Consider the following 144,179-nt stretch of genomic DNA (forward strand, 5'->3'; position numbering starts at 1 on the left):
TACTACAAGAATCAGTTAAAATCTCGTGGTCCTTTTTTCTTCCCCATTTTGAACCGGTACATGAAAATGCAATTTTCTTCATGCTTGCCTGCGCCGATTTTGAAAATTCCTTCACTAGTCGATTTCTCTCGACGAGTACTACAAGAATCAGTTAAAATCTCGCGGGCCCTTTTTTCTTCCCATTTTGAACCGGTACCTGAAAATGCGATTTTCTTCATGTTTGCCTGTGCCGATTTTGAAAATTCTTTCAGTAATCTATTTCTGTCGTCGAGTACTACAAGAATCAGTTAAAATCTCGCGGGCCCTTTTTTCTTCCCCATTTTGAACCGGTACATGAAAGTGGGATTTTTTTTCATGCTTGCCTGCGCCGATTTTGAACATTCCTTCACTAATCGATTTCTCTCGTCGAGTACTACAAGAATCAGTTAAAATCTCGCGGTCCTTTTTTCTTCCCATTTTGAACCGGTACCTGAAAATGCGATTTTCTTCATGTTTGCCTGTGCCGATTTTGAAAATTCTTTCAGTAATCTATTTCTGTCGTCGAGTACTACAAGAATCAGTTAAAATCTCGCGGGCCCTTTTTTCTTCCCCAAGCCAATATTTTTTTGTATATTTTGAATGTATTCAAGTATGGAACAAAAGTATTATATAATTCCCTTAGTAGGCTTCTCAACTTAATATTTTTCAACTTAAATTTTATTTATTTTAATTATTTATTTTCTTGTGACTCAATATTTAATTGCAATCGTTCATTGGGGAGAAGGGTGGCCATTCTCAAATATATAAATATAGTATTCTTAAAATTTATGTGTTCTCGTACTATTAGTTTCTTCCACTAGACCTGGAAATTGCAAAATTAATACCTGGAAAACCTGCAAAATTCAGGGAAATTGAGTTCCATATTTATGTATGAACACTGCTATTTACATTTTTTTTTTTCGAATAGGGAGAACTGTACGAAAGGGTGGTTTGAGAATAGTATAACAGTAGGTTTCTGGGAGTGTTGTTCGAAATGAAATCTTTAAGTTTTACGTCCCACTATTATGCTGGCTAGGCTCAAGATGACGGGGTGTTGTTCGGTGGGGGTCAATGTTGCCAATTTTGGGTAAAGTCGCTAAATAAGGGGAATTCGACCTCAACGATAGCGCAGGGTGACCATAAAATTTTCAGTTAAAAACGGGACAGGTTCTTGCAACACTAGACTTTTAGATCTACCTTTGTTCTTATCAGTGCCTTGATATCAGAGTTCCCCCTCTCTCTCTTCGTTACAGAGCGGGTACTTATGAAAAAGGAAAGACACGTTGAAGTTTGTTTAACACACAACCAACTGCTAAAACCTCTGCTGCCTTTCGAGCAGTACTGCGAACTATAGAGTATGTTTAATATAGGGATTTTCAGTTCAATTTTTGCCGCTTTGTTATTATTAATACTTTTAAAAGGAGTAAAGGTACTGGGTTTGTTATTTACTTCTTTCATTTACATAAAACGGGACGAATACTACTTTTTTCCATCTACTGACGGGACGGCCCCGACACGCCCCTAAAACGGGACTGTCCCGGTCAAAACGGGACGTATGGTCGCCCTATGATAACGACAAAAAAAAAAATCCGATTGGAGACTTTTTTGGGTGATTTTTAAATAACGATTTACCTACTTACACATTTAGCGACTTTTTGCTGCAAACAAAATGTTCATCTGTAGAGAAGCATTATTAGTTCAAAACAGTTTTTACGTTCTTTTTTTCTGTTTGTTTGTTTTAATCAGCGCAAGTGATGAAGAGTTTGGAAATACAGCGTACTCACTACTCCACAATCCTGCATTGTTATGTTACCCTTGCCCTCTAACGAAGAATAACTACAAACTTGATGTCCTTTAGTTCGCAGAGTTTCCGTTGAGAGACACACGTAATACATCATTACCGATAGCAACAAGATTAGCTATAGATGCGTGAAAAAAGGCGAAGAAGGTGTTTGTTATATTTGTCCTCTGGGGTCTTTTAATTATTCTGCACTTTTTCTTTTACAAAAAATTGCTTAACGTAAGTACTGTAGTGTTAATTATTTCGGAACTATTTTGACCACAACATGAACAAAAGTACCCGAAACAACCTGAAATGATCCCTGAATTAAAGGATTGGTTGCGCCCTGTTTACAAAGATGTGAATAGAACCAGCGGCGCAAATCTGTCTTCAACATTGGGGGGAGGGGGGGGGTAAGACCGTTACCATACTTTTTTTGGCGATGTCCAAAATACTTATGAAGTTGAAAAACAATGTTGTGGAGGATCAGAGTTGTCTTTAGCGTTAGGAGGCTGCAGATTTGAGGCTTATTCTGGGGGACATCTCACGTTCCTTTGTAGCAATCGGACAAAAATCATCAAATTTCTCCCAAAAAACACATTTCAAATCGGATTATTTGGGAGAAGTCCCCCTCAGTTCCAAGATTGGAGGGGACATGTATCCGTCATCCCCCCCCCTGGATTTGCGCCAGTGAGTAGAACATATTGTTTAGTTTACATCTACAACTTTTACAATGCTTATAGACAATGAATTTCTCGATTATTTCTTATAGCGACTTTTCACCCAAAATTGGAGTCGTCACCTCTCGTTTCGCAAACTTATTGCCAACATTTTAGAAACTGGTTGCGGGGAGAGCTACAATGGATGATTCAAGTTATTTCGTCGCTTCCGCTGTGAACCTAAGTACAAGATTCCAAAAGTCACATTTTTTTGGTTCCAAACAATATGTCTGCTGGGTGAAAGCATAGACTGGAATGTGTTGCCTTTCCTACCTTATCTTTAATCCCATAGTAGCTCCTTTCCCAAAGTTAAAAAAATGCAATTCTTCCTTTGTTAATAGTACTTATGACCCAAAGTATTACGTAAGCATTGTATGTTACTTATGTAGCTCACAGAGCCGCAGCTATGGGCGAGCAAGCAAAGCACGTGTCCCGGGCGCGTGGTTGGAGGGGCGCCTAAAAGAGAGGTTATATATTAGTACTTTTCCTGGCGGTATTTAATACTTTTCATCAGAGTGCGAAATCATGAAATCAAAGTGAGAGGAAAAAATGAAATGAAATCTTTGAGTTTTACGTCCCACGGTTATGCCGGTTAGGCTAAAGGAGACGGTGATTATGAGAAATGAATGAAATGGTGGAATGAAGTAAGTGGGAGGAAATGGGAGAACCCCGAGAAAATCCACGCACACGGTGTTTGTCCACCACAAGGTTCACTTGGCGGGGCTAGGATCGAATCCGTGATCCCAAGCACCAGAGGTGAACGCTCTACCACTGAGCCACCGCGGCCCTAAAAGTGAGAGGAGACTGGAGGAGTGAAGAGAGAGAGAGAGAGACAGAGAGAGAGAGAAGAAAACGCTCGCACTTTTACACTTCAAAGTAAATTAAGTCATTTATTTTTTCTGTCCCCCTCCTCCCCCTCCCCTAAGTTCTGTCAAAGTAAATAGCTAAAAACACTCCCAGGCCAGAACCGCATCTACGTTGGAAATTTGATCGAGATCGGTCGGTCGGTGCAAGAGATTAAGAAAAAATGAAATGAAACCTTTGAGTTTTACGTCCCACAGTTATGCCGGTTAGGCTAAGGGAGACGCTGATGATGAGCAATGAATTAAATGGTGGAATGAAGTAAGTGGGAGGAAATGGGAGAACCCCGAGAAAACCCACGCACACGGTGTTTGTCCACCACAAGGTTCACTTGGCGGGGCTAGGATCGAATCCGGGACCCCAAGCACCAGAGGTGAACGCTCTACCACTGAGCCACCGCGGCCCCCGGCCGGGAATCGAACCCGGGTGTCCCACGCCAAAGGCGTGTTCATTAACCACTTAGCCACGAGGGAGCTCATCTGTGAGGCAGTGTAAACCCCCCAAAAAAGAAAGAAAATAAACGCACACTGGATGTTTGCGCAATTGAGGATCAAAACATTCTCAATGGAGTATGAGAAATAGTAAACGTCAATCAATGTGTGCTTTTGCTTATTCATTACTTCGTTAATACTTAATTCCTTCTAGAAATAGTGAAACAATACTATGAAGAAACACTAATTAAACTAATAACAATTACGTTGTATTTCTTACCATACCGTTTTTACCACCCATAGAATTTCAATCTAGCACTATACTGCATTAGTCACGCCGTAACGAAAGCTGAAATTCAAAGACCTGGCACTCGTTAACTGTTGAAGCTGTGTTGTAGCTACCTGTATATCACGCGGCCTGCGTTGGTACTCCTCAACATAAATACGTCACAGCCCAAAGCCAGGAAACATCACAAACAGAAAACAGGGGCACAAGCAGTGCCTGACACTTCACGAACTCAAACCCACCAAGACTCAACTCAACATGACCTTCAATTACGTTCTAGAAACCAAACCAGTGCTAAGGCACAAACTCACCAACTTCCTATATGAAAACACAAGAAAAAAATCTAACGTTTTGGTTCCAAAGTGATGACATAACAATAATACTAAAAAGGTTTTAATTTTCAGTAACCCAAACATTAATTAACTAGGGAACATAACAAAGCAAAAATAAATAAATAAAAATAAATTAAATTAAAAAATAAAAACCTGACAAGTAAGCTCTCCCTGACTACTTTTTTTTTTAATTTCAGTGAGGCTGTAAAATATGTCAATATCTTCGTTATATATATATATATATATATATATATATATATATATATATATATATATATATATATTTCATTGTAAACAAGTTCTTTAAACAAAAGAAAGCTCTGAGAGCGCTTACCTCTGACGCGGTAGGTCCCTGGTTCGATTCCTGCTCCCGACAAATAGGCTTTTGGTGAACACTGTAGTTGTGGTTATTCTTAAGACTTTCCAGTTTCCTTACATTTTCTTGATTCCACCATTATCATGTATCTCATCGTCACCTTCTCTCTTACATTGATGTACAATCATGGGGCGTTAAACTAAAAGAAAAAAAAATCTTGCAAATATCCTAGTAAAAATGAGTTTTCTAAACTACACTAGTGGCCCCGCGTAGCGTATTCGCTAACGCTCTCGCCTTCGGTGCGAACGGTCCCGGGTTCGATCCCGGTGGGGGAACTCGGTCGAAAAAGTATCAAAAGATTTTAAGTCCAGCCATCCTGAATGAGGTTTCCTTGGCTTTTCCCCATTCACAGCAGGCAAATGCCTGAGTGGTACCTAACATATAGGTCCCAGGCCGTTTTCTTCCTTTAGTTATGCAATTATGTTAAGCAGCCCTGTAGTAAAACTGCTCCAAGTAATAAATCGTCACATATAAAACGGAATGAATAAACACATAACATTCATTTTGCTACCTTGAAATGTAAAATGTTTCAAAACATTAATATTCAAAGATTTCTCAAAATTCAGATTCACCCATTCCATTGTCCTCAATCATTAACGAGTTTTACAATAGTAAGAATTGTATTCATAAACTACATTACTTACTTAGTACTATATTAAAGCAAGTTACACTAAAAGAATATATAATTAATGGAATATTTAACTAAAGTAATAGTTAACTAGTGTACTTACCCAAGCACTTGTTTCCTTCCTCTCTTCTTTTCCGTTTGTAAACAACCTCGTTTCGCAAGCAAAAGACGGTAGTTCAATGACGTCAGCCATGGCGAAAGAAAGAGGTGTCTATAGGCGGCCTGGATCTCACACACAGATGGACGTATTTAACATATAGCTGAAGTATTTAACATACGTATACGTATGTAAAATACGGAAGATTGTTAGATGTCAGACATCCTCCAGCGACATGATGTAATATCTAAGCGGGTAAAAGGCAGTACCTATGTAGTATATGGATAAAGTACGCTCCGTACAGATTTCCTTAGTAAACATAACGAATCCTTGTATTTGTACAATATACCGCTGTCCGGATAATGGATTTTTCTCAGTGTACAAACTATGATAGGTACACAATAAGTTTACCATACACTTTTAAAAATATATAAATAATAGCTTAAGTTATTTTTGTCAGTGAAAAAACTGGGGGGCTCAGACCTTCAAGCCCTGGAGTAGATCCGTCTCTGCCTGGGAAGTTTCTCTTTATAGTCGGATCAATTATTATTTGTGTTGGGCTTATAAGTCTGCAATTGTTGCAGACTAAATTATCTGTAACAATGAAATCTATAAAATACTAACCATATTTTAACAATTGCCTTAATTATTTGTGCAAAATTATTTTTAATACTTAATACAATACGAATAAGAAAGTGAGTATTGCTGTTGTGCAAGTCTGCATACTGAACAAATCAAAATTAAAAGCCTTAACTATAATAAACCCTCAGAAAGAAAATGCGCTGAGCTTATCCCAGCTCTAAACCGAAGAGTTTAGGTCTACTATGATTTTTTTTTTTTTTGGTTGCTATTTTAAACACTTTAGCTTTATGTTCTCCTTCTTTACAGGTGGAATATGAACTACTGTAAAGCACTCACGTTTCGATGCTCTTCCACAAGGAATCGAACCCGACACCTTGTGCAGCACATGCTACCGAATAGACCAGCGGGCAGAGCAAAATAAAATTAATAGGAGAGTAACTTGTACCGTCAAATTTGCAAATGTTGACAGTTATTTTGTTAATATATTTATTTATTTATTTATTCTACTATGTTATAGAAGAAAAAAAAATACACAACACAAAACAATGCTGATGTTACGTAGAATTGTGTTGTCTTAAATTAGGTTCCCAGTGGAGAATGAAATGAAATCTTTCAGTTTAACGTCCCACACTTATGTTCGTTACCCTAAGGGAAACGGATGATTATGTTAAGCGAATGATGATAGAGGAATGGGTAGAATGACTATGTGGGAGAAAATGGGAGTATCCCGAGAAAAAAAACACGTGGAAGAATATAATATTCGTACTTGTCTAGCATTCTGAAGCAATTACGCTACTTCAGTTAAGAGGTAACTGACTAAACTAACTAACTCTATGCATATGAAATCCGAAGGTTCAATACCGCGTCCAGAAAAGTTCTCAACTTACTTCCATCCTCAGATCTTACTTAGTATTCCTATTTCTGCGAAATTCGTCTTAATATTGTCCCCCCATCTGCGCCTAGTTTCTCCTGATGGTCGTTTCCTGATGGGTTTTCCAGTTAAGATTTTGAAAGCGTTCCTACTTTCTTCCATCCTGGCTACATGGCCTGCCCACCTGAGCCTCCTAGATTCGATAACCTAGCAATGTTTGGAAAGCCGTAAACCAAACCTAGGTTCTTTATATAGTTCCTCGTTATAAAGTTTCCAACATTCTCCATTCCCGTTCCTTTTGTTAAGTGACTTCAGTACGGAAAGCCAGAAATATTGGCTGCAGAAGCCAATGAGCTGACCAAAAATAATCAAATTAAGAGTTATTAAGCGGGTCATACTGTAGCTCTTATTAGGCAATAACGCCGAAGCTTTCAGTAATGTATGGGTTTCCAAAGCAAACGTATTGAGCGAATGCTACAAATAGTACGCACAATATTTCCTTATCTTCACGGTAGTAATTATGCATCATTGAATACTTAATGTGTTTCAGAACTAACACAAGATATCAGGCTATATTTCTTTTCAAACTAAAGAAAGAAGAAAATCAAGGTCTCCTTGGTAACACTGTCACGTTCAGGAGATTTTCTTTACAAAATTGACATTGCTTTTTTTTTTTTTTTTTTTTTTTTAATGTTCGTAGAACTACTAACTCTATGGTTCTTTACTTCTGTTGCAAAATTTTGTTACAAATTTGCCTTCTACGATAGAAAATGACAGAAAAAGTTAGCTTTGAAAATATAGTAGTTTAAAATAAAACGTTTTTCCTCTCATTGTAACTCAATTTATTCATTCTTATAGTTTTTCGTGCGCACGACAATTGAGTTGAGTTAAGTGTGTGTGTGTGTGTGTTTTGTGTGCGTCATATTTTAAAGCTCTACTTGTACAAGTGCAGGTAGAGCATAGGTAGAGGAAATTACAGTCCGGAATCGCTTTCTCCTACGTCCAGATTTTATAACAAAATTATAGTATAGTACAAAGGAGATATCAATTCTTTAATGTTTGGGTTAAAGTAGGTGTCCTTTCGACCTGACGGTCTCGGAAGGAAATTCTTACTAAGCAAGCTACGTGAGAAGGAGTAGGACACTCAATGCTCCACTGCAAGCAGAGAGGACTTAGAAGTCCGATAAAGCTCCATTGCAAACCAGGAGGAAAAGGAAGCCAAGAGCTCCATTGTGCAGTGCTATTCAACCTTTTTTTCTCGTGTATTCCCAGACACAGTTCGTCATCCACTTGTGTACCCCTGAAGCTGTTTAAGAGAAATTAAATCGAAATGAACTTATTAAACTTAATACACATGTTCTGTTGATTTAAAAGGGGGACAAACAGAGCCCCATCCAAAGGACAATCAGTGTGCCAATCAAAAGACTATTTATATGGGGATAAAGTGCACATCTGAAAAAAAAAGCCTGAGAAATTTCAAAACGTATGGAAGACATCCAATTCTACTGAGGGGATTTTTCCCTCATCCTTCCTGATAATTCGCACACTGAGGACAATGCTAAAATTCAAAAACTAAAAATAATTTTAGGACTAACCTGTTAATGAGATGACTGAGCTTGTTTCCGGGTCGACAACTCCTCGATTGTTAGTCGAATGTTCGAGAGTGCGAGAATCAGAGCTGATTCTAGATTCAAGCAATTTATGTGCTTCGTTTTTATTGACGTTAACGCAGAGAAACCATTGCAAAAAAAAAAAAATCCATTTATGAAAATTCAATAAATATTGGAAATATGCTTATTTTAGATTATGTTTCCCCAGAAATATCTTCGCGTACCCCAGGGGTACCCATACCCCCAGTTGAATAGCACTGAGCTAGAGGCTTTAGGTTTAGGAGATATATTTCCAGTGAAGCCAAGAAAGGGGAATTGACCAATCAAGAGTGTTGTCTTTCCTTGGATTCCTCTCGGTTATGTAGGCGCTCCAGGTGAGGTGGTGTCGCTGTTGTTCCTTTTTATCGCATGACCAATGGTGTCGCTGTTCCTTTTTATAGCATGACCAGTGGTGTCGCTGTTGTTCCTTTTTATCGCATGACCAGTGGTGTCGCTGTTGTTCCTTTTTATCGCATGACCAGTGGTGTCGCTGTTGTTCCTTTTTATCGCATGACCAATGGTGTCGCTGTTGTTCCTTTTTATTGCATGACCAGTGGTGTCGCTGTTGTCCCCGTTGTCTGCTGCTATAGTAATCCATAGTAAGAAGCACATGGTTGATTTTTGTAAATAGAAGCACAAGTCGGCTGTTTGTAAACACAACCATACGGTATATATTACAATATGCAACAATGAAGTTACGAAGGAGTTACTTTTAATGTCAGTTTCGAAACACGACCGATGTTTGAATCCGGAGCAGGTAGGTGTTACAGACACTACTATGTAAGATAAACCCCACAGTATAGACTGTGTTCCCTACTACAGTATTTCGTGTTCCATGAGAGCAGGACTACCAGACCACACCACCATCTCAGGCTTGTGGGCATGAGAGAAATGGAAAGACAATTTCATGCTTGTTTATAACAAGCAATGAGGTTTACTAGTTAATGAATATTTTACAAGTTACAATGAATAATTTACAAGTTGAGGTTAACCATAATTCTTACTCAGTAATATTTCTAATTACGAATGTAATTTACTGTATTTCTGTCAGTAGCTTACAACAGCCTTACTTGATGTTCGCACCTAGAGATTAGGAGCTACTACTCTTCTGAAGACTAAGGGGGAATTCGAAGTGTTCTCGAAGTTCCTCTGTTTGTGTCTCTGTCGGATTGGAATACGTACAATTTAGGATTTAATCTCTCTTCGCTTAATGACATTTTGCCTAACGACTTATCAGTAACTGATTTCTCCAAGATAATAATACGACTTGCTGGTATGAATAAAATATGATATTGTAATATTACAAACAGATTGTAAGCACCCCAAATAAAGAGTGTAACCTATTGGGAAAGTTGGCCCAAGCATTAAGTTTTAAAAAAATGAATATGCAGGGATAGTATAAACGATTCATTCATTTCGAAAATGCTATATTTTCAAAACTATTACACGTACACACATGAAAGATATGAAAATAACCACAAACTCACCAAGTTTGTACCGTGTGGCAGTATGAGCTTAGTACCTGTAGAAAATGGAGGGAAAACACTAAAACAAACGTCGAGTATCGTCTGGACGTGTGTCATGTCACCAAAAAGGCACATATTGGTGAACATTTGTAAAGGGCGTATAAACTCACCCTCTTTGTGGTTCTTTTCATATATCTTTCTTATGTGTACATGTAATACTTTTGAAAGTATAGCCTTTTCAAAATGAGTGAAATATTTATGCTAACCCTGTACAGGGTGGGCCAAAAGTCACGAAGAGGTTATACCTGTGAATGACTTTTTTTATTTATCATTAATTTTCACTTATATTTTACAGATCTGAAAACCGAGAATGGGAGACTTTTTTTACACTTATGTGTGGAATGTAATCTCAGGTAGGTGTTCGCCATTATGCCACAAAAGTTATTAACCACATTTATGTGGCGATTCTCTAGATGAATATTTTAGATAGTGTAGACTGTATTGGTATTATGAATTGTAAAGAAAGAATTGGAAAATTTTCGAACATATTTTACTACAATAAAAATAAATCATATAAATTATATGCGATTTAATGCATAAATAGTAAAATTACTTCAATTTGATAGCTTTTAAAAATAATTCTTTGCATGAAAGTTTTACAGTTTTTCTGGTAAAATAAAATAAGCTTTGGACTTGTCTCAATAATCTGAAGTAGATTTTGGAAACAACCCTGACTTAACTTACTTATACTGTTTGTGTTTTGTGTTCAAGGAAGCTTTAAAATATTTACATGAATTTATAAACTACAAAATGTAAATATTCACAAATTACAATGATTTCTGGATTTTAATTTTAGTATACTACAAATGGATGTTGAATTTATAGTTGTAAAACAGACTACAGTTGGACCTTATAACCCGAATTAGTTGATATCTCGACAGGCCCGTAACCAGCCGAAAAATTTAGGGGGTCCCGGTAGAATTTAGGGGGGGCCCGACCCAATCATATTATACTTCATCACCATATTATAGTTCATTTGCAAGCCTACCGTGAAACTTTTAGGCGGCCAGCCAAAGTTTAGGGGGGGCCCGGACCCCCCGTGGATACGGGCCTGTATCTCGAATGTTGTTCACATTCTCTTGGACTCCTCGTAACACTCAATGTTAAAATTACCTCTCTAAGTCAAATATTTAAATATTACAACCTTGATAAATCGAATTTTAAGGGTTTCATAATCATATTTGAAATCCTAAGTAACTTGAATTTTCGTATCTGCGAACCTCTACGAGTCGAAGTTTACCTCTGTAAATCGATTTTCTTTTAATGTAACCTCGATAAGTTGAAGCATAAAGCTATAGCTCCGTGCTTTTACGTAATATTGTTAAGTTGACTTTGAATTTAACGTCCCTTTCAGCATCGAGGCTATGTGAGACGGGACCTAATGATTAACGTGGAATCCAAACCACAGGAGCTCCCGCCGGGCATCAAACCCTGTTCTCCGACGGTAAAAGCGCGTACGCTAACCGCTTTGCCATGAAGGAGCTCTTTTACGTCATTGTCATTGTTGCTAATGTGTATTGTAATTGTGTTTTACTCGTATCTACTATTTTAATTTTATTGCTCACCTTATTTAATTTAAGGAACTCTTACAACTTAGAGCTATGGAGGTTGAATGAATAAAACTTCGAGTTATGGAGGTTATATAGTCAATTTTTATGAGAAACTCAGAACCTCGTTGTCTCGAATTTCTGTTGTAGCAACTTTGGTTATTCGAAAAACTCGATTACTCGAATTTTTACCTATTCCCTACAGCTTCGAGTTATCGATGTCCCACTGTATATTATTTTCCGGATTTACTCTGCTCTCTGCAACTTTTTTTTTCTTTTTCTTTTCTTTTCTTTCTTTTTCTTGGCCAGAAATTATGCTATATTTGAACTTCTTGTAACGCAGTCATTGCCAATTGAATGACCCATGACGTAACAGTTTGCTGCTTCCATTCTCACTAAACTACATAAAGAGAGGAAGGAATAAATAGGAAACCCAATATTGATGAAGAAAGGCAAGCAAGGACAATCGTGCACTGCTAACACTTATTTAACTGATTCTCCTTGCTCGTCTCTTTGCTCTAGTTGTTCCTCTCTGTCGTTTTTCCGATCTCCATAAAATGTGCTTCTATGTCACGCATCGGCCAACTGAAAATGACTATTTGTGTTTCAACCAAAATTTATACATACGGATAAGAATGTATGTATAAGAATCGCTTTATATACATTGAAATTGTGGTTCAATACTTCTATTTACGCCTGTAGACTAAGTTGATTCTTTTACGGTAATTGGTTTGGTGAGTTAAAAAAAGAAGAAAACACTTGAATATAAATAAAAAAAAAACTTTATTGATATGTTAAATTTTATAATAGATACAACTTTTAATAAATTCTATAAGCAACAACTTACTTAAGCCTTTGTACCAACAGGTAAATACGTAATCTAGCGTAATTTTCCTTAAATGGACGTGATTTTATCCCTGATGTGACTTCATATCTCACATCTATATCTCCTACTAGTGTCTCGGAGATGTGGTTACAGCATAATATTGAGTGTTGACTACACACTTGCTTCTGCACGTGTTATATTAATTAAATACAGCATAATGTATTATATCACTATATATAATGTATTATATATTTACATACGTATTTATTAGTAAATACATGTTGCATTTAAAATAGTCATTATAATACCTAGATATATATATGAACACCACTGACTGCTCTGAGCATTCGGTTTAGCCGATCGATCATAAAGTTCATACCAGTTTCACAAACATCAGGATTTAAAAAAAAATGAACTAATTTTTATTACTAAAAATGAACAAGAAAGGTCTTCAGATTAAACTGGCTGGATCTTTATTATATTCGTTTTAATATCTTTAGATGAAGCTTCTAAATAGCTTGACAGTGTAAAGTATCTTGTTTCTACTTCCTTGAAAACTGAGTTATACTTTCAAAAATCCCTTTTCTATATTTTGTGGCTTTAAGAACGCTGTATTACTATTATCCTCAAAACAATGATGATCTATGTGTCAATTAGTTGTTAAAGTTAATTGAGTACAATGGCTCGCTTACAGAGAATGGTGCACTTTATTACACACTCTATTCTTAAATTAAATAGCCGGTGGGGACATTCGGTCGAAAAGGTGTAACAATACTTTTAGGCCAGTAATTCTAAGTGAAGTTTTTCTGGGATTTTCTCACTCGCATTAGGCAAATGCTGGGATAGTACCTAACACAAAGGCCCAAGTCGCTTTCTTCATTCCCCGTTCCTTTCTTTCTTGCCCCAATTCCCGGACAGTGTGCTTGCCGAAAGACGTCATCCCTCATACGTGTCGGACTAAAGGCCATAGATGCAGGTAACGCCGAGAAAGATAATAATAATAAATAACGTGATATTGATTTTAAAGTGGGGAAAGTGTATAGTTAAGATACCGCTTAGCAATTAGGGGAGCAAAACTGGAATATCGTAGTCGATCATGTTAGCAGAGGGTTTTCTCTCACCGTCACTAGCAGAGTGTTGGAGTAGCACCTTTTAATACAAACCCTTCCCGACCCGCTTGTAAATTTATTTCTCGTGCTTTATTAGTAATTATTTCCAGTATTCCATGTTAGAGCGGCATATACGGGTTGCTCTCCTATATTTTGTACGTTGTCCAACCCTGCCCTTAATCACTGCCAAACAAACGGAACTATTTTAAAGCTTTCCCTCTTCAACGACAAAAAATCACCTTCTTATTTTCCCTCACTGATAAGAAATTTTATTTTTCTGTTATGTACTTACTTGTAACAATTACACTGCTCGATATTAAAATGCAAGAAAACGCAACAGAAGGAGAAAAAATGGCAGCGCCAAACTTGGCAGGTAAAGACCTACCTGATGCTAGAAGTAGTAAATGATTACACTTATTACTGTGCAACACGTGACAATGCGGCGACGGTTAGTGGTCTGTGAACTTATCATGGGTGGTCAGGATAGCTGCAATACTGCGAGTCATCGAGAAGAGGGCCTTTGGATGTCCTCCTGAAGAACGGTGAAGAGAGTGTCTTTAACACGGTACCACAGCTCACCAGGGGCGGATCCAGGACCGACTTCCGGGGGGGGCGGGGGGTTGTCATACTGCTACTTTTAAGGGCTCCAAACTTTGGGATGGGTTTTATTTATATACATAAAATAAGGAAGATTCCTCTTCTGGGGGGGGGGGGCGATCGCCCTGATCGCTTCCCCCTGGATCCGCCCCTGCAGCTCACCAACTGTATAGGAATTAGACTGGCAAAAGTATTCCATTTAAACTTCTAAATAGACTATTTAAGTAGTTAAGAAGAAAAGAAAGAGCTATGTTATGGCTGAATATGAACAAATAGGTGATGATCGTTTTACTCGATATGCATATCAAATGTATTTGCTTATATTATAAATAATTTCAGGTATATTGATAGAATATAATTTATGGTTATATTTATAGTGAAAATAAATGCTTTTCTTCCTCCTATGGACATTCCTGTGTTTAGTAGAAGTGTTTTACTTGTAACTAATATTAGTAGAAAATTCAGAATATATCGACATATACGATATGTTCAGTACACAAACATTAGGCTGAAGACCATGCAAATTTTGTACTACACATAAGATTAAATAAGTTTAGTGTTATGCTGGTAGTGTTAATATTAATGGCATTATTCTGCATGTAAGAAAGTGAATTCATGATCTAAACTCCAAAATTAAAGGATATCATTAAAAACAACTCTTTTTAAAAAGGTAAATGCTGATATGTAAGGTTTCGATATGCTTCAAATACAAATATATTAGATGTAACGCCAAGTCTTCGACCCTGTGTAGATCGTTGAAATCGTGCTTAATTAAAAGTTCTAATTGGTTACTTGGTCTGACAATAAACAGAAAAGCGTATTCATGTTCATTACCATCATTATTCATTTTCAAATAATTAAATCGAAGCAGTACTGTTTGTAAGTTGCATGTAGAGCGCCTCAATACTGCAAACTTCCTGCACACTAGCGGCATCTATTGGTGTGACATGTAAACAGGGAGAGCAAGTAGTGGCACCTATTAGCTTGGCTTGTGCTGCTAGGTATTAGCGTTTCTAACATGTTTCTGTATTATAAATAGACCTAAGATGTGAAGAAAAGAATAAGGCATTGAAAGATATATCGAAGATACCAGAAGTTTCCAGTTGTCTGTTATCAAGTACGAAAGATTTTAAAAGAGCGGTAATAGAAAATCAGTCGTATAAAATCGATGATAAGTCAGAGATGTAATGGGGCATATCTGGGAGTAATATACGGGGCCCACCAAATACTTGGGCCGCGGTGGCTCAGTGGTAAATCCAGTGGCAATAGCCGAGTGGTCTCGGGCGTTCGGCTTCGGATCATGAAGCGCAATTCAATTGGGGGTTCGAATTCCTCTGACGAGCAAGGTCGGAATTTTAACTGTCCTGGATCTTTCCGTATTCGTGTCCCTGTCGTGTTTGTATTATGCAGAAATTGCGCGAACTGCCCATGGCGAACGGTATCTCGGTTGGCACGAACTTTAAGGAAAACAAGTGGTAGAGTGTTCACATCTGTTGCATGGGGTCCCTGGTTCGATCCAGCTCTTACCAAGTGAACCTAGTGGTGACAAACACCGTGTTTGTGTGTTTTCTCGGGGCCCTCGTGTTTCCTCCCACTTTCTTCATTTCATTTATTTCTTTTCACTGTCTCCTTTAGCCTAGCTGGCATCACCGTGGGACTTAAAACTCAAAGATTTTATATTATTTTTCCACCTAATACTTTTATTGCAAAGTACCGTATATACTCACTTTACATTCACGAAAGAAAGCACACATATAGCGAGGTTTACGCAATATTTTTGAAAACAGTCGAACTTACACCTACCGGAAATTTTAGCATTACATTATAGATAATAATATCCATACATTATTGTGTACACTAATGACAATATAAAATATTTATTTATTGCTATATTTCGTTTTCTTTGTCTTTCTGCATAATCTCAACACTCGTATAGCACAGAAACATGCGTTGTGCGTTGAACGTTCCACGAACATGGTGTGGCAATTCAGATATTCGTTCATGTCCCGAACAAGTGACTTTCCTGTGGTATATTTCTTATCTTTGCGATATGATCACAGAGCAAGTTTCGGACATTCAAGTATTGTCCGTGACGAGCACACCATACCGAAATCCAAGAGAATTGATATTTCCATTACTTTTAAACTTTCTACTATAATCCTGAATGTCCTGAGACATAGGTGAGACTTATGAAGCATCTAAAAGTTGTTCTGAAGATACATTGCGCAATGTGGGTAATAAAGCACAATTTTTGAATATTATATCTAGCTCCACCTGCCATATTCAAGTTATGTTAAAAAAAAAGACACTTATCATAAAGCATCAACGATCGGGGACTAAATCATCTATATTGAGCCGCAAGAACAGGACAACAAAGGCAAAAATGGCAGCCTGTTACGCAATTGAATTTAGACGTGATTTGCTTGCTATTGCATGGATCGTGATATTTCGAGGAATAATAATTGAAATCACACACCAGCTATTAAAATAATAATTCCTATCTGACGAGTTCGTACGTTTATTTTGTGGAGTTAGTGTTGTGTGTTTATATGTTGTTATTGGTTGAAGGAGTTTGGGAAGGGAATTATGACTTTACATGGTGACCAGAACATACGGGTACTAAAAGTCAATACATACCGTCACTGGCGCAAATTCCAGGGGTGAGGGGGACAAGTCTTCCCCCAATCTTGGAACTGGAGGGACTGTCCCCCCAATAATCCGATTTGAAATGTGTTTTTTTGGGGGGGGGAGAAATGTGATGATTTGTGTCCGACTGCAACTTCATATATATCGTCTGATATACGTATAATATACAACAGAGAGTTGAGTTGATTTTTAGTTTAACGTCCTTTCCAACAGCGAGGCCAGAAGAGACGGAACCTACTGATTAACGTGTAATCCGAACCGCATGAACTCCCGCCGGGAATCGAACCCGAGTTCCCCACACCGAAGGCGCGTAAGCTATCATCTTAGCCACGAAGGAGCTCTATAATATTATAACAGGTTCACCTCACAAATCAGATTCATCTACTGTAATATGAGTCTCATCTCCCCCCACAAAAAAAATAAGCCTCAAATCTGCGGACCTCCCAATGGTGAAGACAACTCTGCTCCCTTGATCCTCCAGAGCTTTGTTTTTTAACTTCATATATATTTTGAACATCGCTTAAAAATATGGGAACGGTCTTCCCTCCCCCAAATGTTGAAGACACATTTCTGCCGATGCACACAGTCCAATTCTTGGTTCGTGATTTTATAATATTGTTAAAGTATTTGCTTTAAGTTGAAGTGGAAAATGGAAACGAAAATATCACCACACAAAGTAATGCATTCCGATATTACAAGGTCCATATATAAAGTGTCGAAGCTCCATTGAAAAGAATGAAAAAAGTGGGCTTTCATTGCACTAAATGAAGCAACAGGAACAACTGATTGTGCGATAGACAGAAGTGTGAGAACTGTTATTAAAATTGGTATATTTCATTCAACCATATTATTCAAAGAACGTGAATAAATCCACACTGTAGACAGTGGCTTAGGGAAGGGTCTGGTGCGCTTAAGCCTATCCCCTCTTAGTATAGTGATATAAAAATTGATTCTGTTAATATGCAGTATATGCCATTTATCTCAGATAATATGTTTTTTCTTATAATATGTCACAAGTATTGTACAGTCATGTTAAAAACAAAACTTACTTCCTAGAAGCTCCCTGTAACCCTATTTAACTTTTTAACAAATTAGTTGTACGGAATTATTCCTCTTTCGAGGGGGAGGGGAGAGGCTCTTTCTCGTCAGTGTAAGTATCAAACTTTACCGTCTGCGGGTGCGAGTAAGGGTATCTGAAAAAAAAGAAAAGAATCTGCTCAATTTTTTTATTAACCTGGTTCTACTTCAAATTGGACCATTAATATTTTCTGGTGTTGACCCATCATCATGAAGGGCCGCGGTAGCTCAGTGGTAAAGTACTTCCCTCTGGTGCGTAAGGTTCCTGGCTTGATCTCAACTCGTGCTAAGTGGGCACTGTAGTGGACAACTACCATTGTGTGGATTTTGTTGTGTTCTCCCGTTTCCTTTCACTTTTTTCATTCCACTATTTCGTTCATTATCATCACTTTCCTTAGCCACCAAGGAATAATCGTGGGTCATGATACTGAAAGATCTTATTTAAGTTTTTCAGCATCATGAGGAAATTGGGAAACTACTAGAATTAAAAACGGAGGTCCAGAAACCAGAAAGAATGACATGTGCATCACCACGTTGAACATGTTACATCTGGCTTCTTATAGCTCCTCGAGAATTGTAGCGGCAGTTGTTTAAGTACTTCTTTCTATCTGTTAACTTATTTCATCAGTATTTCAAGCCCGTATCCCTATAAAGTATGAGATCTGTTTGTTATCTGTTTCCCCTGCAATTCGGCTCACCTCTGTGTACTGAAATAAAATACTTAGCATGGTGTCAGAACAGCACATGAAAGTCTATCTGGCAATGCGGCGAACGATTCAGCCGGTGACGCATGGGCAGTGTACCGGTTTATGCTTATCTGCACTTCTTTGATATGGCAGTTTATATCACCAATGATATTCTTCCACTGTTGCAGACGTGCTAAATTAACGTTTTTTGACATTATTATTGACGTTTTTTGATATGCTTATTATTATATACTATTTGATATTCTTTTAATTCCATTTTGATGTGGGAAAATTAAGTTTGCAGCCATCTACAAGCTTTAGTGTTTGATCCCATGTTAAATAGTCTTACGTATTCAGCGCAGAACGACTTAAAGTATGTACACGACTGTTTCCATTAAATTTGATTTTGTTCAGTATACCCTTTTGATTTTCCTTGAAAAACTACATATGAAAGAAATTTCAAGTAAAACATATACCTCTGGCAACCCTGTCATGCGGCTGATGTCACTTGTAAATAAGGAAATAAGTTTGCAATTATGCTGTACGCACAGACGGATCAAACGAGTAATACTCATTATTTTCATGGCCAAACTTGCCATTCTCTATTGTCAACAAAAGAAACAAAAGAGCTAAACAAAGCGAAATAGTACCTAAAAAAAAGCAAAATAGACATATATTGTTGGACAAGGTACTCTAATATGACTAACTCTACATTACTACATTAACGATCGGCTTTTAGTTAGAAACATTTCTGCAATTCTAGACTTTAATACATCCAATCATAGTATTCCTTAACGATTCAAATTGCTTCTTAATTGTAAGTGTATAAGCGATCTTATGACTAGTATACAAACAACAAAAAATTAACTAATATCCTAAGGTTATTTTATTTAAGTACAAGCATTTTTATTTTGATTAATCCAATGTTCTCGGGATTGCTGCCAGAGTGAGTGTTGCTGTGCTGAGCTTTCGTTACCATATAGCGGTAACATCTTCAGAGCTATGTGTTGGAGTGTGCTTGTCGTACAATTTATATTGTAGTGTTTAGGAATTGCTGTATTTCTATTGGTTGTTTTTGTTGGCCAATGGCGTGCTCTGATTTTGCTGGTGGAAGCTGTTCTCTGATTAGTTCAAGATCATATTTTTATTTTGCTTCCTCAAAGTAAATATGAAACGTAAAATGTTTATTATTTTAGTTGTTGTGAAGATTTACTTCTCATTCGGGTGGACCGTAATTGACCAAGTATTTTATTAGTTTAACTCAAACAAATAAAATACTAGTATATGTTTGTAGCGGTAATAAAGAGTGCACGATAAAGAACGCAACTTTTGAAATGCCCGTCATTTCTGTTCTAGTAAGTTGGCGGCACTGAACGTTACACGATTTTCACCTGTTGTCTTTGTAGTTAGCAGTCACGGAACGCCGAATAACGAATGGTAGTCGTCTGTTTTCTGTACGAATAGGAATGGAGCGTTTCTCGACGGAACAGCGTGTTGTCATAGCGCTCCATATCTATCCATACAGAAAACAGATGTTGATCATGCGCTATTCGGCGCTCCGTAACTGCTAACCACAAAGACTACAGGTGAAAATCGTGTAACGTTCAGTGTTGCCAACATACTAGAACAGAAATGGCGGGTATTTCAAAAGTTGCGTTTTTTTATCGTGCACTCTTTATTACAGCCACAAGCATATACTTAAATGTTCATACCAAAGGAAGTGTCCTTGGGTGGAGAATATAATAATGTAATTAACTTTCTCTTTGAAGATTCTCTTTGAACTTACAGCTTTTTAATAATAACAGCTTCATTTATTCCTTATGGTGATCAGTTTTAAAAAGTTTTCTTTAGAAATAAGAGAAGTTTTTTTTCGTTATGTATCGCACCGCTGTGATACTTACTTGTGGCATCCCGATGAAGTACAGTTTAAGCAAAATTACAATAAACCCAGTGTGAATCTATAAGAAAAGTATACCATTTCCCCGTGCTTATGTCACTAAAGATAAAAGAGCGCATTTTCGTTGATAATTCTATAATAACATTAATAACATGTTCTTTAGACTCGCAATTGTATTGTTGTGATTACTATTTTGTAATAATTTAAATGGCTACCTTAAATATTCTTTAGCATACTTCATAATAGTAAAAGTTTCAGTACTACAAAACATTTCTTTGGTACAGTTCTCCACATCTTATCATGAATACTGAATTGTAAGTTACGTAAACAAAAATTAACAAATTGTGGTTAATTTCTATGATTTGATAAAAAAACTAACTAATAAAGTATAACACATCCTCAACACATCTTATTTCTTTACACAGTAATATTAAAAAAAAAAAGATATGCATTAATATAGGAGCATTGCTCAAGCTCTCAATTTTAGATTCCTTGGATGCTTTAAAGTTAATAAGCTTCGTTAGCTCATATACGATGTGAGATACGCGAGGAGGTTATACTGTTTACATCCAAAGCCACTACATACAACATTCAATAAGAACAATCAGGTCCCTTCATTTCTCAGTACTTTAAGTAAAGTATAATTGATTAATTAAGATCGATTGTTTGTAAAGGCATTGGTGTGATCGAGGCAACGCGTGCAAAGGCAATCGTCGCAACTTCCAAATTAATAAAATAGTCATCTTGTATAAACTTTTTAGTTATGCCATTATGGCATAAAATAGCACTATTTCCGTATAAATAAATAATTATTTGTTTTTTAAAAAATTATAAATTTTAATCTAATATTATTGTAGCATTATGCTTATTCTAGTTAAGGCGGGTCTTCTTGAATTGTTTTCTTTCCTCGGTAATATTTGTATAGGTGTTTTGGTATTCTTGTCCAACCTTTGTATCGTAACATTTCATCCACTTCGTCAATCACAGAATCTAACGTATCATGAAGTTTTGATGAAAATGGATCCCTGAAACAAAGAAAATACTATATTTTAGAAAACTTCGCATACACAAAGTAAATCAGAAGACATTTCGTTGAAAAGAGTAACATTAATAAATATGATCTTACTAAACCTCTTCATTTTAATTTTCCTCCCACCAGCTTACTTTTCCAGTACTTATTTATCACTTAGAACACTTATACACTACAGAAGAGATCCTTGGAAATTTCTTAATGATTTTTCCTAGTCAAAATCTCAATGTATATGGCATCAGATCGCATGTCATTTCCCATGTTCTGAACGATCCTACACTGAGAAAAAAATTGTATGTGGCGTGCGTAAATTCGTATGTTAGACTACATTTGTAAATCCTGTACTTTTTAGACAACGTTCAGCAAACGTATAACTGAAAACGCATGTTTTATAATACTTTCTGTATAAGTGTTCCATCCGTACGTACTTTCCGTATGAAACAATATAGGCGGTCAGGATCTCACATACAAATGGACGTATAAAACATACAGCTAAGGAATGTAACACAAGTGTTTGCATGTGATATACGGAAAACTGTTAGATGTCAGACATCCTGCAACGGCATGATGTAACATCCAAGGGCAGTGCCTATGTAGCATACGGATAACGTATGCTCCGTACTGGTTTCTGTAGTAAGCAAGAGGATTTTGTATATTTGTACAATATACAGCTGTCCGGAGAACGGATTTTTCTCAGTGTATGAGATTTCTCTCGTTTAGACCACTCTCTATGTCGGAAAATTTGTAAGATTTCGATTTAAGTGGCATCAGGTGAGAGAAAGTATGCTTGTTTTTAGAGGTGTGCAATTTAGCAATTGACAAACATGGGCGTAGTTATCCTATTTTATTGTGAAGTGCAAATTTGTGAAGTGTAATATAATTTTGAAAAAAAATATCACAAGAAATCCAAATATGTGGGCGCTGCACCTGTGAGTTCAATATTTCGTGAGAAATGGATGTTGAACTTCTCAAGCACGTAATCAGGTCAGACAGGAAAAATCTTCACGTGTATGGCACAAAGGGTAGGATTTCCTACGATATATGTTATAACATTTTCCCAAGATAAATCGTATAGGATTTTATTTCCTAAGATCTACCTATAGTGTATAGCAGGCCTTACGTGTTTTCCTTCTGTCATTTCTCTACAAGCAATACAACACACGATTACCTGGAGCCGATTTTTCAAAACCACTAGTCTTGTAATACTAGTGTGAAACTTAAAACCTATCATTTTACAATTGCATACTAGCTGAACCTGCGCTCTGTACACAGCGCATCATACACATATGAGCATGAATCTCCTTGTCGTTCCTCATAACATCTGTACATGTCCCTTTACAGACACAAGTGAAGCACGTTTTGATTAAAAAAAAAAAAAAAAAAATCGGCAAGAGGTATCATAAAGGGGAGATTTTTCGATTATTTTCTTCAATATCTCGCATCGTTTCCAAGATTTGAGCCTACTTCCGGTTGGAGTTTCTAATTCATGTATGATCAGTGTTTTCTTTCTTCTTGCATGCAGTATGCAATAAACAAATTCATTACACACACAATAATTAGAATGTCAGTGATGTGTGGTGTTCATTGGGCGAAACACTCCAAACAATAAAGATTCATCTTGTTAGTTAGACTGGAGAAATGGTTATACTTAGTTTTTATTATCATTTGCCATGAAACAAACGCCTGAGAGATATGATAACTCGTAGGATATGATGTTTTACTTTTTTAAAATTTCAACACTTCCAGTGTACCCCTAAAAATGTAATAAAGAAATAACGGCCATGTTTTTTTTTTTTTTTTTAATATTCAATTAAAACTGAACCATCTACACAAAACTTGCAATCAATCAGTGAAAGCTGCATCTTTCTAAAGCCTATGGTTCGCGAGAACTCACTGTCGAAAGGATTGTCCACAAACATGCAAACTCTTTTTTTTTTTACCACAAACATATAGGCTAAACCTAGCATTTTAATATATAGATACCATAAAATCATCACGAATTAGAGGTACCAGCAGTTAGTATCAAAAATGACTTTTACAATTATTTTAGTGTTTTTGCTTCATGATATTATACAACTTATATATATAAAAAACACTAGTAGCTTTGAGAAATAGGCCTCTATTTACGTCAAAACATATGAACAGAGGAAAAACACGAAGAGTATAACCTGCGCCATCTGTTAGCTATAGTGCGTAGTACAAGAAGAAACGTGTTGGACAAGCTATAGGAGTATGAGAAAAACGGAACAAAAAATCTTACATATTTTGCGAACAGTGATCGTTTCAGGATATATTACGGGGCGAGCTCCCCCGGGGACATATTTTATATCATGCTCAATGTGGTTCTCCCAGTATTCTCATAGTATCACTTTTTATCACCAGTGTATTCAAATTCCCCTCCGGACGAAACCTTCTGGAATCAAGATTACTTCCGACATCGGAGCAGAACAAGATATCCTCTAACTATTTTCGATCACGTGTCGAGCCTCGTCCGACATATGATCAAAAAAATTAGCTGGATTGAAGTTTAGTGTTCATTTCAGCACCGAGGCTATATGAGACGTTGATCTATAACTTAAGTAGAATCTGAACCATATGAGCTCCCACCGGGAATCAAACCAGAGTCTTCGACGTCGGAAATGCATACGCTTACCATGTAGCTACTAGGAAGCTCATAAGATCAGAAAGGGCTAAGGGAGATACCTAAACCAGGAAACCATTGATTACTAAGCATAGTTGATATGATTGGATTGTTAATTAGAATTTAGCGTCCCTTTCAGCAATTACTGTATTACATTTCCAGTTCGTTTTAATTCCACAATTATGTTTCTTTATGTCTTATCTACGTATCACACAGGAATTTATTATTTATAAACTACAAGAATTATTTTAGCATTGCTACCATACTCTTGTGTCTTTGGCTAGGGTTTTCTTTGGTGAGGGGATCCAGATTCTAAGTTCGGTATGAGTGCATATGGCTCATACCCCACGTTAAGCAATTTTATACTGCCTTACACTTAATATTTCATAACCTTGGTGCCGAAAAGTGACGGTAAATTCTCAAACAACAACATTTCTCAGCCATCTTATTGTGCGCTAATTCATTTTCTTTCTAAACTCTTATTATGTCCTTACATTAATGCAGTAATTAGATACTAGTGTGGGAACTCAGAATGAGACTGACTGAAGCAATTGTTAAAATTCTTTATTAAAGACTATGAAATCCCGTTGCATTTCTGCGCTTCAATGTAAGCTACTACCTCTGCACAGCAAGCACTGAATCCCACACTTCATAGTATGCTGCAATCTACGCATCAAATTTTCAATCCATAGTTATTTCTTGCCCACCCAATATATACACAGAATATAATGTTTACTGTCATAAAATTTAAACATCTAATTTCAGAAGACAGTGTGCATATTCCCTGGCTTTATGTTTGCTTTTAACTCTTAAAAAAATCTGGTATGTCACTGATTGTCAAAGCAGAGAGTTTTTTGAACCTAGTAATGCGTGAAACAAATATTAGGGTCTGCAAATTATAATAATAATTGCCTTGTTTGCACATACGTAATTGTCATTGTAGTTGGAAGGGAACTACTTATTATATTCTAGTAAAATTCTCAAAGTAGACCGCACTGGGTTGAGGTGAAGAAATAAAATATTTCTTAATGTTATAAAACAGTTTCTTAACAGATCGCAACTCATCCGTCATCTATGATGTGAACACTAAAAAGCTCTGTGTTACATAATATTTAAAATTTAGGTATTTGAGCCACTAGGCACTAAGACGTAGGTTCATTGTTGCTTCAGTACGAGGTAGGATCAAAAACTAAGGTTACAATGCCGATTTTTCTGGAGTTTTGTTTGTTATAGAGAAATGAGTAGTGTGCGATAATTTTAATATATGGAGTTGGCAACTATGTAGAGTTCGTCATCCACCACCTACGGTGCTAGTTGTAGATAAACATAAATGGCGACTCGTTTCGAAAACTAGTCTCGCGAAGAAGTCCGCTCAGTTATTGGAAAGAGAGCACACAGTAACCGCTGATCGATATTGTGAGACCTTGACACAATTGCGCGAAGCAATCAGGAGGAAACGGCCAGGATATCTCACCGAGGTCGTCATCTTCCTTCACGACAACGTGCGCCCTCATGCAACCTAGAAGACCACCACGCTGTTGAAGAAGGTTTGGCTGAGACATTATCGACCACCCTCCCTAGAGCCCGGACCTCGCTCCAAGAGACTATCCCGTCCGTAAAAATCCTGTTCCCACACTTGAAGGAGCACCTAGGAAGCCGCCACTTTGTTTCAGAGAAAAGGTGAAATACTTCGTGACAACGTGGCTGAATACGCAAAAACTGGATTTTTACCAGGAGGGAATCTTCAAACTCATCCCACGATGCGACAAGTGCCTCAACGTATACGAAAATTATGTCGAAAAATAACCTAATGTATGTACGACCTGTTGACTGTATAGGTTGTATGAAATAATATATAAACGTTTCACTGCAGGCTTGTAACCTTGCTTTCTGATCACCCCTCGTACATAAAAGAAGGGCGGTGTCTGCAGTAATAATCAAAAAATGAATGAAATTAAACCTTTGAGTTTTATGTCCCACGCTTACGCCGGTGAGGCTAAAGGAGACGGTGATGATGAGTAATGAATGAAATGGTGGAATGAAGGAAGTGGGAGGAATCGGGAGAACCCCGAGGAAACCCACGCACACGGCTTTTGTCCACCATCAAGTTCACTTGGCGGGGGCTGGGATAGAACCCGGGACCCCAAACACCAGATGTGAACGCTCTACTACTGAGCTACCGCGGCCCCCAGTAATAGTCAAACTCCAGATTTCAGCTCAAGCTGGTTGTTCTGAGTGCATAAACTTAAATTTGACAACCGCAATTCGCTTTCACTCACAGCCACAAGTGCCGTTTATAAGACTATTTATTGTTTGTTAGTTTTACAAAATTCTGTGCGCGTTATGTTTGAAATTGAAAACAAAAACTTACCTGACTTGGAAGTACTGATGTTGCTGCTCAGCTAATCTTTTAAAAGGTCCATCGACATGAGCAAGAACACAACCAATTCTCTCTTCCGCAACATCAAGTTTTAGAAAATTCAGAAGACTTCGAAGATTGGTCTCTGGCTCCAGTCGCAGGTGCTCGAAATGTAGAACAGTAGCTTCTCGAGCATAATTAATCCACGTGGCTGCTAGTTCCTTCCATACTGTAGCTAGTCGCATCGCGAACATCTCCCAATCTGGAAAAGAGTGCCTATTAGAAGTTGTAGAAAAGAAAATATTCCACATGAACATCTAGAGTAGCTTATCTCCACTTTTGTTAGAACGGAGAAATCAAAAACTGAATTGGTTACCCACTAAGCTTTCATATTTTAATATATTCTTGGCACAAGTTCCTGAAGACATGCCGGTAGTGAACTTAGGGGAATATAGAGCAAAAATTAATATGGTTTTTAGTTCTTCATATTTCGATACGAGGAATGTGATGCAGGACAGTTGTTTTAATTAAGATTGCAATTAAGTGAAAGAATAGAAAATAAAAGCAATAAAGAAAACTAGGTCAATGAAACTGGTTTAATGTCTCAAATAAAAATTGTATTTTCATTAGTTATTTCGCTTTAAATAATGCAACATAAACAAATACAATGAATTCCGTTCTATGGAGCCATGTATGAGCTCAGAATTTTGATCCTAATAAGCAACTGGTCCTGTTTCAGAATTGTACGAAGAGCAGGTAGTCCTCTACCTTGGTGATTGCAAACTCAAATCATACCCTTAATTACCAGCTCGTCTCCACATATCACTGCCCTTACCCCATGCCCTTATTACGAATTTTTGGTCGTCACAACTTCATGCTGGCCCCAGGGCATACACTTAACCAAGTGTTAGTGCCCGAATTTAGAATTAGCATAACTAGTGAAAATGTGTCAAATAAAATATTTTCTTGTAATATTTATAAATAAAAATGAAAGTAACTATGTTTGTGAAAATAACTCTTGAACCGCCCGACCGATCTCTATCAAATTTTCAACATTGATTAAATTCGGGCCTGAGAGTATTTTTATCATTTCACTTTGACGGTGCAACTTAGGGGAGAGGGGATATTAAAATTGACCAAAATTGACCGATATTAGTATCAAATCCATAGTTTTTGGGGACGCTGAGATGAAGAGTGACACTTCCAATGCGTTTAAATCCAAATTCAGCCTACAATAGTAATATTTAATTTTTACCGTCATTTTTACCAAACACATGACGTAAGAAGTTGTGTATTTCCAACCCAGTGAAGCGGGTATTTAATGCTTGTTGAAGTTTAAAGTATAAAATATAATTATCGATAATAAATGGATGAAAATACTTTCCTATGTTATATAATTTTTAATTTGTTACTGAACGTTATTTACTTTTTCAGTGCTAGCTGTCCTTATTAATTACCTTCATTACGAAACGAATATTTCCTTCAAATTAATCGTTCATACCAATAGTACCAATAGTAGTGGCCTCCGCGATAATGAGTCACCCACATCAGCTCTTTTATGTAATAGTATATAGTATATATAATATGTAATAGTATATATATAACTGTTTCTCTCGTATTGTATGAATGTGAAAGTTGTTCAGTGACAGAGAGAAGAACAGAGGTTCAGGGTTTGTGAAAGTAAAGTTCTGAGAAAAAAGATTGCAGTACAAAGATCTGAAAAACTGTAGAATTTAGAAAGACACACAACTCTTAATATCACAATAGCTATAAACCACAGAATATGATAGGGATAATAAAATAGATACGTTTGGGATAGGAGGAACACGTCATTCGCATACTATTTGGCACAAGGTGCATAGATTTATGGTCGGGAAGTCTTTTGGGAAGGTGGGAACATAATATAAAGCAGGATCATAGAAAGTCGTGTAATAAGAATCCAGAGAGCATTAGCTTGAAACATAATATTATCCAATAGAGAAATTTTCTTTCTGCCATACACTTTAGTTATTAAATTGTTTACTTACCTTCTCCGCGGAATCGATCGTGTGGTGCAAGTCCCGTGTGTCCACCATAGAAAAAATTTCTATAGGATAGAAGAGCTTCGTAAGGATTCCGAATTAACAAAATCCCTCGGCCTCGGAACTGTTTGATTTCAGCTGTTCTTTTCAAGGCATCTGCTGGAACTAATCCACTCAAAGCAAAGCCATGGGTTTTTTGAACAACGGTGCAACCACAGTTGACTGGTGCCGCTTCCCCAAAAAATCCTGAATGAACAAATAAAAGTAAATATAAGAATATGTAGTGGAATAACATCAAAGACGTTTTTTTCTTGACTAATATCGACTATTTAGTACAGAAGAGTTTGTAAATAGAAGTAGTTGTTATATTAAGCACACTCCCTTGATTCTTACCGCTACTAAGTTTCTTGCTGTAAACACTAGAAAAAGAAAAAGAAAAACTCACCTGGCATATTCGAACCATTCACGAAACAAAATGATTAAGAGGTGTTCCTCTATCGCCAAGTTCTTACAATTTTCTTGTAGTGTAGGAGCTAATTTTGTGTCCGTGGCCCACTAGAATTTGATTGGTTATTTAAGTTTACTAATATGTAAATTGTTAGAAATTCTTGTGCTCATTTTGATCCTTTAAAGGATATCTTTAACCCGGCAACAGGGCATTGCTTCAAGGTACTTGATTGGTGGGGAAAAGCAAGAGTTTTGCTGAGTCGACTGTAGGAACAGTAACGAAAATAAGTAAACAGTCCGACATATTTGGTAGTTATACAATGTTGAAAGTAATGTGAAGCATCTCTTTTAATCTCGCTTAATGAACTTGAGAGATGAAGTATCAAGTTATTCGTAATGATCAGTCTGATATTTTGTTTCAGTATATCATGACCTAAGTTTAGATATAGGTGAGTATGTTGTCCTGCTATAAAACTGAGCAGTCAGTTGTACAGCTCACAGATGACGAGAAGGACCCTAAAACACGGGTAGTGGGAAAAGGTCAACGACACGGTCAAGTCCATTTTCGGTTTTTGAGGTTTGGTCTATAATTAGATGTTGTCTGCTACTCCGGGTAAAGTTATATGTCTGCTATTCCGTGGTGTCATTTGAAACCCCCGCGCGAAAAGTGGGCGAGCCCATACCTACGTCACACTACTTCTGCTAGGGTTCTTCTCGTCATCTGTGAGCTATACCTCTTCTGGCTCAATAGATCAGTAGCGAAGTGGGACCACTTCATGAACTGGTTATACTGGTTTTGTCACCTGTATAAGCTGTATTACAACTTGTGTTCGTCGCGGAATTAAGGGATATAATTTGTGAACTGTTCCCAGATTAACAGTGAATCATTTTTCATACAGTGCAGCACTCACTTGTGTTGGCGATGATTGAGAAGAAAATGTGCATCGAACTTGCTACTCTAAAATGAACTATAATGTTCAATAATGTTTAATTTTGTAGATTCAATAAGACAACAAGTCGATAAATTCAACGCAGCACTATGAGAAAAATTAGATATCTGGAGAGGAGCATTTGCGAGCTAACAGCTTAGAATAAAATCAAGACGGAATATTTATTGCTCATTCAGTAAAAATGTAATCGAATATACGAAATTACGACTGGACAAAGAAGAAGTGGTAATGACGAAGAAATTCAAGTACTTGAAATCAACATTAGAGGAAAATGCAGGAATAAAGGAAGATATAAATTGTAGGATTAGCAGCAGTTGGACAAAATGAAGAAAAGTGACAGGATTGTTGTGTGACCGTAGGATACGACTACGCCTGAGCAAGGAGAAAGAGGAACAGAAGTTGCATGTTGCGGAGATGAAAATACTGTGGTGGATTGTGGAGTGACGTAGAAGGACAAAACTAAGAATGAAGTGATTCGAGGAACAGTAAAGGTAAGACCAGAAGTAGAAAAGCTACAAGAAGGTAGACTTTGATGATTTGGGCGTGTAAGAAAAAGACTTTCGGAATATGTAGCTCTCTGAGTAGGGGCTATAGAACTGAATGAGGAACGATCGCGAGGAAGATCAAAGAAGTGGGAATATTGTGTGATGAACAATATGATGTGGTGTGCTGTCAGAATGGATATGACACAAGATAGAAACAAGATGAAGTTAATCCTGGTTTTTCTCGAAGTACGCACCAGAACAGATATTAGTACATTGCCATCTTGGAAAATTGAGTCGTTGTTATCAAACAACATTTTTATCATAGGATGCGCCTGATCATATAAAATATCACCACAATCATTGGCAGTTATTCATCTTATCAATGTAATAATAGAAACAATGGAACACTGTGAGATGTGTCTCACACAAGCACAGATCTACCGTCATGTCTAATGGTAGGAAGTAGCCAATCTGAAGCACGTTTCTTAGGCCGACCGCCATACATAAACCTTGTCTGTTGTCAGAAATAAGCAAGAAAATAAGCATTACTCTTTTCGAATCATCGATAGTTTACGTTTTGTGTTATTGGAAACATCTTTATAGCGTTGTCGCGTCGGCGCCAGTGGTCAAAGGTTTCCTGACTCCGGATGTTGAGGTATTGTAGCTCTTTTCAGACTATAATTGTTGAAATTGGTAGTTCCAGAACTGTTGAGTTGTGACGCAATCATTACGACAATCATTTTCAACGTTCCTTCTCACTCAGGTTTGGTATCCGTTTATTACTCATCTTCTCTGATGATATCTCTCCACAAGTTCTATATGTTGTCATCACTTTTGACATTGTTGCTCTTCATACTTTTAACACAATTTCAACCTTGGATACAGTTGCTCAATATTTCAACCATAAACAATTGTGCCTACCGGTAGAAAAATAATCTCGTTCTTTCGTTTGGATAAAGATGGAATGATTTCTGTTAGTTCTATAATAGAACTACCATTTGAAGCTGCCGCCTGTTCACATGAAAGGAAGGATTTATTTCTGAACGTGATGACATAAGTGTGTCAAGAATAGGCTGCCACAATGTTTTCCTGCAGAACCTGGAGTTCCTACGAGTATGCAAAAAAATATATGGATATCTAGCATTGGAAGTATGAGAGTGAGTAATAATTTTGGCGCAGAAGATAATTAAATATGTGACAAGTACTGCATTGATGTGACTGATATACACGAACATACATACATACATAGAAGGACGGTATTAAAAGCTGATATCACGCTATGGTAAGTGCTTGAATGTGTACGTTGAAAAAAAGAGTTGATTAAAGTATGTAGTTTTCGAAGTACAAAACTTTTGGACACGTCATATCTCGCCTATGTTTTAAACCAAAATCATCATTTTTCTTTGCGTAGAACATCGAATCATTGACTCCATTAAAACGTGTGTTGTGCAATAGCTGTAACGTTTCTATTATTAACTATCTGCTTGCTTTGGAAAAGATTTGCAAAAATCTTATCAATTCTCTTCGTCGTACAAGCACAGTGGAGTCCTATTTTCTCAGAGCTTTGGTTTCCAACTATCTATGTCAATGATAAATACTAATCCAACTCAACTTGCACGAGCAATCTGATTGGTCGCTTACCTGTTTCTCGGATACTCATTTGTGTTATCGCCAGAGAGATAAGGTTATCGATTTACCTTTCACGCTAGAGGTCAACACTTAAAACGAACAAACTATACGTAAATGTCAGATCATTATAATTACCTTTGCTTATGATCTCCCTGTCCGTATACACACTGCCGGTAAATATACCCGAGGATGTCTCTAAAAGATATCGCACCCAAGTGTTTCCACTTCCTGGAAAAGACACGAGAGCTGTCATAGGAAGACTTTTTCGCTTGGCAAAGTGGATATGGTACTGGCGACAGCCCTCGGATTTAGGCCACGGGACAAATGTTCTTCTATTTTCATCTACACTTACGCTTGCACCTACAAAAAAAGAAGCTGTTGTTAAAAGTGTTCTTGTAGTTAGTACATACTAAAATTAATTTAAATAAGCCAATAATAGAACTACAGCCTTCTGCAAGGATATAACGTCCTAAAAGTACTTTTGAACGTTCAACTAGGAGGCACGTGTCCTTCCAAGACAGAAGCTGTATGTCCTACCATAAACAGTCATTCCAGTAAAACTTAGAGCCAGTTTCTTACTTTCGTTCCAAAATAACAAATTTTAAAATTTGGAGAAAGAAGCGTTTTGAAATTCAGAAATGCAATGATAAGATTACATCGCCTGTAAATAACACATGAAAAAGTTATACTGCACTATCACATAGTTTGTTTTTTTTTTCTAAAATTTTATAGCTCTGTACTTTCTAGAAGCAGAAAGCCTGGATTTGGTTTCGGATAGGTGAAAATTTGATTAGAATCTTATGTGAAACCGTAGGTAATCGTTTAAGCTTGAGCTTGAAGTTTAGCGTCCCATTCAGCAGCGATGCTATATGTGACGTTCACCTATATCTCAACGTGGGATCCGAATCATGTGAGTTCCTACTGGGAACTGAACCCGGGTCTCCCGTCGTAGGTGAAAATCTCATATAACCTTGAAGCTAGATAGGGTTCAAAAAACAAAACTAAACTCTCCAAGTTTTGAATATTGCATTTTGTTTAAAAAACTGATTTTTTTTAAAAAAATACGCAAATTTATTGTGAAAATATTTTCAATTTTGTTTATTTTGTTCTCGTATCAACGATCAAAGCAAATAACTAAAAACGTTCCTTTTAATAGTCTCATTGTCCCAAGAATAGGTTCCATTTCTACCCTTATCATTTAATTGCAACGTAAAGTGATAAATTTATTAGTTTTGGCTTCAGGATTAGATTGGTTCTTAGTTTGAAAATCTACCTCGGCTTCATAATGCAAAATTAAACACTTTTTTTTTAGTTCTGTAATATTTTTTTTTTAAATTAAGATTGTAATTAAGGGTACCCAATCTTCAAAACTGGGGAACAAGAAAAAGTTCAACTACCAAACATGGTAAAAACAGGATCAGGATCTACTGTTACCATGGCTCTATCCATCGATGTGTCAGCTATTATGCTGGACAGTACGTTTATAACAAAGCAAGGATAATCAAATTCTATCTGTGTTACTAATAAAAGTTATACAACAGCACGACATTTCACAAATGCAAAAGTTAAGCACAAAGTTGCAGGAACACGAAGTTTCGCAAGTGTAAATTTACGAACAGAGATACAGGAACACGAAGTTTTACAAATACAGAAGTTACGCTCAAAGTTACAGGAACACAAAGTTTTACAAATACAGAAGTTACGCTGAAAGTTACAGAAACACAAAGTTGCAGGAACACGAAGTTTCACAAATCCAAATTTACGAACGAAGATACAGGAACACGAAGTTTTACAAATACAGAAATTACGCTCAAAGTTACATGTACAGAAAGTTTTACAAATATTGAAGTTCTGAACAAAGTTACAAGAACACGAAGGTTTGCAAATACTGAGACTGGATAGAGAGATTATCATATGTAAAATATAAGTATTTTTATATTTTAAGTATTTCTACTAATGACATTTTATATTTTTGTATACTTAACTTTCCAAGCTGGGATTAAATACCTCCCCTTCTCTTTAAGAGATTTTAACCTGAAGCAGGTTATGTGTTTTGTTTTGAAAGAGTATATTTCTCCTGTGGCTTCATGTAAATTTCATCAGGATTCAGTGGTGTAGTCAGGGGGCTGACCCGGCTCAAGCCTTCCCTCTTAGTGCAGCATGTTTCATTTGTAATCCTGATGTTACAATGCTATGTGTATAGACCTCTATATGTGTGTGCGTGTATGAGTGGGTAAGTGAGTGTAGAGCTCATTATATTGGATGGCCAAGCTCGGGCAAGGCCAGGCTCGGCTAATGTTATACTTTATTTTTCGGTATCTACTGCGTAGATATGAACGAAATTTGGTGGATAAGTAGCCCATTGTTTACATTCGTGGCTCACCTTTTATGTAGTACTATATTTGTCAGTAACTACTGGTTCGATTTCGGCCAGTTTCAGGCTTGGCTCACCTTCTGTGTACTACTTTATTTTTAGGTAACTATTGGGTTGAGCTTGGTCAGGGACATGTTCAGCTTGCCTTGTGTTGTACTTTACTTCTCAGTAACTACTGGACTGAGCTCGGTCAGGGACAGCCTTTGTTCGCCTTACATGTTTTGTACTTTATTTCTCAGTAACTACATGTACTAGGTAGAATTTGGCCAAAAACAGTCTCGGCTTGCCTTGTACGTATGTTCTACTTTATTACTCGGTAACTACTGGCCAGATCTGAACGAAAATTCGGCTGGAAAGGAACTGATCATCTTGAAATTAAAAGATCACTGTATTTGGTTGCCACGCTCATTCAGGGACTGGCTCTGCTTGTATGTGGCACTTATATGTCAGTAACTGCTGGTTGGATCTGAATTTGTTGGGGAGGTACCCCATCGTCTAAGAAATAAAGGAAGTTATATCTAGTAGCCGAGCTCGATCAGAAACAGGCTGGACTCGGCAACAACAGGTTGTGCTCCATAGGTTTGCAAACCAAAAGCTTCGGAGTTCGGTTCATTGAATGTGTTCCTTTTGTCTTCATCTAGCTCTTCCCTGTGACATATGTATCAAAATTTACCAACTGCAGTTACAGAAAACGAAAACAAATGTTTAAATTAAATATAAGGTTGAATAGCTATATAATACTGAATAATAAATATTTATTACTAAATTCCTGCTTAGTTGAATTGTCAATACGACCAAATATAAGATCCCTTACTTCCTGTGGGAGCATTACAGTCCATTTGACACAACTTGTCCCTTCTAACAGATGCTTTCCTCTGTTTTTCATTCTTGCACGTGGTCATAACAATCAGGCAAGAAGAACTGTTTCTAGGGCAACAGCATGTGCAGCCAGTTATAGTGGCTTATTTCTCTCGCTCTGCAATGGTAAACATTTCACTTTTTCCGCACGTTACCAATTTTAATATAAACAAATGCACATTGTTTTAGTTGAATGTCAATTTGAGTAGTGGACCTGCTGGTAATTGAAAACATTCGTTTTAGTTCTCTTTTGTGTCATTTAGATTCATAAAACGAAAACTTACTTGCAGTGAATAATTCCGTGTTTCAATACTAAACGCAAAAGCTGGCAACACAGCATTGAGCCTCATGTGCGCGCAGCAAACTGTCGGAAAGAACAAGTACTATCAACTGCAGTATAAGAATATGCTGTGTTGATTTAGCATCATGAAGCAATAGGGGAGCTATCTGAATTAAGAGGTATCAAACTCCAGTCCAGAAACAAGAAACAATGGCGTCTGGAAGGTGATGGGCTAACCACACATCATCCAGTTGAACGAGTGGCATCTGACCGGCCATACATCTTTATGGGCTATAGCAAAGTAGAGTTTAGCTCGTTCCTCTAGCTGTTAATAAATTTCATCAGCTTCTGAAGACCGTGTAACTGAAGAAAACTGAAAACAACATTACTCTAGCAAGCCCTATGGCGCACATTACTGCTAATGGTAGTGGCCAGGTCCGAATTAGCTCCTGGGCTGAGCAGGTTGGACCTAGGGTTTCATATTTTACTCCCTCTCCCCCGCCTTATATAAGCCTATTACAGAATAAATCGATTTATTATACTAAAATTTCTTATGTGGGTGTTTCAGTATTACATGTTATAATAGACTATTTTCTTTTCTAGTGATCCTCCTGTCGTAGTATATTCAGCAATGAAATTTTGTGTAGCCACAACCGAATGTTAAATTTGGTCATTGAAATTTACAACACAAGAACTATAGACCTATTTTCTTTGAGCGGGTGGGAGTAGTAGTAAAGTATAGCCTAGCTACGGGCGCCAAAGTGTGTTGATTCAGCTCTGTATGGGATCAGTTATTGGCTTCAAACGCTATATTTTTTACCTTTTTATGCCAGCGCATGCAGTGACTTCTATATAATCCTTTGCTACACACTATGGGCAGGATATGAAATTTCAAGTCTGAATCCAACAGCCAGATCAGATAGTTTGGTCATCATTTTTCTCGTACATATATAATTTATACAAACCCCTATCGTCGAACTAAAATATTTAATCACCAATAGCGAACTGGTCACCAAAAATTTCAACTTGGTGACCAATTTGGTATAGGCGTACATGATTTGGCCTTAAATTAACTAGGCGCCGGACTTGTATTTCCAGTCTCCATACCAACCTGGCGACCGAGGACTTTTCGAGCCATGTATGTGTGGACCCCCCACTAATGAGTTTCTGACAACGGTACTGTCAGGATCTGACTAGTCTTTGGAGGTGAAACTTCTCAGCGGCTGATAGTATTACTACCGTAATTAACGAATTCAAATGCCGATTTTTTGTTTGTTTGTTTGTTTCAAAGAGTGTACTTTCCCGGTGGTTGCGCATAAATTTCATAAGGATCTGATGATAGTCTTTGGAACTAGATCACCCTAACCCCCGAAAAAAAAAAAAAACTCCTCAGCAGTTGATAGTGCTAATATCATAATTGTATGTTCACGTATAATCCGTAACGCCTAACAGGCCGCGATGGCTCAGTGGTAGAGCGTTTACCTCTGGTGAATGGGATCCCGAGTTCAATCCCAGCTCCCGTCAAGTGAACTTTGTGGTGGAAAGACACCTGCGTTTCCTCGGGATTCACACATTTCCTCCCACTTTCATCATTCCACCATTTCATTCACTTCTCATCATCACCGCCTCCTTTAGCCTAGCCGGCATAATCATGGGACGTAAAACTCAAAGGTTCATATTTCCGTAACGCCTAGACCGATGTGGGGAAAAAATCATATGTAAACTGTAAAATTATGGTTGAATTTAAATCGAATTCAAATGTTTTCATTTTGAAAAATGACTAGTCGTGGGAAATAGGTGAGAGAGAGAGAGAGAGAAAGGATATGATTAAGAATTAAAGAAAGCGCACTAGCCTGACATTCCGTCATGACTGGTTTCGTCCTGGTCATCTGGAAGATGAAAGGTTTTCCCTGGAGGAACCTGGATGCACTGGAGTTAGCCAACAACTGGAATTCAATCCTGCTGGACTGCTAAGGGCGTCGAGTTCTCTCTGCAATGATGCGCCTTTTACGATGATATTCTTCTACACCTTCATCCCACTACTCAGATATCAAACTCAAAATATGTCTGCGGCGATGAACCGGCAGAATGGTATTCTCGGGACATAGAGTCGGTCGTTCTCCAATGGTGGGATCTGCTTGCCTCCGATGATCCTGCACCTTCCTCAACTTCGTGGCGAATACCTCTTTTTGATGTGTCCTCCGTGGTTTTGTTTGTTTGCAAAATGATGAGTCTGGAGTTCAATGAATGGGGAAGTATCAGGTTATGCTTGAAGGTATGCGGAAAGGCAACAAGGAAACTAGTCGTGTTTATTAACAAATATGGGAATGTAAATCTTAATAAAAGTTTTCTTCCGATGAATTTTAAAGAGAGTTCATGATTCTGTAGAACATAGCTGCAATTTAATAAATAATTGAATTTGACGAAGTAAGTTAAGAGTTCACACCGTTATCTCACAGTCATGTCACTATAACTACACAGATACGTCACACATGTTATGTAGACCGATCTAGTTCTCTCTAGGTGCCTACCTAAATTACTCAGATGACGAGAAAGTGAAAAAATAAAATGAAGTTTCTAAAAAATATATCATCCGACTTCAGAAATACATCTAAAAAAACAATAAAACTTTGGAAGTATGTGCTAAGCCAAATAAATTAATATCTAATATAAAATTATACATGAAATGTACTTTTCAGAAGAATCCTCTTTAACCTTTGGCAGATTCTAAACCCAAGCTTAGCAAGAAAACATATATGTGTCTTGTCAAAAGCGGTTAACCTTTCACTGAAGTTACTGTAGCAAATGCCTTAGTCATCACATTTTGATATGAGCAAGCTTTTCACTTGAGACTGAACTCATTTCTTTCTCCCATTGTCGTTAGATCCTGACCGATTTTAGCCCCAAGGAACAAACAAGGCTCAAAGTAAACACAAAGAATTACTTACTAAAATTGAATTGTTTTTGCTTAAAGTTTTGTATAACAGACTGACAGATACATATATCAACTGACATATACAGGGTGTTTCAAAACAACACCGACAACGTTTTGGAGGTGATTACTGACACCAAGATAAGACAAAAAGTACAGACCAACCTGGGTGTACAAACGCTTCCTTTTGGAGTTGTAGGATGCCGAAAACATGAAAAAAAATGCAATTTAAAGGTCCATAACTTCAAAACTATAGGACCTACCGTGGTCGGACTAAGACTTCACTTAGGAACTAGTATGTGTCATATCCAAATATCCATGTTTAATAATGCTGCGGTACTTCCGCAACAATATTTATAGAGGAAGCTTGGCTAGGGGATTTAATTTAAAGTATTCACCAACTACGTACGTTAGTGAGTACTTTAGATTATATGTACGTAGCCAAACTTCCTCTACAAAAATTGTTCCGTGAGTATCCTACGATTCTGGAACATGGATTTTTGGATAGGACACATATTAGTTTCTAAGTGAAATCTTGACCCGAAAACGGTAGTTCCATAATTTTGGAGCTATGGACATTTAAAGTCCATTTTTTCATGTTTTCGGCAGCCTGTATCTCCGGAAGGAAGCAATTGTGCACCCAGGTTGGTCTATACTTTTTGTCTTATCTTGGTGTCAGTAATCACCTCCCAAACGCTGTCGGTGTTGTTTTGAAACACTCTGTAGGTCTATATATACAAATAAATACAACTAACTCACTCTATGATTTATGGAACCCGGAGGTTCAATGCCACGTTTACAAAAGTTCTACATTGATGGATCACGTTTCCACTTTGTATTCCTGTCTGTGAGATCCATCTTAATATTGTCCTCCCATCTGCGCCGAGGTCCTCCTAATGGTCGTTTTTCGATTGGATTTCCAGTTAAAAGTTTGAAAGCGTTCGTACTTTCTTCCATTCTGGCTTCCTAATTTGCCCACCTGAGACACCTAGACTTGTTGACTCTAACAATGTTTCGTAAACGCTATAAATTAGACAATTTCTCGTTATGATGTTTCAACCATTCCTCATTCCTGTTCCTCTTGGGTCCGAATATTCATCTCAGGATTTTATTTTACAATACTTTCAGTCTACGAACTTTCCTTAATCTAAGAGATCATGTTTCGTAACCATACAGGAGAACAGGCATGATTATCGTTTTTATATATGTATTTGAAGCTTGAAATTTCTCGACAGAATTCGCGATGACAAAGGATTTTGAACCTGAATAATAGCATGAATTCCTTTCTTTTAGTCGGCGTTGAAAGAGACAATTCATTAAATACGGAATCGTAAAAATTGAGTTATTAGGCGTACGTGGTGTTAAAACTATACAGCGTTTGTTAAACTTATGCAAAATAATAAGTTATTGTACCGTACGGTATTGATATAAATAAAATTTTATGATTGCGTAATCAAAAGAAGATAGTTATTCCGAACTCTCTGTCTCCGGTTAGTCTATTTTTATGTAATGACGTGTTTGTTTATTGTTTTACGTTGTTATTGTTCATTTTCTAAAAAAAAAGAAAGAAAGAAAAAAGAACAGAAACTACGTGAAAAAAAATTAGAAATGTAAAAAAAATCACTATTTTGGGATTTGCAAAGCTATGTTATCGCTTAGACAACACCCTACTTTGTTTAATGGGAAAATTGCGTGCATCGCAGAGTCTCTCATTAATTTCAATCCCAACGTCGAATCATCACTTAACGTAAAGAGTTCAAGGATCTAAGTAGGGGGAAAAAATTAATAACAGTAAAGAAAGAAACTGAAACATTTAATGTTTGAAGACGACAAATCTCATGTCAAAGAGATAATGCACGGTTCTAGGTGATATTCAAAGTACACTTAAATATCACTCTTAATTCCCCCAATGTCAGAAATACGATCCATAGCGTGATAGAACTTCACACGCTATCATCTCTCTGTCTCTCTAAGTGTGTGTGTGTGTGTGTGTGTGTGTTTGTGTTGTTCTTGTCAGTCCTCATTGATCAGTCTCAGATTAGTAGACGTCAAAATTTTCCTATACCTTTGAACTTCGACCATTTTCTTTTAGTGTCTTCTAGTGAAAAGTACATAATTCTAATTTTGACCACCTTTCTCACTTGCAATCCTTTGTTTGCTTGTAATTTTCCATTAAGTTCATTACTTTCCTAAGACATACTAATTTAATTGTGAACGAACTTTAAAAAGTTCGTTACTGAATTCTCTATGTCCGTGTGTCTGTCTGTCTGTTATTTGCGACTTTTTTTTAAAAAATTTTGAGCCCTCATTCAATAGATCAAAAACACTGAGAAAATGATGGAATTTTTCGCGTCACTCTTACATTTTCCGAGGTATTGGCCAAAAAATATCCGATTTTCGGAGATTTAAGGAGCCATATATCGGGAATCGTAAGCCATAGAGAGATGATAATGGCGTTGATCAATACCTAAGAGGATAGTGAATATTTTGGTACCAAACAGTAACTGGTGGCCACTGCTTTGGCCAGAGGCTAGTTGGCCAGTGGGCACCAGTTAATATCGACACCACTTCACCATCCTCTTAGGTATTGATTAATACCAATATCATCTCTCTATGACTTAGACTAAAAATAGTACCGATTTCGGGAGATTTAAGGAACCATATCTCGGGAACCGTAAGTCATACAAAAATGATATTTTGCGAATTTTTGCGAGAAACAGAACAAGGTGCGGATAAAAAGATTTACTTTTACATGTAGGAACAATCATAGTTATCCTTCCCGCTCCATTTTTCCATTCTTTTTAAGTTCGTTCTGGCTATGCTCTTGAAGCATTCTCAACTGTTTTTCTTCTCTGTGTTTTAAAATTCTGGTCAATATTTTAGTTCTCTTTTCGTAACACACAGGAACATAAAGGAATATACAGCAAAGACATTGGATAGTTGTTATCCAATCGTTGCATAGCTCCACCCCTGTGTTGCCAAGTTTACTTCATAACGCAAGGCAGGCTGCGACTTGCATTGTTTTTATCTTTTACTTATGCCCTTACAATGTTACGAAGTCTGTGATTAATTGTTGCTTATACCGTTTGAATTATATGTTTGCTACAGTACGTAAATTTTATTACAGCGCACCACCTTCAACAGACCGTGTTGTAATTGTTTAATAGTTGAGAAATGATAATTACTCATTGTCAGTAATAAACATTGTCTCTAAGATCCTAACAACTTTGTTTTTAGCACGTTTTAAGCACTAGACAGTTAAAAAGCTCTGTTATATACATATACATACATACAACATATACATACATATATGTTGTTCTTTGCTTTCCGGTACTTTTAAAAATGCCCTAATACGTTCACTTGACATCTATTTGAGTGCCAATCTGACGACATATCATTGATTTACTGCAAGAGTTGCAGAATATAGTAAAATGTGTAAAAAAAAAACATTTTTGCTAGCTGTTTTAATGTGGGTATGAGAGTCTAACACATGTTTGAAGGAGAAAAAAAAAACTTATTTGTTGCATAACAATAGCTAACGCGTGGAGAGATTAGAACGCTGGAAAGGCAGTGATTTGTACTCTGCAGTGCGGGTGATAAAATGTCAAGATTTGACCTCAAACGTCTGTCCCCCTGCCGTCATCAATCTTGCACATGAATGGTTTTAGTGGAAAGAGTTCGCTCATATATCCAGCTGAATTGTTATAGCTTCCGTCAGCACTGCACGGGCCGTCAAGAAAACGCTACTGTAACAATATTATTTTCTTTTCGTTTTTTTTTTAATGCATTGCTAACGAGGAATGAAGCCTCAACAAAATTACGTAAACACATTATATGCTTTTCTAAATACGAGATAAGTCCTGATTGAGATGTCTCAAAGTAAATACCGGGTGACTCAAAAAGTGTATTCACTGTTTAGTTGTAAGTAACTCTCAAATGGATTGATAGAAATGTTTCATTTTTGGTAGCGTTATAGTTAAATATTCTGTTATTACATTGCACCGCAGCACAAAACCGTCGCGTACTGGGATGCAGTGTTCGTTATAAATTTGAAGCCAACGGTTGTGTTACAGATGTGCACAAAAATTGTTCTGGAGGACCTGTCACAGCAACAGTCCGTGCTAACTTCAGTACTGCGTTAAACTTCTATGGTGAGCGAGCGAATTGTTCTGTAAAGCAGTGTGTCCGTGAAACCGTTATTAGTCTTTCAAATGTTTGTCGCATTTTGAGGGCTGCAAAATGGAAGATCTACGTCCCAAGATTGCTTCATACAAAACACAAAGAAGACCCAGATCGTAGATTGGAGTACTGCGAGTGGTGGTTTCAAAACATGGTGGACAACGAAACGTTTGCAGAGATGATTGTGTTATTTGACGAGGCCACATGCAAACTCAATAGCACAGTGAGTAAACCGGCACAATTGTGCCTACTGGTCCGCTGTAAATTCGCAAACTCACGTGAGCAAAGGCGTGAATTTACCGGTTGTGAACGTGTGTTATGGATTGTCTTATAGTGGTTTACTTGGGTCTCCCTTCTTTGATAGCAAAATTACCGGTAAGGAGTACCTGCAGACGCTAGAGACACCCATTTTGCCTGTCATCAGAGACCTCTATAGGGACGAGAGGTTTTTATCTCCAACAAGTTGGTGTCCCATCCCACTACATCTTATCAGGGAGTTTCTCAATGAAAATTTACCCGAACGATGGATAAGTCGAAGACGGTTTGTCGAGTATCTCCCATGTTAGCCAAATCTCACTCTTCTAGACTTTTACTTATGGGGAACTGTCAAGAACGTTGTTTATGGACAGAAGTCTTGTACATTTCTTGACCTACGAGCAGCCCAGCCACCGAACGTCTCTGTGCAAATATCAAACTTGGAACCTTATAGTCGGTAGTTAGTGCAGGAATTCGTATGGCACCGACAGCGTATGGATGTTAATGGACAACACTTTGAACACATACATTAATGTCGGTTCTTTATCACGGATTGTAATGTAATAACATAACACAAAAATTGTAACACTACCAAAAATGAAATGTTTTCTTCAATCCGTTTGAGAGTTATATACTTCTTTGAAGAACTCTGTATAATTCGAGTGAATACCTTGTGGTTATACACGCAATTTTAAGATTGTGTTGGAAATAAATTACCTATTTCACTGAATAATAAAAAATATCTTCCCTCGGTAGTCTTCAAGAAAGATTGTAACGAAACTGAAACATTCTAGTTGGGTAATGTGTGGTCAGTACATAGCTTCCATCGCAGTTATTTCTTAGTTTATAGAACCGGATTTATTTCCTTTTCAATCAAGATGTTTCACTTTAGTTTCACGATGCTGTGTCAGCATCGAGAATTATAGGACTTTACCAATAAAGGAACTTGGAAGCACTTGACTGGAAGTGTGCATCAGTGACCGTAATTCAGGGGTATCTGAGATTGAAAAAAAAATGGAACGAAATATTTAAGTTTTACCTCCCACGGTTATGCCGGTTAGGCTAAATGAGACGGTGATGATGAGAGATGAGTGAAATGGTGGAATGAATAAAGTGGGAGGAAACGGGAGAACCCCGAGAAAACCCACGAGCACGATGTTTGTCTACCACAAAGTCCACACGGCACGAGCTAGGATCGAATCAGGGACTAGGGATGCGCACGAGATAAGATTTATGGCTGTCTCGTCTCGAAAATGTGCTGCAAAGTGATGTCTCGACTCGAAAAATGTATATTTCTCTATTAGAAGAGTCGTGTCTCGACTAGAATTTTTTCAGGAAAATCCTATCTCGACTCGTTGTAATGTACCATTACAGTTGAAAGTAATGGCAACTTTTTTTTTACGCACCCTGTAATTAGTAATTTTTTTTTATTCAATTTCGGTTTAGTTACACAATTTATTTACTCTCTTTACTTCGAATTAAATATAATGAATCCAAAGGTTTCATTAGTAACCATATTCCCACTGAATAATATATTTTATTTATATTTTGATTAAGTGTAAATCCCATTTTCGGATATATAAGTTGAATAGTTACAAGGTTTACCATTCTGACGTCATACCAAAACATAGTTCCGTCATTGGATATAAATTTTCTTAATTTCAGACCAATGTAGAATTTAGTCAGGTACCTAATCTTTCCCTCACCCCCTCTCACTAGTCCATAGTCACTTTCAGATCCGGTTATATCTGGATTTGCCAAATTTCTATTTGCTTTGTAATTTCCGCGGCTAAAGTTTTCGTTCTGATTGGAGGAATTCTCCTACCTCTGGCGTTTTCGGCGCAATGTTATCAGAATAATCGAAGACACGTCACGAAGCACTATCTGTGGAAGTGATCACCATATTTTGACTCCATTAGGACTGAAATTCAAACGAACTTAAGGTAATATCCAGTTAATTTCATTGATAAACGTCGTGTGATCATTTAGGAGCCAGAAACACATATTTTTGTTCAGAGAACTGTAAAATCAGGGGAAAATATCTGACTTCCGGATTTCTGTTTTCTAGGAAGCCATGTTTGCTGCCCAACTAGAATATACAAAGTGAAATAGTGACTTTACTTTCTTTTTCTTTCAAACCATAGATTCAGTTAGGGATTAGGGAAATTACGACCTGTTTAGTGCATGTTGTTCGTGTATACAGTAAATGTGATTTTTTATTATTTATTTAGTAATTGCATGTACGTAGTAGGTTTGATAGTTGTAATGTAAATAATCATAATGGCAGCTTAAGCTAGCGTAAAAGGGCTCCTATCCCCTTTTCCAAATTGAACCAGTTCTAGCGGGGGAATGGGTTAGTTATTGTTTGTTCTAGGGCCTTTTCCCCTCTCAGGGGAAGGGTCCCTCCATAATTCTCGTTAAGGTGCCCCCAGGGCATCAATCTTTGGCAATCATTATGTAAATAATTGGTCAGGTCAATTGGACCTAGGGTTACTTTTCTCATTTTGCCCCCCTAAATTAAATAGAGCCAACTGTATATACCAACAAGGGAGTATTTTTCGTCAACATGCATGTAATTAAATGGTGCATGTTTGGTTTAGTTAGTTGTCTTTATGTATAGTACTAACAGTGGTGTATGTAGTTAGTAGTTTTGTGTGAGTGTGTGAATTTTCGGTTAGGACAGTGTATAAATATGCGTTAAGTTAGTACCATTTGTCTAACTCAAAGTATACTAAACCAGTGTAAATATTAAATTTCTGATTAATGAGTACAAGTATATATTTCAGTACACGGTAAATTATGCCTCCACTACAGCGCCATAGCGTCCGGTTTCGCTAATCAATTGTTTGTTGACATTACGACATCGCATGACTTAGTGATTTAAGTTGTTTGATTTTGGCCATTTATTTCTAAATTACTTCCCGTGGACATGGTTTTCGGTTCAGATGAGTATACCTTCATATAAGATAGCATGAGATCTTACTGTACTGAAAACTTCAGCTTGCTAGGTCCAGTGGTAATTGAAATATCTACTGAAATAAAGAATACCTATTTTCTTAATAGAAGTAAAGCCCATATGCTGTTACTGTTTGTTCCAAAATGTAGTATTAAATTCTCTTTTCCCGTGGCTGTAGAAGAATTCCATTGTTGCTTTAGTTTTATCAACAAATCAGAAATAGATTAATCGTTGACAATTTAACTTTCAGTAAATGCACATATGATTTTTTTTTAAACTGCGAAGTAAATACAATTTGGGTGCTTCGAAACAAAGAGTACGTGGTTCGATGAATGTTATCGTGTAGTAGTTTGAGCGTGATAGATTGTGATAGTTATATATATGTATTACTGTGTAATGTAAATATGTGTATGGCCTGCGTGTAAAATGTATGAAATAGGGTGTCTATAAAATATTACTTCGCGCGAAAATTAGTAGATAATGAATGAATGTAATGATATATTAATAATATGATATAAAATATGAATGAGATGATGACCCCTATATTTAAATGGATAGGCCTAGTGTATGTTATATAGTGAAAATATGAATACGTTTACTAAAAAAAAAAAATCTCTCGCGTTTTGACTTCTACACCAGTACATTCATCCAACCGAGTTTGCTACTTGGATAGTAAATTGTAGTTGGGAATTGTGTGTTACTTCGCATTTAAGTACCTCATAATAACAGCCCCGGATCTTAAAACTTTCAATAGATAGGGTAGCATCATGTGGGAATTACTTCTAAAGGTTGACAGAAATGATAATTAAGAAAAATAACTGCTATTTCCTGTGATCATCGAAAAGTACAGGTTTCGGTCATTTGTACCTTTAACATTCATAGCCTCTCCGAGATTTTTTTTTCCGTTGCTTACCTTATTTATTTATTGTGCAGTGTTCATATAACTCAGTTCGGACTATCCGATTAAATCAACTGCTACTAAATTAATATTTATGTCATTAGCGTACCCGGACGTCGACCCCTAGTCCCCTTAAGTATTTTCATGTCTTTTCTTAGTTTAATTAGATGAGGGAAATTAACGACGTCCCAGACTGTGGCATGTCTGCGCGGGGTAGCCATCGGTGAGGTTTGGCATAGAAATCACCGATCCAAAATTCAGTTTATTTAATTTTTTTTTATTTCGGCAAATCATTAGTTAGGGATATCTTAGATAATACTTCTATTCTAGTTTCATTACTGTCCTCGAACCTTCTTAGTTTTTCTAAGGGGTCGAATATTTTTTTTTTACTTAGAGATTTCAAAATTGGGGACGCAGTTACCTGGTCCCTTTCCCCCTCTCCTTTTATCCTGCTGGTTTGGGCCGGATACGGGGATCGGATTTCAATCTTACAAGCAAATTCTTGTGGGATTGGGATCTGATGGACACAGAACTTGCATCCTTGGCAGCAGGGCGCCCCTTGAGTCTACGTATTTGAGTAGATCACCCTTTTGGCATGTTAAGAATATTTTGGCTATGGATTTTGTTGAGAGCGAAATTCGACTTCTATCTTTGTAGCGTTAGTTATTTCTCACTTAAGTCTTTGGCGCCCCTATTCTTCGTCTTCCTTCTTCTCTATCTCTCTCTCTGTCTTCATTACTTCGAGATTTTTTTTTTCAAATTTTTTAACCTCCCCCCCCCCCGGTTTCTGAAACTCATGAAAACGTACAATATTCATATCACTTATTTCGATCGTATGTACTAACTGAGACATCGAGGGATGCAATTCGTGGAGGTATTGCAGCACATCTCAGGACCATTTTCGCGATATTCAATCCACCACGAGAGAAACTGACGAGAAGGTACACTATGCTTTCAGATTCCTGAAAACATTTGTTATTCATTGATCGTACAAATTATATCCATTGATTACTGATTTCTGGTTTTTCTTTCTATTGATTGTTCATATAGTGTGTATGTATTAATAGTTTGGGCCCACTAGTTTCGAATAACATTGATTTTTTTCCTGTATATACATCTATATATATATGTACTTACATAGTTTTAAAAGTTACGTGCCTGATCTATTTGTTGTATTTCCACCTCTTATGTCAACTTATTAAATAATACCAACTATTTTTTTTATATACGCGGATCTTTAGTAAATTGAGAATGATTATTGATTATCGGGTTTACATATAAAGTACAATGTTGCAACCTTATGAGGGAAAAAAGTGAATTTTGTTAGTCAGGGTTTTTGTTTATTTTGAGCCAATAAAATATGAATACTTATCGAATATAAAAGGGTTATGTAGATATTAAATGTCGACGAAATACTATGATGGATATTAAAATGAAATTTATTATATTGACTAATATGAATATATATATATATGCGAGTATGTATGTAAAGGGCTCGGTATTTACCCTGGTTGTTTTAGGTTGCCATAGATTTTTGACACCCGACATTTACCAACTATTTGTGATATATAGTATTACCGCGTAAATTGTAATAAATGACATTTTGTTGAGTTGTTATTGATGTTTGTGACTATTAAAGTTGAATATCATGTTAAATACTGCATGTAAATAAAACAAGTAGCAGGTCGTAAGATAAGTAAAAATAACCCTAATCCTTATCCAAATTTATTTGCGAGATCATAGTGAAATCAGTAAGCTACGAAACAGTGTGCCCCTCCAACGAATACTTCTATCAGTAAACTATGAAACAAATCCTTCCCCTACGATCGGAAACCTAACTATTCAGTGACTAGAATCTTTGACTACACGATCTATACTTAAAAAAAAAAAATAGTGATCTTAAATTCAACGAACTGAAATTAGGTCAATAATTTAGTAGTGTGAATACAGGAATATGGAAATATGTTCCCAATGTTTGGGACTAGACTCGATATTTTAAATCTCGATAAACTTTGAAATTTTATATCAAGTGCGTCAAGTGACGAAATGAGAAATTTAAATATATATGTAATATGAAGCAACTATTTGTCTATAGTTAAAACAAAAACGATTAAATACTCTCATGGACACAAATCACAGTGCGAAAAGAGAGTTGAAAAAGGAGTTATTATCGACGTGAGAACAAAGACTCATAAAATTGTCGAAATGTCTCCTCTTGGGACAGAGACTCAATAAAATGCTACTAAAGTTTTTTTTTTAGGAATGATTAACCAATCTTTTTCCCACAATGATATGTATTCATTGCACTGAATCTTAAATATATTGACCTTTAATTTTTTTTCCCTTTATTTTTGTCTTTCGTCTTTTGTCGATTTTTTTTTTCATGTAATCCAACTTTTAATATATCTAGAAAGAGAAATGTGTTATTTGATCTTGTTGAAAGTAGCAGATTTCTGTGCATGCTTATGAAACATTCTTTTCATGTATTAAATTTTTCCTGTTATGTCAAACTAAGTTTTCTTTTATTGAAATGTAATAAATGTCTATAGAAATGTAGTTAGGTTAGTTTAATTCAACTAAATACAACCTGAAGTATACATTGTCCTGTATGAATGTGTGTGTGAGTGAAATGTAGGTTTAGTATTAAGTGCACAAATTATTTTGACATATATGTGTGACTTATTATAATTAATGGTAGTTGGCAATTAAAGTCATTGAATGTCAATACTAACTTAATTTAAGTTGGCTCTATGAAGGAAGTAAAAAGGACCGAAGTAGCCTGAACAAATGATCATCATGGGAGAACTGTGAAAGTCAAAATCTTCGACAAATATGTGATACTCTGATTTTTTTTTCCTTTCTCTGTGGTCGATTCTAACATGCCATCAACTTCGTCGTTCATTTTTCAAATATTGGATATTAGTCTAGAACTTCTGGAAATATTGAATAAACGGTAAAATTAAACTTTCTCATCTATCTCAGAGCTAGATTGGGATAATTCGGTAGTTGGGGTTAAATGGATCTAGGTCGGGGATGTATGGGTTAACATGTGTCTACCTTTGATTACCTTAATACCAAATATTCACCCAATAGCTATTGGAAATGATCCCAATTCGATAATTATTCACTTTCCTTTTACCATATTTCTCAAAATATCCAGTAACAGTTTCCTCTTTATCACCTTCTTACTTTACCTCTTTCCTCTTCTATCTTCCTTTTCCTTTCTCCACCTTCTTCTATTTTTAAATAAAACTGAAAAGGGGGTCGTGACTGGGAATTCTATATGTAATAAACACGGTCATGTATTTATTTATTTTATTTTATTTTCTTTAGAAGTCCGATAAAAAGTTTTCTCGTTTCGATCGAACCTAGTATGTTCGAAATTAAGAAATGGGTAATATATTCCAATATAATTAGACATAAGCTGATAGCTTCATGAATATCCCCACCAGGGGTGAAGGGTTCCCACTCACGACTTATTCCGTGCATCACATTTGTTGCAGATTCTTTTTTTCCCTCAATCAGTTTTAGATTGACGAGCCGTGACGGGATTCGTTGTTATGGAAACGGTGGTTTCTATGGCAACGGGCCCTTTTTCAGTTTTAGAGTGGCGACACGTGACAAGACTGTTGCCATGGTAACGCATGTTTGCTGTGGTAACGGATCTGAAAATGCTTATTGAATAATACCAGTTATCATGCCAATCAGTTTGAATTGGTGAACCGCGACAAGAATGGTTGTCATGGCAACGTTTGTTCCCATGGCAACGGATCTCAGTTTAAATGGCGACCGATGGATCTGAATTTTTTTTAAGAATGTCAAAGAGTGAGGTTGAAGGCATGTTGAATTGATTACAACATTGAAATTAATAAGAGAAATTTTATAGTCAAGTGAAACAAGTAGAGTCGTTGGCTACTTTGTCATTTTTGTTTCCTTTTCTAAGGGGGAAAAAGAGAAGGAGTGTCAAAATTTTTTCTAAAATAGAACTAAACGCTAGAAGGGTTTCAAGGAAGGAAAGAGAATGGGAGTCCTTTAATTCATGAATAATACTTGTCTTGATAGCGAATAAGTATTTTATAGTATATGTGTATTTTTGATATATATCTTGTCTTTTGTAAAGTGTATAGTGTGTCAAAGCTATGGCAACAAATAAAAAAGTTGTTTTGTCACAGGACGAATGTGAAGTCACGTGCACTCAATGCACGTTAGATGAAAAAGAGAAAAGATCTCGCGCCCCGCGGAGATTAATAAGATGCACTGGTTGTGGACTAAAATGGATCCACTTTGCTTGCACCAATTTGGATGATACTGCTGAAAATGCAGAAAAAGTTCAAACCGGCGAAATAATAAAATACTGTGAGGATTGTGAAAAGGACCGAGGCCAAATATCTCCAACGGAGATATCTGACCTCGATGATGATGAAAAGAATGGAGATCACAATGATTCTCGTGATCAGACGGCAAACCCGAAGGAAGGAATGTCATCTGGAGGGTCTGACACGTCTGCATTAATTCGCCAAATGATGCAAATGATGAACAACAAATTTGATGAATTGAAACAGAACGGTGCAGATCTGAGACGTGAGAATGCAGAAATGAGGCGTGAGAATGCAGAAATGAGACGTGAAATAAATGAAAAGTTTGATACCTCGAAACGAGAGACCGATGCTCGATTCGAGGTACTAAACAATAAATTTGACCAGATCTGTTTAGACTTTGCTTCTTTGATTAGCAAATTGAAAGAGCAAACGTCTACTGAACTAGAGCAGGTTAGATACCAGGCCCAACATTCTACCGAGCAGCTCAGAGACGAAACAAATGAAAAATTAAATGAAATAGATTTAAGGTTTGAGAGCACAAACAAAAGATTTTGTGACATCGAACAAAGGGTTGAACAGCAGCAGGCTGAAATAAGTAAATTAAATGTTGTAATATCTAACCTATCAATAGAAACCAAACTAGAGTCGGTTGATCAAAGAATTAGTCAAATTCAAACCGAAGTAGACAGTCTTAAGGGGAATATTACTAAATTGGAACTCGTCAAGTCTGATATCTCCTATCCTTTTCCTGATGGCGATTCTCCAGGGAAAATTTTCCCAGAAACAAGTAACGTCCTCCCGGGAAAGAGTCAAGTGTTGCCTGATGCACGGGACACAGCAATGTATTGTCCCCCGCATCAGCCAACCTCGAAATCATGGTTGAGTAATTTCGATGTACCGATGCAGTCGAGTGTTGTGACTACAACAGTCACCAGCGTAAATGCTCACTCTACCTTTGGAATGGTACAATCTTACAGCGTGCTGCCAGGAGGGGAAAGGAGATGTGCCGGACCGTCGGTTACTGCCGTGGTGGGTCCTAAGTTCGAACCTCACATGGTCAACACTAATTATAAAACCTCTCTTGGTCATATGGGAGCGTTCAGTTCGGTGACCACTCCGTCGGTGGCAAATCCGGTGACAACCCCAACCGCTCAGGATAACGCGTTGATTCCAATAGATTCTTTTCCTGCCCCGTATAGTATGAGCTCTAAAGTTTCCCTCCGGGATATTGAACGTTTTCCCACTTTCGATGGGAACATTGCTAACGGGTTACCTCGAGTTTTCCTGCGAAGATTGCAGCAATATCTAGATATGTACAAACTTACTGATGGGGAACGCCTACAAATAGTCGAAAAATGTTTGATCGCCGCTTCGGGCGCATGGTTTGCCTCGGTTAAATACCAAATCCGGACGTTCAGTGATTTTTTGATTCTTTTCAAAGAAGAGTATTGTAATGAGCACATCGAGCGGCTCCAAAAGAGAAACTTACAATCACTCCGGTATGATCGCTCCAAGTATGGGTCCCTCTTGGACTATGCTTGGAAAATCATTGAACTATATTATCAGATAGCTGAACATCCCTCTCAGGCCGAACTGGTAGATATTATAGTTAACGCTCTTCCACCCGATGAGTCCCGGGCCATAGCGTCCCACTTGTGCCAAACGGTGCGAGAAGTCACCTCACGTTTAGCTGCCTTGTGCGGCAAGGAAGTTGGTGGTCCACCAAAACGATACTTCGCCCGACAGGCAAAGATTCTAAAACCGACGAAGACGAAGGTAACGGCAAGTTGCCAGACAGATTTCCTGAGTTATACCCAAGCTGGATCTCGTTATCCTAGTGGGTATGGCTCAGAAAACAACACTAATGGCCGGCGACTATTCAGGAATCGGCCCATGATCAACAATCGCCGGAGTTATCGTCCCTATGACCGTACCAACATGGAATCGAACCCGGATAGGGGCGATAACACCAGGAGGAATTTTAACAGGACGTACGGAAGAAGGGAGAACGGTAATAGTCAGGGCAATAATAATAACAATAATAGTAACAATAATGTAAATCGACCCCAGAATTCAGTCCCTTCGCAAGTGCGTGGTAACGGTGAGCCTAGAACAATATTAAATGGGAGTGATAGTCGCGAAACTGCGGTAAAGTCGACAAACTAACGCCGCAGTTACCTGATGAAATGGGGGAGGATAACTGCGGGTACATACACCCCATTAACTACAAAATGCAATATTTTAATAATAGTAAATCCGAGTTTCAGATACTAGAATACCCCTCGCCGAATTCCTTAGAATTTATAATAAAATTCGTAATCGATGAAGAGCCATTTGCGGTGGGGGAAGAACGCTATTTCTCGGCATCTCCCAGCCTAAAGGGAAGTATCGGTGGCGTTGAACTTGTTGCTACCATAGATAGTGGTTCGGAGCTCTGCCTAATGGACTGGGAGGTGTGGAGAAGATTGAAACAGCGCTTCCCTTCTGCAAAATTAAGGCCGTACACGGGTCTTACACTGGGTGCATTTGCTGGGAAGGAAAGTTTTTCAGTTCAAGGGGTTCAAAATTTCAATCTTAATATTCAAAACCATATTTTTGAAATAGCTATTTTTGTTATTAAATACTTGCGAACGGATTTAATCTTGGGTTGCCCATTCTTAGATAAGTTCCATTGTATCATCGACCGTGAAAAGAAAGAAATTCGTATGAAAGATAGTCTCGGGAATGCAGTTACTGTTTCAACTAATAAACCAAATGTAATGTTAGTGGGAATACCGGAAAGAGAGATTGCAATCGGTGAGTCAGGGCGGCCAGTAATGGATCAGCCCATGCTTGACCCCAGGTTTATCTGTCAAGCTGCCTGTGCAGTGACACCTCTCAATGGGGGAGAGGTTAACAGGGACGATCAGCTGGATCCATTCCTGAATGCCGAATGCAATGTCTCTCCACAAGATATCGATACTTACATTACTACTCGGGATGACTTACCACCACCAATTAGATCAGGTCTCCGTAAACTATTATTACAGTACAGATCTCTCTTCTCCGAGTACCCACGTCGTGTTAATGCGCCTCCATACAAAATTCAACTAAAAGATAACGAACCAGTTGTGGGACCTTGCTATTCTGTCCCACAAGCAATGCAACCCGAGTTTGAGGCCGAATTAAATAAATGGTTACGGTTAGGAATTGCTATAGAACAGATGTCCCCATACAGAAATCCTATTCATGTTGTCAGAAAGGCCTCTGGGGGCGTACGTCCCGTTTTGGACCTCAGGGCTACCAACTCTAAAATTATTTCCCCTCAAGCACAGGTTGAACCAATAGACGATTTATTACATCGTGTTTCACAAGCCACTTGGTTCTCATCTTTTGATGCATCTAGTGCCTATTATGGGATCAGTTTACACAAAGAATCATATCAATGTACTAGCTTTGTGTATAAAGGAAGGCAATATTGCCTTACCGTTTTGCCACAGGGATTGAAGAGCAGTCCTGCTGTTTTTCAATCCGTTATGACTAATTTTTTCAACGACTCAACTCGTTCTTTTGTAGTTTTATACCTTGATGATGTTATGGTAAAATCGGTCACGGAAGAAGAACACTTATCTCATTTAGAAAGAACCTTTGAAATTTTCAAGAGGGCAAATTTTTCCTTAAATTTTCAAAAATGTAAGTTCTTCGCACGGGAGATAAAATTTTTAGGTCATATCATTAGTGGCAAAACGATAAGGGTCGACCCTAAATTAAACGAACCCATTCGTTGTTTTCCGGTTCCGAAATCAAAGAAGGCATTACAAAAGTTCCTAGGCCTCATAGGTTGGATGAGAAAGTTCGTACCAAACTTTTCTGGACTTACCGCTAAATTATATCAACTACTAAAAAAGGATCAAAAATTCACATGGAACGATGAAACATTGGAAACTTTCCATAAGTTAAAAGAGCTTATTAGCAATCCGCCTGCTCTAAGTCAGCCAGATTTCTCCCTGCCATTTCACATACACAGTGATGCGTGTATGGAAAATCTGGCTGGCTATCTTGCACAATATCCCGCAGGTCAAGAAGATCCTAATGTCATCGGATATGCTAGTCGACGGGTAAAGCCTTACGAGTTGTCTCTGTCGATCTCTCAGTTAGAACTACTGTCCGTTCTGTTCCTATGTGAGCACTTTGAACAATATATTATGGGTCGTATCACGTATGTTCATACCGACAATGCAGCAGTTACTCATGCTTTCACTCAGAAGAACCTTGAACCAAGAACCACCAGGATCCTACTTAAATTACAGAAATTTGACTTAACATTTCAGCACTGTCCAGGCCGCGAGAACCTTATCGCCGATACACTTAGTAGGTACCCGCCTGAGGTATTGCTTGAACCCGAAACCCATTATGTGCATTTCCTAACGAAAACACAATATGCTGACATTGATTTAAATCATATAAAGAAAAATCAAGAAACTGATGAATTATGTCAAACGTTCTTAAGGCAATATAAAAATAGTGGTAATCAGAGTAGAATCGCAATGCATTGTGGGTTAATGTACATAAAACCGTTGCGAGTTCAAAAATGGCTTTTAGTAATACCTCAGGCTTGTATTCACCAAATTATCAGTATTGTTCACTCCACAGGTCATTTTGGAGTTCAAAAATGTTATCGCTTTTGTCGCGCAATCTTTTATTGGAAAAATCAAAAATCTACCATAAAAAATTTCATCCGAAACTGTATCCAATGTGCGGAAACAAAGTTCACAAACCGAACCATAGCTCAGCAAGAATATCACATAAGAGCAAATGTACCCCATGAGACTCTGGGGGTGGACCTTATTGGGAAATTACCACCTAGCCAGGGATACTATTATATTTTATCACTAATAGATATTTACTCTCGTTTTGTTACTTTTCTTCCGCTCAGAAAAGCTCATACCAAAGAAATAATAACGGTACTAGAGAGAAGATACTTTCACCTTTTACCATATCCTCAAGAATTCTTAAGTGACAGGGGACCACAGTTCCAGTCTAAACTGTGGCAGGATTTCTGTGCTAAGTATAAAATTAAACACAAGAAAACAGCTAGCTATTCTCCTCAGGGTAACAGCATAACAGAGCGCAGCCATAAAGAGCTCAATAGGTTAGTTCGGTTATGGTGTAATGAAGATCAAACCACCTGGTATAGATATCTTGTAAAAATACAGGACCTTCTTAATAATTCTTATTGCTCAAGTATTGGTTGCACGCCGGCGGAACGCTTTCTGAGTTACTCTGCTGTTGACAACTACCGGAAGGTGTTCCCATGGCGAAAACAATTAGATTCCGTTGAAAATAGGTTTAAATTTACGGAGATAGATATAGTAAACGGTCAACACATTCTGTTACTCTGGAAGAAGGTCAACTAGTAATGCTGAAATTACACAACTTATCGTCAATAATAAAGCAGGAATCCACCAAATGGATGAAAATTTTCACTGGCCCGTTTGTCGTGAAAAATTGCTAAAAAACTGCGCTGTTTTGCATAATCTCAAAGGTGAAAGTATCGGAACTCACAATTTTCGAAATTTAAAGATTTTCAATTGTACAGAAGATAAACGTAGTGAATTACTCGCGCAATACCCCAAGTAGATATAATATACTGTCCTAGTGTGACTGGTAACGTTTGAATGGGATGAATGAGTGTGTTAACTTAACAAGCATCAGTAGTTAGTATTCCCAATTAGCAAAAATTTTGTTATTCTAACAAAATTTTGTTAATGGGCCGGGGAAAACTGTAATGTACCATTACAGTTGAAAGTAATGGCAACTTTTTTTTACGCACCCTGTACCTAGTAATTTTTTTTTATTCAATTTCGGTTTAGTTACACAATTTATTTACTCTCTTTACTTCGAATTAAATATAATGAATCCAAAGGTTTCATTAGTAACCATATTCCCACTGAATAATATATTTTATTTATATTTTGATTAAGTGTAAATCCCATTTTCGGATATATAAGTTGAATAGTTACAAGGTTTACCATTCTGACGTCATACCGAAACATAGTTCCGTCATTGGATATAAATTTTCTTAATTTCAGACCAATGTAGAATTTAGTCAGGTACCTAATCTTTCCCTCACCCCCTCTCACTAGTCCATAGTCACTTTCAGATCCGGTTATATCTGGATTTGCCAAATTTCTATTTGCTTTGTAATTTCCGCGGCTAAAGTTTTCGTTCTGATTGGAGGAATTCTCCTACCTCTGGCGTTTTCGGCGCAATGTTATCAGAATAATCGAAGACACGTCACGAAGCACTATCTGTGGAAGTGATCACCATATTTTGACTCCATTAGGACTGAAATTCAAACGAACTTAAGGTAATATCCAGTTAATTTCATTGATAAACGTCGTGTGATCATTTAGGAGCCAGAAACACATATTTTTGTTCAGAGAACTGTAAAATCAGGGGAAAATATCTGACTTCCGGATTTCTGTTTTCTAGGAAGCCATGTTTGCTGCCCAACTAGAATATACAAAGTGAAATAGTGACTTTACTTTCTTTTTCTTTCAAACCATAGATTCAGTTAGGGATTAGGGAAATTACGACCTGTTTAGTGCATGTTGTTCGTGTATACAGTAAATGTGATTTTTTATTATTTATTTAGTAATTGTATGTACGTAGTAGGTTTGATAGTTGTAATGTAAATAATCATAATGGCAGCTTAAGCTAGCGTAAAAGGGCTCCTATCCCCTTTTCCAAATTGAACCAGTTCTAGCGGGGGAATGGGTTAGTTATTGTTTGTTCTAGGGCCTTTTCCCCTCTCAGGGGAAGGGTCCCTCCATAAATCTCGTTAAGGTGCCCCCAGGGCATCAATCTTTGGCAATCATTATGTAAATAATTGGTCAGGTCAATTGGACCTAGGGTTACTTTTCTCATTTTGCCCCCCTAAATTAAATAGAGCCAACTGTATATACCAACAAGGGAGTATTTTTCGTCAACATGCATGTAATTAAATGGTGCATGTTTGGTTTAGTTAGTTGTCTTTATGTATAGTACTAACAGTGGTGTATGTAGTTAGTAGTTTTGTGTGAGTGTGTGAATTTTCGGTTAGGACAGTGTATAAATATGCGTTAAGTTAGTACCATTTGTCTAACTCGAAGTATACTAAACCAGTGTAAATATTAAATTTCTGATTAATGAGTACAAGTATATATTTCAGTACACGGTAAATTATGCCTCCACTACAGCGCCATAGCGTCCGGTTTCGCTAATCAATTGTTTGTTGACATTACGACATCGCATGACTTAGTGATTTAAGTTGTTTGATTTTGGCCATTTATTTCTAAATTACTTCCCGTGGACATGGTTTTCGGTTCAGATGAGTATACCTTCATATAAGATAGCATGAGATCTTACTGTACTGAAAATTTCAGCTTGCTAGGTCCAGTGGTAATTGAAATATCTACTGAAATAAAGAATACCTATTTTCTTAATAGAAGTAAAGCCCATATGCTGTTACTGTTTGTTCCAAAATGTAGTATTAAATTCTCTTTTCCCGTGGCTGTAGAAGAATTCCATTGTTGCTTTAGTTTTATCAACAAATCAGAAATAGATTAATCGTTGACAATTTAACTTTCAGTAAATGCACATATGATTTTTTTTTTAAACTGCGAAGTAAATACAATTTGGGTGCTTCGAAACAAAGAGTACGTGGTTCGATGAATGTTATCGTGTAGTAGTTTGAGCGTGATAGATTGTGATAGTTATATATATGTATTACTGTGTAATGTAAATATGTGTATGGCCTGCGTGTAAAATGTATGAAATAGGGTGTCTATAAAATATTACTTCGCGCGAAAATTAGTAGATAATGAATGAATGTAATGATATATTAATAATATGATATAAAATATGAATGAGATGATGACCCCTATATTTAAATGGATAGGCCTAGTGTATGTTATATAGTGAAAATATGAATACGTTTACTAAAAAAAAAAAATCTCTCGCGTTTTGACTTCTACACCAGTACATTCATCCAACCGAGTTTGCTACTTGGATAGTAAATTGTAGTTGGGAATTGTGTGTTACTTCGCATTTAAGTACCTCATAATAACAGCCCCGGATCTTAAAACTTTCAATAGATAGGGTAGCATCATGTGGGAATTACTTCTAAAGGTTGACAGAAATGATAATTAAGAAAAATAACTGCTATTTCCTGTGATCATCGAAAAGTACAGGTTTCGGTCATTTGTACCTTTAACATTCATAGCCTCTCCGAGATTTTTTTTCCGTTGCTTACCTTATTTATTTATTGTGCAGTGTTCATATAACTCAGTTCGGACTATCCGATTAAATCAACTGCTACTAAATTAATATTTATGTCATTAGCGTACCCGGACGTCGACCCCTAGTCCCCTTAAGTATTTTCATGTCTTTTCTTAGTTTAATTAGATGAGGGAAATTAACGACGTCCCAGACTGTGGCATGTCTGCGCGGGGTAGCCATCGGTGAGGTTTGGCATAGAAATCACCGATCCAAAATTCAGTTTATTTAATTTTTTTTTTATTTCGGCAAATCATTAGTTAGGGATATCTTAGATAATACTTCTATTCTAGTTTCATTACTGTCCTCGAACCTTCTTAGTTTTTCTAAGGGGTCGAATATTTTTTTTACTTAGAGATTTCAAAATTGGGGACGCAGTTACCTGGTCCCTTTCCCCCTCTCCTTTTATCCTGCTGGTTTGGGCCGGATACGGGGATCGGATTTCAATCTTACAAGCAAATTCTTGTGGGATTGGGATCTGATGGACACAGAACTTGCATCCTTGGCAGCAGGGCGCCCCTTGAGTCTACGTATTTGAGTAGATCACCCTTTTGGCATGTTAAGAATATTTTGGCTATGGATTTTGTTGAGAGCGAAATTCAACTTCTATCTTTGTAGCGTTAGTTATTTCTCACTTAAGTCTTTGGCGCCCCTATTCTTCGTCTTCCTTCTTCTCTATCTCTCTCTCTGTCTTCATTACTTCGAGATTTTTTTTTTCAAATTTTTTAACCCCCCCCCCGGTTTCTGAAACTCATGAAAACGTACAATATTCATATCACTTATTTCGATCGTATGTACTAACTGAGACATCGAGGGATGCAATTCGTGGAGGTATTGCAGCACATCTCAGGACCATTTTCGCGATATTCAATCCACCACGAGAGAAACTGACGAGAAGGTACACTATGCTTTCAGATTCCTGAAAACATTTGTTATTCATTGATCGTACAAATTATATCCATTGATTACTGATTTCTGGTTTTTCTTTCTATTGATTGGTCATATAGTGTGTATGTATTAATAGTTTGGGCCCACTAGTTTCGAATAACATTGATTTTTTTCCTGTATATACATCTATATATATGTACTTACATAGTTTTAAAAGTTACGTGCCTGATCTATTTGTTGTATTTCCACCTCTTATGTCAACTTATTAAATAATACCAACTATTTTTTTTATATACGCGGATCTTTAGTAAATTGAGAATGATTATTGATTATCGGGTTTACATATAAAGTACAATGTTGCAACCTTATGAGGGAAAAAAGTGAATTTTGTTAGTCAGGGTTTTTGTTTATTTTGAGCCAATAAAATATGAATACTTATCGAATATAAAAGGGTTATGTAGATATTAAATGTCGACGAAATACTATGATGGATATTAAAATGAAATTTATTATATTGACTAATATGAATATATATATATATATGCGAGTATGTATGTAAAGGGCTCGGTATTTACCCTGGTTGTTTTAGGTTGCCATAGATTTTTGACACCCGACATTTACCAACTATTTGTGATATATAGTATTACCGCGTAAATTGTAATAAATGACATTTTGTTGAGTTGTTATTGATGTTTGTGACTATTAAAGTTGAATATCATGTTAAATACTGCATGTAAATAAAACAAGTAGCAGGTCGTAAGATAAGTAAAAATAACCCTAATCCTTATCCAAATTTATTTGCGAGATCATAGTGAAATCAGTAAGCTACGAAACAGTGTGCCCCTCCAACGAATCCTTCTATCAGTAAACTATGAAACAAATCCTTCCCCTACGATCGGAAACCTAACTATTCAGTGACTAGAATCTTTGACTACACGATCTATACTAAAAAAAAAAAAAAAAAAATAGTGATCTTAAATTCAACGAACTGAAATTAGGTCAATAATTTAGTAGTGTGAATACAGGAATATGGAAATATGTTCCCAATGTTTGGGACTAGACTCGATATTTTAAATCTCGATAAACTTTGAAATTTTATATCAAGTGCGTCAAGTGACGAAATGAGAAATTTAAATATATATGTAATATGAAGCAACTATTTGTCTATAGTTAAAACAAAAACGATTAAATACTCTCATGGACACAAATCACAGTGCGAAAAGAGAGTTGGAAAAGGAGTTATTATCGACGTGAGAACAAAGACTCATAAAATTGTCGAAATGTCTCCTCTTGGGACAGAGACTCAATAAAATGCTACTAAAGTTTTTTTTTAGGAATGATTAACCAATCTTTTTCCCACAATGATATGTATTCATTGCACTGAATCTTAAATATATTGACCTTTAATTTTTTTTCCCTTTATTTTTGTCTTTCGTCTTTTGTCGATTTTTTTTTCATGTAATCCAACTTTTAATATATCTAGAAAGAGAAATGTGTTATTTGATCTTGTTGAAAGTAGCAGATTTCTGTGCATGCTTATGAAACATTCTTTTCATGTATTAAATTTTTCCTGTTATGTCAAACTAAGTTTTCTTTTATTGAAATGTAATAAATGTCTATAGAAATGTAGTTAGGTTAGTTTAATTCAACTAAATACAACCTGAAGTATACATTGTCCTGTATGAATGTGTGTGTGAGTGAAATGTAGGTTTAGTATTAAGTGCACAAATTATTTTGACATATATGTGTGACTTATTATAATTAATGGTAGTTGGCAATTAAAGTCATTGAATGTCAATACTAACTTAATTTAAGTTGGCTCTATGAAGGAAGTAAAAAGGACCGAAGTAGCCTGAACAAATGATCATCATGGGAGAACTGTGAAAGTCAAAATCTTCGACAAATATGTGATACTCTGATTTTTTTTTTCCTTTCTCTGTGGTCGATTCTAACATGCCATCAACTTCGTCGTTCATTTTTCAAATATTGGATATTAGTCTAGAACTTCTGGAAATATTGAATAAACGGTAAAATTAAACTTTCTCATCTATCTCAGAGCTAGATTGGGATAATTCGGTAGTTGGGGTTAAATGGATCTAGGTCGGGGATGTATGGGTTAACATGTGTCTACCTTTGATTACCTTAATACCAAATATTCACCCAATAGCTATTGGAAATGATCCCAATTCGATAATTATTCACTTTCCTTTTACCATATTTCTCAAAATATCCAGTAACAGTTTCCTCTTTATCACCTTCTTACTTTACCTCTTTCCTCTTCTATCTTCCTTTTCCTTTCTCCACCTTCTTCTATTTTTAAATAAAACTGAAAAGGGGGTCGTGACTGGGAATTCTATATGTAATAAACACGGTCATGTATTTATTTATTTTATTTTATTTTCTTTAGAAGTCCGATAAAAAGTTTTCTCGTTTCGATCGAACCTAGTATGTTCGAAATTAAGAAATGGGTAATATATTCCAATATAATTAGACATAAGCTGATAGCTTCATGAATATCCCCACCAGGGGTGAAGGGTTCCCACTCACGACTTATTCCGTGCATCACATTTGTTGCAGATTCTTTTTTCCCTCAATCAGTTTTAGATTGACGAGCCGTGACGGGATTCGTTGTTATGGAAACGGTGGTTTCTATGGCAACGGGCCCTTTTTCATCGTCTCGTGCGCATCCCTACCAGGGACCCCAAGCACCGGAGGTGAAAGCTCTACCACTGAGCCACCGCGCCCACCATTTGAGATAAAGTTACAAGGAAGTGTTAATTGTGTGGATAGAACCAGCACCGCAAGTGATCAAACATTTACTAGTAGTATTTCTGATGGTGCAAGAAGATTATAAGAGCAGTGGCGCAACTGGACTAGTTTCGCCCGGGGCAAAATCTCGCCTTAGCGCCCCCTCTGACCAACCATACCAAAACGCTCCCCGACCATACTTGATATGGGCATCACACAATAATACTCCTAGTCCATTTGTTTTTCTTCAAGTGGTAAAGCTTGATTTCAAAATTGCAGTAAAAATATTTATTTTTAGTACAAGATAAAACACTAAACTAATTAGTATTTGATTGCCAAATAATCTGCGAGCTCCTCCGTGGCTAAGCAGCTAGCGTACCAGTGGCGAAGCCAAAGGGGGGCCAGGGGGCAGGCCCCCTTGCTCAAATTCTTGGCCCCCCTAGTGGCCCCTCTACATTGATACACAGTCATATTGCTATAGGTCGAAAAATGGTGAGTGGGTCGTGACCACAAATTAAATTACTACTAAAAAATATCTCGACAACAGAGTTACCAACTGGAGAAAACCGTATGTTGCAAAGCCTGCGTTCAGAGTAAAATTGCTCCACTCGCTTTTGCTTGTAGTACAACAATATCTATCCGGAAATCTGTGGGATGCATATGCATTGACTTCACCACCTGAGCATTCCTTTTAACTTCTGTCCCCTATCTAGTTATCTCCTTTGTTTTTGACAAAGAACCAGAAAGAAAAGCAAAATCAGTCGGCATTCTCATTCGCTTCAATGTTGAAAGTCATACTAAAATATGAGATGCTTACTTACAAATAGCATACGCTGCAGTAAAATATTACACTTGCGTTGGACTAAAGAAGTTTTCGTCTATTATAATTCGTACACTAAGTAATTAATTCCCATTGATTATAGCGACATAGAATAAATGCATAGCATTCGTTAAATAATTTGATATAATAATAATAGTAATAATAATAATAATAATAATAATAATAATAATAATAATAATAATAATAATAATAATAATAATAATAATATTGTTATATTATTATTATTATTATTATTATTATTATTATTTAAAGCATCTTAATATCGAGCCGTCTTGCTTAATATACAGTAAAAGAAAAGAGCAGAAGTTTTTATTATTGCTGAAATAATCATTCTCTATGTTCATATACCGATTATTTGAGAAAAATAAGATACTGAATACTACCAACACCTACTATTTGCTAGTACTCCATCTCGATTACATACTATCCTTATCTCTAGTACTTATAGTTTACTAGCACTCTTGGCAGTTGGCAACTCGGTAGAAACTTTCTGCTATGATGTTAACAAGCGATAGTAGCGGACTGCAGGAAAAGAGTCAGAGCTTGATGGACCTATACTACTAACTAAAACCTGGGGAAATGTAGCAAAAATCAGTGATTCTTTTTAAATAAGTCATTCATAAATATTTTCCTTTAAACATTTCAACTGTAGCTTAATACCTAAAATGCTACTACATAGAGAAATTCTAAAGCTTATCACAGAGCCAGTGTTACAATCTCCTGATTACTAACCACCAGGTAAGATACCGGGATACCGAGATGATGCAACTTGGTCGCGGCAGTAATGTTACTTTGTGTAAAAGTGGTAGTTACTCCCGTGACCAGATTGTGTCATCCCGTTATATTATCTGGTGTTTAATAATCAGAGATATATCAGGAGTTTGTGGGACTGGTCCACATATTCCATTCATTGAGTTCATGGAACCCAATTTTATCGTAGATTTTTATTTGTTCTTCGTCAAAATATGCTTAAATTTCTGAGAAAATTACATTGTAGGAATTATGCAGAACATTGTAGAAATTATCAGTGATGACATGAATTTTCAACAGGATATACTAATTAATGTCGCTCCTTCATATCTAATCTCAAAACTAACTAACAGTATTAATTTAGTTAGCATCGACTACAGGATAGTAGCGTTAACTTACTTCAACTAATTTGAATTTATTTTAAGACTTTGAAACATCCGATGCTCAAATGAGAAATGAGGGGAATGAATCAATTGGGCCATAAAAATTTCCCTAGCAAAATGAGGAATAATCTTGGTAAACTCCTAAGTCGAATTATTTGCCCACGAGGGATCGATCACATCATCTTCCGAATCTGAAGTCATTGTTCTACCGCTGAGCCCAAATGCACATATTTAATCATACCTTTGTTTCTGTATTTATATGCAGTTGTATTAACTACATAAGTAAACTACATACTTTTTAAATGTAAATTGTTACAAACTGGTATGGATCAATGCTTCCATGTATTACACCTGTCAAGCACACAAGTGAAATTAGTTTATATTAACAGGACAATATAGATGAAGCACTGTTACTGAAATTTATAATCTTGCACATTTTTTAAAATAATACTGTCCGTTCTACTGTTTTCACAACACAAAATACTTTCCGTTGTCACATAATAATTATAATACTTGTATATGAAAATTTTTAGAAAGGTAATGCAAGTGTGCAAATTATAAAAGTGTTTGAAGTGTTACATTTATTTCTTTTCTTTGTTATGAGAGTGAAGAAAATCATTTAGGATAAAATAATTTCTGCAGAAGAGCATTGATTTCATCTTCATTAAGATAGGTATTAAGTATTATTTATCTGTTACAATAAATAGAATAAATTCAGTTTACTTTTAATGGAATGTTTTCATTAGTCTGTTTGTGAAAACCTAACATAGCAGTATGCATATTAGCTTGATTCGAAAGTATGAAGTTCTCCTGGCTCTGCCTTCGCATTAATAAACAAATTCCTAAAATAATTAGTATCGAGATATAAGCTGCAAATTTCAACGAGACATTTTGTTCCCTTTTGATTTTGTGTGTGTGCGCATTTATTTTTCTGCTTCCACCTAAATTAACCAGCCACACATATTTTAAACGCTGTGATTAAGTAACTACTTACTTATATTAGAATGTATCCTAGTTGTTTGAGGTAGTAAATTCTTACATTTTCGCATTAACAACAGAGATGGAAACATTTACCTTGAATACACACACACATTATATATATAGGAGGCCCGGGTTCGATTTCCGGCGGGAGCTCATGTGGTTCGGATTCCATGTTAATCAGTAGGTCCACGTCTCATATAGCCTCGCTGCTGAACGGGATGTTAAACTCAATTCAACTCAACCAAATAATCTGAGATTATGAGATTACACGCTTGACATATTCTTATAATCTTATCATAATAACTGCAAATCACAGTGTTTTTTTTTTTTTTTTTTTGAATTACATTGGGATGAGGGTGTGTGTAGAATGAATCAACAGCCTGTTGTTTTAGAATAGAATATTTAATTATGACAAACAGTCAAGCTGTTGTCTCTAGTGTTATACTCGGACATTTTACAGATCTATTAAAGCGATATAAGTCAAATGAAAACACAAAAAGATTGAACTAAAATTTAATTTTGCAGGCTGCAAATGTTATCACAATGTCCTCAAAAGATAGTTTTGAAGCTAACTTATGCTCTGTGGATATTATCCTAAGGTTGGTGAGTCGTTGCTGTCCTATTAAGTTTTTGAGGTATTTTTATTATTATTATTATTATTTTCTTTAATTTGCTAAAACTCCATCCTTACCCTATAGTGAAAATAAATATTTGTCCAGTTCAGCGCCCCTTTCAAACCGGTGCCCGAGGCACGAACACCGTTTGCCTCCTTAGTTATATCACTGGATAAGAGAAAATTTATAAGCCTACGGTGATTTGAACGCTAAGTTTTAATGTAAAGTGAAGGTCCACTCGTTCGATCCCAAGTTGAGGGAACTTATGGGAAAATTCACGTTTCTTTCCTTGTATTCTAACGTTTAGGGAATTGAAATGGAGTGAATTCATAATGGAGTAAAATGGAGTGATTTATAATGAATTCATTACTGAGATTACGTTCTACCCTCCAATATGAAAGTCTCCGACGCCTTGCAGTCTAGAAGTCAGATCCTTAGTAATGTTGTTATTTTTTTCTTTTTATTTTTTCTTTAATTAATTTATTTTCTTCATTTTTCCTATTCTTTCTTAATTCTTTCCTTTTTGTCTAAGGAGTGAATTAACTTTTCGTTGTATTCGATATGGTTCATGTGAATTTCATACGCACTTTCTATTTGAAATTCATAGATTACTTGAAAGAGTTTGTTAAGTATAAAATACACGAAACCCTAAAACACAATTTATTTGACATCCATGGATTTACATAATAAATAACTTTCCTAATTTGCATATTGCAGCATGCGAAACACATAAAAATGTTGATATCATATTTCACAATAGCTCGTTTACAGCTGAGAAACTGACCTGTCGCGTGATTCTTCTTCGGGGCACGTGTAACGGGTGCCTGGTATTCCGTGTCTTGCACAACCACTTGAATACCGTCCGCCACAAAATGCCCGTCAACTGTTTCCCTTATTCTGCAAAAACACAAGGAAAAGAATACCGGGAGGCCTTTGTTCTGTGCAGGTATTGTGCAGGAAAAAAATACAAATAAACAGTACATGTCTTGATACATTATCACACACTGATCCATTGCAACGTTTCTCAACCTGAGTCCCAAGGGTTACTGTTGCTTTGTAACAATGGGATAGGTAGACCACAAGTGAACGTAGGCGCTGGTTTAATTTGTTACACGATGTCCGCGCTTAGAATGGACTGCGGCTTCAGCAAAGAGATCAAATGTATCCCTTTATGCCAGGTTTTAATTGGGTGATATTTGATCAATTATGTAGTTTAAAAGACACTCACTGACCATGATTATAGAACTTGCTTTTCACTCAGAAATATCATTTTTAGAATAGCAACAAAGTTCAGTAACATTTTAGACAGAGAAAAAAATCATAGATTCTGATTTATACCAGTAAAAAAAAAAAAATCTTAAATAATCTTTCAAATTGTAGAAATAATTTTGTTTGTAGAAAGGGCAACAAACAGAACTGTTAATTATCTCTAATAATTCATATCGAATAACACTTGGGTAATTTTTTAAGTAAATTTCAGAAATTTATATTTTACTAAGGGAAATATTTTAACTGAACTATTATTCGATGCTTCCCTTAAGAAATAAACTTTATGTATTGATGCGGAACAAAAATCATTTAGACTGTAAAATGTGGGAATTAAAATGTTGTCTTAACCAGGATGTGAAACCGAACCTTACCATCCAGCATTTTAGTTCTAGAAGAAAGTGATACGTCTCTATATGAACAGTACATACAAGGTTCATTTATTAAAACAATATTTTTTCTCACTTTTTAATGCTTTTCATTTCACTGTTCCATGCATTAGAACCGAACATGTTTTGTGCTCATCTGTAGTCGCTATTGTTAAATGTTACTCATTCAATACTTGTAAATGTCTATACTCCTCTGCACGTAAGCATGTATGAAAACATGTAAACACTAGTTAATGCTTTTCCTTCTAATCTTACAAAATATTTCTAATTTTACAAAGCATATAATTAAAAAACTTTACTAATATGTAAATAATTATAAGAATAGTTTATTTTTGCAGTAATAAAATAAACTACATCTTTGTGTGCGTCGCAGATTCCATGATTCAATATTCGTCGACAACTTCACCAATAAGCATTATTCCTTTTTTCGTGTGGCAGTGTAGCTTAACTGGAACACAATACATATACAGTGAAACTTCCGTTAAATGACCACAGCTGGTTCCTCTCAAAGCCGGTTGTAATACAGGATTTTTTTTTAAAATAGGGGGTGTAATTTAAAAAAATAAAATGAATAAAATATAATAAGAATATAAAACAAGAGCAGTCCAGTAATTTGAATATGGGTAAGAGTTCCCTTCGGAAGAAAAAGTTGAATTAAAATTTTAATAATATTATGTTCTCTTACACTACACTAACCTATGTTCGAAAAGTAATTCGGATACCATTGTAAAAAGTAGGTTCCGTCTCACATAACCTCGACGCTGATACGGAATGTAAGACTATAATCAGTTAACCCCTGTTTATCATTAATTCGAAGTAAGCTTAGTGTTTAAAAATAAATATTTTATTTTAAGCCGCTATATTGGTTGCATTTTTATGATATAAATATATCTAAGAAAGTTCTATTGCTTTTTCACCTACCACTTTCGAACATCGATATGTCACCTAAGACGTACCTGGAAGATCAAAAAAAGTCCCCATCAGCATCAACGACCTTCTGCCAAAGTTCTGGAAGGCCATGGATTCCATCGCGGTAGAACTTGGTGGACAGTGAAGCGAAGAAGGTATCAAGTGCATTTTGCACCTTTTTTTTAAGGATTTTAACTGGCGTCCTCTAAGGTGACTGTCCAAGGAATGGAACAGGTGACAATCGGACGTTGCAATGTCTGGAGAGTAGGGCGGATGCAATAGTGTTTCCCATCCAAGGTGCAAAATTTTGTCCCAGGTCATCCTAGCCACGTGGGGCTTAGCGTTGCCCTGTAAGAGGAGGACCCTTTGCGATTCAGAAGTGCTAGCAACAAAATTTTGAATTTTTCTTGAACACGGCTCAACTGCTGACAGTACAAAGTTGCATTGATGCTCTGACCAGCTGGTAGAGTTCCTGATGCACGATACCCTGAGCAGTCCACCAAATACACAGGAGGACCTTCTTCTGGTGCAGTGCTGGTTTCAGCTGTTTTGGAACCGGTTCAGGGGATGTTAACCCATGACGACGGCACCGTGGAGCTTCGTACAGAACACACTTCTCATCACATGCTAACGCTCTGTGGAGAAATAGCTTCTTCCTCAGACGAGTTCGAAAGAAACAAGTGTCAGTTCGGTTATCTTCTAGCCCAGAGTCAAATCATGTGGGACTCATCGACCCAACTTGTAGTGCTCCCAAGTTGATGGATGTGCTGCCAAATGGTTTTTCCACTCACACTGAATTGTAGTCCCAATTCCTCACACGTCTGGCTACTATTCGCCTCAATTGCTGCCTGAAGATCTTCATTTTGTACATGTGTTGGTCTTTCCGCACGTGGTGCGTCTTCGAGTGTTTCGTCACCGTCCTTAAACTTGTTAAACCCCACTGCACTGTCCGCGTAGTCACGACACCTTCAACAAAGGCCTAGCATATCTTCCACCCCACTGCAGTGGCGTTTGATCCCAGTTTGAACTCGTACAGGATACATACCCTTATGACGCTCTGTGGAGGTTCCATGTTCAACCTGTCCTTACGCAAGTTCATAGTGTAACTGAACTTCCACTACCAAGTAGTATGTTCGATATACCCACACCAATAACTGACTTTCTCCTTATCTCCATTCGCATTCAGCTCATGGTGTGAGGACCAATTTATTTATTTATTTATTTATTTATTGAACAAATTCCTAGATACAGCATTACTTTGCCATTTTACAGAGGGAAATGTTAACAAACAGAAAAAGAAACAGAACAAAACAAAACAACAAAAAACAGTGTCAACAAATACTGCAAAAGTAATACCATTTCGCTAAAACTCGTTTAATTGCTCTTTCAAACAACAAGAAAAGACCCACATCGGTTGTTAAACGATTATATCAGTTCGGTATTCTGTAAAAAAGAGACCTCTGTATAATTTTCAACATAGGGCGGGCAAGATGGAATAGGTGGGTATTCCGGGTTATGCAGGAAGGGACACGTGAGGACAGTTCCTGAAGTAATGTTTCCGATAATAAATAGTTAAGTTTCCATTAACTATTTAATGAAGAAATTTCAGATCAGAGTTAGTTCTGCGTACTCCCGGAGTCTGGATATTTAGATACCGCAAGAGCTCCTCCTTAGGTAATATTCGAAGTGCTGGAACACGAAAACGTACTATAGTAATAAAGAAATTTACAATAGAATCAACTCTAGAGAGATGTGTAGGTGCTGCCATGGCCATATGGGAGAGCTATTAGAGCTTTATAAAAAGTTGTTAATGATGAAACAGTGCGTAATTCAGTAAGTCGATAAAGAAGCCTCAACATGCGCATTGAATTCTTAAGTATTGAAGAAATGTGGTCAGAGAATGTGAGTTTCGAATGAAAGATGACACCGAGATCATTTGACTAGCATAATGTGTAACAGGGCAATCGTTGATATGCTATGTGGAGGGAACAGGAGACTTTTCAGTGTAATGGTAATACTGTCACATTTCTTGCTATTAAGCTTCAAATGCCACATTTTACACCAGCCTTTGAGATAATTTATGTCTTCCTGTGAGGCAATCGTGTCTTTGAGACACGATATTTCTTTGTATAACTTACAATCGTCAGAAAAAGAAGATGGCCACTAGGATGAACTGATAAGTGAGAGTAGAGGTCATCCATATATAGGACAAATAGTAGGGGCCCAAGTACACTCCCTTGTGGCACCCCTGAGATCACGTGTTGCGGGTTAGAAGTCGCCCCTGAAAGAACAACTCTCTGTTTACGGCCCTTCAACTAGCTGGTGATTAAAGAGAGAAATTTGTGACGAATATTAAACCTATTGGAAAGCTTGTGGAGAAGGTGAATGTGATTGACAGAATCAAAGACCTTGGAGAGATCAAAATAGATAACACCTAATTGAGTATTTTTGTTCTGTCCCCTTTTGTGAACGCAGACCTTCACAAAAGGGGCCAGAACTTCATTGGTTACCTTTATATAACTAGTCTTCGGCTAGCTGATGACTTCACACCGAGACCCCTGCATTTGCTCGGTCTCACAAATATCTTATCTCTAACACACCTCTAATCCTTATGAATTTCGAGACATGGCCATATTTTCATATTAATTGCACTCACATGCATTTTTCTTCCCGTCTTTTTCTGCCCTTCTAAGGGAAACATCCCAAAATGCTGAAACAAGTTTTAAATTAGCTTGTCTCTACATTTCAGGGATTTTCAGATATTGCAATCTTATTTTAACAGCTGCAACCTCGATTCCATTTTTTACTTCCTGTTTTTTTCCCCCGTTGTAGGGAAAATATGAGAAATTGCTGAAACACGTCTTTAATTATTTTAAATGAGAAGTCTAAATACTGAATTTAATGTCTATAAACTAAAGTGATTCTGAGATGTGAACATATTATTATAATAATTGTAATTCCCACCCAATTTTTCTTCTCACACTTTTTTTTTCATTCTAGGTCAAACATCAAAAAATGCTGCAACATTTGTCTAATTGTTTTAAATGAGAATCCCATACAGCAAATTTTGTCTCTAATCTTCAGAAATTTCGAGATATGGATATTTTAAGGTAGTAATTGCCACCCAACTTTCCCCCTTTCCCAGTCTAATTTTCTAAAATCCATTATTAGTCGGGTTTTATATCAGAAATTTCTGGTCTAAGTTTCTAGTTTAACCGGTTTGGCCTGGGCGTTGATTATTCAGACAAGGACTCACTTACTCAGGATTTTTTTATTTTATATATTGAAACTAGCTCTTGGCTAGTTGGGGGACTTCATCCCAAATTCATGCATTCGCTCGCCCTACGGTCTCCATCTCTCATATCCCTAACCTGTCTGTAAGCTTAAGGAATTTCGAGATATGTCACCTTAATATAACAATTGCAACCCCTACTTCTTTTTCTTTCCTTCTAACGGAAACATCAATAAACGCTAAAACACATCTTTAACTAACGTGTATTTACTTTTAAGGGATTTCGAGTTATGTCGATCTTATCAACCAACTTAAAAAGTTCGTTATTGAATTCTCTGTCTCTGTCCGTCTGTGTGTTATTTACGATTTTTTTTTTTCAATTTTGAACTGCATTCGATAGAGCATCGAAAACTATCAGAGAGAGTGATTAAATTTTTTGCCTCACTCTTACCGCTCCCGAGATATTGGCCAAAAAATAGGTGATTTCCAGACATTAAGGAGCCGTGTCTCGGGAACCGTAAGTCATAGAGAGATCATACTGGTGTTGTTCAATACGAAAAGAGGATGGTAAATATTTCGGTACCAAATAGTAACCGATGGCCATTGTCCAACTTACCATTGGTTTGGCCAGTGGCCAGTTGGCAGTGGCTACCAATAAATATTAGTACCAAAATGTTTACTATCCTCTTAGGTATTGATTAACACCAATATCATCTCTCTATGACTTACCGTTCCCGTGATATTGGCCAAAAAATAGTTCCGATTTCGGGAGATTTATGGAGCCATATCTCGGGAACCGTAAGTCACACAGAGATTATATTAATGTTGATAAATACCTAAGAAGATGGTAAACATTTTGGTACTAAATAGTAACCGGTGACCACTGGCCAACTGGCCACCGTTCTCCAGATATTGGCCAAAAATGTTGGAATTTCATGTTATTTAAGGAGCAATATCTCGGGAACTGTAAGTCATAGAGAGATTATATTTTGCGAATTTTTGCGAGAAAGAGAAGAAGGTGCGAATAAAAAGATTTACTTTTACATATAGGAACAATCACAGCTATCTTTCTCGCTCCATCTCTCTGTTCTTTTATAAGTTCGTTTGGCAATGCTCTTGGAGCATTCTCAACTGGCTTTAACAATTACAACCTTACAGGGTATTTCAAAACAACGCCAACAACGTTTGGGAGGTGATTCCTGACACCAAGATAAGACAAAAAGTATAGACCAGCCTGGATGCACAAAAGCTTCCTTTTGGAGTTATAGGCCGTTAAAAACATGAAAAAAATAATTTCAAGGCCCATCTTCACTTAAGAACTAGTATGTGCCCTCCAAATATCCATGTTTCACAATCCTGTCGTAGTTTCGCTATAATTTTTATAGATGGAGTTTGGCTACGGGCATTTAATATAAAATATTCACCAACTACGTCTATAAAAATTGTTGCGGAAGTACCGTAGGATTCTGAAATTTGGATATTCGAATAGGGCACACATTAGTTCCTAACTGAAGTCTTCACCCGACTACGGTAGGTTTCATAGTATTGAAGCTATAGATCTTCAAAGTTCATTATTCCATGTTTTCGGCGCCTATAACTCCGAAAGGAAGCATTTGTGCACCCAGATTGCTGTATATTTTTTTTCTTATCTTGGTGTCAGGAGTCACCTCCCAAACGTTGTCGGCGTTGTTTTGAAACACCCTGTACATATATATACATATATATATATATATATATATATATATATATATATATATATATATATATATATATATATATATAGGCTGAAGCACGACTTTAATTATTTTAAAAGAAAAATTTAAATACGAAATTTTATGCCTTTAATCTTAAGAGATTTCCAAGATATTGAGATTTTAAGACAGCATTCCCCACCCGTCTTTGCCCCCGTTCCCCGTCGAGTTTACAAAAATCCTTCGTTAGTGTTATCTTACGTCACAAATCCTATGCCTTGTGCAAATTTCACGTTTCTAGCTAAAGTAATTTGGCCTGGGCGTCTACCAGTCAGTCACTTCTCGTTTATATATATAAGAATGTGAATCGCACCTTTTTTTCATTGTTCATAAAATTGCAATATTTTGTAATTAATCTAAAATTTTCAGTGTCTCTGGGCATAACATTGAGGAAGTTTGAATTGATATCTCTTCGCTAGTCTCATTATTATGATCCAGTTGGTGAGCCTTAAAAAACGAAATCTTTCAATTTAACGCCCTAGGATTGTGCTCATCAGTCTAAGGAAGACGAATGATTAATACAAGTGAGTGATGATGAAAGAATTGGTGGAATGGGAATGTGAGAGGAAACATAAATACCTCTAGAAAACCCACGTACACGATATTCTGGAAGGCACAGTGGTAGAGCGTTTACCTCCGGTGCTTGGAATCCCTGGTTCGATTCCAGCTCGCGCCGTGTGGACTTTGTGGTGGACAAACACCGTGATCGTGTGTTTTCTCGGGGTTCTCCCGTTTCCTCCCACTTTCTTCATTCCACTATTTCATTCATTTCTCATCATTACCGTCTCCTTTAGCCTAACCGGCATAGGCGTGGGACGTAAAACTGAAAAATTTCATTTTATATTCTCCACTACAAACTTACTTGGTCGGGGATCGAATCAGGGACTGTCGCACACCAGAGGTAAAAGCACACCACTGAGCCATCGTGCTGTCTATTTGATCCTTAAAAGAGTACTTTCTAAATATGAACAGCTTTTATTCAGAACTAGCAGCGTTCACCCCGCTTCGCTGCGGTCACCCCGGAACGCAATAAACTTTGTTACTTAGATAATTTTTACTTTTTCGCTTTCAAGTGATATGATAAAAACCATAGAAGATTGCAGTAAATGTTAACATTATATCGCCTGTCATTTATGTTAACCCGCCCCGCTTCGCTGCGGTCACCCCGGAACGCAATAAACTTTGTTACTTAGATAATTTTTACTTTTTCGCTTTCAAGTGATATGATAAAAACCATTATATCGCCTGTCATTTATGTTAACCCGCCGAGTGACACGGTCATGCGGGTTGCATATAAATACGTTTATTTTTACCTATGATGAACTAACAAAGGATTTGTACGTTATGGACACTTGAATGGTCAATTATCTCAAGACACTGGTAATTAAAAATTAAAGTGATATGATAAAAACCATCTAGGGTCCAAATCCTAATAACCCCCCAAAAATGAAAGAAATTGGTTCAGCCGTATTAGCGTGATGAGGGAACAAAGGATTTGTATGTTCTCTTTTATATATAAGATGGTGTGACAGAAAGAGAAAGTCGTACATTACTAAATCCAAGACTTTCTGTGATCTCTGAACATCTCAATTTTATTTTTATTTTTGGATTTAGGGTAAAGGGGAGGGGGAGCAAACGTTTACGTGAAATTTCAAATTTCTTTAATAATGAACATGGAATCCTATCTTGACTATAATCCGTCTTTTGTTTTAAAATTATTTTTTTTAAAAATATCAATGGCTATTGTAAACTTAGCAATGTGTTCACAATTTCATTTAAATTGTTGATATCTATATTAAAAATGCAAATGACACAGTTCATATCTAGAGTGGACAATTGAGGAGTCTAGTATCAAACTCCGCCACAACCATTTCGCTTAGTTTCTAGTAATCTCGCAAAACGTGCATTGAAGCTCCCTATACACGCGTACAAAGTCCCATATTTGAACTAGTTTTTTAGTATGAAATATTAAGCGTTTAAACGAAATTCTGTTTCCATGGAATTCCTTTAGATCAAACATATAACAAGCGATATATAACACAATTTCGAAAAAAAAATGGATTTGGCGGTTTTTGATACCAGGCGCCTCAATTAACACATTCGTTAAAATATATGTAACGTATATATAGCTGTATAACGGTAAAGTTTACTAATTTGCACAATTATTTTAGGCTACTGAAGTACCCTTTGATTGCGAATGGTTGAGAAACGTTGCTGATTCTATTAACACACGTGCCAGAACACACACACACACACATAGAATATAAGTATACATATACATAGAAGCACATTACAAAACGCTACATATATATAACGAACTTCCATACATTTACACTGATATACATTTTACATAATTACACTTCATTCTACTTCTAGACAGGACACAGAAGGATTTATAGTATAGTATTATTGATATATACCGATTTCCGAAAACTTTCTTTCTTCCCTATTAACAACGAGGGAGGCAATCTTATGCAAGTGTATAGTAGATTAAAGCAGGGATCTTGAATAGATAACTATGGTCATTGCTACGAGACTTCGATAAAATTTAAATGCACTTTTGTATTATATTTCTAAAATATTTACATGAAGATGATAGTGAAAATTTGAAAATAATTATAATATTTTAAATTATTTATACTGTGTTGATAAAACTTACGAACTACCACGTAAAAACAGTAAACATAGAGGAAAAGGTTTAGTTCCCATACCTTATTGGATATGCAACCCACAAAACAAAGCAGTAAGTTGTATTGCATAGCGAGTAGGGGTTATTTAGACACACACAAAGCACACAAATGAAGATCTAAATTTAAACAATATTCTCGATAATGGGCAGTTAATAACCATTGTAGAAACCAATGTGCTATTAAAATAATGCAAATAAAGACACGACAAAACGTATTAAACAAAATGCCATAACATACCGGAAGAGAGTAATGAAAGATTATTCCCCATACCACGTCCAACGTCGAGAACGTTAGGAAATTGAGCATCCATCATTCCCTGAGATAAAATTTTGATTTATTTGTATGCATATTCAAATTCAGCAAAGTAAACTAAAATAAACGTCTAAAATAAATGCGGCTATATAGTTTTATTGGATAAACACACACAAACAATATATATGGGAGCACTTAAGTGGGTTTAAGATAAGATTTTTTTTTTTCTTTTTTTGGTAAGCAGCTATGAAAGTTTGCATTTATAAGAAATATTTACGACGAACTAAACTGAAAATTGGTATCATCTTAAAAGGACTAAAATAAATTCTGAGTTCAAATAATATAGAAACTTCGTAGAGAAAATCAATGGACTCTGGTCAGAGTAAAGAAAATTGTTGTTTTTTTTTTTCATTCTGTAACCTTCATGTATGTATCTGTGGCTTACTGTAAATACATTACTTGTGTTTCGTCTGCTTGTAAACCTTGTCAATTGTAACTAATTCTATGGTTCGAAGAAACCACAAGGTTTATCGTCGCAGAAACAAAGATCGTGAAGAACTTATATCCCCGCACCAAGCGAAGCCAATTATGACTCTTCTAACTCGTATCGGCAACGTCCAAATATCTTATTCTTGGTTTATTGAAATACAATTTTCTCAAAGACTTCTCAACAAGTTGAATTGATTTTGAGTTTAGCATCTCGTTCACCAGCGAGGCTATATGAGACATGGACCTACTGATTAACGTGAAACCAGAGCCACATGAGCTATCGCCTGGAATCTTCTCAACAGTCTATACTTTCCATTCAACTGGCATATTTCTTTTAAATGTATGTGTTCTAATTGGTTGTCTGCGCTTTTTACTACCTCCATTTACACTTTCGTTCTGCATGTTTCTTATCGTTTTTGAACGGTTATTCAAGATATTTATATTCGATTCCCGTGGGGACACTCAATCGGAAAAGTGTAAAAGCTTTTTTTCAGTCCAGCCATCCTGAGTGAGGGTTCTCTGGGTTTCTCTCATTGACACCAGGCAAATGCTGGTATGGTACCTAACAAAATGGTCGCAGGATGCTTCCTTCCTTCCTTTTCATCGCATTGTGTGCTCGCCAAGGGACGTCATCCCTCATATACGTGACAAGCTAAATGGCCAACACATGCTGAAAGCCCATAAATCGAATTTCTAAAAATAATAGGATATTTATATTTTACAGGTTTATTCCTTACTACATGTTACGCTAATTCAAAACCAACTGAAAAAGGTACATTACGAGCTTCAAATTTCATAATCATAAGCAAAATTAAGATAGTGCTATCTATCTATCTATATTTCTCTCTCTCTCTCTCTCTCTCTCTCTCTCTCTCTCTCTCTCTATATATATATATATATATATATATATATATATATATATATATATATATATATATATATATATATATATATATATGTGTGTGTGTGTGTGTGTGTGTGTGTGTGTGTGTGTGTTCATTTCCTGACTGAAATCACCCAATTTTACTATAAATATATACAATTTTTTCAAATCCCGTTGATATTTCTGTTTTCAGACAGACATTCTTATTTTCAAGTTTTATAGAAGGAATATTTAAAAAAGAAAATCAGAACAGTTATGCTTTGTTTTCTACTCTTCAAAGTTTTTTTTTTTTAAGTGTTATTTTCAAAGATTCTTTAAACGGAGTCATAGATTATTTTACCAAATTCCTCAGCGCCTTGTTTATGTGAAACATATTGTGTTCAGTTATTTTCTTGTCAGGCCGTTGACATTTAATTGATCAATCAGTCTAAAAAGCTTTCAGTGGCGGTGTTGATAAGGAGAAGGAATTTTCCCTTTTGCTTCAACTGGCAGGCGTGGCTTCACGATTGTATAAATAAAGAATGAAGGTTGATGAAAAGAGAAGTAGCAAATGTTCAGAAGGGGAGAAAAAATGCCGCCGCCCGCGTCGGTTCATTCAGAAACTCTTGTGTGTTGCTTCTGTTAATTCTAAAATAGCTCTTTCCCTTCTACAGCAATACAAACTTAGCAGAATTAATGGTTGTATAGTGTTTTTTTGCTGCACTATATTTCTAATGTTTAAAAGAAATTAATTTTAGGTTTGAAATCGATTGGTCATAAAGCTTCCCCCTCTCGAATGTAATGCATCTGCATTTTGTGCATATTCCTACATAAACAGTACTCATAGAGAAAAAAGTTTAGTTATTATACCTCATCAAATATGCAACCCGCATGATAAATCAGTAAGTTGTATTGCATAGCGAGTAGGGGTTGTTTAGACAATCTCCCATGTAAAGACGCTACATAAAACATTTACAAGTCACCCTCATGTAAACTTATTAACTAATAGTCTGTGTAAATAGCTCATCCATGCAATTAAGTATATGTACAAAGAGGGTCCAAAAATCTACAAACCAAATGTAGAAAAAAATACCACCGATCACAAGTTGAAAAGAAAAGAAATGGCAATAGAGGGAACGTGTCAACAAAAATCTGGTTTCGTATGAGATCCTTGTTCCCACGTTTACGTCGTGAATCCATTATTTATTGGCCACAATTAACTCCAAAAATCACAGAGGGGGAATACTCATTTACTATTACACTACATGACATTAGTGTTAAGCTTTTCCTTCTACTATACATATACGTGTGGAGTAGGTGCAATGCTGCAATATTCTGTGAAGAAAACAAATACACAGCTCAAGAATATCCAAAAAGGCGTTCTTGTTTGTTTTTGTGTGTGTGTGTGTGTGTGTGTGTGTGTGTGTGTGTCTGACAATTACAAATTTCCCTGCCATGTGCCTTTATGATTTAGTAAGCTAGAAAACGAATTGGTCCTAGAAGCGACAGTTCTATTAGCGACAGGAACTGTTATCTGTCCTATGAGCGACGGATTCATTTACATTGAGATGATGGAAGATGATATTATTACCTCTCGTAAAACATGTTTGCCTATGGAGTTGTTAGTGTCCGAATAACCTTGCTATGAAAAATGTATGTGACAGTGGCACTGTTCGTCAAATATATTTTCCTTCTACTGGGAGTGCAAATAAAACGTATCTTAATTCTAAGTTAGATTTGATATAAAATATATCAAATAACTTGACGAGACGGCAGTAGCGATGTAAATTTTCCGGAAAATTTTGAAACGGAAAATTTTCCGATTCATAAAAATATACTCCAATTATTCGTATATCGTTGTTTAGCCGTAAAATTTATTTCTTATAAATATTGTCTGAAAGAAGTTTCACGAAGTGAACATCTAACAAATCTTCATTTCTGAAAAAAAAAAGTTTCAAAAACTTTAATGTATTCTTCCCTCAAAATTTACATATGATCTCACAAAATCATATTTCGTTTTCTCATAACTTTAAACATAATAAAATCAAAACATTTCTTCTTATTTTCCGTTACAAATAATCTTCATCAAGAACTGGAACTTTTATGTAATTATTTCATTACATAGGTAGGCGTATATGTGAAGAAATAGTGAAATTTTCTGTTTTTGAAATAACTGATAAATTCACAAAGGTTTCTTTTAGCTTTCTTGTTATATTTTAAACAATGAGATGGGACATTTGCACCCTACGAACTCGATTTATGTTTCCTGCACTTTACACCTACACACAAAGAGAAAGAGAGAGAGAGAAAGAGAAACACTACGTAAGTTTTTACTTGCCAACTCGAAATATTAGAAAATTTTCCTGTTCCCCAAAGTTAAATGGAAAATTATAATTTGTTGCTGTTTAACTTTCTTCTACAGGAATTCAATTTTATAGCTCAATGTGCAGTTAAATGTAGTGGAAAATTTTCCACCTAACATCACTGTACATAATGTTCAAAATTGTCCGGAATATGAAAAGTTTTTCCACTTGTTTCTATATCATAATGAAAATTTTCCGATCCATGAAAATTCCTTTCACTTGTCTCTACAGAGAAATAAAACTTTCCGATTCATAAAAAGTTGCTTTACTTTTTTGCTTCAGAATTATGAAAATTTTCCTACTTATAAAAAGTTTTTCAATTTTTCCATACACGACAGAAAATTTTTCGATTCATGAAAAATGGTTTCACTTGTTCCTCCATAGCACCGGAAAGTTTCTGAGCCATGAGAATTTTCAAATTCTTTAATCGATCTTCCAGTTTTTAACATTTCTGTGCATAAAGTCAATCAATTTTATGGTTAATGAGGAATTGTTACTTGATCGCTGATATTTGTTTAGAACGGAAAATTTTCCGGAAAAATATAGGGAAACTTTTCCCGAAAATTTTTCGCGGAAAATTTTCCACCTCACATTACTAGACAGCAGGGATATTTCCATGAAAAGTATTATCCCATGTAATTAATTACTGAAAATCCAATTTTAATATCCCCTTTCTTCGAAAGGTCTGATTTCTGTATTTAATTTAATCCAAATCTGATTACTCACTAAGCAAAGCAATATATTTTATTTGGGAAACGCATAACAGTTTCGACAACTTTCTACTTTTTAGACTTCCTAAGACTCTATGAATAAGATAAGAAAAAAATTCAATAATAAAAGACAGCTTTTGAGATCCCTTACATCTAATTGGCTATTCCCAACCAATCCCACCAATTACAATGTAGTGTACTCTAAACAATTCAAAAAGTAAACAAATTCTTTAAATTACCTTCCCCCTCTGTTGTAAGCTACGAAAACATAAACTAAATGCTTAGCTCGCCTTCCCTCCTTGGTTTGACTCACACACAAAAACTTGTCGTGATTATAGCAATCTGATGCAATCCCTTGTAGCCAGATTAACGGCTGGAAGAAATGAAACCTCAACGAACGTAAATTTTTCATAGTACATTTTGTTAGGTTCTAAATGAACATTAGCATGAAACAAGTTAAAGAAAAGGGAACCTTATCTTCTTCTATTATCTTAGTATGACTCATAGGCCAGTTAATACATCGAACCGGTCGCTCATAGGACAGTTAACAATTCCTGTTGCATGTAAGACTGTCGCAAGTAGGACGACACCCTAGAAATCAAAACTAGCTATAACGTCTGTGTGGCATAGGGAACTTAAGTAAAAGTAAATGGAATACTTAACGCGTTCATTCTTTGGAAGTTAATAGCAAAGCTCATTATTTTACTGATTTATGGTAATCTACTTGTATGATTTTGTCATATATATGTATACATGGTCAAGAGCATGATGGGAAAAAGGAGGCATTTGTCCAACTCTACAAAGTGGGTTTAATTCTTCGAAATTCTTGTAAAAGGCATTAGATTTGCTTACTCAATATATTCAATAGTTTAGCACTATAGTATTTGTGTGTCGGTCTTCTCTCTTGCCTTTAAAAAAAGAATCCTTAGGATGTCCCTGTATATATATATATATATATATATATATATATATATATATATATATATATATATATATATATATATATATATATATATATATATATATATATATATATATATATATATATATACCCTTACAGTTATGAGTGTATTAAAACGTACATTCAATGAAGCCACTCATTAGGACCGACCGTAGGCAATTTATCGTCCCGTACAATGGTATCATTTACCGCCTGCCCTTTCTCCAGAAAAAAACAAATCTTAAAAGCCACAATTTTAAGTATGCTACCCCATCATGAAGTCGAGGAAAAAAGCATTCGCACTCAGAAAGTTCTAAACACTACAAATACAATCTCCCTTTTACTTTTTCTTTAAATAATAATATATATCATGTTAGTGAAAAATAAAGCAAACACATCTGCAGAGGAAAGATGGTAATATTTTTTATATAATTCAATATCGAGCTTCAATCTCAATATATCAGTTTGCAATTCCAGTGCAACTAGCTCTTTGTCTTTATTCTTGATTTTCCTTCTACATCTGTTAATTAAAAAAAAAAAAAAAACTCGTTTCCACCTTGAATGATAAGGAACTTGTTTGTAACAAAGCCGAGACTAGTTTTCATATCAAAACTGTGATAACTAACTAAATGGAACAGGTGTTCGCTACGGTTCGAGAATTGCGTTGTTGTATTTGACCACAATCAAGCAATTCATACTGGGATTTGTTTGACCACTTTCTTTAGCACTATCCATGTGAACTTCAAGTAATGCGACTTAAACATGACATACGAATGTAGTATTCAATTAGAAGGTCAACTTAGTAAATGTAACTACCATCATCATGAAGTCTATTTCTAACAAGATATACTTAATTTAAATAATAAGACCCTATAGTTATGACAGATTTTGCAGCCGCTTGAAACTTTCCACCCCATGCAAATGCACGTGTTACGCATATGGTAGAGCCGGACCGTGTCACGTATATAGCTATATTGACTACCTTTGCCATATTTTCGTTAGTTTAAATCCACTTCATATTACAGAAGTTTAACTGTTAAATTGCTCAATGTTCATTTTTTTAAATAGTACTTACGCTTGCAACAATATAGGATCAGCTCTATGTCTCTGTTGATATCTTCTGACGGCACGTAGCATTGTTTCCTCAATGTCTGGAGTTACGAGAAGTAAAAGAAGCATTCCAAGCACAGTTCCTGTCATCATTAGGAACAGTTGCATTATTTTGAGGAATGGGCTCATTGTGGATAGACTGAAAAAAGAAAGAAAGAAAAAAAAAAGACTTGTAGTTGAAATCATGTTTTCGAATGGATTTATATTCAAAATCTGAAACATTATGGATTGTGGAACAGTTGTAAAATGAAAACATTCTACAACTAGCTGAAATACCCATTCTTCGCATGTATCAGATAAAATATCTAATGAGAAACTGAACAACGAAAGAAAAAAAATATCGGTCATTTTCTACTACTTTTACATATCCTGGTAAATGCCCCCTGAGACCCCCTAGTTCGAATTTTGAAATAAAAACGCCTCTGCCTCCAGCCGATGGGGGGCTGTATTTCGAAGTCGACGCCTGTGAAAGTGTCACCATTGATCTCAGCGCCCGTGAAAAGTATGGATTTGATACGAATATTGGTCATTTTGGATTATTTCTACATGTCTCGCTATCCTCCCCCGGTGACCCCCAGCCCGCAGCTAAGTGGGGTCAATTCGGAAGTTAATGCGATCGGAGTTTCACCATTGATCTCAGCGACCGCGAACATCTATGAATTCGACACTAATATCGGTTATTTTCTACTACTTTTACATATCCTGGTAAAAGCCCCCCTTCCCTCCTGAGTCACCCCTGGTTCGAAAGAAACCTTCGTCTTGGTCTGGGACCTGAACCAAGGTACCCTTGACCAAAATTTGGTAACTCTCGGTTCACTAGTCTGGTCCCCAGAAACACAGACAGACGCACACAAACAAACTCTTTATTTTATTTATATTAGATTGTGCTCTGTAGTGTAATGAACAAATAGTTGTTTCCGGGCGTCATTTAGACTTGAACCATACACAGTCAAAGTGAATCCGTTTACTGTCGGCTACCTGGGAGTCACAGAAGTGAAACAAAAGAAAAACGGTACAAAGGAAAGGGAAGGAAAGAGACGTCACATCTATATTTGAAGAATCAATATTTGGTTACTTGCTTCTCATGCAGATGCACTAACTTGAGGGCTGGTTACTTTTTTGTGTAAGCTGCTTATTACTTGATGCTCAATAACCATACCTTTTATCGCAGATGATAGTATACACCGAAAGTATGCAAAAATGTAACTTTCATACTGGGTTTATCTTTTAGTGTAACGTCTCATGAAGCTAAAGGAGGCAGCGATGATAATATTAAACGAAATGGTGGACTGAAGAAAGTGGGATAAAATGAAAGAATACCGATAAAAGCCATTCACACGATGCTTGTCCACCATAAAGCCCACTTGGCGCAAATTTGGATCGAATCAGAGGTCCCACGCACCAGAAGTAAAGATTCTACCACTGAGCCACCGTGACGTCATGGGTATTTTAAATAATATATAGTAATTACGTTTGTAATAAAAGATTACTAGACCAAAATTACGTTTGTTCTTGTTGTTACTTTCTGTTCAAATTCACAATCAATTTTTAACAATTTCTACGGACTCAGTTTTCCTTAAAATTGTTAGTAATTTTTTATGCTTATCCCTAGGTTAATCAATTCGTACTCAGAATTAGAAGCTACACATTAGCTCAGTTTTCTTTTGTATTAATTATGCCATCAATGACTTTAGAAACTTATCTCAATCTAGATTTTTAAAAATACGTCGCCCATGGAAATTTGCCATTCTAGGCCCGGGACCCCTGCGTCCATGTATAAATATATGGGTCAGTGTACAGGAACACCGAGGTACTGTACCGGCTTGGTTTCCTTTCAAATACCCCTTTTTTCAAAGTGACATAGGCCTACGTGAATGTGAAAGTAAGTAAACTGCCATGAGAGAATAGCAGCTCAATGTCAACATTCGGAATTGAACAAGTTTGTATTAAGAGTTCTTAGTATCGAGTGATGCGATTCATGTGTCAACTTAGTCTTAAATGTTCATCAATAACTGAGCGACTCTGGGGAAGACAATGGTAAGCGACACTGGTGAAATTGTGTTATTGGATGAAATGGGTTGTTATCGGACCACAAAACAATATGTAGATAGTTTCAGATGTCGTCCACATAACGCGGCAACAGGGGGTCGGGGGTCGGATTTGTGTTACGAAGTGTGACAAGACGAATCAAGTCATAGTCAAGCCATATACTGTAATTGTGCTTATACTTTTTTAAATATGTGACTTTTAAATGTACATTTTTTTAAATTTATATATAAATTTTTAAGTCATTTCTTGACAATGCTACCAACATAATTTCGCATTAGACAAATCTTGAAAGGCGAATCTTGAATTCAAGATTCGTCTACACTTTCTCTTGAGTTAACATCTGTAAATTCCACTGCCTGGGGTTATTAGGCGAATCTTGAATAGGCGAAATTTGAAGTCATCGTGATGTATGGTTGAGAAACGTGGTTGCTTTGAAAGGAAGAACGCAGACCAAAAGTATCTAAAAAATTAGATCCTGAGACGAATATTTGGATCAAAGAGGAGTGGGGACGGGGAATAGCAGAAAATCCATGACAAGGAATTGCGTAATTTTGCACCATTTACCTGAGGGTGTTAGTGTCATTACTTCAAGGAGGCTCAGGTGGGCAGGTCATGTAGCCAGATTGGAAGAAAGTAGAAGCGTCTTCAAAGTTTTAACTGGAAATCCAATCGAAAACAACCATTAGGAAGACCTAGGCGCAGGTGAGAGAACAATATTAAGGTGGACCTCGCAGAGATAGGAATATAAAAAATAGTAGAAACTAGGTCCAGCTGGCTAAAAACAAACGTCAAGCTTTCGAGAACGCGATATTGAAACTCCAGGTTTGGTGTCAGTTATAAACACTACGCAATTATTTTTAGCAACATATCACTAACACTAACATGAGAAGTAGCTATTTGTTATTTTTTTAGTATAGTTTAGACTAAAATATTTCCGTTGCCAGTGATACGCCAATACAAACAAAAAAAAAAGTAGGGCATTCAAATAAAGCGTTCCTACTGCTTGAAATATTAAACTAAAATCGACATATGATATGTTGTCTGTCTGATATGTAAAATGTAGGGGCCGCGGTGGTTCAGTGGTAGAGCGTTCACCTCTGGTGCATGGGGACCCTGGTTCGATTCTAGCTCGCTCCAAGTGGACTTTGTAGTGGACAAACACCGTGTGCCTGGGTTTCCTCGGGGTTCTCCCGTTTCCTTCCACTTTCTTCATTCCACCATTCCATTCATTTCTCATCATCACCGTCTCCTTTAGCCTGGCCGGCATATTCGTCGGACGTGAAACTCAAAGATTTTCATTTCATTTTGATATATAAAATGCATTTTCTTATTTCATTTGAAATATCCTTGTTTCAGTTTAACATATCAAAAGAAGTTTTGTCTGACCTTCCACGTGATGACACCGAACAGGCTCTACGTCTTTCATCTTGTAGTCGCCACCAGTGATGAAATTAGTCACAAACTTCGTGACCCGTGACCCAGTAGACCATAGGCAGTCAGACCCATAACTTGCTAAACCCGATGACACGGACAGATTCATAATTTGGAGTGACCCGGTCTAACTTATCATATGGAGTGAACCGATAACTCCCTAGAATACGGAGGCGAAATGTCACCATATGCTTGGGGAGTACAGTATATGTGAAGTTACTAAGTGCAACCCCAAGAAAAATGATTCTCTCCTCTCTCATTACATTTTCACTAAATATAGTTTTCTTTCTCGCTTGTTGTTTGCATCTGCCTGTGTTAAGTACTGCACTGAAATATAACTACAAGATTTATCAGAGTACAGACGCTTCCGATTCTCAGTACAGTTAAGCTATATGCTTCTCTTATGAGGAATCACCAAAGTTTAATCGACCTGTAATACTTGTCGTTTAGAATATAAAAGACCAATGAGCCTAAACTGTGTTTTGTTAATTCTTTTTATATAAATATATTTAAAAGTCACGTATGAGAAGAAGACGAATAAACGTTAAATTATTTGAAATATTCAAGACATGGTATTTTGATTAAGAAATTTCACATTGAGAATCAAAGAGAATGAATGATCGAGCTTAAGCAGTGAAAATCATTAATCAAATATAAAAATCTACAATAATCCTGCAAAAGTGATGTTGCGACTGGTCTTGAGTCATTGGGTTTGTTTGGGTCACTCGTCTGTCCGGGTCTCCGGTCTGTTTGGATCATGGGTTTATCTAGGACTCCAGGTCTGTTCGGGTTACCCAAACCGGATTACCCGTACAAATTTGAAACAAATGACCCGGTTACCCATATCCCATTCAATCACTGAGTCACTAATGGCACACGGAAAGGTCAGTAAGAGTACGTCAAAGATAGAAACCTTAAACAGTGTTATGCTGGCCTATATGCCTTAAGCTTAAAAAAAACTACCTAAACTGGAAGAAATATATATCAGGCATTCGATAGGAATGTAGTAAAGAACGGACACTACAACTTCATTATATCAACTTGACGGTGAGTTCAGTATCACGATGAAGATTAATACAGTTTTGCTTAACTGTATTCTACAACAATAGTCTATTCAATTCCAAAATACTCTAAGGAACATGGACTGATTTCTGTTTGCACGAATTGATGACTGTTGGCACATTCACTGAGAACTCACTTGTTGACTGTTAACATTGTTACAAACAACAGCCTCAATCAATCTTCATGCGTTATATTCGTTTGCATCCAAGTCCCAGGGATATTTAGTTAACAAAGACTGGAATCATCACAACTCCGACGGAATATTTAACTGTGATGTCATACTCCATCCACTCTGTGTGGGCGAGTTGCAAAGTCATTGATATTTATCTACCTGCGACAAAAGAACGACTACAATAAGCTGTATCCATTGAAAAAGTCAAGATATTTCTAAAAGGAAACAGTTTTTGATTGATTTCCGTGATGTCTTGAGGATTTGTTATCGAAAGAGAATATGGTAACGTACGCTTGTTTTAAAGCTCATTTTCGATAATTGTAACACATCATCACAAAGTTGCAATCCTGACAGTTTTTTTTCTTGTGCTTTCATTCTGTAAAATAATATTTCAAAACCTGCCTGTTTAGAAAATGTGGTGATGGTTGAAGACATCCCTGAATTTCGTAGTTTGTTACCTTAAGAAATAACATATGTAAGTAATTTCCCAATATTTCAGCTTAAGGGATTGATTCGCATTAAATAAAATTCATTTTATTACAGAGATAGATTTTCAGTGGAAAATAACTTTCCGTATAACTTCCTGAAAATCAATTATATATATATATATATATATATATATATATATATATATATATATATATATATATATATATATATATATATATATATATATCATATATTTTGATTTCGTTGCCTAATTGAGCCGCTTGGACCAAGTGGCCCAACTCGAAACTATGAAAAAATGGACTAATGCTTTCATTTACTTCAATAGATGGGTATCTTTTAAAAAGATTTTTGTAAACAATGGCTTATAAAATAATAAACTACATAGTTATGATTTTGGTTGTCAAAATAACAAAAATAAGAATTGTTCGTGTGACATTAAACTTCAAATTTCGCTCCTAGAAAATTTCAGTTCTGGAATTAGGCCACTTGGCATCCAAGCCATCTAATTGTACCAAAGTTTTGTTATAGTTTTCTCAAGTTCTCTTACTCAAGTTCAATGTATTACGTCTCTGTCATTATTCTTACAAACTGGTTAATTAAATGAGCACGTTATAGCAAAGAACTTGCGTCATTCATGAAAATACAGTCCAATCTCAGCCGACGGTACACGTTTCAGTCACGTATTCCTCGATTGTAGTATAGAACGTGAGCCTTAAACCAAACTTTCCTCTATTTCCTTTCTCTAGCATCTCCTCAAAAATCGTTTGCACAATGCGATGGTGTTAATGGTTGGATTGATGGTGGTGGTAAGATGTTATGTTCCACTATTGTGTGTTTATGGTTGTCTGTAAGATATATGTGTAATTCTGCTCCTGTAGTGAAAATTGATGCAGATTACTAGATTATATGAAAATGCCATTAATACTGTCGGGCTTTTTCATTTACATTTATTCTGCTGAAAAACTTGGTTGAAGTGATTCAGAATTGGCGGGAAACATTGAGGTACGAAAGAATATCAAGGTGAGAAATATCAAAATAATTTCCTTTGTTTTGTTTTTGCATTTTTTTCCTTTGTTTTGTTAAATATTGTGCATTTCCTTCCTGAACTATGGCAATATTGCAACTACGTCATCCACACCTAAGATCTGGACAAGGTCAAAATTAAACTCATGCAGTATAGTTTAACTATTCAGTTTTCGAAGAAATTTTGCTTGAATTATGGCCACATACGATCACTCGACATAAGACTGGCAGTATCAATCACGACGAAATAATTATCCAATCAGAAAACCTCCGGTCAAACTTCTGCATATCAAGTCACGAAATAGTCACATATATTAGTAGAAAATCAATAAATAATAACGTAGAGTGCTGGACATATTAGTTAAGGGCAAACAAAACGCCTGTCGTGAAATCCAACGAGTGAATCGAAGAGTAATTACGCCAAGATTCAGGATTGTACTTATGAACAACATTTAATGACAATGACATCACGAGAGTTAATTTGGAAGAAGTGTGTATGTCAGGTAACAGAAGTGAGTTACAAAATACAGTATTTCACATTCTGAACAAATGTTTTCGTTAATTCTTCTTAAATTTTCGTTCAATATCTAGTAGTAAGTGAAGCCTCCAAAATGATTATTATGACAAGTGTTCGGACATTACTGGCAGGTTACCTCTTATTTTCAGAAACGTCTCTTGGTCTCAAGTTTATTTTTCTGCTTTAATACCGTGCTTCAAAAGAAGTCTTGAATTTCAGTAATTTCCCTCGTTACTTGCGCTATATCATTTCAGAACACGATTTATTCTGAAGAAATGGTTTATTCAGTTGTTTCTTTTGTTTATCTCTTGTTGGAGTTTAGAGTCCCTTTTCAATACTGGGGCTATATGAGACATGAATCTATAGTTTAAGGTGGTCTTCGCACCAGCGTGATATACGAGGCGCGTTCGGAAAGTATCCTCCGATTGGTCACTGTGCATGAAGTAGTGGGGGAAGCGCTATCATCTTTGCAGTTCAGTCTTCATCCAACAGTAGTAGACTGAAGGTTGTCTGATTACCAGTTCCACTTTTGTAGCGTCTTAAAATGTGGGCTGCAATAGAAAACCCTGCCGAGTGGGAGGTACGGGCTATTATAGGTTTTCTTACGGCAAAACAACATTCAGCAGCAGCAGCTATTTATCGGGAACTTTGTGCCGTCACGAACAAACATTCATGACGAACAGAGGAGTGGTAGGCCATCAGTTCTCACTGATAAACTCGTTCAGGAAATTGAGGGAAAAGTTCCTGAAAATCGACGTCTCACAATCTCGGAGCTTTCCAATGAATTTCCATAAAGGGTCTCTCCTAGTAAGATAGTGAAATCGGCCCTTGATCCACATTGGGTCGCTATTCACCCAAAAAGTTACCCTTAACCTAAAACTACTCCAAAACAATTTTTGACCCCGTATCCTCTCCCCTTTCCAAATTATCGTGTCATATATGCTCAAAATTGAATATTTTTTTAAAAATTTTGGTGGGGGTGGTCCAAAAAGTTTGAAAGTTTCACAGATTGTAGATACTATCTAGATGCAAATGTCCATTTTTTTAAACTATCGATTAGTATTTTCTTTCTTTTTTCTTTCTTTATTTTTATTTTTATTTAATTTTTTTTGCGTGTTGAAAATTTCAAAAAATTGTAGAAAAAATTTTAGGGGGACACGTTCCTGACTTTTTGGTTAAAAAAATTTATTATACCCTTATGTACAACATATATTTTTTCGGGGCCTGAAAGTGATGGCAACATTGTCAAAAAGAAATAAAACTGAAGACAAACGTGCTTTTCGCGCAGTTTTTCCACCATTTTAGGGCCCTCAAGGTGAAAGCCTCTTCAAACAATTCTTTGCCAAAGTTCACAATTTTCCTTTCTCTTGCGTTCCTTCTGCTTGTGTCGTTCTTTGGCTACTTCGGTTCTGTCCATTTCGGAATAAAAACATTATAAATTTAAAATGAATTATAAATTTCATGACTGTATCCTGAACATCTCAAAAAAAATTGTAACAATAATGTAAAACATTTAAATAAACTTATGTATATCCACCAGCAAAAGTATCTCCCCCTGAGTGCTCTTATTCCATTGCCTAAGAGGAAAGGCGCACGGAAATGTAAGGAACACAAAACCTTAAGTTTGCTTTCCCATGTATCAAAAATACTGTGAAAAATTATCTCACAACGAATAGAAGGGAAAAGCGAAGAACGGTTATCGGAAGAGATCCGAAGGAAGCAAGAATAAGTAAAGGACTGAGGCAAGGATGTGGACTTTCACCTCTCTTGTTCAACGTCTATATAGAAGAGGCTATGAAAGAATTCTTTGAGAAAAACGAGAAAGGCGTAAAAGTAAATGGTCAGGTTTTCGGCACAATAAGGTTTGCTGATGACATAGCATTGATAGCGGAAAACGATGAGGACATGCAGGAAGCACTTTCAAACTTTAACGACCAACTGGAAAAAGCATGCAAAATGAAGATAAACAAGAAAAAACGAAAGTGATAAAGTGCACAAGAGCAGGACAGGAAGGGGCAAACCTATGGCTAGATGGAGAGAAAATCGAAGACGTTAAGACGTTCCCCTATTTAGGAAGTCTAATATCCTCGGATGGAAGAAGTGAAAAAGACCTAAGCTCCAGAATAGCACAGGCTAAACAAGCATTCAATAGGAAAAGAGGACTACTAACATCAAGAAATGTGTCGCTGGATGTTCGTAAACGATTTATTAAGACCGTGGTATGGAGCGTGGCGCTGTACGGATCAGAGACGTGGACATTGAGGAAAGCTGAAATATCCAAGCTGGAAACATTTGAAATGTGGTGTTGGTGCAGAATGCTACGCATATCATGGACCGAAAGGAAAAGGAATAAAGACGTACTAAAGGAAGCTAATGAAGGACGACAGATCATGTATATACTAGGAAAAAGAAGAAACAGCATGCTTGGCCATCTTATTCGACACTCCGATTGGATCACTGTGCTAATAGAGGGAAAGGAAAAATAAAATCAGAGAGAGGAAGACGAAGGATAGAATATCTAGATGCAGTTACGAAGAAGAGGCCTTATCAAAGTAAAAAAACAGCTCTCCCAAGCGAGAGAAAAGTTTTAGAATTTCCATGTAGCCCACCAACCTATAGTTGAGGTGAACAAGAAGAAGGAGTTCAGAACATTTGCAGTTTGTAAAACGCCTGGACTGATGCAACCCAACTTACACGTAACTTTTCTCGGCAATCACAGCAGTTTGTAGCCCTGATCTAGGTGTTTATGCAAGTAATATTTTAAAGTAGGCGCCTAAATTTTAAAGTAGGTTCTCCATTCTAGGATGAATCTCTATGGTTCGGATCGTTCTGTCCAATGAACACCATATATTATTATCAATATTGTTGTGTATGTAATGTATTATTTCGTTATATACTGTATGTTCACCGAAATACTGACCACGCATGAATAAGAAAATATTTGAAAGTAGTTGAAAATATCAAATCTAGAACAACTGCTGGAAATAAGTTTGTAAATGATAGCCTCCATTCACTGACTTTCTCCAATTCTCCTCATTTCTACATTCTTTTCTGAGCAGGAGAAGATCTTGCTTTTCACATTGAATATGCATTGAAATTGATATTGAAACATTTGAAAAACTTTGAACCTGGCCGGATTTGAACCCGGGTCCGCCGGATAGAACTTCAATGCGCTAACTACTTACTTACCGCATAACTTCATCTTCCTCCGAAGTAGCTAGTTAAAATCGTTGCAGGTAAGACTATACACAAGATACTAATGATCGAATAAGAAGACGTTCCTTATGTGAGTGTCACAATGACTTGCTTCAAATTACCTTTTTTAACTCAATGAAAGGTATATAGACCTGGCTCAATGAGGAAAATAATATGAAACGTTCTTCAAGTTGAGGCTACGTCATCGTTTTCAACTATGGTCCAGTCCATATTTACATTACATTTTACCTTACCTTAACTTCTAATTTCCAAAGAAGAAAATACGTCAAACATTCTTTTCGAATCCTTTGAATTGTATCAAGACGTGTAGGTATAGAAAGTTATATTTTTATCTTCCGTAGCTACTAGTTCGTTTCCTTATCTTTGTATGAGGAAACAGTAGCAGAGGGGTAAAGCATAACACTCGTATGACAGGGACCTGGGCTCGAATCTCATCGTAGCAATTATTTTTATTTATTGCAAGGGATTGTTTACGTAATTGATATTGTAATTCTGTTATTACTGTATTATTATTATTATTATTATTATTGGAAAGTCGAGACTTGGCTATTTTATATTCTAAGAAGGTTTTGAATGAATTTCAAGTCTTTTTGTCGATATGGAACGTATCTGAAGTGGTGAATTGCTTTAAACATTAATATTTCTAGCAGTAGAAGTAGTAGAAGAAGAAGTAGAAACTTATAAGCAATTGCTGGGAAACAATAACATTTGTGTTTGATCAGTCGTGTGTTTGACCCATACTAATGATATGCCTAACGCATTCATCAAATGTTCGTTAAACAGTTTACGTTCCCAGACAGTACGCATCAAGGTTGATACGCCTGACGTCATCTTGTAGTAGTGTTTCGTAGTTCACTTTTATATTGCGAGTGCACTAGGGAAAGTCGTCTCAACAATAAGACAGAGAGAAATTGAATATTTCCCATGTTATCTTACATTGGAAGTATTAATATTACAAGTAGTAAAAATTGTCTTTAATTACCCAACGGGAATCGAACTCAGAACCAATGGGATATGAAACCAACGCTTATCCCACTATTCTAAAACATCACTGTTAATTAAGGATCAAAACTTGGTGTCAAGTGTCTTCAGCAAATTGCAGACTTTTACGATTCCAATATTGTAAAACTCTTGTTTCGGTCATAATAAAATAGAAAGTGTCATGTAGAAACAATAGTAAAGAGAACTCAAATCGAAATTGTCAAAGTAAAATGAGTGATAGAAGTAGTATTAATTGATGTTGTTGCAACATTTATATATTAAGAAGTTTACGCCCTGCTTGAGCATCATGGTTAAATGTTATGTGAAACTACAGTTTAAATATATCTCTTCGGGTATTTCTTTATAATTATGTTCTTTCACGAGTCATTAATATACATTGCAAATTGTGAGTTCAAAATTTTATCCGGTTTACTCGATATTGGGAAAATAAAAGTCTATAACCGTTGGCCCACGAAGACGTGATGTGTCCCGCGCACTAAAACATAATTTTTATACATATTTTCTGTTTATTACGTTATTTTGTATGGAAGTTTTGTTTTTATGAAATGCAGAAAAAGAAAACTGATAATGCAAACAACCTGAAACTCAAGCTACCAAACGCCGAAAGCGTATGTGGACCACCGATGATCAACTAGCGACCTATCGCCAAAAATTGGATGCTCCATACGACGATCCGCTGTGTCCCCATTCGGTTTTGAAAAATATACCACCTGCGTTCCACCAGTGGCAGAGACTCGATGAAACGCCAATGAACCACAAAATTACTCCCCCGAAAATGTTATATCGCCTGTTTTAACATTTATTTTTCCATGATGGATATTATTAATACAAATGTTATTTATTTCAAAACTGTTTTAGCTTTCCTTGGGTTGCAAAACCCAATATTCCATGCCAAAATCGTCGAGAACACCTATTGGCCCACTTGCCGGTAAATGTTGATAGTCGGTATAGCGACACGTCGAAGGATTGGAGCTAGTGTATCAGTGGCGGCATGGTTTCATCGAGTAAACAGATATCTAGAGTCGGGGTGTTGAATTTACCACCGCGTAGCAGCGAGCAGTTGCGGATTGGACGTAAAGGGGCCAGTTGGGGATTAATCATAGGAGGTCCTCTCTCTTCATATACATTCGCATGGAAATATATATGGCCGGATTTAAGGGTGAACGTGCATCCCCTTCTTTGTAAATATACCCTACCTAAAGTGAGAAGTTGATAGTAAAACTTTCCAAAAAATTCTGCCATCATGTGATTCTGATTATTCTTTTGTATGATACAAATATTCACCATTTTCAAAGTGTCCTTGATTAGACAAATTCCTGATCTAAAGAATCAAATTAATTATATAATGCAAATTACATGCTACCGATACAAAGCGGCCGTGGCTCATTTGGTAAAGCATTGACTTCGATTTCGGAAAGTCGTCGGTTTAGTTCCCGAGATCTAACACGGAGCTTTTCTAGGACGTTTCCTCATTCACACCACAGAAGCCTAAAGGCAGTAAAAAATCAAATTTAATTCAAATGTACTGGTGCACCCCCGTCATAAAATCCTGGTTCTGGCACTGTCGAAAACTATTTGACGAAGGGCCATATCTCAAAACCTTACTTTCTCAGACATAAAGAAAGCAACGTATTTCTATAAAGGAGAAAAAAGTTAAATATACAATAATTGATCAATAATTCCAGATAATTGTTACCTGCTATTACAAAAAAATAATATAACTCTATACAATGTAAGAGAAGTAATTATCTCACATCACTTCGTTGCTAGTACACATTATAAGGGACCATGGGAATGTGGCCGTACCCAAGTTAGCCCTATCATATATACCTGTTAGCATTGCATTAGTTCTACTTCAGTGGTAGTATGTGAAAACTATTATTATTATTATTATTATTATTATTATTATTATTATTATTATTATTGACTCAAGGGACGAGGAGGCGGAAGGGAGGAAGGAACATTTACAAGTGATCAAAAACCACCGATATTAGTGTCGAATCTATAGTTTTTGGGGTCGCTGAGATGGACAGTGACACTTTCGATGTTAATTAAATTCAAATTCAACACCCCAACTTGGGGGAATATATATATATATATATATATAATAGAAATGGTCGAATTGACCGATATTAGTGTCGAATCCATAGTTTTCGAAGTCGGTGAGGTGAACAGTGATCCTTCCGATGCCGTTTAAATTGATGCCAGTAATAGCGAGAACAGCGTCTTTCACGGGTACCAAACACATTTTAATTTTCATTTTAACTCAGCGAAGCGGGTAATCGATGCTAGTAATAACAATAATAAAGGAATAACAGAATTACGATACCAAATAAAGCAAACAATACCTTCCCATAAATAAAAGAATTGCCACAACGGGATTCAAACCCGGGTCTCTGCCATACGAGTTTTATGCTTTACCCCTCTGCTGCAATATCCTCAGATAAAGATAAGAAAATAAACTAGTAGTTACGAAAAATAAAAATAGAACTTTCTAATCGTGTTGATAAAATATAATTCAAAGAGTGAGAAAATAATGACTGCCATCTTTTCTTCTTTGGAAATTGGAAATTAGGGTGAGGAAGAATAGTAATGTAAATCGGGACCATCGTTAAAAACGATGAGGTAGCCTGAGCTTGAAGAACGTTTCGTGATATTTTCCTCAGTGACGAAGGTCCATATAACGTATTTTCGAGTTACAGAAGGAAATCTCGAGTACGTCATTGTGGCATTCATACAAGGAACGTATGGTTATACGAGCATTAGTATCTTGTGTTATACGAGCATGCAACTATTTTAACTAGCTAATAGTGTGGCTGAAAGATGAAGTGACGCGGTAGTTAAATTCTTAGCGCAATCCTAAGTTCAATTGGGCAGACCCGCGTTCAAATCCGGCCAGGTTGAACTTTTTCAAACATTTCAATGTCAATTTCAATGCATACTCAGTGCGAAAAGCAAGGTCTTCTCCTCTCCAGAAAGAGAAATATGTTGAAATGAGGAGAATTGGAGATGGTCTGTCAATGGAGGCTATCATTTACAATCTTGTTCTAGATTTAATATTTTCACCTACTTTCAAGGATTTTGTGATTCATGCATGGTCAGTATTTTTATTTCTCTGAACATACAGTATATAACGAAATAATACATTACATACACAGCAATATTGAGAATAATTGTGGTGTTCGCTGGACATCACGATCCGAAACATAGAGATTCATCTTAGAATGGAGAACTCTTTTGTGCGTCATCTACTTACAATTTTCCTTGCATAAAGGCTTGACTCAGTGCTACCAACTGCTGTCTTTGCCGAGAAAAGTTACGTGTAAGTTGGGTTGCATCAGTCCAGGCGTTTTACAAACTGCAAATGATCCGGACCCCAAGTAAAGGAATTAGAGCACTCAGGGGGGAGATAGTTTTGCGGGTGGCTGTACACCTTGAAGTAGAATTATTGAAAGCTCGGCATTAAAAAGCTTCGAATTCCTAGATCGAGAATAGGTTTATCATCCCCTTTCCGACCTGTTAGATCCTGAATTTCAGAAATTTATGTCACCTTCGTAGAGTCTATGGAAAATGTTTTAAGAGCATTTCAATCACCTAAGCCCAACTTTTGTGGAGACCTACTGAACAGTGGAAAACAGCACAAGCAAGTTCACTTTCTCCCATTACATTTCATAAAACTCCATATTACCCTTAGGCCATGTTTCAATAAACATTTTTTTTTTTTTTTTACAAAATTTCAAGTTCTATACACAGGGATTCCAAAGTTATGGATCCACGCCTTATACACATTAGTTGATAGACTTCCAAGCAGAACAAATGGAAAGGGTATAGATCGCTGGAAGCACAGCATGGAAACGGAAAAGTTGCACCAGTGATGCAGTAATATATTATGCAACAACTACTCGCAAAGTAGTCGTATTGTAAGAACTCTAATAGTACCGAAATTGAGTCGATTCTAGAAGTGTAACTTATCATTTATAAAGACAGTGAATTAATATTGGTTTATCTTATTCCATAACAAAATTTAAATGCAATTTATAAATAGCAATCATCGGAAGTGTCGCTGTTCATCTCAGCGACCCCGAAAACTATGGATTCAACACTGATACTGGTCATTTTGGATCATTTTCATACACTTTCCACTGCTCCAAGTTCCGGGACTGAATTTGGATTTAAACAACATTGAAAGTGTCACTGTTGTTCTCAGAGACCCCGAAAACTTTAGATTCGACACTAATATCGGTCATTTTCGACATTTTTAAATACTTCCCCTCCTCCCACTCCCCTAATTTGCAACGTCTTAGTGATAGAGTAAAAGTCATGCCAGATCCTAACCTCATCTATGTTGAAAATTTGATCGAGACTTGTATGGCAGTTCAAAAATTATTAAATCACATAGTCACTTTCATTTTTATATAGATACTTGCTCACACCTGACATATAACCAATTGTACTATATATATATATATATATATATATATATATATATATATCTGGTGTTCTAAAAATGGCGGCCACAGAGCACTATTCTACAGGCCAAAATAAAGCGAAACTGATATATGATGGTATGCCCTCCGGGGCCTCCCTCAGCCGTTATTGGGAATCAAAATTTCACAATGTGGTAACGTCACAGATTAACTTGGAGCCTTCCGCATTACTCTACGAATACAACAAGCAGTTGAATCGATTGTTACACTAGTAAGTGATGCTAGTTTCGATCAATATGGACTTTAGTTGCCATCTGGATATAACTATTTGATAGTTTGGTAGATCTATTATATGGTTCTTTATTTGCGACGCTGCCACATAGTGAGATTTGTGTCTTCAGACGAGGACTCGAAAAGTATAATAAGATATCAAGTGGAATAATTCCGTAATCAACCGCATGCATCAACTTTTAAGATACGAAATTACATTTTTAAACACCATTGAGAAGAAAAGAAAAGTAGTATTTTTCTCCATTGAACCCTTCCACGGGGTTCTTCCGTTTCCTCCCACTTTCTTCATTCCACCATTTCATTCATTACTCATCATCACCGTCCCCTTTAGCCTAACAGGCATAACCGTGCGACGCAAAACTCAAAGATTTCATTTCATTTCTCTCCATTGAACCTGTCTAAATAAAAGTACATTTGGTAGTATAAGAAATATGTTTGTTACGGCTTTTCAAATCACAGAAAATGTAATGGTTCTTCAACCTGCGACTCACAGTACCGAAAAAGTCCAGTATATTCATGTTATTGGTTTGTAAACAACTTCGTTCTAATTAAAATAGTTCAATTTTTGGTATTCCATCCGTTTTCTTTCAACTTGCATTTGAAACGTACTGACTGCGTTCAGCCTTAGAATTCAGTTCTGATGATATCTCCGTGAAAATTATGTGGAGTATACATAGAAACTTCTTTTAATCTACAAATGGAGTGCAAACGTATTGACGCGTGTGTAGATAGCATCTGCATATATCCATTCAATCATACAACATATATACATACAAAATTACATGATGCTATACATCAATATCATTCACTTGTATTGTGACCCCAGAAGTATATCACTTAACTCTGAGCAATTGGCTACAGAACATTCTTGTCAGACAATGACATGGGGTACGATTGAGGGTACAATATTTATCATCAAATAAATACATCACAATAGAAGAACACCGCGACAAATACATATTAAGCACTGACATAAAATACAAATGGACCATCACGTATACTCTCACTTTAAGATTCAAATACACACGGAAGTAACGACATCCGGGTTATTACAAATCATCACTATAATTATTTTTTTTTTATTTTAGTATCCCTAAAACAGTATTTTTTTAAAAAAATCAATAATATGGTACAAGAAGTAGCTTTCTAATTTGAGACGAGATGAGAAATTTCTCGAGTCATGTAAGCAACATTAGTTCAGCCAGATCTTTAGATTTAAAACAAGGTTTGAGTGTTATATGTCATAGTAAATTAGAGTGACCAGACGTACTGATTTTCGCAGTACAGTACTGTTTTTCAAAGAGCTGTGCTGCGTGTTGCGAAGTCACCTGGAAAATCAAGAAATGTTCTTTTTCTTTAATATGTCCTGCGAAATGTCCTGATTTAACTTATCTGCAATACTTAATGCTTTATTCTTTATTCACAACATTTTGAAGCACAGAAACTTTTTTTGAATGATCAACAGCTGGTTGTCTTTAACACTTCTCAAAAGATTATTGTTAGGAAAGGAAAACAATCATTGTTTTTATTAAGAAGGCATTTTTGAAATGTCAGTAAGGTATGAAAGGTTTCTTATTTTAAAACAATAGTGATGACAAACAAGTAAGTAGAAGTTCCCTCGTGCCGGTCTAAATTTTCCCTCATTTCTTAAAATACTTACACGCTCCGAAAATCGATAAAAATAATAGGCCTTATGATGAGTTCTTTTGACGTATGATTAGCGTCATACTAAAGGCCTGACTACTGTAGGAAACATATGTTAGTCGAACTCCTTACGTGCCTTCCATCTCAATTCAAGCAGAGCATGTACCATCACCATCTCAGATATTGTTGAAACTTTTTTTATAGCAACTAGACATGTTTTTAAGAGACCCATATTTTTTTGTTGTGTCGAAAAAAATTTTCCCGCCAAGTAATGGGCCATCAAAGACGGGGAGTACAATTTATGAATTGTAAAAGACATGGAAAATGGTCAACTTTGGAGCCCCATCATTCAGCTATGGAGACAGGTAGAGTTATAATTCTTGTTGTGGTATGTACATAGGGATATAAATAAACTATATTTTATTATAGTTTGATTTGCGTATGCGTACCTTTTTGTACATACATTAACAAATGAACGTTAATTTATCTGAAAAGTCGAAGTTTGCGATTTTTTTTCAAGCACTTCTGGTTCGAATTTTAAAATTCTGTTTTCACGGTTGGTAAGAGATAGTTACCCGCTTTCCGAAAAAAAAATGTATCGCTTCTGTGTGCAACCGTTTTGTCGCAAAAAATTCGAGAAATTGTAAAATTCTCAAAAATCGCCATTTTGGGGCGCCATTTTCTCGAAAACACCATCTTTTAAAATTCTGAAATTTTGTCAGATGGTTTAGCTTTACATGAATAATAAACACACCAAATGCCATTCTCGACCAATGCTTCATGAATTAACTACAGCCTTTTGAAGTTAGCGAAGTTTCGTTAAATATGATGTCACAGTTAGCAACACTGGAAACAATAAAAATGCAATGATTTGATAATGTTTGTGGTTCACATTAATTAAATGAAGAATAAAAGTTTTTCCTGACTGTTTTTTATTATTTTGATCAAAAAAGCTCTCTGAAATAGTAAAATGAGCCTCCCCCTTCTTCGTTTTTTTTTTTTTTTTTTTTTTTTTAACGAAGCAATCTGAGATGGGAATTACGATTACGAAACACACAAATTTTAAGTTCACTTACTTAAAATGGTCTTCAGAAACAAAATTTCCCTGATTTTTCTCCCACATATACCTGCTTATCAAGATATGAAAAGCAAAACAACAGCAAGATTTCATCTTTATTATCATTGTGATTCCTGTGAGAAAATTCATTGTGTTATCGTATTTACTAAAATCAGGAAAAAATAAACGAAGCGTTAGGATAACAGTTTAGTCTAGAAATCATATGCATACGTGTGAGACCTTTTTCTCCCGTGTGGTCGGAATGTATATCGTCGGCGGCAATTCAAAACCTGCTATGTGCATTTTGCAGGAGAAGCGAAAAACAGTATCCTGGTTAGCTTTTTGGCTTTATAAAAGTGATGTTATAAGTAATATTTGATGCTGCACGTAACTGGTACCTTCTCAAGTTACTTGAAAAGGTATCAAGTTACGTGCAGCATCAAATATTACTTATAACATCACTTTTATAAAGCCAAAAAGCTAACCAGGATACTGTTTTTCGCTTCTCCTGCAAAATGCACATAGCAGGTTTTGAATTGCCGCCGACGATATGAGCTTATTTCACAGCTGACGAAGACTGTCACATGAGATAAAGTCATTAAACAGGCTACAAAGTGCTATGAAAAGCATAAATATGAATAAAAAAATTCAATTTTTCTCAACAGGTAGCAGTAGCACCCTATTTCTTATTTAGGCTTTGACCAGCGTTGAGCTAGCGTAAAAATAGCTACAGTACTGAAATAATGTGCATTAGAGGAGCAGACTGTAGTGCATAATCTGTAGGCGAAAGGTTTTCTTGACAAGGAAATCCCAAAGGATACGTCCCTCGTGTATAGGTAGAAGTGTTTGTCGCGGCAAACAATGCACAACTGAGTCGTGAGACTCTCCGAAAGACGTTTAAAGTGTAGTGACAAACAACAGCCTGAGCACTCAGCGAAAAGCGTCTGCAGTAAGTGTTTACATTTATTAACCTACAGCATGATGTGCAAGCAGTTGTATTCTCAAAAATTGTTCATGGTGGTTTTCCAGGCATTAGTCTGAAGAACAGAAAAGCATTTCAATAGGCCTATCCTTGCAAAATCGATGCCAATTCGGCGAGGAAGGAGAACGCATACTTAACAGAATCGTTACAGGAGACGAAACATGAGTGCATCGTTATCATCGTAAAACGAAGATGTATCGATGTAGTGAAAACACCTGTATCGATAACATTAGAACTCAATGTTACACCCTCCAATGGTAAACTTATGCTTACCATGTTCTGGGATCGACATGGCGTACTGCTTGTCCATGTTAAGAGCTGAAGAGTTAACACTAACTGCCGCATTGCACTCTGGTGCTATGTTCCAACTTCGGGCTGTGATTCGACGAAAGTCCAACACTGCTGAATCAAGGCATGTTCCATCATTACAATGCCAGACCTCATGTGGCCCAAAAAACAAGAGCTCCGAAATTTCTTCCCCCCTATAGACCAGATTTGCAATCAAATAATTTTCCTGAAATTTCACTCTAACGGTAAACATTTCGACTATGGTGCAGAGGTGGTACAGGAGGTTCACGTATTTCTACACAGCAGATAGTAGGGTGCTTACACATCGGTGGGACAAGTGTCTCAAATGCTGATAAAAGTTTTGTGGAAAAAATAAAACTAGTAAAAAACTTCTTGATATTCTCTGAGTCCATTTGTAACTTATATATTGACTTTCCCTCGCATTTAGTTTTCCCAAGTTTTACAACATAAGAGAGTAGAAACACAATAAAATCTACTTCTAACTTCCAATATTGGCTGTCAAGTGACTAAATCAGAATAATCAAAGCATTTTAGTATTCAACACGAAACCTGAGTTAAAAGAGAAAGAAAAAAAAAAGAAATACCACACAAAAGACAAATCGTTTTGTGAATGTATGTCTCTCATTTGTAGTCGTGGCATCAACGAAATATCCATGCTTGTCACGTTACGCTATGCATTCTGAAACTTGCTTCACTTTCCAGTCCAGTGGAACCGCAGTTGCAAAATTCATACTTACTTCTTTCAAAGTGTGGTTTAACTCCTAGATAAACAGGAGGATTTTCTTACGTCTTTACTCAAAGAGCTATAAAAACGTTGTTTTCTGCAAATGCCGACAAATTCATGACAAGTTCGTGAAAAGTGAGACAAATGGAATCTACGTTTGTACAACCAAGGAAGTTTTTAAGATGGATGTTTCTAACGCTATGAATAACAACGATATTTATTTGTGAATGTGAAAATTAACCGAAGTTGTGTAGTATGATCGAAGTAATGTCATTTATTTTCTTTGCTTCACACAAAAACATAGTTAGAATATTTTCAAGCATCAGTTTGCTTTCACATTTGCGCTACAATAAGTAGGAATGATGCTGTTTCTTTTTTCTTTACTTGTAGTTTCTACTCAAATATATAGTAGAATTACAAACTAAACCAACCTTTCTTATCAACCGTAGAAGTGTCAAAAGGGCGTTGGCTCACGTGCGGGCAGATAATAATTTAAACATCACGGTTATGAGAAATCAGCCACCTAACATTGTTACCAGGAGGTACAAAATTATTTACCTGCTCTTTTCTTTAACAATGTTACCCACTGGTTTTGATTTTCGAGGGGAAAAATGACTTTGTTTGCGGACAAACTGTGCAAAAACTATTCCTTTATGAAAATATCATGTAAATATAATAAATTTGTGTGTATATTCTGCCAACCATATTTACTTTTATGTACCTTTTATTTCAATCATTCCCAGGCAAAATAATATTTTCTTTTCAGATTGTTTACAGCAAATTCAGTATACTACGTTACAGCATACACTACATATCAAATTGAAGCGTGCGGACGAACAACATATCGAGATCAATCCAGCAAATTGTTATAGAGAGGCAATTTACAAAGCTTCAGCTCCTGTTGCAAACACCTAAATTCCGGCTCAAACCTCTTGACGTTTGTCCAAAGCCAATGGTGTGCAAGTGTGACGTTGTCGTATTTTGCTTCCTTTGATGTACAGGCATAACGTGAAACATTAACGCGAGATATTAAGATATTGAAAAATCAAATTCTTTCTTACAAATTTATTAACGCTATATTGACATATATCATAAAGAGGTACCATTGAAATTGCTTTCTCCTAATTCAGGAAAGCAATTAGACAACGTCGCATTGGATATTGTGAAAAGAAGGACACGCCTTAAAAGTCAGGAGGTTTAATCCGGACTGCGTATGTGTCGCGTTGTCCTACTCAACTTCACGCAAACAGGAAGAGTTCAGTAATAAACAGAGAATCTCTTTTTACCAATATGGCACCTCAATGTAACTCCCTTCCATTTCACCTCTCTCACACATAGTTCCTTAATAATAATAATAATAATAATAATAAAATAAAAATAATAATAATAAAGCAAACGCTGGATGAAAAATATTCAAATTTTTCCGACAAAAATATTCGTTCCCTTATTTTATTTGTTTACAGCTTGGCAACATTGCCTCGGAGACAAACAAAAAAGAGTTGAAAGATGCACCATTACATTTCAACGACAGGTATGGATGTTCTGTTAATTGCTTTAATATTAAGTGATAATATAGTACAGGGTGGTCCGGAAGTGGGCGTACCCCTAATTGGTGTTTTTTGACGGTTTTAGGTTTTACTCACATTTGTTTGGTAACATTGCTTGGCATTGCCTGGCAACATTGCTATCCATGTTCACTTGTTGGTTATTTGCATTGAAGCTGGAGTTCCCTGGTCGCTGGATTGGAAGAGGTTGTGCATCTTCACCAGCTCCCTTTGCCTGGCCTTCAAGAAGTCCCTATCTGACAACACCAGACAATGCTCTCTGGGGTTTCATAAAGCAACAAGTAAGAAGCACTCGATATCACACAACGCAGGAATTACGAGCAGCTGTGGAACACGCCTTCACCCTCGTGACTCCGGAGTATCTCCGCAAAACATCTGCGAGAACTTATCGCAGAATTCAGCTGTGTTACGACATGGATGATAATCATGCCGATATTCATGACTCTTAAGACTATTAAGACTTCAAGGTAACTGTGTACAGACTTTCTACCATAACTAACACTATACTGTTGAAACTAAAGGGGGGTACTCTCACTTCCAGGCCACCCTGTACATTTTTGCTTGTAATGAAGCAATATAAAGATGAATTTTACAAAGTGGAAGACAATTTTCATCCGTACATATTAAAGTTGCAGTATAGGCAGTGGTGGTATTCAGCCGGTTCGCACCGTTTGCTAGAACCAGATTGTTAAAATATTAAGAGTTCGCAGAACCGTGTATGTTATGCTCAGACATAATATTAAATTTTACCCAGTTATATCCAGGAAAGTAAAGTTTAGTTTAACTTTCTTTGTTTATTAGAAATTCCTATAGCTACGTGGTTAAAAGCGTTTATTTCTTAATCTCAAATGTTCAGATATCAAGAATGAGAACTGGATTCAAATGAGTGTAGTGGTGAGGGTTATTTATATTTGGAACGCATACATACCATTATCAACAATTGTCGATCCATTGGTGGATTAAGGTCTTTCCAATACTTTTTGACAACCGTCTATCTTGGATAATTCTTTTCCAAGATATTCGCAGTGCTGCCTAATTTATTCGCACCACTTTGTATTAAGATGCTGTGTAGGTTTCTACTTGTCAATTGTAGTATTCAGTAAAAGATGTGCTTTTGTCTACTTTGTATGGTTTGTTTCCTAAGAGAGTTATATATATCCATCTACTATCTCTCTCTCTCTAATATATACAGGGTGTTTCAGTTAAAACGTCCAGTGCTTATAAATCCGAAACGGCTGAGAATAAAAAGATGAAACAAAAACTGAGATAGGAAAATGTCATAGGGCGCATCACATGGTGTTGTTGTGGTGACCCCCAGGGCCCTCCTTCAAGGGGGCCCAGGGGCCAACTTCAAATTTTCAAATAGGAACATGTATTGATTCATACCTCATTCAATAGTACTTGAAAAACGAAACAACTTTTGTAGGAAACAATTTTCGATTTGGGCCACCGTTTTCAAAATGGCCGCAAAAAGTCCTGTATAAGTTTGAAGTTGGCACCTAGGCCCTCTTCACTGAGTTTACTGAGGGTCACCACAACAACACCACTTGATATGCTTTATCATCGTTTCTATCTCAGTTTTTGTTTCATCTCTCTATTATCAGCCGTTTCTGATTTAGACCTATAAGCACTGGACGTTTTATCTGATACAGAACCCACTTTTTGCTGCAATTTTGAAAACGGTGGCCCAAATCGAAAATGGTTTCCTACGAAAGTTGTTTCGTTTTTCAAGTACTATTGAATGAAGTATAATTCAATACGTGTTCCCATTTGAAAATTTGAAGTTGGCCCCTGGGCCCCCTTGAAGGAGGGCCCTGGAGGTCTCCACAACAACGCCATGTGATGTGCTCTATGACATTTTCCTATCTCTGTTTTTTTTCATCTTTTTATTCTCAGCCATTTCGGATTTATAAGCACTGGACGTTTTATCTGGTATAGGACCCACCTTTTGCGGCCATTTAAAAACGGTGGCCCAAATCGAAAATTGTTTCCTACAAAAGTTGTTTCGTTTTTCAAGTACTATTGAATGAGGTATGATTCAATACGTGTTCCTATTTGAAAATTAGAAGTTGGGCCCTGGGCCCCCTTGAAGGAGGGCCCTGGGAGTCACCACAACAACACCATATGATGCGCCCTATGATATTTTCCTATCTCAGTTTTTGTTTCATCTTTTTATTCTCAGCCGTTTCGGATTTATAAGCACTGGACGTTTTATCTGAAACACCCTGTAGGCTATATAATTATATTTATTTATATATATATATATATATATATATATATATATATATATATATATATATATAGAGAGAGAGAGAGAGAGAGAGAGAGAGAGGGAGAGAGATTGTTAAAAATAGTCTAACACTACAAAGTATAGGAGTATAGGTACAGTCCGGAGCAAAAAACCTGCAACATGACCATGTAAGTTTATTGTGAAACTACGCCTAACAGCGCAGGAAATCAACATAACGTCTAAGTGGCACGAATCACGCCAGGATAAACCTCGACGTCCTTCCCCTGCACACTTAGTTTGAAGCAAAAGACTTCGACGTTTCACAATAAACTTACATACTCATGTTGCAGGTTTTTTTGCTGCAGACTGTACAATGAATACCTCGTTTGAGTTGCGGTTAACTGGGATTTCCTTCACTATAAATCCGGTTTGAGTACCCTCAAAAACGGGGAAGTACGTAATGATATGGAGAAAATATAAAAAATTCGCGACAAAAATACTAGTTTCCTGATTTTATTTGCTTGTAACTTTAGTTATTTAAATAGATACAGTATATACATTAAAAGTCTAATAGTTGTATCAACAACAGAGTAAATTTGGTTGCATATTTGTTGTAGAATGAATTGGTATTGCACTAAGAGAAACAAAACTGATTCTTAATTTAAAAAAATTCCGCAGATAAAATTTTGCAGTATTCTGTATCACACAAAGACTATTTTATACCAGACTACTTACAGGTTTGTTATTTAGCCCTGACCAATTTATATAGCCGTGAATAGACGAAAATAACGTGTGTCCTCTGTCAGCACGTGCGACATACACAAAATTATGGTTATGCTTCGATAAAGATTTTCTGGTTATCTACGGACATTACATAGCCCTATTCTTGTGTACGATCTAGATTTTCCTTCTGACCGTAAATAAACATAAGGGAAAAGGAATTGAGTATGTAACAGAATCTAGAAAATCTGTACGGAATATACGTACATCACTTACAAAAGTATCTGCCACCCTATGTGCTCTAATTCCATTATTTGGGGTTCAGGTCATTTGCAGTTGTGAGAACGCCTAGACAGATGCAACCCAACTTACACGTAACTTTTCTCGGCACTCACAGCAGTTTGTAGTACTGAGTCAAGTCTTTATGCAACTAAAATTGTGAGTAGATGACGTACGAAACCTTTCTTCAGTCTGAGATCAATCTCTCTGGTTCAGAGCGTGTTGTCCAATGAACATTATATGTTAATCTCAATATTGCTGTGTAGGTAATGTATTATTTCATTATATACTGTATATTCAAAGAAATAAAAGCACTGATTACACATGAATCAGAAAATGCTTGAAAGTAGACAAAAATATCATATCTAGAACAACTGCTGGAAATTAGTTTGTAAATCACTATCTCCATTGACAGACCTTCTGCAATTCTCCTTATTCCAACATGTTTTTCTTTCTAGGGAAGAGAAGATATTGCTTGTCACACTGAGTATGTATTGAAATTGAAATTGAAACAGGAACACTTGGAAAAGTTTCAGCCTGGCCGGGATTCGAACCTGTATCTACTGAATAGAAGATAAATGCGATAATCCCTCACCTACTGCGCCACTTAACCTTCTGTACAAGCTAATACCTAGTTAAAAATTTTTCATGGAAAAATATAAACAAGTTAAAATTTTTTCATGGAAAAATATAAACAAGACACTAAAATACAACAAAAACAAACAAGTATAAACCAATAAATGAAAATATAAATAAGAAAATATAAGCAACTTTTGTGAGTGTCTTAATGACTTACTCGAGATTTCCTTGTTTAACTCAAAAACAAGTTATATAGATGTTCCTCAATGAGAAAAAAATCACGAAGCGTTCTTCAAGTTGAGCCTACGTCATCGGCAGATCCGTAATTTGTGGCGGGCAGGGGGCAACTGTACCCCAGAGAAGCTCCGAGCTGTTCGAGGGGGGCCATTTTGAGACAAAATTTTCTTACTCCATATACGATATGAACATGAAATTAGAAATGAAGCATCAAATAGGGTAGCTACTTTACATAAACAAAACAGCACACAAAAGGTAAATAGAACAAAAATGAGCCGTGGACCCATTTCAGTAAAAAATGTCTACTATTGGGGGCCCTAGAAATAATACTCATTCGTAGGCTTTGAGATTTATCAATATTGTCCCCTTAATTGACAGTAATAATTTTGTCATGTATGGAATAGGTTCACGGAGTAACTAACGGAAACGCAGACCTTGCAGTGCAGGAGGACCCACAGGACAACCAGTGACAACCAAGCTTAAGTTATTTTTACAAGGAATGAATAAGTACAGTAATGGCTTTACGCACAGAACACCTGTTACATTCCTTCAATGTAATCGTCTCCCATCTCTATCACCCTATTCCACACGTGTGGAAGGTGTCGTACACTTTCAATCCGTCAATATTTTGTCGAAGTCCTACAGGAACCGCCATATTGTACGAATGGTGGCTTTTCTTGTGTCTTCATGCTTCTCGGGAAGTGGTTCTTTCATTTTGATGGAAAAGTCGTCCCGAAGTCTCCAAGAACATTATTGGGCACTCCGCCCACGCGTCATTTTATACTTGATCCATGCACGTTTTTCGTCTTTCCGGAGCATACTGTAATGGCGCTTCCACTTTCGTCCTCTAGTTTATGCCTCCCTTGCTGATTTTGACTGAATAACACATAGCCGTTTACCACTTTTCAGATTTCACCTTCTTATATTTCCTTATAAGCTACTGGGGCTCTTGTAGTGTTGAGACACAGGCCTATGTCATGATAATAGTGTAGTCACTATTTTTTCCCAGACTTATGTATATTTTACCTAGGTATACTAATTCTACATTCTGCAAGTACCCTCATTAATAATATATCAAATGAAATGAGAAATGAAGGTATATCATAGGATTTGTTAAATGTTTAAAAGTTGCTATGATAACATATTAATAATGTGTACTTGCATTTTAATTAATTAATTAATTTCAGAAAAAGAGCACTGGCATACATAAGGTTAAAATCCTAGCAAATTTTACTGACTGCAGTTAAAGGAAGAACATAGAATTGGTTTGTCTTTCATGGACGTTACTGTTAACCTGTGGCCTACACCCGTCACGAACCAGAAAGGAAAAAGTATAGTGAAATAATCAAGTGGGAGGTGAAATGATAATCACATGTTATGATATAAAATAATTTTTGTTGTTAACACCTATTCAAGTGCATACATCGAATTATTTATTACAAATATTTTAAATTAACTTAGTAACTAAAGATTAGCAAAAGAGAAAAATCAAAATGTTGCAGAATAGATCAAAGTAAGGGTAGATTAGGATTTTACGAACTTTAATATATGAAAATCAAAAAGATTTTATCATTTTCAAATTTTATTATTATTATTATTATATTGGTAGCAGTAGTAGTAGTAGTATTTCTCCTTTTGTTGATCGTGACTTGAAATGTAGAATTAGGATAGAAAAAAAGACGCTATTGGAATATAGTGTTTTTATGTTTTTTATAAAACTATATTTATTTAGCAATTCATAATAATAATAATAATAATAATAATAATAATAATAATAATAATAATAATAATAATAATAATTTAAGGAACTCAAATATCTTTTAAATAAATAATTATCAGTTTAATTCCCTGTGGTATCTGACAGTATCTTGAATTTATGTATTAAATTGTATATTTCTTATATCTATGGTATATTGTAGTAGCTCCTACGACTGATAACAATTACATAGTAAGATGAATTTATCTTGTACTCTGTTTGCAGCACAAGAATAAATATTGTTTTCTGAAATAAATAGTTTTTCTAAAATAACATCCTTTCTAAACAAATGTGTTCATTATGTTAACATTTAAAAAAAAAACAGGGGCCGCGGTGGCTCAGTGGTGGAGCATTCATTTCTGATGTGTGGGTCCCTGGATCGATCCCTGCTTCCTACAAGTGAACTTTGTGGTGGACAAACACCGTGTGCGTAGGTTTTCTTAGGGTTCTCCCGTTTCCTCCCACTTTCTTCATTCCACTATTTCATTTATTTCTCATCACCGTCTCCTTTAGCCTACCCGACATAAACGTGGGACGTAAAACTTAACGATTTCATTTCATGCTTTGAAAAAAAAAACGAAACTAGTCGTTGCACCCATACGTCTAACCCTTCGGCTTTTTGTATTGTCACAATAGTTTTAAATCTGCTAATTTCCTGCACGCTAGCGTCATCTTTTGTCATTATATGACATCACTAGCGATACCTATTAGGAACAATGTAAACTATTACGGATTAGCGTTACTCACAATATTGATGTTTTGCTTTTATAATAAGAATAACGTTTATAGTTTGATTTCCATATTGCACTAGAATATGACAGCAAAGTAAAACAGTTACCAATATATAAATAAAGAAAGAAAGAAAATTAAAGAGTGTTTTTATAAAATGCACTAAAGAGAGATTATTTTTATGGAAAGTGAATAAATTGAATTAAGACTAAACGCATTGAGTACAAATGATTATAATTAATTATTGCTATCTACTTCCATTATATCCACGAAACTTTAGCCTTAGGAAGAGAGTTCAATGATTTCTGAGTATAATTTCATTATCTTTCCTTAATCAAAAAATTGTTTTCTCCTACTCAGCACACATTATTAAATCACTGTTTTCATTTTTTGTGGGTATTATTCTTTAACTATTTATTACAAGATATATTCAGATAAAATCAGTTGTTGTTTGAATCTTACCGTTAGTAGAGTAATATTGTTGTAGCACCTTATAATTATATTAATTAATAAATCCTAGTTATCTTTTATTACGATCTTGTGATTCAACAAAGTAACAAATTTTTGATTGATTTGTGGAAGCCAATAGTCTCTTTCCGTATTACGGAAAGAAAAATTAACAAATGTAGATTGTAAATCTCTTGAGAATGAGAATGAAGTCAACAGAACACCAGGTTCCCTGCAACCAACCAAACGGTTTTGCGATTTGGGTTGTATAAGAAGAAGGCGCTTAATAATTATTTCTAAATAATTAATTACACTGTAAAACGATAAGCTAGAGGCGAAAAATGAAAATATTGTATTATTATCTTGTTTATATATCTGTACAAAATTTCAGAATTCTGTTTTTTATGGAAATACGCGAAACAGTTCAAGTTCGTATGGAAGTACGTGAAATATCAGGTTCTAGTTCGTATGAAAGTATGTGAAATATCAGGGTTCTCGTTCGTATGTAAGTACGTGAAATATCATGGTTCTAATTCGTGTGGAAGTACGTGAAATATCATGGTTCTAGTTCATATGGAAGTACTTGAAATATCAGGGTTCTCGTTCGTGTGGAAGTACGTGAAAAGTCAGAATTCAAATTTTTTATGGAAGCATGTGAAATATCAAAATTCTGGTTTGTATAGAAGTATGTGAAACATCAGAATTCTAGTTTTCTTATGGAAGCACGTGAAATATCAAGAGTTCTACTTCGTATGTAAATACTTTAAATATCACGGTTCTAGTTCGCACGGAAGTATGTGAAATATCAGAATTCTCGTTCGTATGGAAGTACGTGAAATATCAGACTTTTTGTTCGTGTGAAAGTATGTCAAAACTTATGTTGTAAGATTTGATTCTAACAAACAGAAAAACAACCATGAATGTGTATTAAATAGAAGCTTCGTAGCTTCTCGCATTTTTACAAAAATCAAGAAACTTACATTAGCACTCTAGACTTCATCATAATAAAATTAATTTTGTTCATCATAATAAAATTAATTTTGTTTGCTTTCATATTTAGAAACTCAGCCAAGCAAGGAACAAAAAAGCCAATGGAAACCGCCTGAGAAAAGAGTTGGCAAATTCCCGTCAAAAATTAAAGACTCAGCGATAATTGTCCGAAAATCTGAGTAGTAGTCCATATTACACAGTATTAACTTTTATCCATACTATCGAGTATTAATTCATGCTCTAAACGAGTATGACGCTGATTGAAGAGTGGAGTTTGCTATTAGAAAAAATGAACAGTTTAACAAAAACCCTAATTTAGCCAAACACATGACTTCTCTTCCTCCAGCGCCAAGCCTCAAACTAATGTTTTATCCTAGGACTGGAACTGGGTTCCTGAAGAATTCCAACGTGTGCATAACATATATGCACATGGTTCCCAGTAATGGACCAATGAGCAGAATATATATATATATATATATATATATATATATATATATATATATATATATATATATATATATATATATATATATATATATATAGGGCACTTAAAATTTTAAAGGGAGCTGAAATTAATATTGCGTGGAAAAAGTAATAATAACAGTATACCAAACTTATAATTATGTTCTCATCGTTAAATGTAATTCATGGTTATAAGGCGCATTCTTAATTCGTCGCTGTCATGTACTGATTATTTAATTAGTTAGATTTTATTTTAATTCTGACGTAAGGACAATGAATTCAATCATTTGTCCATATCATATAAGAGTAGTAGAGTTGAGTAGGAAATAAAAATAAATTCAAAATTTATCAGTTCACTGTAGGAAAGAGAATGTCGTTACTCCATTGAAAACCAATCATTGTCACGCCTGACATCGATGAAATTGAAAGGAAAAATAGACAAAAGCATAGTTCTGCCCCCTGTATTATAAGGATGTAGAAAGTTGACAATTAATAGGCATAGAAGAGAAAAGACCCAACAGTTTTTGGAGAAAGATTTCAGAAAAAAATATTTGGACAAAAATAGAAGTACAAATGGATGAATTGCTGTACAAATGAGAACTTGAGAACAGAGAGGCACAGTGGCTCAGGGGTGGGGCGCTTAGCTCTGGTAAGTAGGGTCCTTGATTCGATCCCCGGCCAAGTAAAGTTGTGGTGGACAATATTGTGCTTTTAGTTTTTCTCGTGGTAGTCCGTTTCCTCCATGTTTTCATTTTACCAATTCTTCCATCATCATTCACTTGCCTTAATCATCGTCTCCCTTAGCCTAAAGATTATAATCGTGGGAAGTTAAACTTGAAGATTGCATTTCATTTGGGAACAAATATCATATGCATAAGAAAGTAGCAACGTTTCAGATGGGCAAGGCACGTCTTTTGTGTTTGTGTTTTGCTTCCTTACGTAACACCGAGGTTATGAAGAACAGAATCTACCCCTAGTAGCAGAGACAACTTGCAAACCACTTGCTGTAAGCTTGCATCCAGCTTGATTGGAAAGCGTGCAAAGCATGCCGCAAGCTAGATTCCACTAACGGAGTTACATGGGGGCAACCTTGCATTCAATGTTCCGTTCAAGCTTGACGCAAGCGTTTTGCAAGTCAAGTCAAGTCAATAGCCAATGAACGGCCAGCGATGCTATGACGCTCTGCGAAAGGTCTAAAACATCGTTTGCAAGCACAACTAAAGGTAGATTATATGAAAGCATATGTTTGAAGTGCAAGCGTAGAAAGCCAAAAGCCAAGCACGCGCCAACTGGTTGAAAGCTTTCTTGCCACTAGGGACTATTAACGAGGGCTCCGAACCACGACTGGGGATTGAATCCGATACTCTAGTATGGCGCACAGACCATCCTGTAACATTAATCCTCACAGTCTTGGCCGTTTCCCACCACACTATCTAGCTTCCAAGAGAGCTGGAGTACAAATACAAGTCAGCTGTCCCGGCTGCACAGTATCTCCAATCCCAGTTGGAAAGTTTTTGTCTTTTTTTTAAAAATTTGGGTAAACCAAGAAGTAAGTTGCGAGGGACTTAAAGTATCATCTTATGGTGGTGAGTAATGAAAATCCAGAGTGGATCGTTGCCAATATATCAAAGCTAATATATTTATGGCCTATGGAACCCGAAGGTTCAATGCTGCAATGATAGAGACTCTCCATTGATTTCTATCCTTAACCAACTGGTTCCACTTTCTACTTTCTATTCCTATTTCTGCGAAATCCATCTTAGTAGTACCCTCCCATCTGCTCCTAGGTCTTCCTAATGGTCTTTTTCCGATTGGATTTCCAGTCAAGACTTTGAAAGCGTTTGTTTCTACTTTCTTCCATTCTCGGTGGCTACATGCTCTGCTCATCTGAGCTCTCTACACTCAATGACCCTAACAATGTGTTAGGTAAACGGTATGAATTAGGCAGTTCCTTGTTGGAAAGTTTCCGTCATTTCCCATCCCCGTCCCTCTTGGGTCCGAATATTTGCCTCGGCCTTCTATTCTCAAATTATTTCAGTTTGTTTTTTCCCACAGAGTCAGGAACCATGTTTCGCAAAAATACAACCAACAACAGCAATAATTATCGTTTTATATATTTTAAGCTTCAAATTCTTTGACGGTATTCACGAAAACAGAAGATTTTGGACTGAATAATAACACGAATTCCCTTATTTCAGTCAACATTTAATTTCTCCATCGATATGGTTTTGGTCTATAATGTTGATCCTAGATATCTGAAATTATTCACTTTGTCGAAAGTATTATTTGATATTTTATCGCATCCATAATTTGCCGTATTACGATCCCGATGCACTTTCATGTATTTAGTTTTCTCTGCATTTACTTCTACACCCATTTCCCTGCAAGCGTTTAATAAGACCTTTGCATTTCTTTTATATTGCTATCCTGCCATTCCCTATCAGATTTACATCATCAGCATAAATCATAACATAGTGTCATTCAGCTCTAGACCCCAGTTGCTATCTCTTTTTTTTTTCATTATAGCGTATTCTAGAGCAAGATGGAAAAATAGTCGTGACAATGCGTCATCTTATTTCAGGGGATTCTTGATGTGAAAGCTCGTGGACAAGTATTTTCCTACTCGGACTTTACTTTAGGATTAATTTAAACACATTTTAATTGATCTACCTAAGTTTCTCTATATTCCAAATTCATAAGTTTTTTTCTCTCTTTTTTTATCTGACGAATGGTAAATGTCTGGTCGATAGTTGATCAATTTTGCCTAAGTTCGCACTAATAATCTCCAGTAATTTTATTTGCATATGGGGTCAATATTACAGACAGTATGTTTGAGTGGATGGTGACTAAAGAGAATCCTCCAGAATTATTACAATCATTTTTGTCATCTTTCTTGGGAACTGGAACAACGATTCTTTCCACTCTTGTGATGAATTCCTCCTTGTTTCAAATGAGGAGAATGAATTTTTGGATCTCGTTTCACTTTTCCTTCAAAGTAAAATTAAGTCAGGAGGAATTTCGTCTACATTTGGAGATTTTTAGTTTCTTTCTTTATTTTTTAATCTATTTCTGCCTGGTTGGGCTCTGGAGTACAAAATTTCATTTTCTACACAAACATTATTTTTTGGCTGCGTGCTGAACAAACTGTAAAATAAATCTTTCTTTCCATTCAAAATACTATCCGTATCCGTGAGAATTGTTCCATAAGCTTTCTTTAATATATATGCGGGAGGTTGGTAACTTTTCTTAAATTCTTTGATGCAGTTATACATGTCCCTGATATTTTTGTTTTTACTGTCATCTACAAGCTCAACAATTTTAGCATTCAAAAAATCACGTTTCTTTAGTAAATTTTAAAACTATCCCACCTAATGTCGGCGAAATTTTGTGCAGTTCTGTCGTTTGAATTTAGAAGCGAACTAAGTTTCGCCCACCATCTCTTCTCTGCTAGTTTAGTGCACTCCTGATCGAACCATGTTTGCTTCTACATACTTCCATTCCTCTCAATTTGCTGAAATGTTAATACTATCCCTGATTTTAACCCAAGTATCCTCAATACTAATGCCTTTCGAATTTTCAAAAGTCGAGAATCTATTCGACACTCAGTCTGGTATTCCCCTCTTGCCTGCCCCCATCTGATTTTTTTAAAATTAAACCTCTCTGTTTCCAGATGTTTAAGATTTTTTTATTCAACGACAATCTCTCTGTCATTATCGCTGCTACCAAGTAATGATTAGTGCCACAGTCAGCACCTCTAAACGACTGAACATGAATAATGCTACATTTTCTTCTCCTATCCACTAAAACGTGATGAATTTGATTATGTGTTTTTCCATCTGGTGAGGTAAAAGTATATTTACGAATGTCGCGACGTAATTATGAATTTTGTACTCTTTACGATAAGGTTTTTGGATGTTGCAAGGTTCACGAATCTAACACCGCTGTCATTACTTTCTTTTTGCAGACTTCCTTTCCTTATAATCGGTTTGAAAATACCCTCTCCTCCTACCTTCGCATTCAAATTCCCTAATATAATTTGCATAAGGTATCGCGGGAGTTGGTCAGATACCCATTATACTTCTTCGTAAAAATTGTCATTTATATAATCATTTTCATTTTCTATGCAGCATGTATATTTAAAACAATAACATCGCACCACCGTACCTTAAGAGTAATAAGAGAAAGTCTATCATTAACAAATTCAACACTTTTAATTGCTGATATTATTTGTTTGTGAACGAAAACTCTGTTCTGAACTGATGATTTTTTATTTCCTTTCCCATAAAAAAAAAAAACGTAAAATTCCCTGTCCTTGTCTGTCTCATTTCCCCTTTTCTTCCAACCTAACTTCCTGAGCTCCTACTAGGTCAATTCTATATTTCTCTAACTCGCTTGTTATGGAATTTAACGCGCCTGCCCTATAAACGCTTCTTATGTTATGTGTTCCAAATCTCACGTCCATTTTACTTTGCTGAAGTCGTGTTATCAGTCCTAGTCCGAGGCTTTTGTGAATGTTTCTGAACGAGTGACATTTTCTTTTTTTCACACGATCAGGTTGTTTGTCTCACGCCAAATCCCTAAGCTGGAGGACCACACCTTGTTATCTGTCCGCTACTGCTTACCCAATATATTCAAACTAACATCTATATCAGAGGCCTTCTCCTCGATCCGCAACCTGAGGATGCGTCATGGTGTGGTGACAGGAACCTATGTTACAAAGAGATCGTTGTCACAGAGGATAGAACTCAACGGAAAATTTTGTTTCTGGGGCGATGAACCTTAAACTATCAATGAAATTAGTGTTAAAATTAGTGCGTACTTTTGGTTCAGTCAACATTGTATATTAGTAATTGTAATTAATTGTAATTGTATGCTAATTAAAAACAGTTTTAAATGATGTAATTCTGCATAAATATGACTTTTTATATATAAAAAAGGATTTTATGAAGATCTTTACGATTGTCAGTAATTAAATCATGGAGCATCTATAACTAAATTAAATGCATTGATGTCAACACAAAAATCTGAAACGAAAGCTCCACAATTTTTTAACTAGTGATATTACAGGAATAATAATAAAAGAAAATAATTTATTTGTTAAAGGACATTGGGTTAAGTACAAGAGGACAGGGGACCCTAGTGTACCATTGAAATACAGCTAAGGCTTTCAATTCTGAGAAATACAAAGCTGCGACTCCCTCCCAGCAAAATATTCTAGCATCAGTGGTATTCATAAATAAAATTGTGTTATTATTATTATTTAAAAAAAATAAACATTTAACCTATTCTTTATACTTTCAGTGGTTGTGCGTCCTTCAAAATCAAAGAATACAGAGTCGTTTGTGGGTTGAGTGAGAGTCATTGAATTTAAACTATGATAATAACATCTTGTGTTGAACATAGTTGAAAAAAAAATAGTTTTTCGTAACCATCATTCACAAACATTTTCTCGAAAAAAGAAGTATAATTTTGACGTACATACCGATATCAAGAGCAATTGCTGAAATATTGTACCGTAATCGAAGTTTACAACACATACAACACTGAAACAAAGTCGAGGAAGTAGAAGTTGGCGAAAGAATTCATTTAAATAATCATTCAAACACAGAAGGAGAGTCTAGTAAAATAATATAATAGAAAGTATTTTTCTGTTTGATCATTATAGTTCTGTCTGACCGAAATATTATTATTACAATAAGTTCTTAATGCCTTAAACACTTACGTACCAATAAGGTTCAGTTCACGTAAGATCAAAAGGCTTTACCTACATTTAATAAAATACAGAAGTAGTTTAATATTCATACTTTGTATAATTATACCTTCTGTGTCGAAGATAGTGCTATTAAAAACACTACAAACAATATGACTAACAACATTTTCTGCTGTAGAAAGCACATACTTGAATTTTAAACCTGAGTTTAAACTGTACAGTGTACTTTAAACTAATACCAACTTTGTACTGAGGATTTTATTTCAATTATGAAACCAATATGGCTGTGTTTTCTCCGCAATTTGTTACAAATTTTAGATAAACGAATAATTATAAACAAGATATACATAAATCTATATTTTACTTTCTTCACGCATGCATGCAAATGGATATTAGCAGGTTGTATTGACGTTTCCCTTTCGACTTGAAATTTCTTGACAAAATTGCTAAAGGGGAAAAGAATGTGCAAGTAAAAAAAATAATGTGAAAAAATAGGTTTCAACTACGTACCTTAATTTTATAAATTTGGACCAGTCGCTGCGGATATTTTTTTTTTCACGTCCGGACGTTGTTGAGATCACGTGTTGGCGTCACGTGGTTCTGTTGTCGAGAAATGCGAAACGATGCGAGCTGTGGCCTTCGTGCCAGGTTGTGAACTGGGCCACTGCAGCCTGCATGGCTCCGATGTATTTATATTGATTCCAGCGCAGCGCAGCGCCACGACGCTAACAGGCGCGAAGGTAAACCCCCTTCTTTTTCCCCAAAGTACTAAGAACTGCCTTAATCACGTTTTAGAATCTGTGCTTTTTCTCTCTCTCTTGTTGCTCGAGCATTGATTGCTGACTTAGTACTGTAAATGAGTGCCAGAGGAGAATTGGCACTGTCGGTGTTAATTTGGTAATTACTGACGCTATCCTTTTGTCTTATTTGTCTTCGAGCTTAATATGTATCATTAAGTACTGTACACACTAGGAAAAACATGTATGAATATATTAAGTTGTTGCAACATGCAACTAATCTTTCACTTCCATATATTGGTGCTTTATTTATGTTCTGAAGTAGGAATGATAAATGGTATCAATATATCTAATGATATATCAGTACATCTTGGTAACAATAATATTGCAGGTTAGTTTTGCCTTAATGGAAACAATGGATTAGTGAAAATTCTTAGGGGAAAAAATATCAATTTTAGATAATCTTTACGTGTCAAAAATCTGATACCTTTGACAAACATCCCTTTATTTTTTTCATATCTTTTAAATTTGAGGAGCACGTTGGATTAGTGGTAGAGCGCTTACCTCTGTTGCATGGGGTAGTTGACTCGATTCCTGGCCAAGTAAATTTGTGTTGGACATCATCTTGTCCGTGGGTTTTCTCGGAGTACTCCCCTTTCCTCCCACTTTGTCATTCCATCAATTCTTCTATCATCAACCACTTCCCTTAATCACCGTGCCTCTTAGCCTAAAGGACATAACCATAGAAGGCGTTAAACTGAAAAAAAAATTATTTCAATTTTTCTTTTAAATGTTGTTTTGTAAGAAATCGTCTATTTACTATTAGTGGGAAAAACAGATTTAATATGAATGTGTGTGGAGGGGGAGAGCAGAACAACGTCTTATAAAAACGAAAATCAGGTGTTACTTCCATCCAACATCCAATTCAAGGGATATACTATGAGTTTCTTGCAACACTTTCGAGTTTTAATTTTGAATTTTTGCTTTTATTCCTTATGCAACACCGAGGTTATGAAAAACTGAATCTCAGTAACTATTCAAGCCGGTTCGATGTAGACGTGTACAGAACCTTATAGTGCTCTTAGAGGCGCTTCGACGTACACGTATACGTCCCATATAGTAGTGGCGAAATGATGCATATTCTGCATCTGTTGTTTTTCCACATGAAAGCGCATGCCACTCAAGAGTAAACTGCAATGTACTGCCATCTGTTAGTTTTCCAATTTGTACATTCAAAGTAAGACTTCTAAACTAAAAAAAAACACGAGACAAAAGGAGTACTTTGTAAGCGCAATATGTAAGGTTTCATTTTTACTATTATTTCTGTTATTATAGTAAATATCATTACTTATATATTTTTATGTAGTGCAAAGTTTTGTTTACAAGATCCGAAAGTTTAAAAACAATTGAGCGAACACTTTTTAAGATATGTTAAATTTTGCGACATTATCCGAAAATTACTGTTTCCATAATTTAAAATTACCGCCTCTCTCAACGGCTGGTGGTTATTTAACTTCCGGCTCGAAGAGAAAAATTGGGATCCAAACCACGACCAATTAGATTGATTAAGCTAATAGATGCACAGTCGAACATACGAGATCAACCCTTACAGTATACGGGGTTCCCAACAAACTATTTCCAATCGCCTTACAGCACAAACCCCGGCACCGACTTCCTGAATTTGAAGTTAGAAGTTGAAAGAAGGAGATAATATTGATTGCTACAATTTCACCCGATCTAATGGTTTAGTGGTTGGTTCGACTACAGTCTAGGCAGCAAAGCTATATGACACGTGTACCTACAGCTTAAACGTGGAACCCGAAATACTGAGCTCCTGCTGGAAATCAAACCCGAATCTCCCGCACCAAAGGCACGTACGCTAACCATAGCCACGAAGAAGCTTGATCTAATAGTGTATGTGTTCGTAATTGGGCATGGTCAACCAGAGATATTTTTAAAAAACTGAAAAAGGAATTACATCAAAACATGGCAATTTAGCGGCCATAAACAGTATAAAGGAAACACTACTGCATTCGTCATACTCCCCGGACGTTGCACCGTCCGTTTATTACCTGTTCCATTCCTTGGACAATCACCTTAAAGGACGTCAGTTCAAATCCCTAGTAGAGGTGCAAAATACACTTAACACATTCTTCATTTCACAGCCCACCAAGTTCTACCGCGACGAAATCCATGGACTTCCAGAACGTTGGCAGAAGGTTGCCGATGCTGATGGGGACTATTTTTGATGTTCCAGGTATGTCTTAGGTGACATATCGATGTTCGAAAGTTGTGGGCGAAAAAGCGACAGAACTTTTTTGGTTACCTTTATAGAAAAAAGTTGCTGTACAAGTATGACATTTGACTTTTTAGTGTTGTCTCAGATATTTTGCGAAAATACTTTCCAAACGACTGCAGTTTAACTTTTCTATTGGTTCAAATACATTATGCGAATATAATTTTCCTTTTTAATTGTTAGAAAATCATTATTTCTTGCTTTTATTTTTATTTGTTTTTGGATGTTATTGTTTCTTTTCTGTAGTAGAGCCAATCAAAATATTCAAATCTCTAAGAGTCGAAATGATTCGTTTTCTATTCGTATTTCGAAGGACTTCTTTCCTTAGTTCTAAGTGACAAAATTTTAATTTTTTGCAGATGTGACTTCCTACAAGAACCGCCACTGTGTTGAAGTATTTGTGGTGGGAAATAATTTCGTTAACTTATACTTTTTGCAGTGGATTGAATTGTAACCTAACTGTTAATAAGTGGCGTCTATACGGTATTTGCAATGCAGGTGTAATGTGTATTTAACATTCTTCAAAAAGCGGTTTAAGATCAGAGTGTAAATATCAGTAGCCACGGCCACCTGCAAGGGGTCAAGGGGGGCAATTACTCCCTTGGATTTTTGAAGAGTTTTTACTTCTTGGAGTTGAGTTTATTTGATTTTAGCATCCTTTACAGCAGCGAGGCTATATGAGACGTAAACCTACAGCTTAACCTGAGATTCAAACCACATGAGTGTCTCACGTTATAGGAGCGTATGGTAACCACTTAGCCACAACGGAGCTCTTCAGTTCTTGAAAATACATGTCAAAGCATACTAATTTCCTCTCACATACCATATAGTTAATACCTCGTGATCATATCATTACTTGTTGTTTTATTTGAGTTGGCTTTTGGTCTTCAAGTAACAAAATAATTTTGTCAAAACACACACATCTCTCTCTCTCTTTCTCTCTCTCTCTCTCTCTCTCTCTCTCTCTCTCTCTCTCTCTATATATATATATATATATATATATATATATATATATATATATATATATATATATATATATATATGTATGTATGTGTGTATGTGTGTGTGTGAGTGTATGTATGTGTGTGTGGAGAGAGAGAAAGAGAAATAAATATTTGTGAAATCCTTAAGGTACCTAACTATATAATCGTTTTAAAAAAAAAGATGATGATGTAGATGATGTATATGTAATGAGAAAACTCGAGATGAATCGCCTCTTCCAAGGATACATTCGAATCAGAGTTGTCGCTTTCGTCACGGGAAGTCCCGATTTACGCTCACGTTCATATCGATGTACCTACACATCAGAAACGGTGGCCCACTAGTGAATCATAATACACTTTTCATGTAGTATTTGGTTTAAGGTTAAAAAAAAAACAGTTGAGAATGCTCCAAGAAAGAGCATCGCCAGAACAAACATAAAAAGAATGGAGAGATGGAGCAGGAAGGATAACTGTGATTGTTCCTACGTGTAAAAGTAAATCTTTTTATCCGCACCTTGTTCTATTTCTCGCAAAAATTTGAAACATGTCATCTCTCCATGACTTACACTTCCCGGTCTCCTTAAATCTACCGAAATTTGAACTTTTTTGACCAATAGCTGGGGAACGATGACCAGTTATCCAGTAGCCAGTTAATCAGTGGCCACCGGTTACTATTTGGTACCAAAATGTTCACCATCCTCTTAGGTTTTTTTTTTTTTTTTGTATTTGTACCGGTCTTTCAGATCCGGTACCTGAAAATTAAAACCGGAACGGGTTGTCATCACTGCCATTTCTTTTCTTTTCTTTATACATTGTCTATTATGTTTCAGAAAAGGGGAAAAGGAAAAAGGGTAAAGGAAAACAAACCACAGCACACAACGCACTAAAACGACAGTAAATTATGAAAAATTAACAATAATTTCCTAAGTGCTATATCCATTGAGCTTGACTCTTATCTAACTACTTAGTTCCTAATTGTATCCTTTTACTATCCTAATAATTTATCAAAAATTTTTACTATTTATTACTTAATAAACTATCTAAACTAAACTAATCTAGCCTATCTTAACCTAATCCAGCCTAAACTAATGTGACATTGTTTACTGTTTACTAATGTTTAATTATTCTATGTTTTTTTATTTATTTAATATTGTTGTTTTTTATAGTTTATGAACATTTAGTTTTGTCTTTATTTACTTGTTGTTTATGTATTTATTTATTTACTTACAATATCAGTTAGTTAGATTAGCTCTTAGGTATTTATCAACACCAATATGATCTCTCTGTGACTTACGGTTACCGAGATATGGCTCCTTAAATATCCCGAAATCGAAAGTGTTTTTTTTTTTTTTTTTTTTTGGCCAATAACATGGGAACGGTAAGTCATAGAGAGATAGATGATGTTGGTGTTAATCAATACCTAAGAGGATGGTAAACATTTTGGTACAGATATTAATTGGTGGCCACTGGCCAACTGGCCGCCGGTAATGTTTGCTACCAAAATATTTATCATTCTCTTCGGTATTGATTAACACCAACATGATCTCTATATAACTTATGATTTCCAAGATATGGCTCCTTTAATACCTGGAAATCGGTCATTTTGGGCCAATATCACGAGAACGGAAAGTCATAGGGAGATGTTATTGGTGTTAATCAATACCTAAGAGGTTGGTAATCATTTTGGTACCGAAATTAATTGGTGGCCAGTGGCCAAACGAGTGGCCAGTTGGACGGTGGCCATCAGTTACTATTTGGTACCAAAATATTTACCATCCTCTTAGGTATTGATCAACACCAACATGGTCTCTCTATGACTTATGGTTCCCGAGATATGGCTCCTTAAATGTCTGGAAATCGGCCAATTTTTGGCCAATATCTCGGGAACAGTAAGAGTGACGCAAAAAATTTAATCACTGTCTCAGATAGTTTTTGATGCTCTATTGAATGCAGGGTTCAAGATTGAGTAAATCGTAAATAATAGACAGACAGACACACACAGAGAGACAGAGAATTCAGTAACAAACTTTTTAAGTTCGTTGGAGATATATATATATATATATATACTAAATTTTGAGAATTAACTATACAGTCAAACACAAAAGTACTCTAACACTTGACTGCTATTCCTTTACAACACTTTTGCTGGTATTATCTGTCAGGAAAGTAAATGTACACCTATTTTTCGAGTCTGGCATTCCTGCTCTCCATCCGTGGAGAGTATGAGAATTAAATCAATCAAATGTTTACTGAGGGGCAAAAAGAAAAGCTTAATCTAAATAAGACATTGCAGAGGGACACAAGCTGTGAATACGAATAGTGCATTGTGTAAATAAAGGACGGCACCGAAAGAGAAAGCCAGAAACAGCTCTTAAATTTAGAAAAAAGAGTAGAAATTGTTGAAGTGGGAACATAAAACACAAATACAAAAAATAAGCCGACAACTAAACATTCACCATGCCATGATCTTGGTGTAGTGGTTAAGGTGCTGGCTTACAAATACAAAGGTCGCCAGTTCGAATCTTCGGTGAGGACATTTTTAAAAATTTTTGTTAATAATACATGCAGCTCGTGAGAGATGGTAAAAGAGGTTGTATTTAGTCTTTCGTAGCAATTATTATTGGTAATGTATAGTACTGATAATACTTTTTGTCTTTGCGTATTGCTTTTATTTTTTTCTTCATTTCGAAAGAGAAGAATATCCGAACAAATGCCACCAAAATTCCTCATATTTTGAATGTAAACGCCATTTGCAATTAGTAAAGAATAAAAATTGAACGTTTCGATGTAGCTGCAAAAAGTAAAAAGAAAAACATGGAAGTAGACCATACTCATGGTTATTAAAAATACAATTTCTACATGCCTTACACCTCCCGACCACGTTTCTACGTTAGCAAGTAAGAGGTTTGTGTTTAGGTCAGGCTGGTCAATACGTTTTGCAAAGGGGCCCGGTTTAGCTCTGACGCACCACAGGTGCGAGAAGGGAACAAAACACTTTTTCTCTCTCCCTCTGTGTGTCTATTTATCTATCTATCTGTATATATATAACGCTATTTGTGAATCCCATAACCACCCTAATTTTCAGCGGATTGAGACGAAACTTGGCACAAACATTAATTGTTGAAATATCTTGATGAATTCGTTAACCAGAATAATCAGATGAAAATGTTCAAAATGGCGGCCCTTCAAACTCTCAATAATTTCCAAGGGAACCAAATTTCGCCCATAAATGGGTATTCAGAAAGTTTGAATAACTTTTCCTATTTTACTGAAATATTTGTGTGCAGAGACTTATTGAAATATTGGACCCAATTAATCGCATAAAGAATGTTCACGCCCTTTCGCTACGGTCAGGCTTATTTTTTTTTTTTTTTTTTTTTTTTTTTTTTTTTTTTTTTTAGGAGAGGGTTATTTTCGTATCGGAACAAGATGATTGTTAGTGATGATATGAAATTACACATTGAAAGCGAAGTAACTTGTGAAACGTGTTATTTGAAAGAATAATATAATAAATGTGCTTTCCCCTAACACAGAGAACTGTAAATCATGTATTTCGAGTTCGGGGGCGCGAAGGGCGAGGAGTGTTACTTGATTTGCTTTTTACTAGCACATTGCATTGCAAATAAAGGTAGGCAACATTAGTGGTAAGTAAAATAATAATAATAATAATAATAATAATAATAATAACATTAATAATAATAATAGGTGTTGTTTGAGGCAAGGCAATATCTTCCTCAATTCTTCTTCAAACGTAATAATTGTAACGCCATATCTCCCTTACAAACAAAATATTAGCAATTTATATCGAGAGAACGGGAAATTGTAGAGTGATGGGAGCAACGTTGGACAGTATGCACTCATAGTACTCAGAAAAATAAGCGATTTCAATGCAAAATTAACGAAGAGTCATTGTCATGGGTAGTCATGGAGCCACGGCAGAGCCATCTTTAGGCAAAATGTCGATAACTTATATCGAGAGAACAGGAGGTGATAGTGAGATGGGACCAACGTTGGACACCGTGGATCCATAAGGCGCATCGAAAAAATTAGGGGGGCGGGCGCCAGCCAGCCTTACTTATTTCCACATAATAATATAAAATTATATTGTCGAAATAGACACACGAGTTAGCTAGTAATATTTCATATTATTATTATTATTATTGTTATTATTATTATCGACAGCGTCTTTTCATTACGTGTGCATGTTTGACATGAAGGCAAAGAGAAGATCCATCATTCGTAGAAAGAATAATAGTCAGTTACTTTAACTGTGAACGACAGCGAAAAATACGAAAAGAGTGATTACCTGTAGCCAGGGGCGGATTCAGGGGGGGAGATCGAGGCGATAGCCCCCCCAGAAGAGGGAACTTTTTCATTTGATATATATATATATATATATAACCCATTTCAAAGTTTGGAGCCCTCAAAAGTAACAGTATGACAACACACCGCCACCCACCCCCCAAAAGTCGGTGCTGGATCCGCCCCTGCCTGTAGCGAAAAGAAACAATACTTTCTCTCAAATGGATAAAAAATCAAGCCGAGATAGATTCGAACTCGCATGGACGGCGCGAAAAGTCAGTGCTTTGTCCATTTTTTTTTTCTTTAACTGACTCGCCGAACGTGTTTCAGTAACTTACTTATTGCTAATTTTACTTGCTTCACTCGTTTAACTTGCTTTTTCTAATAACTTATAACAACAGGGACACGAACACAGAAACATCGAGGACAGTTAAAAATCATAGATGCTCTCCCGCATGGAATCGAACCCGGGACACCATACACCAAAGGCGCACGTGCTAGCCACTAGACCAGCGGGGAGGGCACTGCTCACTCTCTGTGTCGTTAGGGATTACGACCACTGTATTGCCAGCTATCACTTCTGTGGATTGTATACTATGATCACATGTTTCTTCTTTGCTGGAAGAGTTAAACCTACATGCTCTTCTATGTAATACATGAGGTATTTAGACCTACATGCTCTTCATATAATGTAATAAAAGGGTCATGCTGGGAAGAAGAAAAAGAACATTCCTTGGACAAAACTGAAACTATTGGCATCAGAAATATTTATCTACGAGGCATGCGCAGTAGTATATTTCAGAATAGTTACTGTTTAGTTCAGTAAACGAAGAAAGGGGTATAAAAAAGCAAATATGTCGCGTCAACGAGATCGACCAGAGTTGGCAGAGGCGGAGCGGATTGATAATTGGTTCTTTATTCTGTAGTAGATCGTATCACAACTTTACGGGAGAGCAGAGAAAGACTTACTAACGCTGTCATAGAGTAAGCTTTAGTAACACGATCATACAGACACAAATGGATGTAACTGTGAGTACTACAACTTGGATTTAACGAAAGCCGTTTAGATATTCAGTGGTTTGCAGGGTTGTATAAGACACAAAAAGTTAAGACACAATACAATTCTTCCTACCTCAGCTTCCAGTAACTAGATACATGCAATTTCTGGATAGATACTGAAACTGCTGTCGGATTTTAATACATGACGTATTGCAGGATACAAAATGCTTTGCATTACTTGTTTGTTTGTAGACAGCTACTAGCTTAGTGTTCTGAAAGGTTGTGTATAAACTAGGGATAGTCAATTCCGGAATTATTACTTTTCGGACTCCCGAAAGCAAAACCGGACAAATTCCGGAATTCGGAAAATTTCGATTTTGGAATAATTCCGGAATTCGGAAAAATCCGGAATTTAGAAATTTCTGATTTCGTTTACATTCCGGAATTCGGAACAATCCGATTTTTTTCGAAATCCGGAGTTTTTCTCGATTCCGGAATTTTCTAAATTCCGGATTATTTCCGAGTTCCGAAATTATTCTGAATTCCGGAGTGTAACTGAATTCCATAATTTTCCGAAATCCGGAAAGTGAAAGTTCCGCTTCCGAAAAATGAATTTATTTTGGTTAATATGAATGGTGGCGGAAATAAGTCTTTGACCAGGTAATGGCGACTTCTTTGAAAGAAATGGGATGTATGAGAATTCAATCTGTCGTATTTGTAGTTTCGTGTGGAGAAAAAACAAACTTGTGAACCAACGGTTTAAGAACAACTCAAGTTATTAATGTAAACTTTTCCGACTTCATAAAAGAAATACGAAAGACATTTTGAATCGAAGAAATATAACATACAAGTTTGCAAGCGGAGACAAAGAAACCTAACGTAACGAGACTAAAAGCGAATCTTTTACCGCGTAGCGATCGCGGTTCAGTGGTCAAGGTGCTTGTGCTAATGCACCTTGTAATTTTTTTTTCTTTTTTACTTTAGGATTTTTGATGGCGATTGATCAGCGATAACATATGTTTTATTATATTCAGATATTTGAATACTTGGATGTTTCAATATTTGAACTATCAAATCTTCAGGAATAATAATAATAATAATAATAAACCAATAATAATTATTATTATCTCGTAGAAGATTAAAAGCTAGGAGCTAATTATCGCTCAGGTCATAATATTACAAGCAGAAACGTGACATTTGGAAAGAATATTTCGGTTTGGTTTAATGTTGCTCACGAGAAGAGGAGTTTCTCATCTCGTTTCTAAAACAAATAAAATAACATGAGAATTAACATTTTATATTCGAGACGGGTCAAGACTAATTCAAAATTTTCGTCTCTGTTTGGAGATGAGAATCGAGACGAGACGAAAAGTATCATAAACATATCCCGTCTTGTCTCGATTCTCGAAATAGTGTATGTCCATTCTTTAAGTAACAATTGCTCTGTAGACTGAATCTCATAGGCTATTTCGTTACATTATATTTCAGAGCTCATTGAATTATGCTCTGTGTAGGTATTTTGTATCAAAGCTTTTATATTTACCTCTGCATATCCTAAAAATTAGTTTATTATATGCCTTACTGTTGCGTGATACTCAGTTATATTTATTACAGTTATTTTCCTTAAAACATACAGTAGAATACTTTCTACATGAAAGTTCAATGTAACGTTGTAGTTTAAAATGTTGGTAGTTGCAGAGGTGTGTCTTGAAGCAGTAGCGTAGCCAGGAAGTGTGTTTGGGGGGAGGCCAAGTGCTGTTATAGGCACATATAGAAAAATTACAAACAAAAAATATATAAACATAAAAATATATAAAAAATTACAAACATCAAAGTACCAAAGTACATTGTCGGACCTCTTTGGGGGGGGGGCTGCCCCTCCGGGCCCCCCCTTCCCTACGCCACTGTCTTGAAGGTACGGAACCCTTTCCCCGAAATCTCTACTTTTAAGTAAGTTTTGCCAAATTTCAACGGCAAGTTTTAAACTTTTATTATTATTATTATTATTATTATTATTATTATTATTATTATTATTATTATTATTATTATTATTATTATTATTATTATTATTATTATTATATCAACACCGTGTATAATCTTTAAAAGATATACGGTTTGTATGTGAATAGTAAAAGCTAATTGACTGTCGATCTCGGTCGTCGAGAAGTCTTCAGGAGGGAAGGACATCGGTCACGTTCTGGGTTTGAGTTCCGAAGGGGCAAGTTTTCGGGCTCGAGCCAAAAATTGTTAAAAGTTATAGGCTTCAGCCAAACATGTTCAAAACAGCTGGGACCGGGTTTAGGCTTCTCAACGGCTCGAGCGGCTCGGCTTAGAGCTCATTCACTATCGAACCGAACCAAGAAGTGAGCCGAGCCAACAGCTCACCCAACCGAGCCGATTTGAGCCATCGGCTTAGTTGAGCTGAATCCTAACGTGCCGATGGACTAATTTCAACTTAGCTGGCTTGAACCGGTTCACATGAGCCGAGTAGGGGACCCATCCCAACCGAGAAAGCTCGAACCATCGGCTCAATTGAGCTGAGTCGATGGCTCGTTCCAACAGAGCCGGCTCGGGTCATCGGCTCATCCCAACCGAGCCGACTAGAGCTGTTCTCTCAGTTGATACGAGCCGAGCCGGTTGATATCGCTACCCGAGTTGGTCTTCTTCTTGGGCTCAAAAATTCGACAGTGAAGGTCTCAGCCTTGATTTTAAGAACAACAGTATATACTTATATAGGTGATTACGACATTTGAGGCTGTCTCGTAATAATATAAAACAAACCTTGTCTTTTCGTTATCTAGACGAGACGAGATACACAAAAATTGCCCCACGAGATGCACTCAAATTACGAGACGAGACGCACCCCTGTCGTGAGCAACACTAAAAAGTATTCCACATTAGTGCTTACATTTCTCATGGCTTTCGCTTTCCAGTCTAATCAGGCCATTATTTAAAAAAGAGTTAAAACGAGCTGAACGAGCGAGCGAGCCATTATCAAACTCGACTCAACTCGAAACTCGCCCTGGAAAACAGCTTGACCTTGACCGCTACGCGGTAAACGATTCGTCTTTAGTCTGGTTACGTTAGGTTTCTTTGTCTCCGCTTGCAAACTTGTATGTTATATTTCTTCGATTCAAAATGTCTTTCGTATTTCTTTTATGATGTCGGAAAAGTTTACAATAATAACTTGAGTTTTTCTTAAACCGTTGGTTCACAAGTTTGTTTTTTCTCCACACGAAACTACAAATATGACAGATTGAATTCTCATACTCTCTATTTCTTTCAAAGCAGTCGCCATTACCTGGTCAAAGACTTATTTCCACCACGATTCATATTAACTAAAATAAATTCATTTTTTGGAAGCGGAATTTTCACTTTCCGGATTTCGGAAAATTATGGAATTCAGTTAAACTCCATAATTCAGAAGAATTCCGGAACTCGGAAACAATCCGGAATTTAGAAAATTCCGGAATTGAGAAAACTCCGGATTTAAAAAAATATCCGGATTGTTCCGAATTCCGGAATGTAAACGAAATCAGAAATTTCTAAATTTCGGATTTCTCCGAATTCCGGAATTATTCCAAAATCGAAATTTTCCGAATTCCGGAATTTGTCCGGTTTTGCTTTCGGGAGTCCGAAAAGTAATAATTCCGGAATTGACTATCCCTAGTTTATACACAACCTTTCAGAACACTAAGCTAGTAGCTGTCTACAAACAAACAAGTAATGCAAAGCATTTTGTATCCTGCAATACGTCATGTATTAAAATCCGACAGCAGTTTCAGTATCTATCCAGAAATTGCAGTATCTAGTTACTGGAAGCTGAGGTAGGAAGAATTGTATTGTGTCTTAACTTTTTGTGTCTTATACAACTCTGCAAACCACTGAATATCTAAACGGCTTTCGTTAAATTCAAGTTGTAGTACTCACAGTTACATCCATTTGTGTTTGTATGATCGTGTTACTAAAGCATACTCTATGACAGCGTTAGTAAGTCTTTCTCTGCTCTCCCGTAAAGTTGTGATACGATCTACTACAGAATAAAGAACCAATTATCAATCCGCTCCGCCTCTGTCAACTCTGGTCGATCTCGTTGACGCGACATATTTGCTTTTTTATACCCCTTTCTTCGTTTACTGAACTAAACAGTAACTATTCTGAAATATACTACTGCGCATGCCTCGTAGATAAATATTTCTGATGCCAATAGTTTCAGTTTTGTCCAAGGAATGTTCTTTTTCTTCTTCCCAGCATGACCCTTTTATTACATTATATGAAGAGCATGTAGGTCTAAATACCTCATGTATTACATAGAAGAGCATGTAGGTTTAACTCTTCCAGCAAAGAAGAAACATATGATCATAGTATACAACCCACAGAAGTGATAGCTGGCAATACAGTGGTCGTAATCCCTAACGACACAGAGAGTGATCAGTGCCCTCCCCGCTGCCCTAGTGGCTAGCACGTGCGCCTTTGGTGTATGGTGTCCCGGGTTCGATTCCCGGCGGGAGAGCATCTATGATTTTTAACTGTCCTCGATGTTTCTGTGTTCGTGTCCCTGTTGTTATAAGTTATTAGAAAAAGCAAGTTAAACGAGTGAAGCAAGTAAAATTAGCAATAAGTAAGTTACTAAAACACGTTCGGTGAGTCAGTTAAAAAAAAAAAAAGTGGACAATGAACTGGCTGTTCGCGCCGTCCATGCGAGCTCGAGTCTATCTCGGCTTGATTTTTTATCCATTTGAGAGAAAGTATTGTTTCTTTTCGCCACAGGCAGGGGCGGATCCAGGATCGACTTCTGGGGGGTGGGTGGCGGTGTGTTGTCATACTGTTACTTTTGAGGGCTCCAAACTTTGAAATGGGTTATATATATATATATATATATATATATATATATATATATATATATATATATATATATATATATATATATATATCAAATGAAAAAAGTTCCCTCTTCTGGGGGGGCTATCGCCTCGATCTCCCCCCCTGAATCCGCCCCTGGCTACAGGTAATCACTCTTTTTGTATTTTTCGGTGTCGTTCACAGTTAAAGTAACTGACTACTCTTATTCTTTCTACGAATGATGGATCTTCTCTTTGCTTTCATGTCAAACATGCACACGTAATGAAAAGACGCTGTCGATAATAATAATAACAATAATAATAATAATAATATGAAATATTACTAGCTAACTCGTGTGTCTATTTTGACAATATAATTTTATATTATTATGTGGAAATAAGTAAGGCTGGCTGGCGCCCGCCCCCCTAATTTTTTCGATGCGCCTTATGGATCCACGGTGTCCAACGTTGGTCCCATCTCACTATCACCTCCTGTTCTCTCGATATAAGTTATCGACATTTTGCCTAAAGATGGCTCTGCCGTGGCTCCATGACTACCCATGACAATGACTCTTCGTTAATTTTGCATTGAAATCGCTTATTTTTCTGAGTACTATGAGTGCATACTGTCCAACGTTGCTCCCATCACTCTACAATTTCCCGTTCTCTCGATATAAATTGCTAATATTTTGTTTGTAAGGGAGATATGGCGTTACAATTATTACGTTTGAAGAAGAATTGAGGAAGATATTGCCTTGCCTCAAACAACACCTATTATTATTATTAATGTTATTATTATTATTATTATTATTATTATTATTATTATTATTATTATTTTACTTACCACTAATGTTGCCTACCTTTATTTGCAATGCAATGTGCTAGTAAAAAGCAAATCAAGTAACACTCCTCGCCCTTCGCGCCCCCGAACTCGAAATACATGATTTACAGTTCTCTGTGTTAGGGGAAAGCACATTTATTATATTATTCTTTCAAATAACACGTTTCACAAGTTACTTCGCTTTCAATGTGTAATTTCATATCATCACTAACAATCATCTTGTTCCGATACGAAAATAACCCTCTCCTAAAAAAAAAAAAAAAAAAAAATAAGCCTGACCGTAGCGAAAGGGCGTGAACATTCTTTATGCGATTAATCGGGTCCAATATTTCAATAAGTCTCTGCACACAAATATTTCAGTAAAAGAGGAAAAGTTATTCAAACTTTCTGAATACCCATTTATGGGCGAAATTTGGTTCCCTTGGAAATTTTTGAGAGTTTGAAGGGCCGCCATTTTGAACATTTTCATCTGATTATTCTGGTTAACGAACTCATCAAGATATTTTAACAATTAATGTTTGTGCCAAGTTTCGTCTCAATCCGCTGAAAATTAGGGTGGTTATGGGATTCACAAATAGCGTTATATATATACAGATAGATAGATAAATAGACACACAGAGGGAGAGAGAAAAAGTGTTTTGCTCCCTTCTCGCACCTGTGGTGCGTCAGAGCTAAACCGGGCCCCTTTGCAAAACGTATTGACGAGCCTAACCTAAACACAAGCCTCTTACTTGCTAACGTAGAAATGTGGTCGGGAGGTGTAAGGCATGTAGAAATTGTATTTTTAGTAACCATGAGTATGGTCAACTTCCATGTTTTTCCTTTTACTTTTTGCAGCTACTTCGGAACGTTCAATTTTTATTCTTTACTAATTGCAAATGGCGTTTACATTCAAAATATGTGGAATTTTGGTGGCATTTGTTCGGATATTCTTCTCTTTCGAAATGAAGACAAGAACAAAAGCAATACGCAAAGACAAAAAGTATTACCAGCACTAAACATTACCAATAATAATTGCTACGAAAAACTAAATACGACCTCTTTTACCATCTCTCATGAGTTGTATATATTATTAACAAAAATTTTTAAAAATGTCCTTGCCGAGGATTCGAACTTGCGTCCTTTGCATTTGCAAGCCAGCACCTTAACCACTACACCAAGACCATGGCATGGTGACCGTTTAGTTGTCGGCGTATTTGTTGTATTTGTGTTTTATGTTCCCACTTCGACAATTTTTACTCTTTTTTTGTAAGTTTAACAGCTGTTTCTGGCTTTCTCTTTCGGTGTCGTCCTTTATTTACACAATGCACTATTCGTATTCACAGCTTGTGCCCCTCTGCAATGTCTTATTCAGATTAAGCTTTTCTTTTTGCCCCTTAGTAAACATTTGATTGATTTAATTCTCATACTCTCCACGGATGGAGCGCAGGAATGCCAGACTCGGAAAATAGGTGTACATTTACTTTCCTGACAGATCATACCACAAATGTATGGGTAGATGTAAACTAACTTAAACGTAACTTTGCAGGCAGTTGGTAAGCACCTGTGGAGCACTGAAATAGGATTTTGCTGTGAATTGATGCACAAAACATATTCTCTACTTTAATATCTATTGTCTCAAGCGTCTTGTCTATTGAGTGCCATATATCAAAGTTATTATAACTCGTTGTGTGTATACTGCATTATTAAAAAAAAAACAAAAAAAAACAACAATGATCATACATGATCTAGAAACTGGTTTAAATAAGCTGAAAATATCAAATCTAGATCAATTAAAGGAAACGATTTTGTTTCAACTTATGGTTCTACTCTAACTCCCCGCCATTTTAGTTATTCCAATATCTCTCTATTTTTTCACAAGAGATTATATGGCCTATCATACTGTGCGTGTGTATCAAAATTAACTTGAAGCATGTTAGAAACTTTGGATTTACCTGGATTCGAACCAAGACATTCTACTTCCAAATCCGATGCGTTAACCACTCACTTACGCCAATCGATTCCTTGAGTAAATACAAAAAAAAAATGTTAGCTGGTTAAAATCCTTTCATGTAAGTCTAGATGAGCCACTATAAAGAAATGATCATTAGTTAGTTAATTTTCTTCATCAAATGTTATTGAGTAGATAATTGTTATTGCAATTATATTATTGCTTTATTATTAACAATCATTATGAACCCTATTATTTCACAGATTCAACCTGTTTTACTTAGTTATTGTGACGTAAAAGAAAATTTAAGTTGTGAGAAAAATACGTTTGCACGTTTCAAGAGATGTACATAGTTTTCAATTATTCGTTGCAAAGTCAGTTATATCTGACTTTAAACAAAACCTAATGTGGAACATAAAACCACTTTAAACAAAACAAACCTTAAGTAGCTTGCGTAATAGTCAAGTTATGAGTGAATAGTTTGCTAGTAATGTGTTCGTGAGTTCAAATCCTGGAGTAGATCAATTGTTTTGCTCCTAACCTACCCGGAAATTGAGAACATTTCTTTGAATAAAGCTTTATCATCTCTTTTTCTTTTCAAATTCGATTAAGAAACAATATTATATGAATTGTAAATGTGTAATCCCATAGCTTGAAACAGAGCATTACGTATCTTCAATATTCTATTATAATCTTCTTGAGCGCGAGGGACCACGGTTCGATTCTTGGTAGCAGTTCATGTGGCTCTGATTAAGCATTAAGTTGTGAGTTCTCGTCCTATTCATATCCACTTCTGGAAGGACACTAAACTTCAATTAACGAACTATTATCATCTGAATCGTAACATAAAACACTTTCCCAATGTTCTTAACAAATAAAATTGTTCATTTGCTCATTCTCAAACAAATGATAGCGACTAAGCGATTTTATCTCGTGCGATCAAACGCACCTGGCGTATCGGAAATAAGTGCTGCAGCTGCGACAACTCGGGCAATGAGATCCTAAGCTGTTGGGACAGGAGTTTCGTACACAAATTGTTTCATCTCTCCCCACAGAAAGAAATCAAGCTGTGTTATGTCAGGCGAGCGAGGAGGCCATAAGACAGGTCCACCCCTGCCAATCCACCGTTCGGGATTCGTTTCATTGAGGAAGGCCCTGGCATGACGGTCAAAGTGCGCAAGGGAACCATCGTGCGGGAACCACATTCCCGCCTAACGGCCTGGGGCATGTGTTCTAAAAGTTCCGGTAAGACCTCACGGGCAAATGTGAGATACGTTTCATCACAAAGGCGGTTACGCAACGCGTAAGGCCCAATTAGATGGTCGTTTAAAATGCTGCGCCACACATTGACTGTAAATATGTGCTGATGGTCTTGCACCAAAGCGCCTTGTGAATTTTCCACATCTCACACATAATTGTTGAACACACACGTCTTGGTAAGTATTGCTTTGTTGGTCCACAAAATCATAGTTGGAAAGTTCGGAACGGCGATAGTTTGACGTAAGTACCATTGGCGAAAGTCCACACCGCAAAAGAAATCAGGCAATGACTCATGCGCTTTCTTCAATTTGAATGGGTGCATAGCTTCATCATGGAAGACGCGCCACGCACTCATATGGCTGGCGTATAGTGTCTGGGCTATATCGCGTGTGCTGGATTGTGGACGGGCCTGAATTGCCGCAACAACTTTCTCTTCAAACCTAACAGTTCCGCACATCTCGAATTCGTCCGATATACATTTGAGGTCTCAGAGATCCTGTTTCTCGAAGACGAAGGTCGAGCCGTTGTGAAAAGACGTGCGACGATACTTGTCGATTAGGGAACCTATCACTATACAATCCCCTCGCCTCTCGGCTATTAACCCTTGCCTCCCATAAATGAGATGCACATCAGCCAGCTCGGATAGTGAGAAACGTGCCATCCTGGCCACTACCTGGTATCACATGCAAACAGCTACCTCAATCAACACCAAAGCACTGTCTTACAGTTGCTGTATTCATTCAAATCATCTTCCACAACTGCCCACTTTAACTCAGGAACGTAATTTGATGTAACTTGCAATCTAACGTATAAACACTGCCTGCAAAGCGAAACACTCCAAGCGTCACACAAAACTAGCTTGTTCAGACCTCTAGCTGATTGCCCACAAACCTTATATGCCTGTCGTGTGCTTGGTACAAATGAGAAACAAAGCATTGTTCTTTGTTTTTTCTGTTCGGTGCTCGTGTAGAGCAGACTTTTATGTGGGTTGGTAGCACTCTGTCGCTCTCCCCCCCCCTCCCCGAAATGTATGTATAACTCAAGCGTTGAAAATGATGATGTTCCTTCAAACATGTACACTTATGTCCAAAATTGTTGTCGCATGTCTTTAGAAATTACATAAATAGAAATAACTCTCTTTCTTGTGATAGAAAATGTCATATTTCTTCTTGGAAATTAGCAGAAAAACAAAACCCATATTTCCAAAAAATATTTCAATAAAAAATTAAGAAATAAGCAAGTTATAATTAAAAAAAGAAATCTCCGAAACTTTCATCGAAAAATTCTAAGTTCCATTTTCGTAAACGTGGCAAACGCGCAGCGAAATTTACAAAGAGGGAGGGAATTTTATGCTTTGTTAAAAATACAACGTAAATCTGTCATAAGGTTAGTTACTATACATGTGGCACAGCTCTAACAATCATTGCTATTAAGCATTTTACATTTAAACAAAGGACTAAATAGAAATAAGCTACAAAATGTGCGAAGCGATCAGGCATTTTATGTTAGTGGTTTCGTCCCATGCGTCTGCCAAGGTGCAGCCCTTACCGTGCCTTCGTAGAGTAGTCGGTTAAAGCTTCTTCTTTACATACTTTATTTTTCCACGATCATCACTTCGAATCCCATACCCTATAGTAACTTTTTTTTTTATTAAATAGAAAAGCTTGATTCTGTGAATTCCTTAAGGAACAATGTTTTGTTCTAATAATGCTCGTTAGTATTATTCTCTTCATTCTAGTTTATTTGAATATTTCCAAATAATTTAGAATTATGTCTTTAAAAACATTAAAACTGTCAAGAATTTTATAAAAAGAGGAAGCTTCATTTATAATCATTTTCATAGCCGAAATGAGAAACTTACAAATAGTGGAAGTTTAATTAACATATGACTAAACTTTCATAAAACAGTAATTAAATAAAACATTTACTCCGCATAGTTTCTGCAAGTAATATGCAGGTAATAGACAGAAATAATGAACGTAAACTATTAGATGTCGATTAAAAATTAGTAGGGATAGTTCTAAAGCCAAGTAGAAAATTCTCTCTGTTTCATGAAAATAATGAACATTTTACAAAAATAATGGTATTTTTGCTATATCGGAAATTTGTTTAGTAAATAAATAAATAAATAAAATACAATTATATAATTCAATCACTCTTACTCGATAGCTTGAAGAGAAACTGTGTCGGCCGCGATCCTTCGGTTTTCTTCGTAGCACACGAAGGGACACCAAGTTGATCCGAACCAAGGGAAAGGGTGTAGAAAGAAATAGTGGCACGCTACAGAACGGCATGATATGTGTGAATGATCACGGCAGTGACACGGACGGATCATGGCAGGAGAATGACATGGGCATGATACACTATGTGTGAATTGATCTTTAACTGAAAACTTGCACATTCAGTGCACGAGGGAATCAAGTTCACTTTTGATATTTTAGACATGTTTTATCTTTAAGATCTCTACTTGAATCTCCTTTCAGAGCGCATAAGGTTCAAAGATTCATGTTCAGAAATTGTTAAAAATGCAAAGTATATCTGTCATAATGTTAGTTACTATACATATGAATAGCTCTAATAATGATATTAATCATTTTACACGTAAACAAAGGAACAAACAGAAATAAGCTACAAAATATGCGAAACGATCATGCATTTTGTGTTAGTGGCTTTCTTATATGCATCTGCAAAGTAGTCCGCTCTTAACTTACCTTTGTGTAGAGTAGTTATTTAGTCTCTTTATACTTTATTTTTCCATAACCATCAGTACAAATCACATACCCTACAGTCTTTTTTTCTTTTTTTTTAAGAAACGCTTGTTCTCTCTATTCGTTATAGTGTTTTCCAACAAGTAGTAGGGTGATTTGTTAAAGCATGATTTAGTGTCCCCCATTTTTTTCGATGATCATTAGTTCCAGCTCCGTACCTACAGTATTTTTAAAACTTTGTTCGCGAGGTTTCGTTATACAGCTCTCTTCTATTAATAAAAGGTATTTGATATTATTCTTTTTATGTTACTAATTTAAATATGGGCAAACAATTCAAATTTTTGCCTTTAAACGTGTTAAAATTATCAAGAGTTTTACAAAAAGTAGCAGCTTCATTGTCATAACGCGAAAATGAAACTAATAAAACTTAATCAACATATCATTAATTTTAATAAAACAATACTTTCGTTTTTTTATCACGAAGGGGCTAAACCATGGCTATACAAAGGATGGCCAAGAATTTCGCATGTGGGTCATACTCCTTTATTGGGACAAGTGTCATCTTACTTTTCAAAAGGAGTTTATAAACAAAATTTAATCTGCCTATTTTAAGAGTTTTGGAAAATACTATATTTTTATCACAAATTTGGAGCCGATTTCTCCCTTAGGATACCGATTCTAATGAAAGCAATATGATAAAAAAGAAAACTGATTCAACTATCTTCGAAGTCATTATCCGTGATGAAAGTGATGAGTACAAACTATTTCTCCCGGGGGAGAATTTCAATACACAGGGTTAAAGTAGCACTGCAAAAGTACTGGTTTCTTCGGAAGTTTGGACGGGAGTGGTAAGAATTTTATTGGTCCCAGGAGAAAATGTGCCCCTGTGCTACCCCCTGAAATCATCAGTATGTGGTAATGAGGCAATCAACATCAACTTAATTTTTACAAATTGCCCTTTCTCCTTTTAGAAGCCAAGTTATCCTAAACGCTGGAACAAGTCTTCACTTACTTCATTGACGAATTTATATAAGTAGATTTAAGTCCCTAATGACGGACTTGCACGATACACTATTTTATCATGTATTTTGAATCTCCTTCCGCTTTAGGATATATATTTTGGCGACAATGAGGTGGTGAAATCACGACTCTAGCCAAATGATTTGGCGTGGAAGACCTGGGTTCGATTCCCGGAGGGAGCTCATGTGGTTCGGATTCCACATTAATCAGTAGGTCGCGTCTCATATAGCCTCGCTGTTGAAAGGGACTTTAAACTCAAAATCAACTCAACTCCAGCCAAGTGATTCTGATTTTCAAAAATTCGTTTTACATAGTTCAGCGTTTACCTGTGATCAGGAGACAGAAAACTTCGATTCATATTTATATGTTGAGAAAGTATTATATAAATTACCTTTATACCTTTTCTTGTAGATGCTGAATATTCGAAAACTCGATTACACCGAACCATTTATTTTAGTGAGGAGTTTATATATCAAACTTCATCTATATAACATGAGGGACTTTGGAGATACTTTATTTATAGGTTAAATTTTAAAACTCCGTTTCCCTCCTAGGATGCAAATTTTAACAAAACATTGACAAGACGACACTGCTAATTATGTTCAGAAAACCATTTAAATAAACTAAAAAATGAAGCAACCACCCCTTTTCGTATAATTTGTTTATATGTGTTATCGAGATGTATTTAATAAACTAGCAATCGTGGAGCACTCAATTAGTGTGCACTCACTAAATGTTCACGTTTGGTGATGATCAGCAGTTCAAATCCGGCATACTAGTTTTTTTTATTTATTTATTATTATGTTCACATTTTGTTAGTGATATTTTGTTAAACAACTCTCTTTTAATCCAGCGTGGGAGGCCCGGGTTCGATTCCCTTTGGGACCTCATGTGGTTCGGATTTCATGTTAATCAGTAGGTTCACGTCTTATATGGTCTCGCTGCTGAACGGGACGTTAAACTCAACTCAACAATCTCTTGTGGTAGAGCGTTCACCTCTGGTGCTTGGGGTCCCGGGTTCGATCCCAGCCCCCGCCAAGTGAACTTTGTGGTGGACAAACACCGTGCTCGTGGGTTTTCTCGGGGTTCTCCCGTTTCCTCCCACTTTCTTCATTCCACCATTTCACTCATCTCTCATTATCACCGTCTCCTTTAGCCTAACCGGCATAACCGTGGGACGTAAAACTTAAAGATTTCATTTCATTTTCAACAATCTCTTTTAATCCAAAAAATATTTCTCAATATTACTAATTTAATGCTATTCAATTTGAATGTGTGCAAAAAGTATAATTCAAACTTTTATATTTATCAAATATTACAATTAGCAAGATTTCAATAAAAAGAAGGAACTTGATTGTCACAACCTGAAAATGAAGCTTTAATGAAAGTTTAGTCAACATACCCGCAACTTTAATAAAACATTACTTTCCTATTTATTGTGCTACTATATTTGTTGTATAATTTTGCAATACAAATTAATTTAAATATTCTAGAAAAAGTAACTACATTTGTTAATTCCTTTTGTACACAATGCTGTGATAAATCGTTATATTACTACATAAACAAGTATGAAAGTATCAAAATTATTTTATTGAAAGTTTCTTCTAATTCAATGCAGAATATTTTAAAATCATCATTCAATGTTTTGTTGCATAAAAATGACCATAATAGGATTGCTTTTTTTCTTTGTTTACTCTACATATGCACTGCAAGTTATACGTAAATGTAGTTGAAATAATTAATATAATATAAAAATATATATATCAATTGGCGATTTAAAAAAGTGTTGGTCAATATGAAGATCTACAAGTATCATTTTATGCGAAGTTGTCTAATAGATATCTGAAATTAAAATTAAATATTTTTAAAGACAGCACTCCAAGTTAATTTGTTTGATTGTAAATGTAATATTAAATACAAACAAAAAAAACGCTCAATACTCTTTGATGGCTGATCTGAGTTTGTCGTCTCTTTGAGCACTGAGGCTATATGAGACGTAGATCTACAGCTTAATGTGGGTTCCGAAACACATGCGCTCTCACCGGAAATCCGAACTGGATCTTTTGCGTCGAAAAGGCGTACGTGAACCTTATAATCACGAAGGAACAGTTTTCACTTCAAGGAGAAATCCCAATCGGAGGTGACTTGAAAGAGTTTATTTCGGAAGAAAGATTAAATATTTGCATGAACTTCAGAATGGTTAACTTTTTCAGGTCTGAAAAACCTATTTAGTTGCGTTTGAACTTTTGGAAATGTCATTTTGAAGGTAGATAGAGTCTTGAGTGTGTGTATTTCATAATGTATTTTACAGTGACCTTATTGTTTCTCATAGTCATTCTCTGAAATGAAGTTTTTAAAGTGGCAATTTTAGTCGAAATCTTTTATTTTAAGGTATATATATGAAATTAAGTTAGAAATCCCCCTTCAGTAGTGTTTGAAGGATTGATCTTAAACGCTTCATACTTAACACGTTATCTTTCACCCAGTGCTTCTTCCGGATAAGCTCTGACAGTGCCCCCCCCCCCCCCGTAATACTGACAAGGAGAAGTCAGAGTTTGGTAAGTGAACTTCGGGGCCATTTT

The 144,179-nt window shown here is 36.2% G+C and overlaps 1 protein-coding gene across 1 annotated transcript; it reads right to left on the bottom strand.

Moving 5' to 3' along the window:
- Nucleotides 1-20,713: 20,713 nt before the first annotated feature.
- Nucleotides 20,714-120,310, bottom strand: LOC145687157 (sialate:O-sulfotransferase 2-like). The gene is made up of 7 exons (XM_081760618.1): nucleotides 120,191-120,310; nucleotides 83,586-83,759; nucleotides 67,442-67,686; nucleotides 32,239-32,463; nucleotides 28,599-28,838; nucleotides 26,584-26,833; nucleotides 20,714-21,566 (listed from the first exon to the last, which is right to left on the bottom strand). The coding sequence occupies exons 2-7, from the start codon at nucleotides 83,747-83,749 to the stop codon at nucleotides 21,416-21,418; spliced, it is 1,275 nt and encodes a 424-aa protein (XP_081616744.1). The 5' UTR covers nucleotides 83,750-83,759; nucleotides 120,191-120,310; the 3' UTR covers nucleotides 20,714-21,415.
- Between the last annotated feature and the right edge of the window lie 23,869 nt (nucleotides 120,311-144,179).

Source organism: Thermobia domestica, chromosome 6 (genome assembly GCF_964235325.1).
Source record: "Thermobia domestica chromosome 6, izTheDome1.hap1.1, whole genome shotgun sequence".
Classification (NCBI taxonomy): Eukaryota; Metazoa; Arthropoda; class Insecta; order Zygentoma; family Lepismatidae; genus Thermobia; species Thermobia domestica.

Excerpts from the sequence above, each read along its gene's own strand:
- LOC145687157 (XM_081760618.1), bottom strand. The coding sequence starts at position 83,749 with ATGAGCCCATTCCTCAAAATAATGCAACTGTTCCTAATGATGACAGGA. Across the intron at positions 32,464-67,441 it reads GAAGAAGAATCACGCGACAG|GTGCAAGCGTAAGTGTAGAT; the intron begins GTCAGTTTCTCA and ends CTTTTTTTGTAG. Across the intron at positions 28,839-32,238 it reads CAGGGAGATCATAAGCAAAG|GATTTTTTGGGGAAGCGGCA; the intron begins GTAATTATAATG and ends TTGTTCATTCAG.